The sequence below is a fragment of the Bos mutus genome, chromosome 8 (genome assembly GCF_027580195.1).
Source record: "Bos mutus isolate GX-2022 chromosome 8, NWIPB_WYAK_1.1, whole genome shotgun sequence".
Taxonomy (NCBI): domain Eukaryota; kingdom Metazoa; phylum Chordata; class Mammalia; order Artiodactyla; family Bovidae; genus Bos; species Bos mutus.
In genome coordinates this window covers 36,693,835-36,798,532 of record NC_091624.1, presented here as the reverse complement: position 1 = coordinate 36,798,532, position 104,698 = coordinate 36,693,835, and the positions used below count along the sequence as shown (strand labels likewise).

Genomic DNA, 104,698 nt, shown 5'->3' with positions numbered 1-104,698 from the left:
CTGAGCCCGCCTTGAGCTTGGGAGCCTGAAACAGTCTGGGACCCTTGGGGACCCCGAGGGTAATTAAAACCAGGGCTAAGACATTAGAAACCATAACGCCGACTCCCCGGCTCCCCCAGGCTGGCTCCTGGTTTTCTTCTTGCCAGATCCTCTCTGCTGCTGACAGCTCGGCTCTCTAGGCCCCCACCAGCTGGGCTGATGACCCTCCTCCACAAACCAGGGGCCTCTAACCAGAAGGCCCCCAAAGCCAGCCTGCAGGGACCTCCTTTCTGTGCTCAGACAACCTCAGTGTATACTAGGCTGATCCCCATATCAAAGCATCCCCCATTTCAAATCTGGGTCCCTTATTGCAGAAGCTATCCTAGGGTGCTGAAGGAAGACCATGGGAAGGGTTTCTTGATAGAGAAAGGAAAGAGAGAGGAGGAGACGCGGGGCAGAAGTGCCTCTCAACTCGAGGTGTTCCACAAGGGTGTGGGAAAGAAAGAATGAGTCTTCCAACCTGGGCCTCACCAAAGCCGGGTGTCGGCTGGGCCGAATCTGAAGCAGGGCCAGGACAGGCTGCACCCCAGGGTGGAAGGAAGGAGGGAGGTCCACTCGGTTCTATGGAGTTCCCCTTCCCCCCTCTCCCTGCCCTCATGTCTCTGACAACAAGGTCAGGAAGCCACATGTTTGCTGGTCTGATGGGAAGGGCCCTCCTCCTACACAGCTGTCTGGCGATTTCAGGATTCCCAAATTCCCTGGGAGTGCTGCCGTGGGAATCTGTCTCCCCCTCAGTCTCTAGGTCTGCCTCACTCCTTGGCTCTTCAGGGAGACCAAAGGGATCAAACACCTTGTTTTTGTTTTAGTCGCTGAGTTGTGTCCAACTCTTTTGCGACCCCATGGACTGATGCCCACCAGGCTCCTCTGTCCATGGGATTCTCCAGGCAAGAACACTGGAGTGGGTAGCCATTTCCTTCCCCACGGGTGTCTTTCAACCCAGGGATCGAACCTGAGTCTCTTGCATTGGCCGGTAGATTCTTTACTGCTGAGCCATCAGGAAAGCCCCATCAAATACCTACTCCATCACTTACTGGCCTTGTGGCCTCAGGCAAGTGACTTACTGTCTTGGTGTCTCAATTACCCGAGGAGTGAAATGGAATCAGAATCGCGCCTAACACCTAGGACTGTTGTGGAGATTCAGTGAAATGAGATAATCCAGTCTAGTGATCCGGCACCAACCTAGTGGGTACTAGAGCCCCGTCTGGCTTGGGCTTTCTCCCCATCCATGTCTCCTCCTCTGTCTGTTGGTCTTTCTCTCCATCTGGCCATCTATATCACTCTGTTTCTCTCAGTCTTTGTCCACCTTTCTCTCTCTTGTCCTCTCCCCACAACCAGCTCTGTCCAGACAGCCCTGGTTGACTCTGCTCCAACCCCTGTTGATACAACCAGCCCAGGCCAACGGAGGTGGGGTGTCCGGGAGGTTTTTAATTCAAACACGGAATTCCCAGCAGCAGGATCACGCCTGGGCCTGAACATGGGTGAATCACAGTTGGTGGGAAGAGCGATTATGTCTGTATCCTTTCTGGAGCGGCAGGATTGGGGGCTCAGTCTGGCAGCCTCTTGGAGGAGAGGGGACTTGCCCTGACTGCGCTAGCCGCCCCCACACCTGGGCTCAAGCCAGATCCCCCGTATTCAGGGCCTGTGTGGAGGTAAGGCAACCTCCCCAGAGCCCAGGACCAAAAGGGGAAGCCCTCCACTTCAACGTGGAGGTGGTTTGTGCATGTTTAGTCTCTAAGTCGTGTCTGACTCTTTGCAACCCCATGGACTGTAGCCCGCCAGGCTCCTCTGTCCATGAGATTTCCCAGACAAGAATACTGGAGTGGGTTGCCACTTCCTTCCCCATGGACTGGTCTACCTGCCCTCAAAACACTCTCGTCCACCCTCACCCCCAAGTCTTGTTCTTAGCTTCCCATAGCCCATCCCGAATCCTGTATAGAGGCATGTCTCTGTCTCAACCTTGATCTGTGACTTCTGCACCCCCAAACTTAGGCTACCAAGGATAGGAAACTGTGGGGGTTGAAGAGTCTAGGTTCTTCACTTGGACCAAAGAGTTCCTTCTTGGGAGGGTTGGGGGAGACAAAAAGTCTAGATGTCACTTTTGATCACTGTGGACCTGTGAAGGCAGAAGGCATGCATGAAATAGGTGTTCTAGAAACATAAACCAAATGGAGGAGGGGGATACAAAGGACCCCAAACAGGGAACTGGATGGCTGAGGCTGCAGCAGGCAGAACCATGAGTAGGCTGTGGAAAGGCTGCTGTTTGATTCTGTGGCTCAGCAAGGAATCTTCTCTGGGGGCCAGGATTGGTCTCAACTAGTCCCAGATGCCCCCATACCTGGGTCCCCGCCAGGCCCCTCATGTCAACCCTTGGGAAGAGGGCCAGGGTTGAGGTCAATTCCCTATTCCCAGTGCATCATTGTCTCAAGGTGCCCACCAGCTTCGTGGAGCGGGAGCTGGAGCTACAGATCCAGAGAGGGAGACACACCAGGCAGGGTCACACAGCAGGCAGAGGCTGGGAGCCCTGATGTCCTGGCAGCCAGCCTGGGTCTGTCACGGGGATCCTGTGCCAACACTGTGACAGGGGCCAGACCAAAAACAGGCATTTATGTGGGGAGAGAGCCGAGGAATCCTTGAACATGTTGGCAGCTGGGCCAGGGCTAGAGCATCCCATCAGGCAAGGACAGATGTGCAGTTTCCTGTCTTTCCCATCAGATGGAGACAAGCACTGGGATAAGGGGTTCCGAGAGGCAGAGCACAAGAGAAGAGAGAGAGAACCTTGGGAGAGAGACCAAGAAATAGACACAATCAGAGTCAGACACAAAAATAGAGATATGGAGAAATAAGATGTGAGTCAGAGACACAGAGATAGGGAGATGCAGAAGGAGGGAGAGCTAGGGAATTAAAGACACAGAGACCAAGATTAGGCAAGACACAGAGTCAGAAAAAACTGTCTTCAAGTCTCAGAGGAACCATGACACAGTGTCAACAATATACAGACATAGACAGACACTCAGAGACCAGGGAGATGGAAAAGAAAAACAGGAGGGAGAAGTAGAAATGAAGATGATGGGGAGACAGACAGAAAGATCCAGAAAGGCAGAGCAATGGAGAGAGGGCAAGGCAAAGGGGGACAAAGAGAGAATGAGGCAGAGAGTGAGGTCAGCAGCAGGCATGGGGAAAGCAGGTGACAGAGGAGAGTCTCCCGGTCTCCAGTCTCTCCAGCCTGGTCTCTCCAGGGTTTGGACCCCCCATCCCCTTGCTATTCTCTGGTTTCCATAGAAACAGGGAGGGCAGCGCTGAATTTGCATATATATCTACATCCTTTCTATCTGCATAATTCAACAGGTTTCCGTGCATATTCATGAGACCATGAATGAAGGTGACTCTTCCAGTCCCTGCTCAAAACCTGGCTGTGACGCCCCCTGGCTTGCAGTACACAGGAATGGCTCCGGGCCCAATCTCACAGGCACTGACTTGTCCCTGCCAGACCCTGCTAACAACATTCCCTCTCACCCTGCTCCCCAAACACTCCCCCTGTACTTCCCTACCTCCCGACCTTTCCTCAGGTGAGGCCCCTCTGCTTTCCAGGGACGCTGATGTCCTTTTCTCAGCATCAGTCCTGCCGACAGTACACACGCACACAGGCACTTCGCACACTCACTTGCGTGTGCACACATGAACTCTGGTGGAGGGGGCATGACAGCAAGGGAGCAGTGCTCACCCTGGTTCCCTGGTGGAGGAGACCCCTCAGTCACACTCCCATCTGGAGTCAGAGAAGAGAGTGCATGAAGGGATCACCTTCAAGAGGCTGAGGTCTAAGCAGAGCTGAAGGCCACAGATACACCAACAAAGAGGGACCGAGGACATTGTGGCCTCCACGTGGAAACTGACAGAGACCTGCAGTTCTGGCAAGAATAACCCGAGGAGCTAGAACAGAGCCTGAAGGAGTCTCCAGAACAGAAGGACTGAGGTGGCTCAAATGGTGGGGGAGAGGCTGCCTAGGGACAAGAACCCTTTCAAAGTGCCAAGCCTTGAAAGTTCTTGCAACCTGGGCAGGGCTTCTCCAGGGCCTTCTCCAGCCATAATTTTGGCGTCACCATCTCCCCTGGATCCCTGCAGCAGCCTCCTCACTGCTCACTCTGCCCTGTGCCCTGAGTCCACTTTCCACCCTGCGGCAGCCAGAAGTCTCTCTGAAACAGCAGTCAAGTATCCCCCACCACTCCCTCCTCTTCACCTTCAGAGACTCTCCATCACTCTCAAGAAAGCGTGCAAGCTCCTCAGCCAGGCACTTGGGCCTTTCCAGTCTGGCTCCCACCCATCTCTAGCCTCATTCCTCATACTCCCTGCTTTGAATTTCACAGTCCAGTGATCATTTCTATGCTCTTCTCACTTCTATGCCTTAGCTCATTCCTGCCCTTTACACAGAACGTCCTTTCCACTCTTCTTCCAGCTTTTTTGGGGGGCCATGCTACATGCCATATAGGATCTTAGTTCCCCAACCAAGGATCAAACCTGCATCCCATGCACTGGAACCATGGAGTCTTAACCACTGGACTCTCAGGATAGTCATAGCTCTTATTCGAGATCCTACATATGCACTACCTCCTTCTCTTTGAAGCTTTGCCTATTCCTAAAGACTGGATGAGGGACTCTGAACTCCTGAAGTCTAATGAACTTGCCTAATTTCTATACTCATCACACCAATAATGAAATCACTGATATATATGACTTATAGCCCTTATGGGGCTGGAGCTTCCAAGCCCAGTGACTATATTTGTCACATTATGGGTGATAATTAGCTATTTGTTGAATAACTGAGAAGTCACTAAGCCTGTGCTAGGTCGCTTCAGTTGTGTCTGACTCTTTGCGACCCTATGGACTGTAGCCCTCCAGACTCCTCTGGGGATGTCCATGGGGATTCTCCAGGCAAGAATACTGGAGTGAGTTGCCATGCCCTCCTCCAGGAGATCTTTCTGACTCAGGGATCAAACCCAAGTTTCTTATGTCTTCTGCATTGGAAAGCGGATTCTTTACCACTAGTGCCACCTGGGAAGCCCTGAGAGGTCACTAATCCTATGGAAGGCCAAATTTCAGGCCTTGACTACCCTCTCTGTGTCCTAACTGCACAGATCCTGCAAACGGAAGAAATGCACTATTCCTTCGCAAATGATGCCATCTTGTGGACACACTCAAAAGTGCAGCCAGACATTACCTGGGAGTGGTTCAGTTCAGTTCAGTGGCTCAGTCGTGTCCGACTCTTTGCGACCCCATGAATCACAGCATGCCAGGCCTCCCTGTCCATCACCAACTCCTGGAGTTCACTCAAACTCACGTCCATCGAGTTGGTGATGCCATCCAGCCATCTCATCCTCTGTCGTCCCCTTCTCCTCCTGCCCCCAATCCGTCCCAGCATCAGGGTCTTTTCCAATGAGTCAACTCTTCACATGAGGTGGCCAAAGTACTGGAGTTTCAGCTTTAGCATCATTCCTTCCAAAGAACACCCAGGACTGATCTCCTTTAGAATGGACTGGTTGGGAGTGGTTATGTTCTGTCAAACCGGGGCTGATCCTGGAGCTCCAGGCAAATGGTGGGGAGTGAGGAGCTAGGCTCTGAACAGGGAGTGACACTGGTGTCCTTTGAAAAATCTTGATGAGCTCTAAGCAGAAAGAATGGCAACACCAAAGGCTCAGAATCAAGACCAAAGGCTCACAAGCAGAAAAATCTCATGAAGAGTGGGAAGAGTAGGGAGTTAGTGTGGCCAGAGCCCAGGGTCCAAGGGGACTGAGTCAAAGTCCTTCTTACTTCCAAGACTCCTGGATGGAGGGCTAAATTAGGATCTTGGGATTAAAACACATCTGCAAGCTAAGTCATGTTGTATTCAGTTGTATTCAACTCTTTGCAACCCCATGGACTGTAGCCCGCCAGGCTCCTCTGTCCGTGGGATTCTCCAGGCAAGAATACTGGAGTGGGTTGCCATGCCCTCCTCCAGGGGACCTTCTTGACCCAGGGATCAAACCTGTGCTTCCTGTGTCTCTTGCATTGCAGGCAGATTCTTTTCCACTGAGCCACTGGAGAAGCCCTGAAGACTCTTGAGAGTCCCTTGGACTGCAAGGAGATCCAACCAGTCCATTCTGAAGGAGATCAACCCTGGGATTTCTTTGGAAGGAATGATGCTAAAGCTGAAACTCCAGTACTTTGGCCACCTCATGCGAAGAGTTGACTCATTGGAAAAGACTCTGATGCTGGGAGGGATTGGGGGCAGGAGGAGAAGGGGACAACAGAGGATGAGATGGCTGGATGGCATCACTGACTCGATGGACATGAGTCTGAGTGAACTCCGGGAGCTGGTGATGGACAGGGAGGTCTGGCGTGCTGTGATTCATGGGGTTGCAAAGAGTCGGACGCGACTGAGTGACTGAAATGAACTGAACTGAACTGAACTGATAGCTCCTCCAGTCATATTGTTCTGAAGTCCCCACTTCAAGGGTACTCACTGTGCATGCCATCTCTCAGGCAGGTAGTGAGAATGCTCAGCACATTCTATCCTGGATGGTCCCACCTCCTCAACATACCCATGATCGCCCTCCCCAGCCTCTTAAATTCCTCAACCTCATCTTCAGTGACTTTCCCTCTAGACCACCAGGTATCTACTCTCATGCCTACTATCAAATCCTGCCAGTTCCTAAAACTCTCAAACTCACTGATTTCATTTCATCTTTTGGCTACTATGAAGTGTTGAATTGCGTCCCTCCATAAATTGCATCCCTCCATTATGTTGGAGTCCTAACCCTTAGTACCTCACAATGTGACCTTATTTGAAAATAGGACCTTTACAGAGGTAAGTTAAAATGAGGCCATTGGGATGGGCCCTAGTCAAATATGACTGGTGTCCTTATAAAAAGGAGAAATTTGGAGACAGAAACAGACACAAAGGGAAGACGGATGTGTCTAGAGTAAATGTGAAGACGGATGTGAAGACAGATGACTGGAGTAAAGCAGCCAAAAGCCAGGACCAAAGACTGCTGGCACACTGGAAGCTAGGAAGCATTAAGGAAGGATTCCCAGGCAGGTTTCAGAGGGAAACAACTCTGACACCTTGATTTGGGGCTTCTAGTCTCCAAAACTGTGAGACAGAACAGTTCTGTTGTTCTAAGCCACCCAGTTGGTGGCCCTTTGTTATGGGTGCCCTAGAAACTGGTACCACTATGATGAAACTGAAAGTGAAGTCGCTCAGTTGTGTCCAACTGTTTTCAACCCTGTGGTCTGTAGCCCACCAGGCTCCTCCGTCCATGGGATTCTCCAGGCAAGAATACTGGCGTGGGTTGCCATTTCCTTCTCCAGGGGATCTTCCTGACCCAGGTATCGAACCTGGGTCTCCCGCATTGCAGGCAGATGCTTTACCCTCTGAGCCACCAGGGAAGCATACAATACTCTGTCCCACTTCTCTCACATAGTCTACCTCACTCCACCCCGTTTTTATAAGGACCTCTAGGCCACTGACCCCTGCCCCTTGCTAGCTTCACTTCTTTCCCAACCTAGGTTGGATTCCTTGGACCTTCTTCACATACACTGTCTTGCCAGTCTCACTATTCCTGCTTCCCCTGAGTCTTCACTTGGCCTGTGGGTGCTGCTGGAGTGCACTCTGACTGATGATATTACCAGTTCATGGGGCTTGTACAAGCTCATCTGGGCTTCTAGCTCTGCCTGGTCATCCTCCTATACCTCATTAGCTGTCTTCCCCAGTTGAAACAACTCTCTACCAGCCTCCTTGCTCCACTCTCAGCAGCAGAGCTGGACTTCTGCTTTGAGATTAGAAGCCTCTGAACTCTGAACTCCGTGTCTCACCTTTACCTCTATACCCACCTGCATGCATAGCCATCCTCAACTCTGTCCCTCCTGCTACAGGCAGACATCTCTCCTCTGCCCTTTGCGAGGCCCGTGCCTCCCCACTCTAAGACCCATTCCCTCTCATCGCCCCCAGGAGTCTCATTCTGAGTTAGCCACAATCCTGCATCTCCATGCCTTTCCCTACTGGCTTCCCCCATCAGCCTACAAACTAGTCTCTGCTAATTTATTAAAAATAAACAAGTAAAACTCTCTGTATCCCAGAATCATCTCTCTCCTCCCATCACAATAGTTTGTTGAAAAAGCTATCTCTACTTCCCTACTTTTTGTGCCAAGGTATTACCTTTTCTCAAAGGCAATGGCACCCCACTCCAGTACTCTTGCCTGGAAAATCCCATGGATGGAGGAGCCTGGTAGGCTGAAGTCCATGGGGTCGCTAAGAGTGGGACACGACTGAGCAACTTCACTTTCACTTTTCACTTTCATACATTGGAGAAGGAAATGGCACCCCACTCCAGTGTTCTTGCCTGGAGAATCCCAGGGACAGGGGAGCCTGGTGGGCTGCCGCCTATGGGGTTGCACAGAGTCGGACACGCCTGAAGTGACTTAGCATAGCATAGCATAGCATTACCTTTTCTAAGAGATTATGGAGGAAGACGCTCAGAGTTGGTGATGGACAGGGAGGCCTGGCGTGCTGCAATTCATGGGGTTGCAAAGAGTTGGACACGACTGAGCACTGAGCGACTGAACTGAAGGAGAAAGTGAGAAGACATTGAATTGGCAAATGTACGTAGTACTTATGCTCCCTCCCTCCTAAGCTTGGTCAGAGAATGGAGTTAGGGGACTGGAGGCCTCAATAAGGGCTTAGAGCAGGCATGAGGGGACCACAGGACCAGCAGGCTGTGGTCAAAACTTGGAACGCTGCATCTTTTTCTTTTCACAATCAAACTATTGTGATGGGAGGAAAGAGATGATTCTGGGATACAGAGAGTTTTATTTGTTTATTTTTAATAAATTAGCAGAGACTAGTTTGTAGGCTGATGGGGGAAGCCAGTAGGGAAAGGCATGGAGATGCAGGATTGTGGCTAACTCAGAATGAGACTCCTTGATCCTGAAGGCCTCACTCTGGCTCCCTCCCTGCCATTCCTCTGGTAGGACTCACTTGGGCCCCCGCAGTGGCCAAGGAGGGAAAAGGCCCCAGATTCACTAGCCGTTGCTCCCCAAGCCTGTGTCCTATCTTCTGATTCTCCAAGTAGTGGCAGATCCTGTTCTTCTCAAGGGATTTTGACTGCAGCTCAGTTTCTCTCCACATTCCCCCTGCCATCATCAAGACCCCAGGTAGTGCCTTAATGAGGAGCTGCCCGGTGGGGAGTTCATCCTGCGAGTCCCAGAGCCTATGATGCTGCCTAACTGGATCACTCCTTCAACATAGTCACCACGCTTAGTTCACATGCTCTTTCCACCCTGGCCGCCACACACTGGATCAAGATGGGATGCTGAGCCAAAGATCAATAGTCTGCAAGAAGCCTGGTCCCAAATCTCTGGGGACCAATGATACACAGGGGACTGTTGATGGTAAAGGACATGCAAGTAGAGATGTTCAGAGAAATGGTGATATGCAGAAGCTGAGCGGGAGCAAAAAACGTGAATTAGACACAGAGAGTAAATCAGGCAGTTGCTGGTAGCCAGACACTGAGTCAGGACCACAGCCATTAGGATGGTATTAGATGCTTCATGACCTTCTGCAGTAGAGGGCCCAGCTGGGAAGCTGCAGAGGGTTTTTCTGTCTTATCTAGTATGCCCTGAATCTCTCACCCCTCCACTCTGGGCAAGAAAAAGATGCAGTGTTCCAAGTTTTGACCACAGCCTGCTGGTCCTGTGGTCCCCTTATGCCTGCTCTAAGCCCTTATTGAGGCCTCCAGTCCCTTAACTCCATCTCTCCCAATATTTCAACCCCACCTGCCTGGACTCAGCCAGACATCACTTCAACACCCTCCAACTGCTGTGCCCATCCTGCTACATGGTCCCAGAAGAGTCCACCCTTTGTGCTTTCCTAGTGATTGGACACCCAAGCTGTGGACACAATGGAGAACATAAACTCCAGTGGAACACCCGATTTGCTCAGCTCCTCACTGAGTCCACCACTGCCACGATCCTGCTCTGGTCCCCTCAGCCTCCTGGCTACCACTGCAATCTTCACCTTTCCTTATGCTTTTGACCTGTCCCTGGTGAACCTGAGCCTACAGCCAAGGTGAGACAGAAGAGGAACCGCTAGGGGTACAAGGGTGAGAACTGAAGGGGGAATGTGGAATTGAGCTTATGTTTTTAAGGAAAAAACATGTTTGTAAGCTGACTCATTCATAATGCGGGCAATGAACATTTACAGTCATCCCTCGGTATCCTCAGGGAACTGGCTCTAGGATCCCCCATGGATTTTTTTTACCAAAATACTCAAGTTCCTTAAATAAAAAGGTGGAGTACAATCAGCCGTTTATATCCACGAGTTCTACATCCACAGATATGGAGAGCTGAGGGTATACAGGCCCAGGTGATATTTAAGAATCATATGTATATTTCTACATTTAATCCTCATAACAATCCTACGAGGCAAGTATTACATCTTGTTCTATGGATGAGAACACTAAAGCACAGAGCAGTAACTTCCTAGTAAGTGGTAGAACCAGGATTCAAATCCAGACAGTCTGGTGACCAAGGCCATGATCTCAACCACTATACTGTAATACAGGCATACCTCAGAGACATTTTGGGTTCAGCTCCAGACCACCTCAATAAAAGGAAGATCTCTATAGTGCGAGCCACAGAAGTTTACTGGTTTCCAAGTGCTTAAAAAAGTTATGTTTACCCTATGAAGTGAAGTGAAGTCGCTCAGTCGTGTCCGACTCTTTGTGACCCCGTGGACTGTAGCCTACCAGGTTTCTCCGTCCATGGGATTCTCCAGGCAAGAATTCTGGAGTGGGTTACCATTTCCTTCTCCAGGGGATCTTCCCGACCCAGGGATCGAACCCGGGTCTCCCGCATTGGAGGCAGAGGCTTTAACCTCTGAGCCACCAGGGAAGCCCTATACTGTAGTCTATTATGAGTGTGACAGAATTGTGGCTAAAAAACAATCTACATACATACCTTAATTTTAAAATATTTTATTGCTAAAAAATGCTAACCATCATTTGAGCTTTCACTAAGTTACAGCAGTAACATCATAGATCACTATAACAAATATAATAATAATTAAAGTTTGAGATATTTTGAGAATTACCAAAATGTGACAGAGACACGAAATGAACACTGTTGGAAAAATGGCATTGCCAGACTTGTTCAATGCAGGCTTGCCACAAAACTTCACTTCTTATGTAAGAAATGTAATATCTGCGTGCAACAAAATGAGGTATGTCTCTATGCTGCAGGTGGAGAAAAATGCAGAGTCCTTCAACCAGCCCCAAACAGGAAGCAGACAGCTACCCAGGGATCTAGACAGTCAGGTTACTGTTTGAGGCTGCATCTTCAGTCCCAGCACCCATCTGAACCTACTTTTCTTGTCTCTAGACTGGGAGCTCCTGGGGGTCAAGGGCAGGAACTCCCACTCCCTTAATCCCACTTCCAACAGCAGGCCAAGCAGAGGTTCATCAGACAAACAGACAGAGCCTTTATTTCCTAACTCACTCCTTGGATCTCTGTCAGAAGACAGATGAGAGGCACTGTATGTAGAAGGCAAAGTAACCCTTCTTCTTTCTCTACATAATATTGTATTTTATTTATGCTGTGGCAAGTTGACCTACACACTGACTTAGGATGTTGCTTCTTAAGCAATCTAGAACCCGGCAGAGACTCCACACCTGTCACTCTTCACAAAAGTCCCTTTCCAGGAGCCAGAGGGAAGGGGAAGCAGGATAAGGAGGCCCACTTTCGTAAACTCAAGTTTTGTTGGAGACCTTGAGCAGTTAGAGGCTTCTCAAAAGTACAGCCATCCTAGACACTCAGTCTAGACAACAGCTTGCCCACAGGTCCTCAGAACCGGGTATCTCGAGCCCTTCTTCTAGGCTGAGGGCCACAGCTGGAGGCAGGTGTGGGCCCGAGGTCAGGGGGTGCCCCAGGGGGCTGGTAGCCATACTCATTGGGGTCCAGGGGGTCTCGGCTCAGCAGTACCCACACTGCAGGCACATGGCTGCGGACCGTGAGGGGATCCAGACCCGTGTCAGGTGAGGTAGGCACCCAGCTGTCCTCGGTCTGCAGGAAGCGCAGCTTGGTAAGCTGGTACAAGCCTGGTACCCGCCGTTTAACAATCTCAGCACAGCTGACAGCCTTGCCTGCAGCGCGGCCAGAGCCTGAGAATACCACGTGGCGAGCGCTGCCGCCCTCCAGCCGCTCCAGCGCCAGGCCCAAGAGGTTGCGGATCTTGCTGCCGGCTCGAACCCGCATCTCCAGGGTATCAGGAGGCAGCTGGGGCATCGGGGAAGGTGCGGGGAGTTCCACAGAGCCAGCTTTCCGATAGTGCTCCATCCAGCCTGCTGTCGTGTCCGCCTCGCTGCCCGGCTGCAGGGAAGTCAGAGGATGGTGGGCACTGTGTCCCAGGCCACCCCACCCTGCCTCCCTAGGGCGCTGCTCCGCCCAGATTTCCCAGAAATGGGACCTTAAACCCCTGATCCCCAGGACAAGGGGTCATGCCTGCCTCCCCCTAGCGGGGGATGTACCCCAGTCCTCTGGACGGGGCCATAACCCTCCACCGACCCTGAACACCGGCCAAGCCCCTCCATCTCTAGCTCCCTGGCACTGGGAATGAACCTTCCTCATCTGGGGTTCCTGGGGACTGGATCCAGGCCCTCACCCAAGACTCCCTAAGCACAAGGCTGAGTGCTCCTCACCCTGGGCTCCCCACAGGGCGACAGGGCAAAGGCGCCTCACTTCGTGCTCCCAGAAATCAGGGCCAAGCACCCCCCCCACCCCGCCCCCCACACCCCATACTCCACCAAACGGAGCCAAGAGCCCTCATCCAAAAGCTCCTCAAAAACAGAAACGATCCCCTCCCCAACTCCTGGACCCCGAAGACAGGGTCGGGCACCGCTCTCTCATCCAGAGATTCTAGGGTCGATCCCCCCCAACCTAGGGTCCCTCAGACACTGGGAAGCAGAGGCTTGACGCCAACGGCTGCTCGGGCCACCCCTGGCGTCGGGGCCGCGAGAGGCCGGGCTCCGCGGTCCCCACCGCCACTGGCCACCGCAGAGGCCCAGCACCCGGCCTCCCCTCTCCTCCTCGCACCTCCAGGCGCCCCCGCCCCGCAGGGCTCCGGCTCTCACCGCCGCGGCCGCGCACTCCCTACGCTCGATCTGAAGCCAAGATGGCGCGGGCCGAGAGCGCGCCGAAGCCGCGGGGCCGCGCACGCCGGACGGGGCGGGGCCTGAGTCCGGGTTCGCAAACTGAGAGGTGCCGGACGCCGGGGAGTGAGCTAGCCCCGGATACGCGGATCCGCTGCACGCGGGGTGTCTTCGCTGTTATGCCCCGGGCAAGGAGCATTCCTTTGCAAGCGGAGAGAGCGCTGCGGGGGAGAGGAGCGGCCAGCAGAGGAGTCCCGCGTCCGAAGTCCGCGTCGGAAGGATGCGGAGGAGTTGGCCCTTAGACAATGCGCGGCGGGCGTTACCTGCTGAGCACACCGCAGTAGTAGAGGCAGAGTGGCGGGTTTCTCTTTGGACCGGAGCTAGAGGTGCCGGGTGGTGCGGCTACTGTGGGGGCGAGAGCCTTGATCATCGAGTTCTGAACTTTAACCTCACCCTGTGGGCACTAGCGAACCACAGGGGGCTTTCATCAAGGCGCAAGTCAAACCTGTTCGTGTGCGCAGCTCTCGGGCCTCCCTCTGGTGACTCCTGGCCGCATGTCCCAGGGGCCTGTCCGCGGTGCTTAGCAAATTGCCCCGCCTATAATAAGTGCTCGAATATTTGTTAAAGCATTTGTTGAAAGAATGAGCCAGAGAAACAGCAGTGGGAAGGGGGAAAAGTAAATTAAGTTGGAAGATACTACGAGGTGGGTTTGGCGACTGTTTGGATGGAGGAGGCAAGAGTCTAGGATGGCTCAGTTTCAGACGTGTTGGATTTGAAATGCCAATGAGACCGCCTCGGTACGGTGGCGGGCAGGCCGACGTAAAGGGGCCTGGAGCCGCAGCAGTCCCGGAGACCGCAAGGGGACAGCAAACACTTGGTGGAGTGAGGTGCCATCGGTTTCTTTGCTCTTTAATACGCCAACTCTCCCTCCTTTCCAGCCACAGCACCGCCCCGCCCCGTCCCCGCCCCAAAGCCCCCTGCATCCTCTTTTAGGCTCCTCTTCTCTTCTCATAGCACCAGGAGAGCAACATAGAGGCTCCCCTCTACTTTGCACATGCTGCTCCCTTGGTTCTCAAAGACCCCGCATATTACTCTCCAGGGCTACCAGCCACATCCCTTTTTCTTCTGTGCCCCCAAAGAACCCTTGTGCCACATGGTTCCCTCCCCTTTTCCATGACTGTTTCCCCAGCTATCCTGTACAGGGCAGGGATCAGGTGGACCCTACCTGTGACCTCCCCACCTGGTATGGCATCTGACATTTAGAGTGTACTTGGTAAATGTGGGATAAATGGATACAAAACCAAATGTTCCACTCAGATCAAGCAAATGAGAGCATTCATCCTGCTGCTGCTGCTAAGTCGCTTCAGTCGTGTCCGACTCTGTGCGACCCCATAGACGGCAGCTCACCAGGCTCCCCCGTCCCTGGGATTCTCCAGGGAAGAACACCAGAGTGGGTTGTCATTTCCTTCTCCAATGCATGAAAGTGAAAAGTGAAAGTGAAGTTGCTCAGTCGTGTCAGACTCTTAGCGACCCCATGGACTGTAGCCCACCAGGCTCCTCTGTCCATGGGATTTTCCAGGCAAGAGTACTGGAGTGGGGTGCCATTGCCTTCTCTGATTCATCCTGAGAGCTCTATATCTCCCAGGAAGCTAGACTAGAATGGGTATAGCTGGTGGTCCAGCTCCTAGGAAGATGGACAACTCCGGCCTCTACCACCCTCATCCCCACCACCATACCCATCCAAGACCAGGAAGCTAACACACTCCTGCAGTGATCTCTACAGTTTTATTGTCACTGGAACAGGACACTGATGAGGGGAGGAGGTGCAAAGAGCAAATCTCAAGTAACCAGACCTCTGACCTCAGAGCCCCACCTGAGTGCAGCCAGGTAGGTCTTGAATCCAATAAATACAGAGCCACCTCTTTTCTGCTCTGTTACAAGGGCAGGCTGGCACAGGTCCTGGAGCCTGGCTGCCCCAGCCCACCCCAGGATGGGACGTGCCATTCACTCTTCCACAGGCTTCACTTGCTTGGCAGCTTCTAGCTGGCAGAGAAGTTCATCCCATTGCACAAACTGCTTGGAGAGAAGCATTGTCTGGTCACAGGTCAAGGTGAGAATGAGAATCTGAGAGAGGGAGAAGAGAGATGTTTGCCTCTGCCTAAAGGTAGGGGGAGCTGGGGAACAGACAGACTGGTTGGGATGGGATGAGAGACAGAACTAGAAATGGAACAAAAGGCCAGGCTCCATACAGCACTCCTCAGGGGTCCAGCTGAGCAGAAAGGATACAGTCTTGTTGTATTCCTCCAGGAGCGCCTTGGACTCCTCAGTGATCTCCACACACTGGTCCTGTGGGGCCAAGGCGGGGCAAAGAAAGGCGTTAGACAGAGCCCACACTCCCCACTACCTGCCTCATCAGTGGCCCTTGCTCCTCAGAAAAGGTAATGTTTAACCTCAGAGCTAAAAGGAGCAAATTTCTAAAGAGGCACTTTCAGGCTCTGCTATGGGTAGCCTAACTGCAGTCCTGAGGCTGATGGAAGAGGGAGCGAACCACACATTTAAAGACCTATTCCTACTGGTATATGCCTCCTTCTCCCCTGTCCCCTATATCTGAACCCTCTTTGAACTTCACACTAGAGCCTGGAAATAGTGAAAAAACAGTTCCTCCACCTATGGTCAAGGACACATCATCCCCAGGAATTCTTGGGTACCTCCCAACATCAATCCTCTGGTGTCTCAGGATAGCCCTAATCTGGAGGCAGGAGGCCTAGATTTTACCCGAGGCAAGTCCCTTCCCCTCTGGAAGGTGCATGCAAGACAAAGGAGAAACCCTAAGTTTCCCCTGAAGCGGACATCAGCTCCTGAGGCTACTTTCCCAGGAGACAGGGGTGGGGACAAGGAGCCTCACCACCTCTACTTTCCCACCTGGCCTCTCCCCTCCAGTACCTGCTGCTGGATGTGGATCTGGGCCAAGCGCTGCAGGCGGGCAGCATGCTCAGGAACGGCTGTAAAACACAACGCACACTGCCCAATGATGCTTGTGTCTTCCCCCGGGACTGCTCAATAGTCTATTAGGTCTTCGGCAGGATTAGAGTATTGAGTGGAGAAGCTAAACAAACGCCAGCTTCATCGACCGCTGCAGCCGGAGGTGGTGGTGGTGGGGCTCCCTGTCCACCCCAGTCCTACTCTAGGACCCAAAGGGGAGGGGAAGATACAGGCCCCTAGAAGACAAAACCTTGGGGTTCCCAGAGTTGCCCCATATACCCACCCCAGTGCTGTGAGCAGGGCAGGTAAAGAAAGCTTTGATTATTATAGGATCTGTTCCTTTGCTCTCAGCCCAGCAGGACCAGAGCTGCCTGGCCCAGGGAACAGGGAGCCTGCAGGTGGGCTGAGGACAAATGCAAGGTCCCTAAGCTGGTCACTTGGAACCCAATACCCAGAGCCTCAGCCACCATGCAGGGCCCACAGCTTAAGGCTGTCAGATGCTCAGCAGAAAACTGATCAGGGGTAGGGAGGGGGAGCTGGAAAAAATACCTCCAGAGACAGACAAGATGGATATCTGGATTCAATTAAAGTCACTGTCTGCTTGTCAAAATCCGGGCCCAGGGACTGCCCTAGGCAGTGCGGCTGGAAGAATTCACACACATTCACATAAACCACCCCCGCCCCCGCAGGGACTCTTACAGAAAAACCTGGCCTCTGCAACACCCTGAAGGACAGATGCTGAGGGGTGGGGTAGAAAACGGAAGAAATCCTAGAGTGGGAGGCCACTGGGCTTACCTGAGTGTCCTTAGGGCCAAACTGCCTGAGTTCTGAAGCTGAGCTCTCTGCCTTGGCAATTTTAATCCAGTGCAGGTGGCCAGTACCCCAAGGTGAGGGTAAAGACAAGGAGCAGAGCCAGTCTGAGCCCAGGGAAGTCCTGCCCATCCTACCTCCCCACGTAGAGCAGAGGAGATGCAACCCCAGAAGGTACCTTTGATGTGAGTGCTGTCCAGCATGGGTACCAGAGCCTCCACCTGCTCCAGAAGTGCAACCTGCGAGAGAATGAACTGCTCCTCTGCGGCATGAACAGACAGAGAGTAGCAGTGAGGCGGGCCCAGGCACGGCCACTCCCAGGCGAGGAGCTGGGGACCAGGCCAGGGAGAGGACTGAGTCCTGGAGCCGGGGCAGCCACTCTGCCCACTGCCCCCTTCTTTCTGTGCACACTCCCCAAGTCTGCCTCCACCTCTCCTGGATGCCGCTGGTCTGACCTATCTTGAGCCCTATCTCTAAGTGCCTCCAAATCCAACCTTTCTCCAAGTTTTAACTCTGAGGCCTCTCCCTCTAGCCTCCTATCCATAAATTCAGAGAGCCTCTCCTAGGCCACAGGAGACAAAGTACTTCAGACCTGAAGTAACCAAGGGCTCCTGGGAAAGTCTGAAAGAGGGGACTTGTGCAAGATACCAGGCAGGTAGTGCTCAGTGGGTCAGAGAGGCACAATTACAAGTTCCTGGACAGCTGGGATAGTAACAGGAGAGTCCAGTGACAAGCACAGCAGGACTGGGATGGCCCTGTGCACAGGGGGTTTCAATGACTGCAGAGTGGAAGGGCATTCAAGAAGGGAGGACTGTTACGTCAGTCATCTGACGGCAAGAATCCATGTCAATCAGTAGAGGCAAAAGAATTCAATTGGCTGAACTGGAGCAAGGAGAGCACAGGAAACAGCTAGATGGGAGGGGAGATCCGGCAGTCTATAGGGAGCTTTGCATGGTAGGCTAAGGAATTAGGAATTTATCCTAGTAGGAAGAGAAAGATACAGACACGCTGAGGTTCCAAAGTAAACATGGTGGCATGCTGGAAATGTGTTTTGGGAAGATGATAGTGAGCCACATGCAAGAAGTGGGAAACTGGGGTCAAGAAGAGGACTTAGGAATAAGCAAAGGGAAAAAAAAAGAAAGAAAAAAATAAATAAAAAAGAAGAGGACTTAGGAAACTGTTCAAGTGCCAGGGGATGAACACAGAGATAGTGTCACAGGGAGGGGTGGAGAGGCTGGACTCAAGAATTGGTGCAGGAGAAGACCTCCTGAACTTGGTATCTGAGCCACAGCAGTGGTTCAGGGATGTTCCGGTTCACCGCTGTATACCTCACACCTTGGATGTCCGGATCACAGCAGATAAGCACTTGAATGCATGAACAAACACAGGGGGTGGCAAACCATACCTCGTGGAGTAGCTAACTAACTGATAAGCAAACACTGCTAAGACAATAGTTCCTGCCTAGAACTCCGAAATCCCAGCACTTTCCCACCTGCAAGATGCTGAAACCCATGCTTATATCCTCATCTCTCCCACGGCAATGCTCTCTGCCCCCACCCTTTCCTAGAAACTCTATGTCTACCGAGCAGAAGTAAGGAAGGTTCTAAAGGAAAATCCTAGAGGCATGCCATAGATAGAACACTGGAGTTGCTTCCACAGTGGACGGCACTCTGGTCTGCAGCTGGCTCCAGGGTCTACTGTACCCAATGCCGACCACAAGTCCACCTCCAGCCACAGTCCAGATTCCAGAGAGCAGCTTCCCAGGCTGCATCCAGGAGAGAACTTAGAGGGAGGCCATCTCTGTGCCCAACTTCCCCCAGATGCATGTGCACATCCTACCCAGCACTACCTGCCAAGATGAACTGCAGCTTGGAGGCATCAGGTAAGGCAATGCGGTCAATGTACTCAGGATCCAGGTATTTGATCAAGTCTTCAACTAGAAAAGTAACAAGATGGAAAATGGAATAAGGCTGGGGAGTGGGGATCAGTCTTGTTAAGGAAGGATATCAGGGGAAGGGTCGGCCTTGGGGAGAGCCTTGAGTGAGGAACTGATACCCACAGGGTCCACCAGGCCCCCATCCCCACTTCCTTCTCTTCCCTCTGATCACCTGCTGTTCAGTCACTAAATTGTGTCCGACTGTTTGGACCCCATGAACTGCAGCATGCCAGGCTTCCCTGCCCCTCACTATCTCTGGGAGTTTGCTCAGATTCATGTCCATTGAGTCAGTGATGCTATCTAACCATCCTGCTGGCCAGAGTCAAACTTTACAGCTGGGAACACAACTGCCTCCAATACCCTGGGCCCTTAGCATTTTCACTGATCTGTCTTCAAGGGTAGAAGGTACCTTGCCCCTCTGTGCCACTAAGACATGCCAGAACTTTATCTGATTTCTAGTTACTGAACAGGTTGCTAGCTCTGACATGATCAAAAAGGCCTGGCTGAGCCAAGGCTGGGGCTCTCAGTGCCTGATTTCTTTCCTGCCTCTGAACCTTGCCTATGGAAATTCCATACTCCGCCTCTCTCCTTCCTCAGGGGACTTTCAGGCAGAGCTCTTATCTCATAACTTAGGACATTGCCATGGGCTTGGGGTTTAACCACAAGGTAGAAAGCATACCCCAATTCACCATTTCATCAGGAAAATGTCTTCACCTGCTATCCCCAAAGTGAAACTCCAGTGACCTATTGGGCTTAAGGGCCTGGGCAGGGAACCAGGAAGCATAGGCTTGAGAAGGAGGGCAGGCAGGCACCTCATGGAAACACTTACTCTTTTTGTACAGAACCTTCACCCTCTCCCTCTTGCTGGCGATGTTCCCCAAAGCCACCTGCACCTTGACCAAGCCATCAGCCACCTGTAAGGGGAAGTGAAGTCAATCAGTCGTGTCTGACTCTTTGTGACCCCATGGGCTATAGCCTATCAGGCTCCTCTGTCCATGGGATTTTCCAGGCAAGAGTACTGGAGTGGGGTGCCATTTCCTTCTCCAGAAGATCTTCCTTACCCAGGGATCGAACCTGGGTCTCCCGCATTGTGGGCGGACGCTTTATCCTCTAAGCCACCAGGGGAGTGGAAGTTAATTCCAAGATTTACCACTTGGCTCGAGGCTTGGAAGAGATAAAGAATCTTCATTTCCTCAGACTCCAAACTTCCTTGTCCCTACAATTACCCACTTCTCTTGTATTAAGAGATCCAAGTCCACTTTCTGGGAATCCTCAGTATGAACGGGTAGATAATCATGTACTCCTCGGGGAGTTTCATGTGTGATTGGGGAAGTAATGAACTACTTTAGGGTTTATGGGGCACTAGCACATACTATCGGAGAAGGCAATGGTACCCCACTCCAGTACTCTTGCCTGGAAAATCCCATGGACGGAGGAGCCTGGTGGGCTGCAGTCCATGAGGTCGCTAAGAGTCGGGCACGACTGAGCGACTTCACTTTCACTTTTCACTTTCATGCATTGGAAAAGGAAGTGGCAACCCACTCCAGTATTCTCGCCTGGAGAATCCCAGGGACGGGGGAGCCTGGTGGGCTGCCATCTATGGGGTTGCACAGAATCGGACATGACTGAAGCGACTTAGCAGCAGCATCAGCAGCAGCAGCACATACTATTGGAGAAGGCAATGGCATCCCACTCCAGTACTCTTGCCTGGAAAATCCCATGGATGGAGGAGCCTGGTAGGCTGCAGTCCGTGGGGTCGCTAAGAGTCAGACACGACTGAGTGACTTCACTTCAAGCATTATTTAATACCATCCATTTTTATCACCCCCAAAGATGCACCATAGTCATTAACAATCACAGCCCATTCCCCCTCATCCTAGCCCATAGTAAACATTATTTTCTGTCTCTGTGGATTTGCCTTTTCTGTACATTCATATGAATGGAATGATACAATATGTGGTTTTTTGTGTCTGGCTTCTTTCACTTAACATAATGCTTTCAAGATTCACCCACCTTGTAGCAGGGTATCAGTACTTCATTTCTTTTTATGGATGAATAATATTTCTTTCTACAGATATGCCCCATTTATTAATTCATTCATCGTATAGCCTCTCTTCCTCTGGGCTATATGTCTCTACCATGTGCTTTTACAGCCTCCACCCAGTGTTTCCCAACCCCATCATAGGTCACTTAATATAGTAAATGCAGGCCTACGTACCAGTCTGTATGCCCTCTTAATAGTATGAAGTAGTGTTAGTCACTCTGGAGAAGGCGATGGCACCCCACTCCAGTACTCCTGCCTGGAAAATCCCATGGACAGAGGACCCTGGTGGGCTGCAGTCCATGGGGTCTCGAAGAGTTGGACACGACTGGGCGACTTCACTTTCACTTTTCACTTTCATGCATTGGAGAAGGAAATGGCAACCCACTCCAGTGTTCTTGCCTGGAGAATCCCAGGGACGGGGGAGCCTGGTGGGCTGCTGTCTATGGGGTCACACAGAGTCGGACACGACTGAAGTGACTTAGCAGCAGCAGCACATACTATATATTCGCTGATCCCTTCCTCTTGGCTGAATTGATCTAAGCTTTAAGGGTAGAGGGTGAGGAATTCCAGTATTAAAGGGTTGAATAGAGGGAGAGACTATGAAAGTAAATGATCTCACATAGGTTTTAGGTTAGAGGGTAAGGAATGCTGATATTCAAGGATCAAATACATGAGGAGGTAAATCAGTTCAGTCGTTTAGTCGTGGCCGACTCTTCGACCCCATGAACTGCAGCACGCCAGGCCTCCCTGTCCATCACCAACTCCTGGAGTCCACCCAAACCCATGTCCATTGAGTTGGTGATGCCATCCAACTATCTCATCCTCTGTCGTCTCCTTCTCCTCCTGCCCTCAATCTTTCCCAGCATCAGAGTCTTTTCCAATGAGTCAGCTCTTCGCATTAGGTGGCCAAAGTATTGGAGTTTCAGCTTCAACATCAGTCCTTCCAATGAACACGCAGGACTGATCTCCTTTAGGATGGACTGATTGGATCTCCTTACAGTCCAAGGGACTCTCAAGAGTCTTCTCCAACTCCACAGTTCAAAAGCATCAATTCTTTGATGCTCAGCTTTCTTTATAGTCCAACTCTCACATCCATACGTGACTACTGGAAAAACCATAGCCTTGACTAGATGGACCTTTGTTGGCAAAGTAATGTCTCTGCTTTTTAATATGCTGTCTAGGTTGGTCATAACTTTCCTTCCAAGGAGTAAGCGTCTTTTAATTTCATGGCTGCAATCACCATCTGCAGTGATTTTGGAGCCCAGAAAAATAAAGTCAGCCACTGTTTCCACTGTTTCCCCATCTATTTGCCATGAAGTGATAGGACTGGAGGCCATGATCTTAGTTTTCTGAATGTTGAGCTTTAAGCCAACTTTTTCACTCTCCTCTTTCACTTTCATCAATAGGCTCTTTAGTTCTTCTTCACTTTCTGCCATAAGGGTGGTGTCATCTGCATGTCTGAGGTTATTGATATTTCTCCTGGCAATCTTACTGAGTAAAAGCAGCCAGAGAGATAGGAGGAAAATCAGGAGGATTTGCATTATAGATGTCACAGGGAAAAAAATGTTTTGAGAAGTCAGTTCTCAAATGGGACACAATCTGGTGACAACTAATACCACAAGCAGTGTACGCATGGACGTCATTACCTCTGAGGCACTTAACTCCAGGGTATGCCCGATACAGCCACCTTCAGTGAAAGGTCTTTCCATAGGTAAAAACGGGGATGGACGGGAAGTGAGCTAAAAAAATTCAGCCACTAGAGGAAAGACTGTCAGTCCATATCTGAACACTCAGTATTCAATCCTCTTCCCTCCTAATCCTGGCCCTCTCAGACTCATCCCTAACTCCCTGGAGGCTTCCTTATCCATCTCTGGTCTGCCTCTTTTGGGGTCCCTTGGACCTCTCTTTGCACAATTCACTTAGCAATTAGGCAAGGCTCTACCACGTCCCTTTCACTGTGACTTAGGCTCTTACTGAAAGCTCTTACTCATTAGTCAGTTTCTCGAGTGTGTCAGGTCTCCCCAACTATCCCGCGAGGGTAAAGACGGAGTCTCCTCTTTGAGTCCACCTCAAGCCCACAATTCCCTCCATGGCAATGGATCCCGAGGGTCCGATATGCTCTGGGAGGTCTCGGACCTTTCCTATTTCAATGGCCTAGTTGCGAGCAACAGGGCTGGGGCTGCAGCATCCATCTCCAGGACCAGGCCAATAGGCCACTCCTCTTTGCCCCAGAGAGGGACCACTGGACCCAAGATCGCTCACCTTCCGCGAGCCCCGAGACCCCCCTGGTCCGTACACCCAGCGCTCCAGCTCCTCCACCCGGGCCTGTAGCCGCTGAACATCGGTCACAGCCGCCATGGCTCCCGCTGCCCCGCCTCAGCCAGGAATAGCCAGAGGGCAGGACATCCGTCCAAATAGAGAAGGCGGCCCAATCCGAGTGGACGGGAGCCCTTGCATACAGGAAGTGACGCAACGATTCAGCCCTTCGATGCGGAAGTGGCAGGCAGGGCCAACGAAAAGCTGCCTGGTATCCTAGGCAACGGCTACCTGTCAGGCGCTAATTTCCAGCCCTTGCTTGTCAAGAGGAACTTTGCCTCTCTTCTTCCAATTCCAGGGTACCAGAGAGATTTCCCCTGCCCTTTCCCCGAGGTTGCACATATGAATATACCCATTATTGTAAGATTGGTCCATTCCCATAGAATAGTAGGAAATTCCGTGAGATACTTTTGGAATCTTCTAAGAGACTTTATTTTTTTAGGCTCCAAAATCACTGTAGATGGTGATTACAGCCATGAAATTAAAAGACGCTTACTCCTTGGAAGGAAAGTTATGACCAACCTAGATAACATATCCAAAAGCAGAGACATTACTTTGCCAACAAAGGTCCGTCTAGTCAAGGCTATGGTTTTTCCAGTAGTCATGTATGGATGTGAGAGTTGGACTGTGAAGAAAGCTGAGTGCCGAAGAATTGATGCTTTTGAACTGTGGTGTTGGAGAAGACTCTTGAGAGTCCTTTGGACTGCAAGCAGATCCAACCAGTCCATTCTAAAGATCAGTCCTGGGTGCTCTTTGGAAAGACTGATGCTAAAGCTGAAACTCCAGTACTTTGGCCACCAAGAGTTAACTCATTGGAAAAGATTCTGATGCTGGGAGGGATTGGGGGCAGGAGGAGAAGGGGACGACAGAGGATGAGATGGCTGGATGGCATCGCTGACTCGATGGACATGAGTTTGAGTGAACTCCGGGAGTTGGTGATGGACAGGGAGGCCTGGCATGCTGCAATTCATGGGGTCGCAAAGAGTCATACACGACTGAGCCACTGAACTGAACTGAACTGAAGGTTCACATGATTAAGCACCTTGCCCAAGAACACTTAACACTGTACCGATGTGGCAGGATCGAGATTTGAACTCAGGTAGTCTGATTCATGAGACTGTGTTCTCCTATTCATGGCCTTTGCTATTCTGTCTTCCTCCTTGAAAACCCCTGGCCCAACACAGCCTGTGTATGCCACATAATTCCTCTTCCTCCCCAACCCACAGACCCAAACAAGAAGGAGAGGAGGCACTTGGGAGGGAGGGATCACAGCTTTATTATCCAGATATGAACTGAGGGACATCTCCTTTACAACAACCCAACCCATCCCTTCACCTGGCTCCTGAAGAGAAGCAGGTCTAACTTGAAGAGGTGGCGTTCTAAAGATGACATTGGCACAGGGGAGCACATGAGGAGATGATGGTAAGAACTCTTATTATTATTGGGGAAAGAACTCTTTGGTAGATGCTGCTGGAGTTGGCCAGGGAGGAAGTGCCCTCCTTTTGCAATGAGGTAGATGTAACATCAAAAGAAATCTCTTTGGCTTCAAGTCCATATGGCAGTGGGGGGTGGGAGTGGGTAGTGGTCACCTCCCAGGGCTGGGTCCTAGAATGGGCACGCTGGAAGAATGGGTCTCCTTCCCCCTCAGCAATGGAGTCGGGACTCTCAATTTCAAGTAAGAGTTCTCAGGGTGAGGTGCTGGAAGGGGGCCCTGTCGGGAGTGGGGGTGCAGGGTTGGTTGGGCCCTGGGAAGCTGGTACAGGCTGGCGACGGGCAAAGAGGACACCTAGCAAAGAGATGAGGAATTTGTAGAGGGCAAAGACAAGCAGGAAAAGGTAAGGCAAAGAAATAGAAGAGGGAAACAAAAGTCAGTGTCCTGATTGCTAGAATATCACACACAGAGCCCTGTCACAACCAACGAGCACAAGTCCCTTGAATCAGTTAGAGACTCTTGTGCCCGTATAGATACCCTTCAACATGTAAACAAGAAACATTTACACTGATACACAGCCCATGACGAGACATCCCATGGTATTCATGCCAGAGAGGTCATGCCTTGGACCCCATGCCATGTAGACATCCCCTTTAATCCAGGCCAGTGTAGCAATTCCCCAAACCCTATGTTACCCATGCAGGTTTGGATATCCCTGAACCTCATGCTAGTAGAGAAAGTCTAAAACCTCCATGCTGGCATAAATACCCCTGACCTCATGCGATCAGAAACAGCCTACAGGACCCATACCAGTGTAGACCACCCCGTTGATCTCTAGGGCCATGTTGATACTGCTGATACCAGTGCCTGCCAGACTGAGAGGCCCATCCAGCCGCTCTTCTGTCCCGGAGGGAGCAGGGAAGTCACATTTTGGGGAATTAGATTTTAGCTACAAGCTCCCCCCTCCATCCCTGTAGACAGCCCCCATCCCACTTCAGCCCCACACCTTTAATCACAGAAGTGTCTACTGAGGGATCTATCTGCCCCACCTCCAATGCCTATTGGGTGATGAGTCTGTCCTCCCTCATTGCACAGGCTAAGCCCTCTCAGCAACAAGTCCCTCCTCACCCCTAAGGGGAACCTTGCCACGGGGCAGGAAACTGGGGGGTGCGCTGTGTCGAGGTAGGTCCATGGGCCCCATCAGCACAGCCCTCTTCTCTGGGGGTTCCTCTGGTGCCACCTTCTCACGTGCAGGTCCAAAGGCCAGGCTCACAGGCAGTGCCAGTCGAGGGGTGGGAATTCTGCTCTCCTCTGAAAAAAAAAAGATCATTTAGCTCCCCTGGCCCAAACAACTTTGTCCGTGCATCTAGTTCTCCCCATAGCCTGGGACCAAGGGAGGTTACCCAAGTTCAAGCACCAAATTCAATCTCCCCTCCCATCCAGTCTCAGCATAGAGGCTCTGAAGCTGGAGAGCTCAAAAAGGCCAATATACCTGACTAGGTTGGTCCAATCTGGGGGAATTCCCTTGCTTTTTTTTAAATTTATTTTTTTAATATAAATTTATTTATTTTAATTGGAGGCTAATTACTTTACAATATTGTATTGGTTTTGCCATACATTGACATGAATCCACCACGGGTGTACATGTGTTCCCCATCCTGACCCCTCCCACCTCCCTGCCCTCCCTTGCTTTTGATTGTTAAATAATCCAGGGGAAATAGCAGGCATAAACCACATGCAGATAGAAGCCATCACTGAACAGGTGTGGAATGAAGCTGCTCTGGATAAAGGACCTTTCTCTGAGCTTCAGCCCCACACCGCGCAGTAACCCATACCCCAGAGTTCCCAAAGTTTCACTGATCCCAAACATCACGACACCTAAACCTTAGCATGCACCAAACCTCAGTGCCCATCAGTCCTTATTGTCCCCATACTTTGATGCCTCCCAGACCTCAGAGTTCCCATATTTTAATGTTCCCTCTATCTCAGCACCCTTCTAAGTCTCTGCTGCTGCTGCTGCGTCGCTTTAGTCGTGTGCGACTCTGTGCGACCCCATAGACGGCAGCCCACCAGGCTTCCCCGTCCCTGGGATTCTCCAGGCAAGAACACTGGAGTGGGTTGCCATTTCCTCCTCCAATGCATGAAAGTGAAAAGTGAAAAGTGAAAGTGAAGTCACTCAGCCGTGTCCGACTCTAGCGACCCCATGGACTGCAGCCTACCAGGCTGCTCCGTCCATGGGATTTTCTAGGCAAAAGTACTGGAGTCTCAGAGACCCTCAAAATTCAGCCGCTCTACCCTCACACCTTTCTTAATGGGGCTCGGGCTTAGCTGAGCGCAGGCGTGGGCCGGCAGGCCAGAGGCGGGGCCGTGAGCAGAACGTGGGCCGGGCGTGGGCGGGGCGGGCCCGGGCTCAGGGGCGGGACCAGGAGTGCCCCGAGGTGGCTGCCCAGCCAGGCCGAAGAGCGGGGCTGCGGTGTAAGCCTGACGACGGCCCTCGCGCCGGTTGCTGTCGATGGCAGCCTGGAGCTCCCCAGGGGAGCTGAGCGCCCGCGTCTCGCATTCGTACGGGTACAGATACTTCATGTACCTAGGAGCGGACGGGGTGGGGTGGGGTGGGGTGGGAGGCTGGGCCCAGCTGATCAAGCCTCACACCCGGACAAGAACCCTCGGGGGAGCCCCCCAAGCCCCCGGCCCCCAGCTCCCGCGCCTGGCTCCCACCGCTCGCGCGCGCCTGGCCTCACTGGGTGCGTAGAGTGAAGGCGGCCGACGTGATGGTGGTGGGCAGGCTGAGGCCGCGCGTGACCTCCCGCCACACCTTGCGATTGATGACTTCCACTAGACCGCCCTTGGCCGTCACCAGGCGGAACAGCGCGTACAGGTCCAGCACCTGCTTCGCCATGATGGGCACACGGTTCACGGGTGTCCCTGATGAGGGGTGAGCAGACAGTCAGGACACTAAGACCCTGTCTGCCGGCATCCTCAGAGAGTGGAGGAATCGGCAGCCTGGACCTGTCTTGGCGAGGCCCTGGCGATGAGGAGGTGGGACTGCAGGCGGAGCCCACAGCCTCCAGAGCCTCCACTGTAGCAGGAAGGACGGGAGGCTAGACTAGGGGGTGGCAAACTTCTTCTGTAAAGGGCCAAATGGTAAATGTTTTAGACGTTCCAGGCCAGTCTCTTAGAGCTACTCCACTCTGCCATTGCAGGCTGAAAGGATATTTAAAGGAATAGAATATAGAGGATATTTAAAGGAATGAACGCGGCTCTAATCCAATAAAACTATTTTCACACTCTTAAATTCAAATTTCACACGTCCAGAAAGGTTATTCGTCTTTTAAATTTTCCCCTTATTTAAAAATGTGAAACCCCCTTCTTTTCTCGTGGGCGATTAGCTTTGGCCTCCTGGCTTTAGTTTGCCGCCCCCTGGGGTAGACCATAGGAAGGACTTCCTGACAGTGCTGAAGAGCCAGACTCCTCTAAGTAGCGGCCCCTGGGTGGCTGCAGAGGCCGGGGATGGTGAATGGAAGAAGCAGCCCCCGCCGCGGCTCGCCGACTCCGCAGTCCCCGCCGCCCCCGCCGGCCGGTCCTGACAAAGGGGCCTGTCTGCGCTGAGCGATGGGCCCCAGTTAATTCCTTACCGATCTCGGCCCCTTCCGCTGCCGCCTTTGGACCCGAACAATTAGCTGCGGTCTGATTAATGGGGGGAAATTATCGGCCCCGCGGGACACCCTCCCCCGCACAGGGAGCAGAGTAAGGCAGGGACCTGAGGGAGGCAGAGCTGGGGGGAAGAGGGAGCTGGGATCTGCTCAGACCACACTACCCCACCCAGTGGAGGGGATACCAGGAGGAAGGGTCAGGGAGGGGACATTGAGATCAGAATGACCCAGCCTTCCTGGGGAGCAAAAGGCCCTGGAGCCCCACTGAGGGTCCCTGGTTGGGAAGGGACCTGCGCGGGGTGCTGGCCTGGCCCTGGGGTGGGGGCCTGAAGGACTTTGGCCGCCAGCTGCACTAAGGGGGTGGGGGTGGGGGCCAGTGCAGCCAGTTAATTAGCGGCTTATCAGGCCGCTCTAGGAGTGAGTTAATTAGCTTTGTAGAGAGAGATAATGAGTCAGTCTTCTGGACCCATGAATCTGGGGAGAAGCTGAAGTGATGAACTGCCGCCCACCCTGATCCCTTCATGGACCCTTGTTGCATTCACTTCTGGCTCTGAGATTTCTGGAAAGGAATTCCTTCTCCTCCACAGCACCTCCTACCCCTCAAGAAGTCCTTCCTTGGGTCTAATTCCAGTCCTTCCTGCTGCAAAACACATTGGATGTTTCCTGCCTGAAGCAAGGGGAAACTGAGGAGAGACAAGGCTGGAGGAAGGGCCAGGGAAGAGAACCAAGGCATTCCCAGTCCCCCAATTCTGGAAACCCCCACACCCCAGGCCAGCCCCCTACCACTTCACCCTCCCACCCTCCCAATTGATCCCACACTCATTAACCTGCCAGCGGGCTGCCCGCTAATTAATCCCTGGGTGGAGAAGGGGCGCAGGGTCAGAGGTTAAAGACGCTATTGAGGACCCAAAGGATAGGTGCTTCCAAGCCCAGATCTCTGCAAAGAGGACCCAAACTGAGGACTAAACCCTGGGGTTTCCCTTCCTTGAACCTGGTTCGTGAGGGTCCCTCCCTTATATCAACCCACTCACCCCTCTTCTGCATGAAGCTAAACAGGTCATCCAGAAATTCTTTCCTCTTGGGGTCTGCATCGAGCTCGTACAGCTGGGGAAAAACTGAGGTCACTTTCCAGCTCTGTATCCACCACCCCCCCCCTCTGCACTGGGACCCCCTTCAACTCGAACCCCTGGATAAAGGACCCCAGCTGAAGGGGCAAGGTGGTTCTGAAACATAGACTTCCTGAGAGAGCATTGAGCTCTTTGCCCTGGGGGCAGGTAGGGACACTTTTTCCGCCCCCACCCCCCCCATACATACAGACACCCTCTACTGGCTAGTAGTGCTGTGCCCTGGGCAGTTAACACCACCCACCTGGGGAGTAAGGGAAGAGAAAGCTGCAGAGGTTCTGCCTGCCTTCCAGAGCCCCAGGGAGGAAGTCAGGCTGGTGCTATGTTCTACATTGAGGAAATTGACAGATATGGCTGAGTCACTCATTCATTTGTGCTAGGGTTTCTTGCCGCTCACACGTCTGTGTGCCAGGACTGGGGATGAGGGGCGGAGAGGCCTCTAACCCATCCCTCTGGCAGGATGGATGCTCAGGAAAGCTGGATTGAAACCTAGGGCCTCTCAGCCCACATTCTGGTCTGATCTCCTTCCAGGACCAGTTTCCTCTACTTCAGAAGCTGCCACAGAGCCAATGGCTCTGGACCACCCAAGACCTGTAGGGTGAGGACTTGAAAGGCCAGGGATCCTCCCACCCCTTCTCAGTCACCTACTTCCAGTATCAGCTCTCAAATACCCCAAGGAGGGACAATCCCTAAGGTAACAGTGTCTTTTACCCAAGTAACAATCCCTGAGAAACACCGACAGGTAACACTCCATCCCCCAATAGGAACTCTCAGAGTAAAAAAACACCCATGAGTAACAAAGCCCAGAGATGCACCTTTAGCTCTACACTCCCACAAGAACTGAGCCCTAAGTCTTAAATGGATACCTGCAGATAACACGCATGCTTTCCAAGTAATAAGCCTCTGAATTACACCTAGGAGAAATAGTCACTAGAGCCACATCTCCAGAGTAACAGAACCCTGAGAAACAGTCCAAGTTTTACACAAAAGCCACAGAGTCTAACCACAGATTAACACTTCAGCAAAATACCCCAAACCAACACCCTATGAGTAACACGACCAGAATAGCACACCTAGAATCAGTGCCCTGCATAACACCTTCTAATGACAGCCTAGAGTAGTGCCTTAGAATAACATCCAGATGGGTTCCCAGGGGATGAAGAGCCTCAAATTAAGGCCCTGTGAGGAAGGCCCTGTCATTCCCAGCTGCCCAGGGGCCCTTCAGTCCCACTGTGACTGTAATGGTCATCATGGGCTGGCAACTGTCACCCCATAGGACTCAGGCCAGAAAGAGGATTTGGATGGGGAGAAGGGGACAAGAAAGAGATGAGGTGGATATCAGCTTGCCAAAGGAGTGGCAACCTCCACTCCACTTTTAAAGATGGAGGTAGGCATCCCAGGACACCCCAACTGGTCCCTGGACTTTGACCTTGTGACTTGATGTGGAGAAGGTGGCATAGTGCTGGCACTGGAATCCCCAGTTCCCAGATTCCCCTCCCTCGGAATTTTTGAAGATTCCTACACCCCTCCCACTTGCCCTTCCAGCCTCAACAACAAGTGCCTTCAGTCTGTCGGCCTCCATTTTTCTGGGTGTCTCCTGCACCTCGTGGTGTGCACCTTCTTTCTGTCTCTCGGCATGTCTGTCTCTCCCTCCCTGTCACTGTCTCTCCCTGTCTCCCCACTGTCTCTCTCCAGGTCTCTATCTCTGTCCTTCCATCCTGCAGAGCACAGTGGGGGTGGGTGTGCTATTAATCCCCTTGCTCTGTTTTGCCCAAAGAGTAGGGAGGGGGAGGGCCTGACATTGAGAGGGTCCTACCTGCTTGAACTGCTCCTCGTAGGTCCACTCGTGGGGATGAGGTCCAGGGGGCTGGCTGGAAGGTGAGCTGCTGCCCCGGGTCCCTGGCCGGCTCTCCTCGGCTGCCTCATCTTCTGCCCCAGCTTCTTCTTCCTCCTCATCTTGGCCATCCTCTTCTTCCTCAGCTCCAACCTCCCCCAACCCCTTCTCAGGGGCCTCCAGGGTGTGGGATCCAGGAAAGGAAGGCCCTGGTGGTGCTGCTGGTGGTGGTGGTGGTGGTGGGTGTGGAGGGCCAATGGCCCCACCCCCTGGGCCAGCCTGGCTGCCTGCTGTCTCTGCAGGGCTTCCATGACAGCTTCCAGGCGCAGTCCCCCCACGGGTGGAGGGGCTGGCACCAGGCGGGTCCCTGAGGAAAGGGCTGCCTGTGGGGAAGGGAATGATGGGCGTTGGATCCAACCAAGGGGAGGTGGTCATGGATTCAGGGAAGCACCAGGGGGGGCATGAGGAAAAAGTCAGAAAGATCGCTTTCTCAGAAATCCACCGAGAGGTAAAAAGAGCAGGAGAGGCAGGGACCGGGCCCAGAGAGACAGAAACGGACATTGACAGAGCACAGGTAGAGACTGAGCAGATCAAAGAGGGTGACAAGGACCAAGAAACGGAGAGAAATGGAGGGGAGAGAGAGAATGACAGGGAGATGTGAGGATAGAAATGGAGATGGGACCGAGAGATGGGGAGAGACAAGAGACTGAGAGGGACCAAGGTGGAGAGAGGCAGAGATAGCAGGCAGAGACAGAGATGGGGAGAGATGAGATTAATAGAGACATCAGAGAGAGAGACTGGGAAGGTAGGAGATAGAGGAGTAAGAGAAAAAAATCAAAGACCTGAGTGACAGGCTGTCCAGGGAGAGTCACAGAGAGACAGAGGCAGACAAATAGTAAGACCAGGGTCGAGAGGGACCAGAGAAGACCGACGCAGCAGGAGACAGAGACAGAAGAAAGACATTAGACAGAGATAGGGCAAAACAGTTAATAGGCAGGAGGGCAGAGACAGGGGAGAAGACGGAGACGGGGCAGAGAGGCTGAGGACTAGAACCGAGGAGGAGCGGGAACAGAGGATCCCCGGGACAGACCCCGGGAAGGGGCCGGGGACGCCGGGGTCTCCTCGCCCGCTCCCTGGCTCCCAGCTGCCACACTCACCAGCCTGGCGCGGCCCGCTGCTCCCGTAGTCTCCACGGCGCTCCCTCCGTTCAGCCCGCCTCTCGGGCGGCCCCTGTCGCGGCTCGGTTCCCTGCGCAGGGTCCCTTGCCGTGCGCTCCTGCCGCCGCGCGCCCCTCCGGCCTCCGTGCGCTCACTCGCTGCTCTGCTGGCGGCGGCCGCGAGGGCGGGACCCGAGCGGGGCAGGGCGGGCGGGGAGGCAGGGGGAGGCCCCGGGAGGTGGGGGGGCTCTGCGGCTTCCAGCCCCCCAACAGGTGTCTCCCACCCTCCATACAGCCAGATTCGGGGAGGAGAGGGCGCTGGAGAGCTGCTAGGGATCGTGCAAAGGAGAGTGAGGCGTTCCCCATCACTGAACTCCGGTCCGGGGTCCTTCCCTGGCCGCACACGTCCGGGGTAGGGGCCCCACACCAGTCCTCCGTGCCCGGCATCCAAACACCAACATTCGTGTTCACACACCAACGCACCCTGTCCTGAGTTCAAGGCACACAGCCGCCGTGTCTCACACACTTGACTACAAGGATGCTGTGGCGCCAATGCCTAGACTGGCTGTGATCAGGAGGGGAATCACTGCAGGGTTCTGGGGTGACGGTGCAGGGCCTGGACAGAGCAGAAACTTCCCCTTGCCCTGCTTAGGTGCTGGCCCCAACTGCAGGCACGCTGCAGCTTGCACCATACTCGCACATGGTGAACTCGCTTCTGCACTCACACACTCAGAGGTCTCTGAGCTGATTGCACACCAACATCAGGGCACACATACCACCTGCAGGTACAAAGCTACACCCCATTTAGGTCTTTTGACGTTCTATTATGGAAAATGTCAACATATTCCCAAGAAAAGTGACTAGAATAATGAGCCTCTGGCACTCCTCACAAATTTCAGTGGCGATCAGATTTTGCCCATTTTTCCAGACACCCTCTACCCATGTTTGCATAACTATCTCCAACTGCTCCAGGCTCACCTCAACCCCCGGTTATCCTCCAGATGAGGAGATGCCATTCCTTAGCAACCTGGACCCCACTCTTAAGCACCCTCATACATTCCACAGTTTCTTCCTATGCCCAAGGAAATCCGACCTACTAAAAGCACCGAGGGTCACCCAGAGGTGATGCCAAGTGCGTGAGTGAACATCATGCCTCTGTAGGAGTGATAGCTGGCATGGTTGTGAAACTCTGCTGCGTCAAACGCAGCACTCGGCACCTGACGTCATTCATACTCACTGAGGTACACTGGTGCCAGGGCCAAGATTCCTCTAGGAGGCAGAAATTCGGGGGTGAGTTTTACCTTCTTCTTCTTCCTCCACCCTCTCCCAATCAGTCTGTTCCTCTCAGGTTGCCCTGGCCTGGACCACCAACTCTTCTTACCAGGATCTTGTGATGGGTAACACCCCTGTACTCTCCCTGGCTCCAGCCTCCACCCTGTCCCCAGCTCATTTCCTGCTATGGCACGAAGTCCTTGTTCTCTTTTAGCCCACCCCTGGTCACAGTAAGACTCAGTCCTGCTCATACTCTTGGATCACTCCAGTGCCCACATGCTCAGATTTCAGATCGGACAGCCAGTCAGACACCACCTCCACCAAGAAGCCTTGGTGATCCCACCACTTTCAAATCCGAAGCCCCCTTCCCCCACGGCTTTGTGTGGTGTAAGTTCTCCTAGGGCAGAGTCAAGCCCCTCTGCTGCCCCACCTCCAAGGTAATTCCTGTGCTCAGCTTGCCTGCCTCCCTCCCCACCCTCTAACTTCCCAGGCTGTTCAGAGGAGAGGAGGTGCCCGGAGAGGGATAAAGGTAAGGTTCCTATTGGAAAGGTAGGAACTGGCTTGAGAGAATTCCAGTTCTGATGGTTTGGAGATTGCTTTGGAGGGGATGGAGAGGGATAAGGGACTGGGACGCTACTCCCCAAGGAAAAGAATCAAGTGGGGCTTCAAGAATAGTGGGGCTTCCCTTGTGGCTCAGTGGTAAAGAATATGTCTGCTGTTGCAGGAGACACGGTTCGATCACTGATCTGGGAAGATCCCACATGCCACACCACAACTATTGAGCCTGTGCTCTAGAGCCTGGGAGCCACAATTCATGAGTCCGTGTGCCACAAATACTGAAGCCCGAGTGCCCAAAGCTTGTGCTACGCAACAAGAGAAGCCACTGCAATGAGACGCCCTCGAACAACAACTAGAGAGTAATCCCAGCCCACAACAACTAGAGTAATCCCAGCCCGCCACTAGAGAAAAGCCTGTGCACCAACAAAGACCACACACAGCCAAAAATAAATAAAATTATTTTTTTAAAAAAGAAGCATAGTAAATTCACCTTTGGGTCTAGGTTAGGAAGGCACAACGGGGAAGGGCAGAGGAGAAGGAATAAGCTGACTGGAACCTGGTTTCTCTTTCTCTCTCTCTGTCTGTGAAGAAGAAAGGCATCTTATATCCATATACAGCCCCCTCTGAGCCTGTACCTCACACAGACAGACAGATCTAGATCTCCATTCATCCAACACATACTTATGGAGCACCTACTTTATGTGAGGCACTGTTGGACACAGGAGTAAATATAGCAAAGTCCCTATTATAATGGAATAATTCCAGTGGGAGAAATATATAGTGTGTATAATAAGCAAAATGGAGAAAAATAAATCTGGGTTGAGGGAATAGAAAGGGAATAGTGTATTTGTTACCTATTGCTGCTGCTGCTGCTGCTGCTAAGTCGCTTCAGTCGTGTCCGACTCTGTGCGACCCAATGGACAGTAGCCCACCAGGCTCCCCCCTCCCTCGGAGTCTCCAGGCAAGAACACTGGAGTGGGTTGCCATTTCCTACTCCAGTGCACGAAAGTGAAAAGTGAAAGTGAAGTTGCTCAGTTGTATCCGACTCTTCTCGACCCCATGGACTGCAGCCTACCAGGCTCCTCTGTCCATGGGATTTTCCAGGAGTTACCTATTACTGTGCAACAAATTACATTCAAACTTAGCAGCTTGAAACAGCATTTATTTTTTCACAATTTGTGGATCAGGAATTCGAGAGTGGCTTAGCTGAGGGGTGCTGACTGTCTTTCATGAGGTTGTAGTCAAGATGTTGGCTGCAGTGATTTGAAGGTTTGGCTGGGACTGGAGGATCCACTTTGCTCACATGGCTGTTGGCAAGAGGCTGTTCTCCCCAGCTGGGCTGCTCCATAGGAGAGGACCTCATGTCGAGTGTCCTCCCAACCTGGCAGCTGGTTTCCCCCAGAGAGAGTAACTAGAGGGAAGAGAGCTTTTTATAACCTAGTTTTAGAAGTCACACACTGTCACTTCTGCTATATATTATTTGTTAAAAGTACATAACTAAGTCCAGCCTACACTTAAGGGGAAGGGAATTAGGCTTCACTTCTTAAAAGGAAGAGTATCAAAAATTTGCTATTTGAAAACCAACACAGAAGGGCTGATATTACCCAATGTTAAGGGAAGGACTCACTGAGCAGGAATTGAAGGAGGGGAGGAAAGGCCATCCAGATACGTAGGGAAGAGCCTTGCAGTCAGAACAGCAGGTGTAAATATCCTGAAGTGGAAGTTTGATGTGTTGGAAGAAAAGCAAGGCCACTGGTCTAGAACACAGTGGCCAAGGTGACCAGTTGGATGTTTGGTCAGAGGTAACATGGGTCTTGGAGTAAGTTCTTGGAGGCAGTGAAAGGACTGGATGAGATGGGAAGCCATGGGAAATGGCTGAGCAAAGAGTGAAAGTCTGACTCTGGTTGTTGAGTCTGGCTCTGACCTTCCACAATGGATGTAAGTGTGAGGCTCAGTTAGGAGGCCATTGCAGTCATCCAGGCGAGAGATGATGATGGCTTGTACCAGGGTGGTAGCAGTGGAGGTGGCAAGGAGTGGTAAGATGCTGAATATGTTTTGAAGATAAATCTGACAGGATCTGTTGATGTCTTGAATGTAGAATGTGAGAGAATGAAAGGTATCCAAGATGACTCCAAGGTGTTTGGCCAAAGCACCTGGGTAAGTGGAGCTGCTCTTAACTGAGGCCATAAAGACTGCAGGAGGGGCAGGATTGGGAGAGAAATCAGTTTGTGTTGAACATTTTGAGATGCCAATTAGATGACCAAGTGAAGAGGTCAAGTGGAGATGAAAGTAATCAACTATCTGAATCTGGAGCTCAGAGGAGACCAAAAAGGACGCATCAAGACACATAGATGGTCCTCAAGTTCCAACCACTGTTGCAAATGGCAGGGTTTCCTTATTTTTCATGGCTGAATAATATTCCTTGTAGATATATACCACATTTTCTTTATCCATTCATTCTTGAGAGTATTATGTGAAATGAAATAATCAGATAAAGACAAATGGTATACATTCTCACTTAAATGTGGACTCTAAAAAACCCAAAAAACTGAACTCATAGAAACAGAGAACAGATTGGTGGTTGCCAGAGGTCAGGGGTAATGTGGGGGCAGGGGAGAAATGAGAGTTGTCAAAAGGTAAACTTCCAGTTATAAGATCAATAAGTCCTGGGGATGTAATGTACAGCATACTGACTATAGTCAACAATATTATATGGCATATTTGAAAGTTGCTAAGAGAGTAGATCTTGAAACCTCTCATCAAAAGAAAAAAATTATGACTGTGTGGTGATGAATGTTAACTTGTGGTAATCATTTCATAATATAGACATATATCAAATTATTACATTGTATACCTTAAAATAAAACCTTGCATATCAATTGTATCTCAGTATAACTGGTATATAGACATATAGGTAGTACTTATTTATAGTTGTCCCGTGTGGCTTGTGGGATCTGTTTCCTGACCTGGGATTGAACCCAGACCCCAGCAGTGGAAGCCTCAAGTCCTAACCACTGGATTGCTAGGGGATTCCTTAGATGGTATTTAAAGTCATGAAATGGTTGCAATCACCTCAGAGCAGTATAGACCTGGGAAGTCAGAGGTTGAGGAAATAAGCTAGATCTAGCAAAGGAGGCAAAGAAGGAAGAGTAGTGTCCTCTAAGCGACATGAGCGTTTTAAGATTGTGTTAAGTTAAGAGAAGAAATAACCACTGGACTTAGCAGCAGAGATGGGGAGGAGCCTCGGAGCTTAGTCCTATGTGAAAGAAATGACACAGGGAGCTGGGGCGTCCCTAATAGATGTGGGCTCTAAGCCTAGAGGCAAAGGTGGGTTTCAGGGTGAGAGAAATTCTGAGGCTTGACTTTGCAACCTGTGACCAAACGGAGAGGCTGCAGCCAGGGCCTGGTGTGGCTGACACGGTGGTGGTGGACTCTCAGGAGGCCACCTTGCCTGGGCCTCACATGCATTCTGTGTGACCAATTTAGACTTTTGATGTTCTCAATGGTTATATATGTAGTCTTTTGTATTTTTGTTCATTAGAATGTCAAATTTTTAGAATAAGACTTTTTTTATAACCATGTTTCTTCCATTTTAAATATATTAGAGTGCTAAGAAATGAGGCCTGAGCCTTGCTTAACCTCAGAGCAAGGTAGGAGGGTGAGGCAAGTGCAGGGCCTGTGGGAGTGTTCACTTCAGACACCTCTCTGGTCTCACCCTAGTCCCAGCCCTCACTACCTCAGACATCACCAGACAGTGTGCCTGCTGCCCACTCCTGGGAGCCTCCACTGAAGTAAGGGGTCCTGGAAAAAGCAGACTGGAGAGGAGAACTCTTGCTCTGGGTGGAGGTGAACATGCTACCCTGGAAACCTAGTACAAAGCAGATGGAGAATGACGCTGCCTTACAGCTCAAAAGTGGCTGCACACTGCCACCCAGTGATCATTCAGAGTAGGAATCCCAGGACTGTTCCCAGAACAGCACTAGCAGAGGGAAGACCAAGACACCAAGAGGAAGACACACACCTCAGTTAGCCTTGAATTTCTTGAACTGTGGCATTCAACCTTGGTGGAGAGAAACTTATTAAACATGCTGATCTCAAGGCCTCAACCCAGAACTGATCTCTGGGGATTGGGCATAATAATCTATAGAGTCAATGAGCCTGCGGGTGATTCCTGGGAACACTGAAGTATTGAGTAAAAAGCCGCTGTCATAAACTGAATCACACAGTGAGGGAGAGACCTTCTTGAGGCTCCAGGAGTTAGAGGTTTTCCTGCTGCTCAGACACAAAAAGAAATGAAATTGTTCAATAGGTCTTTATTAACAGAGATAGACAGATGGACAGAGAATGCAGCAAGGGCAGTGTCCAGAAGCTGTGATGGGTGTGTGCGCAGAAAAGGCTTTCTCTAGGCCATCGACGGCCCCTTGAACCTGGGCCCACCTGTCCAGGTACTAGTCCCAGCAGTGGGCCCTGGGCTGAGGCCAGCTTCCCCATCATACCCTGGAGGGAGGTGTGACCTCAGCATTTTCCATTCTCCTGGTTCTCCAGAGGGTAGGGGACAGACCATGAAGGTACTTGCATAGCAGGGGAACAAAAAGGGGTAAGGCATATGGTGAGGATGGGAAATGAAGGGGAAGGGAATCATAGCTGCAGGTGAAGGGAGCCTCCAAAGGCAGCCCCTCTTCTCCCCCATCCCCCCTAATCAATGGCTGCTCGGCTGAAGGGTCAGACCCAGGCAGTTTGAAATAGCCACCCCCATCCCTAACTCCAGAGCTCTGACTAGGGGCAGAGAGGTTCTGGAGAGGCCTGAGTTAATCTTGTGGGATGTGTGTTGGAACATGACTGGCTCCCTTGGTACATGTGGGGCTCCCTCTCTGGATGGGTGTGAATGCTGCCATACACACAGGATTCAGTATCTGAATGTGTGTCTCATGTGTTCCCATGACTCTCTATGTTTGGTTGTATAAGCATGTATGTCCCTGCTCATACATCAGGAACTCAGTATCTGCATGTGGTATGTTCTTGTCTGTTCACATGGGCTCCAGCAAGTGGATGTGTGCGGGCCTGCCCGCTCCTGTCCATCCACAGGTCCTCCTTCAGGCCTGGCTGGTCAGGCGTCCTGGCCGAAGAGGTAGGTGGTGAGTTCCAGCCGGAGGCCCCGGGCATAGGCTCGAAGAGTGTAGAAGAGGGTGAGGAAGTCCTGGGTGCTGAAGACAGTGTCAGCCAGTGCGAAGCCCAGGGTAGAGGGGATGACACCCCGGCCATACTCCACCATCCATGTGTTTGGCCCCCACTCCACAGCCGTTGCCTCACCAGGCCCGTGCACCACTGTCTCCCCTGGTGGGACAGGGAGCAACCACATGAGGAGCGGGGCCCTGCCCTTCCCTTCCACGGCCACCCCCACCCCTGGCCTATAGGCTCTCTAGGGGTAGGGAATGGACAGGCAGCTTCAGGAAAGGAAAAGCTTTACCTCAATGGTTTGGTTGGGTAAGGGGCTAAGGTGGCCACTCCTGAACTTTCCTTTGTGGCATCACCTGGCTCATGTCCTCTAGTGGGGAAGTCTCACTTGGCCCCGCACCACTGTCTGGGAGCCATGGAAGTCTGCATTCCCAAGCCTCACTCATGTCAAGAAGAAGTTTAGCTAAACTTGGGCTGGGCCTATTAGATAGGGTGAGATGAATATGAAACTTGCTAGGCTTTCTGAGAAATGTAGCTATTCAATTACAATGTCTGCCACACTTTTTTTTTTTTTGCTGTGCTGTGCAGTATGCAGGATCTTAGTTCCCCGACTAGGGATCTGACCCGTGCCCCCCTACACTGGTAGTGCAGTCATAACCACTGGACTGTCAGGGAAATCCCATGCCTGGCATGCTTGTAACATTCAACACCAAAGTTACTTAGCAGTCCAAACGCTTCATTATACAAAAAAACTGTCTGCCTTGTCTTTGGGGCATGACAGCATCTTTGATTACCCAACTGACTCCAGTAACTGCTGGGAATACTGGATGATTAAAAACCAGACGTGGTTAACAGGAAGTTATGTTTCCACTTGGACAGGGGAAAAGTCACAGAAACCCTCAACACTGCCTCACCAACCACCTGTGGCTTACCTGGAGGGCAAAGGAACGAGGTGGAGGGCCCCTCAATGCACCCCCTTTTCCATGGCACCCCCTTTTCCTTCCCCCAACTACAGGCACCCAAGAATGAAAAGACCCACCTCTCTGACAAAGTCACCCAACCCACCTGGGTAGAAGACCTCACTTTTAGTAGTACCCTCTCTCCACTGGTGGAAGGTGCCAGAGATGATGGTATCCGAGATCTCAGCCCAGTAGCGCCCTGAGGAACAATCAAATGGACACTGAATACCAGGGTATCCGTAGCATCCTACGGCTTGGCCAAACGGCAGAAAGGAGGGCATGGGCCTTTGTACAGCCCCAGTCTCCCAGTTCGGCCCGCCGCCAGCACTGACCCGAGTGGCCGCTAGAGCCCAGAGCGGTGCCGAAGAGCAGCACGTACTCGGACAGGGAGGCGTGCAGAAGGCACATGGCGCCCATCCAGCCTCCCGCGTTCACGAACACCCACTGCAGGTCCTCGTCGGGCAGCACGTGGCCCGGGTGCAGCCGCCGCAGCTCCACGATCAGCCGAGAGAAGGCCAGCTCGTGGTCCAGCCCTGGCGGGGGTAGAGGAACAACAGAGTCAGGGCCAGCACCAGTCCGAAACTGGGAAACGGTGCCCCTGGAACCTCCAGCTCGGCCCGGCCCGCCCCAACCCGTGGTCCTCCACCCGTTCACCCCCGGCTCACCCGCGTACTGCCGAGCCAGCTGCGCGATCTCTTCGTGCTGGAAGACGAAGCTCTGAGTTCCCAGCCAGAGCCAGACCACCTGGGCCAGCACTGCCGCGACCGCCAGGAGCAGCGCGGCCCACGCCCACCGCCGGCCCACGGCCCAACACATCCCAGTGGGTGGCCTGGCACAGTGCAGCGCTAGGGATTGCCGAGGCGGGAGGCTGTGACTCTCTCTGCCTCCGAGTCTGCGGCGCGCGGTCCACTACCCGTTCCCCCGCCACTGCCGTGGTACGGCTCGCCCTGGCCAATCGGAACTGCCAGGGCGCTGGGGCACCGCCTCTCGGGTTGAACCATTATCTCTCCGTGAGAGGGGAGCCGGGAGCTCCGAGGGGGCGGGGCGCCGCCGCGCGCGTCAGGCGAGGGGGCGGGGCTAAGCCCTCCGAGCTGCCGGCCTTCGGTCCTCTAGGAGGGGTCTCTCCTACTGCCGTCCTACTTGGGGTAGGAGAGGATGGCGGTGAAACGCAGAATGGACTGGCCCCTCCTGGGCTCACTGACTGGTGAAGCAGGTGAACCCGGAAGCAGAGCCTTCCGGGACTTGTGATGGTAAATGCCCGCCTTTGTTAGCACAGAAGGTGGGAAGGAGGCTCTTCAACTTGGGAACGTATGGAAGGCTTTTGGAGGCGGTGACACTTGAGCAGTGTCTTCAAGAGCGATGGGAAGGGCATTGCAGTGAGCCAGTGAGACCTTCTCCAAGAGCAAAAGCACGGAGGAGAGACACAGCGTGGGGTCTTCCGGGGGCCGACAATTCTTTCTTTATTCAGAAGCACAAAATGTGAGAGGAGGGGCTTGTAAACCAACTGAAGGTTATCAGCCGCGGGGGAGTGATAAAGGAAGAGAAGCAGAAGAAACAGAAAAAAGGCAGCATAGTGCGGTGATAAGAAAGACTGACTGGATTAAAAACCTGGCCCCTGCCACCTACTAATTGTGTGATCTTGGACAAGTTGTTTAAACTCTTTGTAACTCAATTTTCTCATCTGTAAAATGGGTTGAATAAAAGTACATAGTTTATTATGATGAAGACTAAACCAGTTAATATTTACAAAGCAATTAGAGTCTGGCATGTGGTGTCATGTGCTAGTTATATAAATAAAACATAAAGGAGAAGAGAATTGGAAGACTGTAGCCTCACACATGAGAATGATGGAATGAGAGGTCAACACAGTCAATATAACTGATATTGTTATAATAAATATAACTGAGTGGTCCTATTAAATGATGGGAAATGGTCATTGAGTTCTCAGGAGGGACATGTAGCAGAGAGGTGAATTTACATTCACAAATCCATTCCTTTTGCTCTTGGGCAGCCAGATTATATTCCAATCTACTCAGTAGTTAGGTGAGAAGTATAGGCAGAAATGATGTATGCCACTTCAAGGTCTGTCTCCTAAAATCTGTGAAATTATTGACACACTCTCTCTTGCCTTATCTATTATCATAGTTACATACAGTTAAGTAGTTAGTAGAGAATTCTGAATGTTGCATGGGACAGAGCGCTTCCTCTCTCCCACAGTGGACTCTGGTGCTAAGCCACTGAGTTTGCGGGTTGTTTGTTACAGCAACTAAGATTATTTATCCTGATTACTGAAGAGCAAAAGACTTGTTACAGTGTACTGTGCAGATAGAGTAGAGGCTGGGAAGATGGACTATTTTTTTTTTTTTTTTGAGATACTTTTAACTAAGACGGGAAAGATTTAGAAAGGGATTATTGCAAGACTGAGGGAACATGTTTTTGTATTGGCTCTGGCTTCTGTGACACTCCTGAATTGACCATTCTTTAGTATCCCAAGTAGCAGGGACTACCCCAAAACTCTGGTCTCTGCCCTGCTATTTTAGGAAGAGTCCTCTGGGACTGTCTAGGTCTTCAGCTCCCCTACCTGGTCTTTCAGAAATCTTCTCCAGCACACACTGTTTTAAAAAAAGAGAAAGGCTAATTATTAGAGAGATGCAAATCAAAACCACAGTGAGGTATGACCTCACACGGGTCAGAATGGCCATGATCAAATCGTCTATAAACAATAAATTCAGGACAGGATGTGGAGAAAGGGGAACCTTCCTATCCTATTGGTAGGAATGTAAACTGGTACAGCCACTATGGAGAACAGTATGTAGGTTCCCTAAAAAATAAAAGTAGAGCTACCATATGATCCAGCAATCCCACTCCTCGGCATATATCCAGAGAATCATAATTCGAAAAGATGCTTGCTGACTTCTCTGGTGGCGTACTGGATAAGAATCTGCCTGCTAATGCAGGGGACACGGGTTCGACCTCTGGTGCAGGACGATTCTACATGTGGCAGAGCAACTAAGCCTGGGTGCCATAACTACTGAGCCCACCTGCTGCAACTACCAAAGCCTGAGAGCCTAAAGCCTATGCCCTGCAACAAGAGAAGCCACCACAAGGAGAAGCCCATGCACCACAACAAAGAGTATCCCCTGCTAACTTCAACTAGAGAAAGCCCACACAACAAAAAGCAGTGAAGACCCAACACAGCCAAAAATAAATAAATAAAATTATATTAAAAAGAGAAAAGATGCAAGTACCCTAATGTTCATTGCAACACTCTTTATAATAGCCAAGACATGGAATCAACCTAAATGTCCATTGACATGGATAAAGGAGATGTGGTACATATACGCAATGTAATATTACTCAGCCATAAAAAAAGGATGAAATAACAGCAACACAGATGGACCTAGAGATTATCATACTAAGTGAAGTAAGTCAGACAGAAACCAGTAACCAAAGCATATATTGCTGGGACTTCCGTGGCAGTCCATTAGTTAAGACTTCATGCTTCCAATGCAGGGAACGCAGGTTGGATCTGTGGCCCTGGAACTAAGATCCCACACGCTATGGCAAAAAAAAAAAAAAAAAGGCTGAATATTTGGAAATTGCCTGGTAGTCCAGTGGTCTGTGCTTCCACTGCAGGGGGAATGGGTTTGATCCCTGGTCAGGGGATTAAGATCCCATATGCCATGTGGTATGACCAAAAATAAATAAGTAAAATAAACAAACAGTTTTTTTAAAAAAGCACAAAACCCTTCCTGTTTTTCTTCATCCTGAACTCCCCTCTGGGCACACTGTTGTGGGGTCAGCTACAGTGGCTGCTGTAGTGGCAATATTTATTGTTAGCCGACAACATCCCCTTTCCACAAAAAGCAGATTTTTTATCCCTTTCCCTCCCTATTTCATGGGCAGCCAATGGGATATATAAAGCTCTGGTTTCTCAGCTCCGTGCCCTCTAGTGGTGGGCTTTAGATTTCAGTCTGAGGCCCCTGGGGCAGAGATAAGGTAAATGACCTAAGACCCAGTTTTTACATCTGAGCTCAGCAAAACACCTGGCTTGACCTGGCGTGGCTTGGGGGAAGGGGCCTTCCTGCTACTGCCCAGCTCCTAGCTCACTAGGTTTCTATCTTAAGGCTCACGGAGGGAGTTTCCTGGTAGCCCAGTATTTAGGATTCTGGGCTCTCACTGCCATGACTCAGGTTCAATCCCTGGTTAGGGAACTGACCATCCTGTGCATGGTGTGCCAAAAAAAAAAAAAAAGAAAGGAAGAAAGGCAAGCTCACTGAAGTCTCAGAGACATTTCTAAGCATCAGGAAGAGCCTGTGAACTTGGGTCCACATCTCAGTTTGGCCACTTATCCTCTGGATGACCTTGAGGTCTCTGTTCTCCACTGCGAAATGGGGAGGATGTTCAGGCAATATTTAGATGACTCTATAAAGTGCCAGGGGAGGAATTAATTTGAAGTTTATTCTAGTTTTAGCCAACTGGTTTGATCCAAGGAAAAGTTGGAGAAGGGACAGGATTGTGCAAAGGAAACACCCCTGACCTCACCCAGATGGTTGTTGGAGCTACTGATAGTCCTATCCTCCCCACAGTTTCAGATTTCTTACAGCCTTCTTACCCTGGCCACTTCCTGTGCTTTGTGTGTGTCTGTATATATGACACACAGAGAGAATATGGTTAGTTAGCCCCCTTTCCCCAAACCTGTTTCTGCTGCCTGGTGGGGCTAGCATATGGTTACAGTGAGGTACCCATTCCTTCAAATAGTTCCTGAAGCCAGGGTTTAGGTGAAGCAGCTCAAACCCCACAGCCCCCTATCCCATCCCCTTGCTTTTCCTCCACCAGAGTCACTGAACAGGTAAGTGAGGTGATTGTGGATCCAGGGTTATACCCTTACCTATCCTAGAATGTAAGCTCTGGGAGGGCTGAGACTATGACTTGTGCACACATGGACATCCTTTTGTGCCACATGGAGCCTAGGTTCCTGGCGCGCGGTAGATGCTCAGTAGGTAAATATTTGCTGAATGAATGACCAAATGACTTAATGCAGCAAAGAAGTCTTTTAAGCATCCCAGAGCTGAGGGATCTGTAGTAAGCAGTTTCACAGAGGCTGTTTCAGGATAGTTAGTGGCTTTGGCCCTAGAGTGGGATCATCAAAGTCGCCCCCTGTAGGGGTAGTCAGTCCTGAGCCCCGCCCCCAGGTGGTAGGGCGGACCCTCGGGCTGTCACGTGCTGGCGGCTGTCCAATCATCGAGGCCGGGGCGGGGCGAGACAGAGAGGCGATGGGGGCGAAGTGAGCAGGCTCAAAGTTCCAGACGATACCTACCCCGCGGTGGCCTCCAGTCGCGTCGCGGAGCGTGTCCTGAGCAGCGCCAGCAGGCGTTAGAGGCGGACGCCATGGCCACAACCTTCCGGGCGAGCGGTAACTGCAGGGCGGCCGGGACTCGCTGGGACGCGAAACTGAACCCTCCCCTTCCTTAGGAAGTTGTCGTCCCTGCCCGCGGGTCGGCGCGCCCACCGGTCCAGGCACGCGCGGCGAAGGGACACGCCGGTGTTGGGGCTGCAGGCTAATTGGCGCTGGGAACCCCCAAGCTCCGGCCTGTAGCTCTTGAGCAGGGTGGGGCCAAGAGGTTGCATCCGAGCTTGGGCCTTCTGCAGGGGAGAAGGGGGCGAAGAGCTTTGTGAATGATCTGGACTCTCTGCCGCCAGAGCATCAGCATATCCGCTACAACCCGCTACAAGATGAGTGGGTGCTGGTGTCAGCGCACCGCATGAAGCGTCCCTGGCAGGGGCAGGTAGAGCACCAGCCTCTGACAACAGTACCCCGCCATGACCCCCACAACCCTCTCTGTCCAGGGGCCACACGGGCCAATGGAGAGGTCAGTCTTTAAATCCTACATCTGCAGGCTTGGCGGGGGGGTGTGGGGGGTGGGGGGGAGTAGGGGGAGTAGCTCCATCTCCTTTCCCTTACGGCTCCCCTTCACCCCACAGAGGAATGGACCCTAACCTTTCACCTCACAGGGGGAGTGGACCTCCTTCTGGGTCATATCCCACCAAGTCTTTCTGACCTCAGAGTGGCCTTCCCCACCTACTTATAACCTTGGGACCCACCAGATGACTGGTGATATAGGCCAGCAAAGGCTTCTAGCCCATCCTTGTCTGTAGGTGAATCCTGACTATGAAGGCACCTTCCTGTTTGACAACGACTTCCCAGCTCTGCAGCCTGATGCCCCTAGTCCAGGTAACCTGGCTCTGGGTGCTGTTGGGGAGCAAAGAGGTTGTACCTTGTTGGGGGACTTCTACTGCATAGAGTGATACCCCTTTATCTTAGGACCCAGTGATCACCCCCTTTTCCAAGCAGAGGCTGCTCAAGGAGTTTGGTAACAATAAATTTCTACTCTTACACCCTTCAACCTGGGGCCTGGACTGAATACTAGGATTGGGCCCTACCCCAATACAGCAAGCCCTATACCTATGTCATCTCTCCTTCCTTCACCACCTAGTAAGGTCATGTGCTTCCACCCCTGGTCGGATGTGACACTGCCTCTCATGTCGGTCCCTGAAATCCGAGCTGTCGTTGATGCTTGGGCCTCAGTCACAGAGGAACTGGGTGCCCAGTACCCTTGGGTGCAGGTCTGTGAGGTTGCCCCCTCTACTAGATGGACAGGGAAGGGGTGGTAAAATTTGGTTCTGGGAATTGGCACTTTTATTTCCATGGGCTGTGGTCGGGAGGGGTTGACTTGGTGTCTTTTTGGCTTAAAGCTCCCTGCTTCTACTTCGTAGATCTTTGAAAACAAAGGAGCCATGATGGGCTGTTCTAACCCCCATCCCCACTGCCAGGTAAGAGTGTGAGGGGCTTCCATAGATTATCTGGGCTGAGTCCAACCCAGCACTGTGAGTTGGGGAACTGGAGTAAGGGAAGGGCCAGAGGAAGTATGCTACTGATGAGGAGGCTCAGGGGGTGAAGGTTCTGCCTGCTCTTCTACTGCCCCTTGACAGGTGTGGGCCAGCAACTTCCTGCCAGATGTTGCCCAGCGTGAGGAGCGATGTCAGCGGGCCTATCAGAGTCAGCATGGAGAGCCCCTGCTTGTGGAGTACGGCCGCCAGGAGCTGCTCAGGAAGGTGGGAGAAAGCCAAATCTTGTGTCCCTAAGAAGCCTTTAGCTTCACCCCAAAAGGAGAGGTGTGTGAAGAAGGGTAGAACAGAAGTAGCAGAGAGACTTGCTAGGGGACACAGCAATAAGCTAAAAGAAAGATAATGAAGACTTAGACTAGGGTGATAGTGACAGAGGTGGTGAGAAGCCATCAGTTTCTACATAGGTTTTTTGGTCGTCCCTTACCTATTTGCTGGCCTCCTCACACCCACCTTGATGACATCATTTCCATTGGGTTGGCCTAGGAACGTCTGGTCCTAACTAGTGAGCACTGGTTGGTGCTGGTCCCCTTCTGGGCAGTGTGGCCCTTTCAGACATTACTGCTGCCCCGTCGGCATGTGCGGCGGCTGCCTGAGCTGACCCCTGCTGAGCGTGACGGTGAGTCTCCCAGCTGGGCCCCTGGGGCCAGGCTTTGGCTGGGGATGGCTCTGGTGGGGACAGCATCTGTGCCCCAGACTGAGAGTTAGGCTCTGATTCCAGATCTATCCTCCATCATGAAGAAGCTCTTGACCAAGTATGACAACCTCTTTGAAACATCCTTCCCCTACTCCATGGGCTGGCACGGTGAGGCTTCCAGAATACCTATGTCTATCCCCAACGCCATTTCTGGGCTCCTGGGTCCCAGCTTAGTGGGCTGCAACTCCCAGTAGGCCTTGGAACACTTGCTGGGGAAGCATTCAGAGCAGATATGCCAGAACTGAGAGTGGAGACGCAAACTTAGTGAAACTATGTCTCCCAGTGCACTTTCTGGTGCCTTGTCTCTCTGGCAGAGAATGCGGGAAGATGTAGTTTTCAGGTACCTGCTATGGTTTGGGGAGAAGGCAATGGCACCCGACTCCAGTACTCTTGCCTGGAAAGTCCCAGGGACGGAGGAGCCTGGAGCTAGGCTGAAGAACTAAGAAAGGACCCTTCCCAACCATCTCTGCCTTCTTTTTGTCAGGGGCTCCCACAGGATCAGAGGCTGGAGCCAACTGGGACCACTGGCAGCTACATGCTCATTATTACCCTCCACTCCTGCGCTCTGCTACAGTCCGGAAGTTCATGGTTGGCTATGAAATGCTTGCCCAGGCCCAGAGGGACCTCACCCCGGAGCAGGTCAGGATTTGGAACACCCTGGATCCTTGGATCCCCTTTTCTCTCCTGTTTCCTCAAGGGATCCCAACAATCATGACCCTAAAAACCCCCATAACTTGGGTATTCCTGGGGACTCCAGAGCTGCTCAACTCCTTCATCTCTGGCTATTCCAGCAGTCCTTCTCACCAACCTCCCTGCCCCACACACCCTCCCCAGTGTCTAGTGTCTTCTCACATTCAGAACTCCATACCCCATTCTGGGCAAACATTACCCTCCCTAATTATCCCCTTTCTCCCTTCCAGGCTGCAGAAAGACTAAGGGCACTTCCTGAGGTTCATTACCGTCTGGGGCAGAAGGACAGGGAGACAGCAGCCATCGCCTGACCACGCTGACCACAGGGCCTTCTGTCTGAGGAACCAGGGCTTAGAATTTGGGCAGATGTGGGATCAATAAAACTATGCTTCTCAAACTTTAATCACATATTCTAATGCCAGATGAGTGTGAACTCTGATCCCCTGGGGGTCTGGGGTTAAAGGCTGAAGGCATAGCTCCAGCCACAACCTTCTTTGTCAACTTTTTTGCTTACTCAGTCACTCAGTTGTGTCTGACTCTTTGCGACCCTTTGGACTGTAACCCACCAGGTTCCTCTGTCCATGGAATTTTCCAGGCAGGAATACTGGAGTGAGTTGCCATTTCCTCCTCCAAGTGGAACTTCCCGACCCAGGGATTGAACCTGTGACTCCAAGAGATGTGCAAAAATTTAAGAGTGCGACCTCCCCACCTCTCCTTCGCCCCAAATCTCTGAACAAAATTAATACTCAATGTCATGTGTGGCTTATAGAGTCTTTTACTCCTAGGGTAACAAAGGCAGCCCAGTTTAAAATTGTTTTAGAATCCTTTGTTCTTATCTTTGGCTGAGGGAAAACCAGAGCCTCCCTTGCACCATCCCTAGGGTGTCAACTCACCAAGCCTGGGACTGAGGGTTTAGTGGGCATCAGGCGAGGAGGATCCTAGTCCCAGTGGTCAGTGGCCAGGCCCTGGGCCGCTGGCCAGAACCCTGGCTTTGTGAGTGGCTGCATCTTGGCTCTGCTCCAGCCCACAGGGGCTGAATGGGCGGGCAGGGAACGTGTACGTGGCTTTTTGTCCTTGGCCTTTCCAGACTCCCACATGCAGCATGTATGCATAGTGTCTGAACACCTCTGTTGCCCCTGTGCCCCAGTCATTGCAGAGGACAGAAGATAGCCCTGGCAGGGAGGGGCTGCCAGAGTTAGGAGCCCTGAGGCCTGGAAGGAGGGCATGGTTTGCAGACTGACCCTGGGTCCAGCCACACTTCTCTGGACCTGTTTCCCTGGCAAGACTGTAACTGCGGGAATAACAAGTCATACAACCCAGGAGATGTGATGCACCTAGGGTCCTCCAAACATTTAGGTGAAGTCAGGAGCTTGTGAGTGATGCAGGAATGGCCAGAACACTTTTTGTCTCCTTTCTTTCCAAGGGAATTGAGACTGTGGTAGGGGGAATCACATCAGGCAGGACCGTAATACCCTGACCCAGGATAACCTTCGCTGCCTTCCAGCCCGGGGTCCTGTCTTCCTAAGAGACCCTGGAGGGGAAGGGTCAACTTGGAGTGTTGCCCTGTTTTGAAGACGCTCAGACAAACGTGGCACACATTTTCCTTGAGCCCCCATTGACTGGGGAATGGAACCCTAGATGGGCGGCTAGTTTCTTAAGACATACATTCCTACTACCTTTGAATGGCCTGCTTTTGGAGTCATCTGGGGAGTTTTAAACAGTACTGATTTAATTGGAGTGTGGCTTGGCGGTTATAAAACCACGATGTCCAGTGACATTTGAGACCCACCGCCTTAACAGCAGTCCACCTCCTTGTCTTATCTGGAGTCAGGGGCACCTTCAGCTTCCCCGGTCACCTGCCCAGTAGCTCCTAAGCCACAAAACCTGAGGCTTTGTTTGCGGACAGCTGGGAGGGGGAGGGGCCTGGGAGCTTCGGATCCCGCGGTCCCAGGAGGAGGGGCTTTCGGGGCCCGGACCCAGGAACCCAGCTCCACGCTCTGTCCCCCGGCGGCAGCCTCGTCAGTCCCGGACGGGACAGGAAGTGTCCGGCCGAGGTGGGGGTGGAGGTGATTGGCAGTTGGAGGCTCCAATGGGCCGAGACCCCCCCTATTTCACCCTGCTCCTTCCATTGGCGCCTGGGCGGAGCCGCCCCCACGGCGGGGCCCCAGGGCGGGAGGGAGTCGAGGCCGGGGCAGAGGGCGAGGGTGAGGGCGAGGGCGAGGGCGGAGGGCGCTGGCGGCGGCGGCCGCGGAAGGTGAGGCCTGATGGGGCCGCGGGTGAACTGGCGGGAGCTTCGCCAGGAGAGGGCGGGGCAGGGGGGTGTGGGATTGAGCGACTGACGGACTGTCAGTGTGCGTGTGTGTGTGTGTGTATGTGTTTGTGTGTGCGCGCGCGCGCCTGTGAGACTGCCAAAGCTGTGTGTGACGATGTCAGTGTGCGAGACTTCACAACAGAGTCGCTTGGTGCAACTGTCAGCTAGTATGCCTGCGGGTGTCGCTGTGCTTGTGGCTGAGTCTGCATGTGGCTGTGCGGGTGTGCGATTCCGTGTGCGTGTGTCAGTGTGCAGTGTGGGGGCAGAGATTGGGTCAAGCGTTTGTGCGGGTGAGACGGCCCGTGAGCACAGCGGGGCAACTGTGTTTTGGGAAGGTCTCTGCAGGATCTGAGATCGTGTCTGCCAGCGTGAGAGTGCGTGGCTGGGTTTATGTGTGCTCAGGTGTGACTTCAGCCGTGGCAGAGTAAGAATGGGACTTGCACTCCACGTGTATCCTGTGTCCTGACTGTTAGACCGGGGAGGGGTGGAGCTGGGTTTGCATCTTGGGGACCCACTTCGGTAGGTAGCTGATGACACTGACCTTTCTACTCAGTGGCCTGCGTGGAAGGACCCATCCCAACACACTTGACTTCCCCTTCTTTCAGTGCTCCTGTCACTGGCCCTTTGATTCGTATTTTCTGTTTCCCTGCCTGACTCAGTTTTCTATGTCTTTTTCTCTCCCTATTACTTTCTTCCTAGAGCTCACACTCTATGTCTCTTCACAGTTTCGTCTCTCCAGGGATCTCTGCTAAGAGCCCCTTGGAAGAAGAAGCTTAAACCATGATGAGGAGTTGCTCACAGGGAGTGCTGTGACCCCCATCCCAGGGGCGGAGTGCTAAGTGTATGTGTGACTGTGCAAGGAAGACTTCGATGTCTGTGCCATTGTGCGTGTCTGGGTATGTGTAAATGTACATGTCTCAGTGTATCGGTGTAACTGAGTGGCTGTACCTAAGAGTGTGTGTCTGAGGGTAAGTGTGGGTCTTGTGAGTCTGGCACCAGGGACCAAAGGCATTTCCTGGTGCTGGGGCCTGAAGAGGAGAGCGGGGAGGTGGAGGGAGGTGAGAAATGGCTGGAACATCCAGGGGAGGAGGAAGCTGGACTCTGGCTTTTCTTTATATCCCTCAACATGGGGCCTCTCTTCCCCTTAAAACACAGCCAGCTGTACCCTAAGGAAATATTTGCTGGGAAGTTAGTATGAAAAGAGTGGAAGCACAAGTGTGTGTCTGCTTTTACATTTGAGTGTGTCCACGTGTGTTCAGGGGAGTGTCTTTGTTGATGGTGCCTAGGGAAGCCCCCTTGAGTGTGCCTGTGTTTGGCTGTGTGAGAACACAGGGAACCTCTCACTGACAGAGACAGAGCAGCCCTCCTTTCTCTCTGGCTGTGCCTGCCTGTGCCTGTGGCTTCCTTTCCAGACTTGGGGGAGGCCTCTTCCCTTCCCAGGGCCTTGGGTGAGAGGGGGTGGGAGGGGAGGAGGGAGGAGGGGGAGGGGGCCTGGCTAGGGGCCGGCAGAGCTGCGGGGGCGCAGAGGGGCGGGGGCAGGGAAGGGGAAGGAGGGGACGATTCTGGGGTCGCAGAACTGAGTGGAGCTGAGACGGTACTGTAGCTGGTGGGAGGAAGTCCTGGAGGCCATGGACGGTCAGCCACTGGGATCACCGAGGTAGGGCAGGGCTGAGCAGGGTAAATGTGGCTGGGGGGCTGGGGTAAGCCACTGGACACACTCGGACAGACACACAGACCCATAGAGGTCCCTGCTCAGTTCTGTGGGTGGGGGGATTTGGGCTCTCCCTCTTCTAGAGCCCTTGCCTGGGGCTCTTTCCCCATCTGCCCCTTCTCCTGCCCCAGTTCCCACCTCCCCACTGCCTTTCTCCTCCTGTTTTCTCCCAGTCTGAGTCCCTCTCTTGTAGCACCCCAATCCCCCACACATACACAGTTGGTTATGTTTTCAGCCTTTGTGAGATCCTGCTGCCCTAGCCCAGCCCCCACCGCCTCCCGGTCCTCATCTCTGGGCATCTCTGGTCCCGTGGCCCCCACCCAGCCTCCTGTTCCCCCGGGCTCCTAGCTCCCCTCAGCCTCCTCTCCCCTCCCGCCACCCTGTCTCCATCTGCTGGCTCCTCGCCCGCCCCAGCCTCTGGCAGCAGCTCGGGCATCTGGATCTGCTTAACTCTGCAGCCTCAGCCTGCACCCTAGCCCTGTCCAGCCTCCCAGGCTTGAGACCAACAAGATTCCAGAGTCAGGCTCACAGGAGCGGCCCAAATAGCCGGAGCAAGGGGCCAGGCTTGGCAGCCAGCGCAGGGCTAGGCCTCATGGCAGGGGAGCAGGGTGGGCTCAGACCTACTCTTGACAGTCCCCGCCCCAGGGTGACAAGGATGGCCACAGGTCAGTCAGAGGCAGCGGCTGTCCCTGGGCCAGTTGGGGATGGACACGAAATTCCCAACAGCTGGATTGGAGGAGTTAATGGGAGTGATGGAGCCTGAGCCAGCGCTTGGTGCCAGGGGTGGGCGCCAAGGGTGGTGTGGGGGGCGGTGGGGGGGTGGCGGTGCTGGCAGAGGCTGTTGCCTCCGGCTTTTGTTCTGGGCCCTAAGCCCATGGCTGAGAAGGAGGGTGTGATGGTGTGTGATGGGGTGTGTGTGTGTGTGTACTCACACACAGCACTAGGTGTATGGTGGAAAGGGGACCTTACATCAGATCCTCCAATGATGTCTGATAGCCTTACCCCACATGGATCCTCTTCCTCCTAGAAAGCCCCAGTTTGGAAGAGGAGGAGGCAGGCTTTAGCCTCCCATCTTGGGCATGTGGTATCGCTGACCTTGCTTTTCTCCCGCAGATGAGCAGCAGCTGCTCAGGGCTGAGCAGGGTCCTGGTGGCCGTGGCTGCAGCCCTGGTGTCTGCCTCCTCTCCCTGCCCCCAGGCCTGGGGCCCCCCAGGTAAGAAGAATCCTGCTCTATGACCCCCAACTCTGATTTGTGATGCCACCAGCACTGTAGCCCCTTCTCAGGCCTGCCCTGTGACCCTCCCAACCACTGACATCCAACCTGGCAACATTCTCTCTCCACCCTGCCCTTTGAGCTCTCTCCAGACTATAACATGATGCTTTGACCCTATGACCCCACGCGGGTCTTAAAAGTCCATCCCTTATCCTGTCATTCTCACAAAGTGTGGGGTAGGATGGGAGAGAGGGAAAGGAAGAGCCTCTGCTCAAAAGTGCCTTCCACAGGGGTCCAGTATGGGCAGCTTGGCAGGGCCCTGATGCTGTGTTGCCCTGGAGTGACTGCTGGGTAAGTGCTCCACTGGCCTGTTGGGTTGATGGAACCCTCTCATGACGCTTTCTTGACCTTGCCCAGTCCTCAGACCCCTCCCATCCTTGCCCCTTGTATCTGTAACCTTCATCTCTCTGTCCTAACCCTCAAACCATCCTTATTCAACTGAACCTTCAACCTACATATACTGAGCACCTGCTAATTGCCTGGTCTCTTCTAGCTAGACCTGGGATACAGCAGTGCACAAGCCAGGCAAGATGCCAGGTAGTAATACCTGCAGGGCAGAAAATCAAAAGGGAGTGATGTGGAAGAGGAGAACTGAATGATCACTTTTTATTGGTCATCAGGGAAGGCCTCTCTGAGGAGGTGATATATATATATTTTATTTGGTTGCACTGGGTCTTAGTTGTGGCATGTGGGGTCTAATTCCCTGATGAGGGATCAAACCTGGGGGCCCCTGGGCCCCCTGCATTGGGAATGTGGAGTCTTAGACACTGGACCATTAGGGAAATCCATGAGGAGGTGATATTGAAGCTGATTTCTGAAAGTGAAGTGAAAGTGAAGTCACTCAGTCGTGTCCGACTCTTTGCGACCCCATAGACTGTAGCCTACCAGGCTCCTCTGTCCATGAGATTTTCCAGGCAATAGTACTGGAGTGGATTGCCATTACCTTCTCCAGGGGATCTTCCCAACCCAGGGCTCGAACCCGGGTCTCCTGCATTGTAGACAGACGCTTTACCGTCTGAGCCACCAGGGAAGTCAAGGTTATGGTATAAGCAAGCATTCCTGACAGAGAGAACAGCTAGTGCAAAGCCCTGAAGTGGGAGTGAGTTCCATACTTTAAAAAAAAAATCACAGTTTTAAACTTTATTTATTTTTGGCCATGACCTGGCTTGCAGAATCCTAGTTTCCCGACCAGGGATCGAACCTGGGCCCTCAGCAATGGAAGCACAGAGTCCTAACCACTGGACCACTAGGGAATTCCTGAGCGCCACAGTCTTGAACTGAAAGAAGCACAACCTAACTGAAGTGCAGTGGTGGAAGGGGAGAGAGGGAGGTGATGAAGAAAAAAAGTAAGGTGAGGGCTAGATCACCAGGGGCTTTGTATGCCAGCAAACGGAGTTTGAATTTTACCACAAGCATACCAAGAAGCCAGGGGAGAGCTATGGCATGGTCTGACGCATACTTTGACTCTTCCTTCCATCTATCATCATCTCTTCTCACCCTCAGGGCCCCGGTGTCCTGGTTTCGGGACGGGGAGACAAGGCTGCTCCAGGGACCTGCCTCTGGGCTAGGGCCCAAACTGGTCCTGGCCCGAGCAGAAAGCACTGACGAGGGCACCTATACCTGCCGGACCCTGGACGGTGCACTTAGGGGCATGGTGACCCTGCGGCTAGGCTGTGAGTTGGGGAGGAGTGTTGTGGGGGGGTGATGAGAAGTGGGGCTCCTGAGGGACTGCAGGCCCAGAGGAAGCCCTCTGGGATGGGGAGGGCCTGGGGGCGTCTCACTCTCCAGCTGCGCGCTCTGCCTCTAGACCCCCCGGCCCGCCCCGTTGTTTCCTGCCGGGCTGCTGACTATGAGAACTTCTCCTGCACTTGGAGTCCCAGCCAGGTTAGCGGTTTACCTACCCGCTACCTCACCTCCTACAGGTGTGTCCAGCATCGGCTGTGTATGCCTATATATTTGGGTGTATAGCAAAATGTGGGTGTGGGAGTAGGTGGGGAGGTATTGAAGGAGGCCTGAGAGAGAGGGAGGACCCTCCTTTCCTTCCTGACCTCAGATGACCTCTTCCCTGCCAGGAAGAAGACTGTGCCGGGAGCTGATGGCCAAAGGTAGGACGTGAGGGGGAAGCTGGGGGCTCCAGCTGGATCCCACAGTGAGCATTTCCAGAGTCCAAGACCACATCCTTTCTCCTAGGATGAGCCCATCCACAGGGCCCTGGCCATGCTTACAGGACCCCCCTGGGGCGGCCCGCTGTATAGTCCATGGGGCAGAGTTCTGGAGCCAGTATCGGATCAATGTGACTGAAGTGAACCCCCTGGGGGCCAGCACCCGCCTGCTGGATGTGAGCTTGCAGAGCATCTGTGAGTACCCAGTCCTAGAGGTCTCCCCAGATCCCTACCACAGAGACCCCAGATTGGACCCCAGAGTATAGATAGCCCCGTAATTCATAACCCTCCTTCTGCTGAGCTCCCACACAGTTCCCTCCCAACACAGGTCTATTTCAGCACACAGATGGCCCCCAGGGAGACTTCAGCAGAATCCAAAGAGATCAGAACCCTAGGAGGCAGGGTTCCTTCAGCTTCTAGAGGTTACTGCCACCACCCCTTTCCCTTTCAAGTCCTTCCTGGCTGCCCAACCCCAGTGCTGCCTCTCTGCTTCCAGGCCCAGTGCTGAATGCAGCTCCATCTCACATCTTCCCTGCCCAGTGGAAACCCCTCACTGGCTTCCTCTTGACTTGTGTGTGGGAGGGGATCATGAAGGCTCTGGCTGGAATTTGGGCCAACTCATCTTCCTTGGAGGGAAAACAGATCACTCTTTAACTCACTCAATAAACATTTCAAAAATCCATCCTCAGATAACAGGGATGACAGATCCTGAGCCTAAGGGATGATCAAGCCTAAGATTTCCCCAAGTTCCTTGGCAGTGCTGCCCCTTTGGGACTTTTAGGCACACACCTGCCTTCCCTCTGGAGGCGATGGGGGAAGGATGAGCACCTCTCTTGTGCTCTGACTTTGTGTCCCCCCCTCCCCCTTCACCTGCCCTCAGTGCGCCCTGACCCGCCCCAGGGCCTCCGGGTAGAGTCAGTGCCTGGCTATCCTCGCCGCCTGCGTGCTAGCTGGACATACCCTGCCTCCTGGCCCCGCCAGCCCCACTTCCTGCTCAAGTTCCGTCTGCAGTACCGTCCAGCACAGCATCCAGCCTGGTCTACGGTGAGGCCTTGGAGTGCACCCTGGTCTGGGGCTGTGTGTCCTGTCTCTAGATCCTCCAGATCTCCTCAGATCTGGGAGGTCACTGATGCCCCGTGGGCTCTCCGCCTACAGAGCACTCTCCCTAGGCCAGGCCTTGTCACAGGGACTGCGCCTCCTCCCTCCGCCCTCCAGGGCTATAACTGATGTCAGCCCATCTGTGGGTAGATAGCAGTGACTTTTTAAAAATAACTTTTCTAGGAAAGGGAGGGCTTTTCACCCAGAGGCACAGACACTGATATACTCATGTGTGAATAAAGGTGAATTCCCACCTCTGGAGGTGGCAGAGATTGCTAGCATCAGGCCCAGGGAGCTGCTGCCTCAGATAATAACCAATATTTACTGAACACTGTCTACCAAGCACTGTGCTTCACATTTACTATCTCCTTTAGGTGTACTTTCAGAGAAGGCAATGGCACCCCACTCCAGTACTCTTGACTGGAAAATCCCATGGACGGAGGAGCCTGGAAGGCTGCAGTCCATGGGATCGCTGAGGGTTGGACATGACTGAGCGAATTCACTTTCACTTTTCACTTTCATGCATTGGAGAAGGAAATGGCAACCCACCCCAGTGTTCTTGCCTGGAGAATCCCAGGGACGGGGGAGCCTGGTGGGCTGTCGTCTCTGGGGTCGCACAGAGTCAGACACGACTGAAGTGACTTAGCCTTAGGTGTACTTTAGGTGTACACATGTACTATCTCCTTTAGGTCTATTCACCTCTGTTTTACAAATGGAGAAACTGAGGCACAGAGAGAGGCCCAAGGTCACTCAGTAAGTGGCACAGCAAAGATCTGAACCCAGGCAGTCAGTCTGAAATCACAGCCTATCTACAGAACCACTATGCACTTTTGTCTTGTGAACGCTAGGTGTAGACCTAACACCACCAGCCACCCTATATGAAGCTCAGAAGGCTGCATCAGACTGACAGGGACTGGACTGGGAGGAAAGGGTGCTTTTTGCAGACTGGGGCTGGAGGCGGGTGGGAGGGCAGGAAGGCTGAGTGCTTATAACTGGATAACCTGCCAGGGAACTATCTGCACTCCCAGGTGGAGCCAGCTGGATTGGAGGAGGTGATCACCGATGCTGTGGCTGGGCTGCCCCATGTAGTGCGGGTCAGCGCCCGGGACTTTCTGGATGCTGGCACCTGGAGCTCCTGGAGCCCCGAGGCCTGGGGGACTCCAAGCACTGGTGAGAGACAGAGCCTAAGGAAAGGGCAGAGGCCAAGCCAACTAATATCTATCTGCAGGGACTAGCTGGCCACATTGCAATTGTGGCCCCAGGCTTCAGCTACTGCCTGCAGCCCTGCCCTAGCGTAAGCCCCGCTCTAGCTTTAACCCTGTCTCTCAGCCTTTACCCCTGCTTACTTACCAAAAGCTGGCTCTGCCCCTTCGAGCTCTGCCTCCTAGGCGCCGCAGGGTCCAACCCCGGCCCTGGCCTCTCCTGGCACCTGGCAGGCTCTGGCCTCTGTCCCCACCCCTCGTGGACACTTCTCAGGTCTCATCTCCCTCCAGAGCCCCTACCGAAGGAGATACCAGTTGGGGACCAGCAACACACACAGACAGAGGAAGAACCTCAGGCAGACAGCCCCGCTCCCCCAAAGCCGTCCCTTCTACCCGACCCACAGCCACTTGGTGAGCTTAAGCAGATGGGCAAAGGTGGGAGAGAATGACAAAGCCCCAGGGAAAAGGGGACACCGAGTCTGGTCAGGCAGGCTTGCTCTTGCAGCTGACATCTGACTCTCTGCCTCAGACCACAGAGACCCCCTGGAGCAGGTGGCCGTGCTGGCATCTTTGGGAATCTTCTCTTTCCTGGGACTGGTGGCTGGGGCCCTGGCATTGGGGCTCTGGTAAGTGACTGGCCCCTTAGCCTCTGATCCTACACAGATGCTCTGATACCCACAGACCACACCCATTCCTACCCCTCATGACCCCAATCCCAGCATATCTGATTCTGGAACCATTCTTCCTCCCTCTTCCACTCCCAACTTCATGATTCTACTCTTTGCTCTCTTGACCCTTTACTAATAAAACCTTTTTGGAAGAGTCTGAGATGCCCCACATTGTTAGGGAGACAACTTCTTTTTTGTGCTCTAGGCTAAGGTTGAGACCAGATGAGAAGGATGGACCCCAAAAATCTGGGCTCTTGGCCCCAATGATTTCAGTGGACAAGCTTCCAGGTGAGTGTGACATCTGGGAGGTTTGGACTTGGGAGATGTGTGACCTCATTTTGACTGTATGGATTAAGAGCCACATGCCTTAATCCTCATAAGGGTTTTGGGAATCAAAGGTGGGTCTCCTCATTCTTATGACTTCTGGACTCAGAGAGGGGCCTTTCATTCTTGAGTCCCTGGGCTTAGAGCTGGGTCTCTTCTGTCTCTTGCAGGATGCTGGGGCTCCTAGATGGGACTCCTTCATTTTCAGGGTATTATGCTCTGAGCTGGATGTCCATCTTTATTCTTGGGGTATCTGGATCCCCTCCCCTATTTCTTGATGTGCCTGGGCCCAGAGCTAGATCTACTCCCTCATCCCCAGGGTGTTGGGGCTTACACAAAAGTGGCTGCCCTATTCATTCTTGGAGTGTTGGGCTCATAACTGGGTCCCCTCCCTCATTCTCAGGGGATCTGGGACAAGATCTAGTCCTACCATCTCCCTTGATTTTCCTCTTTCTTGCAGGAGTCCCAAACCTGTAGAGGACCTTGGAGGCCTTCAGCTGATTCCACCCAATGCTGGTGTGGATGGATGGACAGATAGAACCCAGGCAGGACAGCAGATCCCCATGGAGGCGGGTTCTCAGCTGGAAGTTCTGTTTGGAGCCCATTTCTATGAGACTCTGTGTTCCCAACTTGCCAGTTGAAAGGTGCCTGGACCTCTGACTTCATCCCAGAGCTGGAGGTCTACCCGAAGAATGTGTGTAGATGTGTATGGCTGTGTGTGTCCAAGTGTATGTGAGACAGGGGACATGTGTTCTCTGCATGTATGTATATAGGTACCTGGGGAGTGTGTGTGGGTCTTATGCTCTTGGCTTTGCCCCTGGAGGGAGTTGTGAGGGTGTGAATAAAGAGAATGAGGAGGTTCTGTCTATTGACATGTCTCACAGCTCCAGATTCAGGACTCACAGGAGAGTGCATCAAACTTGGAGACCACAGTCAGAGACTATTATGCATCACTGCTTTATTACTTTGGCTTCTGGGGGCCCCAGCCCATTTTCCCTTTGAGCTCCAAACTCTGGTTGGGCTGAGTTCCCTGGAGCATCTTCCCTTGGCGTTCAAACCACCGAATCAGGCTGCGGTTCTGGGGGTGGATGCAGACCCTGCGTTGAGACAGGTGAAGCCTGGGAAAGGAAAGGTTCAAAGCTACGGTCATAACTGGGGGAATGAGGGTGAGACCCAGGAGTTAGAGGCAGAGGCCAGATGAAAACCTGAGTTGGCATCAGAATTAGCAATCGGGATGGGGTTGAGATCAGCATCCGGGGTTGGGACTGAGGTCAGAGTCAGGGACAAATCAGGGGCAGAGTCAAAGCTCACACGAAGGCTTGGAGGTGACAGTCCCCGTCAGCTTCCTGAAGTTCCACTCGGATGACCCTCCTCAGTAGCTTGTTTGGGAGTGGCTGTCGGTAGAGCTGAGTACAGCACGCAGTGCTGAGTGCCAGTGGGAATGCTAGGGGAACAGGACCATGTGTTCAGAGGGCTTCTGACCCCAAACTCCATCAGAAGGCTGGAGGCTGGGCTTCCTGGGCCCCTTTCCCTCCATCCCATTCATCCAAACCCAGGCCTTCTAGACGCCCACTCACTCACCTCCTCCAGGGTCTGGGCTCAGGAACAACAGGAGCAGCAGGAGGCTGCTGGTGGGTGAGGGCCCCTTCATGATGCTCAGCCTGGATACTTCCTTCTCTCTCCTCCTCCTTCCCTACCTTTAATCTGGGTGCCTTTTATACCTGGGGCACCAGGTGAGTCAGCCGCAGGTGAAGATGTATTGCTCATCTTGTGACATTCCTGGGCTCTAATTACCACAGACCCCTCCTTTTTTAGGACTGCCGTTTTCCATGGACTCCTAAGTCCTGGGCAGAGAAGCTGGGGAGATGGGTTATGCACATGGGGGCTGATGGTACAGTAAAGGGGGCAGAGGATCCACAGTGGCATCCAGTGAGGACATTCACACATACCTGTAGTTACACATTCACAGTCACACCTGTCACTGGATCAACCTCACATGGTCAGACAACCCCAGACAGAATCATATAGCCCCAGTTATACTCAAAGTCCCACTCCCACACAGTTGTTTTTTCACAGTCATCCCACCACACAATCACACTAGCACACCCAAATTCTGATGGGGGCACTGTTGGTAGGGTGCGAGCACAGGGCAGGCTGGCACCAGCTTGCTTTCGTTTTCCCCTCCCTGTTTCCTGTCTTAGCCTGCTTGTCTTATCAGCAGACATTGATGGGAATGGGTCCCAAAAGCAGACTGAGTCGTCGTCTCTCCTGGGCCAGTCACATTCAGAGTGAGAAGCTGGGAGAAGTCCCTTTTGGGTGGTAATGCGGTGCCTTGGGGATAACTGAGGTGGGGGTTGCTTTTCCAGGAAGATGAGACAGAGGAAGGATGAGGTAGATAAGAGTGCACATGAGGGAAGATCAAAGTTCTTTGGTGCCAGGTTGCTGCTGTCAAACAGATAAAAGACCCAAGAAATCTTACCTTCCTGTTTTTGCCAAGTCCTGTTCCAGAAATGCCAGCCTTCTACCAGCAGGGGCCTGGGGCTTCCAGTCCTTGACTTTTTGAGACATCAAATTCCAGAGCTCAATTATCTCTCCTTTATTCTATTCAAATTCCTGTTTCTCTCTATTGTTGGCCTGGAAGACGCCCCCCAATCCCAACACAACCAACCCTTACACCCTCTGCACCCCATACTCTTGCTCAAACCCCAAGCTTCCATCTCCTTCCTGTCCCTTCTCTTTTAATCCTGTATCCGGTCCTTAACTCCTCTTCCCCTTAATCCCTCCACCCCAATGCAAAACTATGCCTCCTCTTCCTCCTCTTGTCCTTTCCAGGAAGCTGGGACCAGCAAAGGGTGGGGGCAAGCTGCTAAGTTTAGTGCCCTTGGCACCTTGAAGAATTTCCCACTCTCGGTCTGGAGATTTCAACCCTCCTGTCCTGCTCTCTATGTGAAATGTAAACTGAGTCATAACCCAATAATCCAGCCCTTATCTGGTTGTTTCAGGGATGCCGTCTGCAACCTTGTGCTCTGTGACCAGCTACCTACCCTCTGTGGGGCCGGCCTACTCTTGGGACAGGGACTCACACTTCCCTGGGCATCTTCCTGCTGCACCAATCAGAAGGCACCATCAGCTCCCAGAATAGGGACTAATTCCCTCCCAGGCTGAACAACTCGAGCTTCTCCTCGTGTTCCTGTCCAGGTTAAGGCTCAGAGGTCCTTCCCTGGAGTCTGTTTTGTGGATATTCAGGAAGTCTGAGTATCCTGAGGATTCTGAGGTTTAGGTCCAGGGTTGGACAGGGTGCTCCACTTTGGTCAGGGTTCTTGATGCAGACATTGTGAGGAAATGCCTCAAGAGCCTGCATCCATTCTTGAGGGTGGCCACAACCCAGAGGTCACTCATCTTGGAATTTCTAATACCAGAGGCCTTACAGTCTTTTACCCACCCTCCAGTATGGACTTGTGCCCCAGAGCTTGGTGCAGCCACTAAGGTACCATCATCTTGTCACAAATCTTCATCAGCTGGTGTCACACACCATGTAGTCTTTTCCAGACCAGTCAGTCCAGAGGGCTTGGAAGGAAGAAACCAAGTCTTCCAGATATGTACCCATCTCTCCCTTCTGGCTTCTCCAAAGACAGGGCCAGCTATAGCCTGCTATGGCAGGGTCGGCCCAGGCTGAAAGCCAGCTCTGCCCCCACTCACAAACTGAGCTCTCTCTTTAGCTTAATTCTTGGTGCCCTCCCTGGTGCTGGGGCAAGTCCCTAATTGAAAGAAGGTCCCCTAGGAGTCCCTGACCCTTCATCACTTTAGGGAACTAGTGGATATCAGGCCAACTAGATGACAAGACAGACAAGGAAGGTAGGGAGCAGGCGCCACTAGGTTCTCCTAGGGAGGTAACATGGGGGACTGATGCCAAGAATCTTTGTACTTCATTTATTTATTTATTGGCTGTGCCACACTGGCATGCAGGATCTTAGTTTCCCAACCTTGGATGGAACCTGTGCTCCCTATGGTGGGAGCACACTAATCTTAACCACTGGACCATCAGGGAATTCCCTGATGTCAATTATCTTTAAACTTGGGATCAGACTGGAGGAGCCAGTAGCTGGGGTGTTAACTGTAGGAAAGACCTTCAACAGTTCTAAGTCATTCCCCTATGGCAGGCTGACAGCACAGCTTCTATGAATCCTTCCCTCCTCTCACAGCCTACTTCCTACAACTATGGACTTGAAAAATATTTTAGATCCTCTCCCAGGAGAAGATTCTTCAGACACCTGGCAAAGTCCTGTCTAGGAGGAAGGTGGCAGCAGAGAGCTGGGGTTGTGAGAATTTAGGGATGCGGGGATCAGGTTGGGAGGAGGACCAGGTCAGGATTATTCAGTTCCCTCCATACAGGGCACTCAGAGTGACGAGTGTGTGTGTGGCGGGGTGAGGGATTAGGTGGTGGAAGGCAGTCATTGATAGTAAGGGGAGGTTGATTCTGATGAGGGACCGTTAGGAATAATGGGAGCCTGTACACGGAGGGGCACTCTATCAGGGAGAGAGGCCCTGTCAGTAAGGAAAACAGCCGGCGTGGAGAGGGGCTCCCAGCCCGAATGGCGGCAGCGGCGTCAGAGTCAGGAGGGCAGCACGGTGGCTCTGGTTTAAATCTTTAATGCACCGGCTGGCTGAGTAGTGGCGGCGGGGGTGCGGCGGGGGAGGCTGCGGCCGGAGCGCTGGGGAGCAGTGCCCAGGCCACTTGACAGACAGCTCATCAGGCCCCGCAGAGGCTCCAGCTTCTGCTCCCGAGGGTGCGCCGAGCTGTGGGGCGACCCGACACTGGCATGAGATGGGGCGGGGGCTCCCAGCTTCCCCCCGATCGGTTCTCCCGGACTGAGCTTCGCCCATTCCCCGGGCGGGTCCGCGGTATCGCAGGCCCCTCACCTCCGCTCCCTTCGCCACATGCGCAGCCAGGGGAAAAAGTAGAAGCAGCCCCAGTAGATCCTGCAAAGAGAAGGCAGAGCCGGGCGGGGCGGAGCGGGGCTGACCCCACAGACTCCGCCCCTTGGACGCCTGGCCCTTCTCTTGGAAGGCTCCGCCCCGCCCCCTAGAGGCGGTTCTCGATAGCCCACGCCCCTAAGAGGCCCCACCCCTCCCGCTTCTCCCGCCCCCAAAGAACACGCGCCCTCCCCACCCCCCAACCCCGGAGCGGCTTAGGTTCCTCCTCCGCAGAACCCCGCCTCCACTCACTCCTCCTCCGCCTCCAGCGCCACCTCGTATCTCCTCAATCCCGACATGTCCTGGGTTCCGAACGTCTCCTGGGGAGCGGCATGATTGGATCAAGAATTCCCAACCCCAGGTCCCCTTCTCTGTCATTCTGTGGACAAGACTGACTTGTTCTCGGGTAATATGAGACAGGTGCCCTGGGAAGACTCGGGACAGGGCTGAAGATCTGGGAAGCACTAGACATTAAGGGATTGGGAGGTCGGTCACCTCGGGGGCATGGGGCATTTAGGTGGATAGGGCTTGGAGGTCATAGGGCCGGGATATTTGGGGCCCCGGGTGAGGATTTTCGGGGGATAGGGTCACCTGCAGGGGGGCTGAGGGGTCGGCGCAGCCTAAACGCCCACCCTCCCTGGCTCCACCCCGGAAGCAGACCTTTACGTTATGTCACAGTGACGGCGTCACGCTCTAGGGGTGGGGCTTACCTATTACCCGGAAGGGGCGGAGCCTTAGCATCTCTTCGGAGGAGGCGGAGACCAGATGTCACACTAGGAGGTGGAGCCAGAGTCTATGTCTAAAGCGGGGAGGGGGTGGTGTGGGGAGAGTCGGTATTTATTACTAAGGTGCAGGGCACAGAGCCCTCTTTTATAAGGATGGAGCCAGATATTGGAGCTCCACCCTGGGAAGACGGAGACCTCAGCATCAGGCAGCAAGAAAAGAGCTCTGCGACGCTGTCCTGTACTGTTTTACCAATCCCCTCTCCTCTCCATCTTGGCTTCTGCTCTGACAGTTGCCTTTCTTGTCTGACCCATTCTATGTATATTATACTGGGCAGAGGAGGAATAGGTCTCCAGAGAGGGCCCAGTCTAGACAGGCCATGCTATAGGAATACTTGTTGGCTGAGTGGCATGGGTCAACAGACCTTCCTCTCTGAACTGAGACCTCGTTTCCGGAGATTTTTGTTCCTGCAGTCATAACCAATATTTATTTAGTGACTACTCTGTGCTGGGTAATGTGTGTGGGCATGAGGAAACAGCAGTAAAGAAGACAGGCACAGATTCTGCCCTCAGAGAGCTTATCATCTGGGTTGGACCTGCACGGGGTGGGGTGGGGGTGGGGGTCAAAAGAGACAATAAGATCACATAGAGGAAGCTAACTGGCTGGGGGCTGTAGAGGCTATTCGACTAAAGGCAGGAAAGAGCAATTAACTTAGTGTGGGAGGTTGGAAATAGCTGCCCTAGTTGGTCTGGGGAGTCTGGGAGAGAGCCTTGTGGCTGGACAGTATGGGAGAAAATGACCAGAAATGAATGAAGTAAAAGTTCCCTTAAGCTGAAGTGTGGAGAATAAATTCACCTCTCCTCTTCCCACCACCCCATACTCTTTTCCCTCTTGTATCTATCTTCCCCTGCTTGAACTACATACAGACAGGTGACAGACAAATCCACTGATGCCAGTTGGAAGCATTGCAGTCTGGGCATGGAGAAGCTGTGCCTCTACCACACTCATCCTTACTAACACTTGCTCTCACACCCACAGTGGCAGTCCTGCCCTGCTGCAGCCAAGTCATGTCTGCAGGAGGCCTGGTCCCCACAGCTTTGGTGATTCACATCCCTTCACTCAGATGCAGGGCTCTGTCTATTGTATAATAATTTGGCCTTTGTCCCTATTCCTGAAAGGGAGACACTACATCTTTGGAATATCCCAACTAATACAAGTTCTTTGCTATTTGTGAGCCCCTTGGGTCACACCTGAATTTATGCTAAGAGACGAGGTGACTTGGGATAGAGGCTGGTCAGCAGAAAGACCAACCGTATCATTGCAGAATTGAGGCTTTGAGCCAACCTGGCTGGGGAGATAGAGTTATGTCACCAGCAATTCATTCTTGCCTATGTTTGAAGTCTCAATAAAAATTCTGGACACCAAAGTTTGTGACCTTCCTGTTTGGTGAACATGTACTGTTGGCGAACACGTACTAGGAGGGTGATGTGCCCTTTGTGTCTCCATGGGGAAAAAGCATGGGAGCTCTGCATTGAAATCCTCCTTGTGTGTCTTTCCATTTGGATATTCCTGATTTATATTCAGTTCAGTTCAGTTCAGTCACTCAGTCGTGTCCCACTGTTTGCAACCCCATGAACCGCAGCACGCCAGGCCTCCCTGCCCACCACCAACTCCCAGAGTCCACCCAAACTCATGTCCATCGAGTCGGTGATGCTATCCAACCATCTCATCCTCTGTCGTCCCCTTCTCCTCCTGTCCTCAATCTTTCCCAGCATCAGGGTCTTTTCCAATGAGTCAGCTCTTCATATCAGGTGGCCAAAGTATTGGAGTTTCAGCTTCAACATCAGTCCTTCCAATGAACACCCAGGACTGATCTCCTTTAGGATGGACTGGTTGAATCTCCTTGCAGTCCAAGGGACTCTCAAGAGTCTTCTCCAACACCACAGTTCAAAACCATCAATTCTTCGGCTCAACATTCAGAAAACTAAGATCATGGCATCCGGTCCCATCACTTCATGGCAAATAGATGGGGAAACAGCAGAAACAGTGGCTGACTATTTTTCTCGGCTCCAAAATCACTGCAGATGGTGATTGCAGCTGTGAAATTAAAAGATGCTTACTCCTTGGAAGGAAAGTTATGACCAACCTAGACAGCAAATTAAAAAGCAGAGACATTACTTTGTCAACAAAGGTCCGTCTAGTCAAGGCTATGGTTTTTCCAGTGGTCATGTATGGATGTGAGAGTTGGACTATAAAGAAAGCTGAGCGCTGAAGAATTGATGCTTTTGAACTGTGGTGTTGGAGAAGACTCTTGAGAGTCCTACTTTATTAAAAACTAATTGTGAGTATAGAACTTCTGAGTTCTATGAGTCATTCTAGTGAACTCTTAGATCTGAGTTTAAGAACTTCCTGGACTTGTAGCTAGTTAGTCAGAAATGCAGGCAGCCTGAGGACCCTACTTGTTGCTGGCATCTCAAGCAAGCTTGTTGGGATTGTGCCCTTAAACCTGTGGAATCTAACACTAGATCTGGGTGGTTTGTGTCTAAATTGAATAGCAGTTGAATTGAAAGAGCTCCTGGGCTTCCCTACTGGCTCAGCGGTAAATAATCCATCTGACAATGCAGGAGACACAGGTTTGATTCTTGGGTTGGGAAGATCCCCTGGAGAAGGAAAAGGCAGCCCACTCCAGTATTCTTGCCTGGGAAATCCCATGGACAGAGGAGCCTGGCAGGCTACAGTCCATGGGGTCACAAAAACTCAGACAGGACTTAGCAACGAAACAACAAGAATTGCTATCAGAATACCTTTCCACTGAATACACTCCCCACTCTCTCCATCTGTCTGGGTGAACCTTTTTTCCCGTTCATAACTCGCTGTTCCCATAGCTTCCCTGTTCCCATTTCCCACTGTTTGTCTTTAGCTCTGAGAACCTCAACATGCAACTTTTTGGACGAGGGAAGGGGACTGAATTGCCCTATTAGGGGAAGGTTTGCAGTGTCATCCTCTTGAAGGCATTTGAACATCAGTTTTTTCTTTTAATTTATTTATTTTGGCTGCGTTGTGCAGCATGTGGGACCTTAGTTCCTGACTGGAATCAAACCTGTGTTCCTGCCTTGGAAGCTCAGAGTCTTAACCACTGGACCACCAGAAAAGTCTCTTGAACATCAGTTTTAAGGCTAAGGGTCAGAGCTTAGTTCAGAATTAGAGATCAGAGCAAGGGGGGTGCCTCCCTCTTTCTCAGGTTTCTCCTCACTCCTGCCTCTTCTCTGTGGTCCTAAGATTACTGGAGTGGGAAAGATGGCATCCTGCTGGTCCCCTGGATTCCCTGAGGACAATCACAAGTAGCAGGTTAAGCTACTTGGAGAAGGTCTCCCAGGTGTCCCTAAGCCCATCACAGTGCCTACACATCCATCGCCTGAGACATGTTCCTCTCTTGGCTGAGCAGGGCTAAAGCAAAGGTTCTTTGGAAGCAGGTCCAGCTCTCGGGGCCCTAGGACTCTACCTCCTGGCCCAGCCAGTACTGTCCCTCTCCCCAGCTATTTTCCTAAGCTCCAAGCTGAGCCTAGGCAGCGGAAGGAGCATAAGGGCGACTTGACTTAGAACACCCTCTTCCGCCGTGACTTCCCTATCCTGAGAATTGGGAGGGGATTTCTGAGGAGAAGGGCTGGTCAATTCACAGAGATGCAAGAAAACTAGAGATGAGGATGGGGAGCAAGTGTTTCCCTAACCTGATCAGAGGGACCCAAGAGACAGACCAGAAGAGGAGACCTCTCAGGAGACACCAATTGTGGAGTGCCGTTTGTTTCCCATTCCCAGCCCTAGAACATGTGATGTGACAAACCTAACTGTGGGCCCATTTTTGTCTTTCCATCATCCATCCATCCATCCATGTGTCTGTATGTCTCCCCATCTTTGTCTCTTTATTCTCCCATCTTGCCTTTCATCTATCTTTTCACATCTTCATCTTCATTTATTCATCTGTATGTTTAAACACTGGAAGGACTGATGCTGAAACTGAAGCTCCAATACTTTGGCCACCTGATGTGAAGAGCCAACTCATTGGAAAAGACCCTGATGCTGGTAAAGATTGAGGGCAGGAGGAGAAGAGGGTGACACAGGATGAGATGGTTGGATGGCATCACTGATTCAATGGACATGAGCTTGAGCAAACTCTAGGAGGTCGTGAAGGACAGAGAAGCCTGGTGTGCTGCAGTCCATGGGATCGCAAAGAGTTGGACATAGCTTAGTGGCTGAACAACAACAACAATGTTTAACCACTAGCCATCTATTAGTACATTCATTCATCTATCAAGTTATGGTAATAATTAATGTTTGTTGATACTTAAGTGCCATGCACCATGCTAAATGCTTTAAAATAATTTTCTCATGGCAGATCTCTGAAGTAGAATGCTGTGAGTGATATTTTTGTTCATGCAGACATTTTTCTATACTCCTTTTTCTGGCTTCTTTAGAGAATTTCTCTCTCACTTCATGTGGTCCTGGTGGCTTTGTCAGTCATAGTGTCCTGCCCAGAGTACCTCATTGCCTGGCCACTGTAATATGTTGAAGAACTGAGTTTATGTCACAAGCACAGTTCAAAGCTTTGCATGAGATTTGATGTTAGGAGAAAGAGAGCCTGTATTTTGGATCACTTACTATTGCAGATTTAGACTTGAGGCTTTCAGTGGCCATATTTTCTGCTGCTAGAAGACCACCTGTTTATAATAGGAATAAGGCCCCCACATAAAAAGGATTAGAGAGAAGTCAGGTTAAAAGATGGAGATAACATCATTTGAATCCCTGGGTCCAACCAGGGCTGAAGTAGACTGAATCGTAATCTGTGATATGACATATTTAACTTTTTGCTTAAGCTATTTAAGTTGGGTTTTGTCATTTTCAACAGAAAAAGCCCTGGATAATGATCATTGTATTATTATCCCCATTTTACAGATGAGGAACTAAGACCCAGAAAGATTAACTTGCCCAATGTTTCACTGCTTATAAATGGCAGAAAACTGGTACCTATTTGGAGCCAAACTCTGATATACTACCTATATATGTCTGTCCATCTGTTTGTTCATCCATCCATCTATTGATCTATCCCATTTATTTATTTATCTGGTCATCCTTCAATGCTAAGACACCAAAGGCAATAAGACTTGTTAACTCCCATTTGAGGCTGGGTTTGGATCAGAGGTTAGCAAACCTTTTTGATAAAGGTCTAGATAATAAATAAGGTTTTGCAGGACATACTATCTCTGTAGCCCCAAAGTAGCCATAGACAATACGTAAGTGATTAGACATGACTATATTCCAATAAAGCTTTATTTACAAAAACAGGTAGCAGGCTGGCTGGGCCATAGCTTGCCAATCCCTGATCTGGATCAGTGGGGAAGATGCAAACATTCTGTCATTGTTGGGAACATGAGTAAGGAATGGAAACCTATATCCCTTGCATTTGCCATTACTCATGTAGTGGAAACAACAGAATTTTTTACTCAAACTCTTGTATTTGAATCCAATTTTAGAACCCTGGACAGTCAAGGAAATGGGATCTGTAAAATGGGAATAATTTGTATCTTGTGAGGTAGTCCATGTGCCTGACTCACAGTGAGTGGGTGCTCAGTGGTGCTTAGGTCCATCCCCCTTTCTCATTTATCACCTCCCATGAATGACCAATATCAGAAGGCTTCTCTGTTTTGAGAGTGTCTGGAATGCGGTAGGGTTAGTTTAGTCTGGCTTGCTGGGCTCAGGAGCTTCTAAGAATGAGCTTCAACTTCTAAGAATGAGCTTTCATGCAAGTTATATAGATTAAGCTCTTGCATACTCCAAATTTCTTTTTACTAGCTCTACCTCAACTATTAAAAAAATTCATTTTATTTATTTATTTATGTATGGCTGTGATGGGTCTTCCCTGCCGCACTTGCTTTTTTCTAGTTGTGGCAAGTAGAGGCTACTCTTCCTTGTGGTGCACTGGCTTCTCATTGCGATGGCTCCTCTCCTTGTGGAGCGTAGGCTCTAGGTGCATGGGCTTCAGTAATTGCGGCATGTGGGCTTAGTAGTTGTGCCTCACGGGCTTAGTTGCCCCGTGGCTTGTGGGATCTTTCCAGATCAGGGATCAAACCAGTGTTTCCTGTATTGGCAGGCAGACTCTTTACCACTGAGCCACCAGGGAAGCCCCTACCCCATCTCTTATCTGCACTATTCCAAAACTATAACCAGCCTGCCAGTGCCTAGCAAAATAGAAGGCTGTCTAGTCAACAGTCCCCATTAGGACTTCCCTGGTAGTCTAGTGGTTAAGAATCCACCTGCCAATGCACGGGACACAGGTTCAATCCCCGGTCTGGGAAGATTCCACATGCCGTGGGGCAGCTAAGCCCATGTGCTACAGCTACTGAGCCTGCACATCTAGAACCTGTGCTCTGCAACAAGAGAAGCTGCAGCAGTAGGAAGCCTGAGCTCCACGACTAGAGAGTAGCCCCCACTCACCACAACTAGAGAAAGCCCACAGACAGCAAGGAAGACCCAGTGATAGCCAAAAATAAAATAAATTAATTAATTAAATAGAAATACCTTCTTTTATTAAGTCCACAATTCAGGTTATTACCCTGTTCCCCCGGTAGCTTTTTAACTTTTTCCTTCCAAACAAATACCCTTCTCTAGGAGGAAAGATTATGTTCATGTGTGTTTCTGTGCCTGCTCCCATGACAGTGTGTGTGTGTAATAATGTATGTGTGTCTATATGTGCCCTTGTGTCCACATTGTGATTATGTACTTAAGTGTCTGTGGTGTGTCCTTGATAGATGTGAGTGGTTGGCTGTGTGACTGATTATGTGCCTGTATATGTGTGTGGGTATGGACATATGCATGTGGGTAAAGGTGTCCCCACCTGTGTGTTCATGTGTATGTGTGTGTTCTGTTTAATCCATCTATTGACCTCACATGGCCTGCAGAGGGCATCAGTGCATAGGGAAAGGGGGTGTGAGGCTCTTGGCCTGAGTGCCAACCTCCTGGAGCCTGCAGAGGGCGTCTCGTGTACAGAGAAAACGGAATGTGTGGCTGGTGGAAGTGGGGCTCTAGCCTGAGGAGCCTGGGCCCTCTTTATGCCAGAAAGAAGCTGGAAATGAGCAAGAAATCAGATGACTCAGCTTCTGGAAGTCCCCAGTCCCAGGAAGGGGTCTGCTTCACCACCCCACCCTTATTCTCCAATCCCTCTATCCCTGTCCAGAGGGTCCCGGCCCAGCCTACAGGGCAGAGGTGGCCCTTCAGTTCAAGTGTGGGTAGATGTTGCACAGGACTTCTGGAGGTGACGGTACATCAGAAGGGGAAGGGAGTCTTAAGCAATAGTGCACCCTCCTCCCTTGACTCCTGCCCTCGGGAGCTTCATGTAAAGCCCCTGCCAGGATTTCCTGAACACCCGTTCTCTTTCATTTTCTGCAGTTTGGGCCACTCTGGGCCCTAGGGTTTCTCAGCTTGAACTTAGCTTTCTCAGGAGAAGTGCAGGAGACAAGGGTCTCTGAAATCAAGCAGAAGGTGGCCTGTGTGGCTGGTGATGAGCCTCAGGATTGGGAGGACAGAGGAAAGGCAGGAGAGGTTATGCAGAGGAGGGACCTCCACAGAGCCTTGAGGAAGGGTGAGGCAGGAGGGAGGACATTCCAGGCAGGATGAACAGCAAGCACAAAGGCTAAGAGGAGGGATGGAGTTTGTGATCCATCCTGATGTGGGTATGGCAGGGGAGGGCGAGTGCTGTGAGAGGCTATGTATGTGGGGAATAATCCCTGGGGTACTTAGGGCACTTACTGGTGGTGCCATGCCCAGTGGTCAAAGTTCATGGAGGATCCTGTGGCCTTAATGAGGGAGGACCATCAGGGGTTAGTATCCTTTGGGTGTGAAAGTTTGGGTCTCTTAGCAGGTATAGGGACTTCCTAGCTGGCTCAGTTAAAGAATCTGCCTGCCAATGCAGGAGACATGGGTTCTATCCCTTGGTCAGGAAGATCCCCTGGAGTAGGAAATGGCAACCCACTCCAGTATTCTTGCCTGGAAAATTAAATGGACAGAGGAGTCTGGCAGGCTGTAGTCCATAGGGTCGAAAGGATTCAGACTTGACAGGGCAACTGAACACACACACACACACACACACACACACAGAGCAGGCGTAGAATGTCAACCAGCTGAAGTGGCAGTTGGAGATAAAGGGAATAAATCATGGAGGGAGTGTGGTAAACAGAATTTAAGATTCCTCCTTAATGGTGTGCATGCCCTGTCTGATCTCCTTGCTTTGAGGGGATTAATCCTCTTGGCTTCTTGACCTGTGAATACGGTGGGATATCAATGATGTGGTTAGGTTATACTATATGGCAACAGTGAACGGATTTTGCAGATATAACTAAGGACCCCAAATTAGTTACCTTTGAGTTAGTCAAAAGGAAGATTACCCTGCATGGGCCTGACCTAGTTAGGTGAGCCCTTAGGGAAAGTGTCCAGAGCCAAGAAATAAGCAGCAGCAGCAGAAGCTCTCACATTGCCCTTGAAGAAGCAAACTGCCATGTTGTGAAGACGGCGTGGAGCAGGGAATTGCAGGCAGTTCTAGGAACTCAGGGCTTCAGTCCTAAACCACAACTGTCAACACCCGGTGAATTTGGAAGAGGACTCAGAGTCCAAGATGAGATGGCAGCCTGGCTGATACCTGAGATCAGCCTGATGAAACCTGAGCAGAGGACCCAGTTGATCTGTACCTGACCGTTGGCCCACAGAAACTGTGAGACAATACATTTGGACTGTTTGAAGCTGCTAAATATGTGGTGATTTGTTACACAGCAGTAGAAAGCTAATATAAAAAAGAAATAATAAATTCTAGTTAAGCCCTAGGACTAGTTCCAGAACTACTGACTACAGCTTTTATTCATACTTCCTTCCTGGCTGTGAAATTCCCTATTTCTTTCAGTTCAGTTCAGTCGCTCAGTCGTGTCCGACTCTTTGCGACCCCATGAATTGCAGTATGCCAGGCCTCCCTGTCCATCACCAACTCCTGGAGTTCACTCAGACTCACGTCCATCGAGTCAGTGATGCCATCCAGCCATCTCATCCTCTGTCGTCCCCTTCTCCTCCTGCCCCCAATCCCTCCCAGCATCAGAGTCTTTTCCAATGAGTCAACTCTTCGCATGAGGTGGCCAAAGTACTGGAGTTTCAGCTTTAGCATCATTCCTTCCAAAGAACACCCAGGGCTGACCTCGTTTAGGATGGACTGGTTGGATCTCCTTGCAGTCCAAGGGACTCTCAAGAGTCTTCTCCAACACCACAGTTCAAAATCAGCAATCCTTTAGTGCTCAGCCTTTATGGTCCAACTCTCACATCCATACATGACTACTGAAAAAAAACATAGATTTGACTATACACACCTTTGTCAGCAAACTGATGTCTCTGCTTTTTAATACACTGTCTAGGTTTGTCATAGCTTTTCTTCCAAGGAGAAGTGTCTTTCAATTTCATGACTGAAGTCACCATCCACAGTGATTTTGGAGCCCAAGAAAAAATGATCTGTCACTGTTTCCACATTTTCTCCATCTGTTTACCATGAAGTGATGGGACCAGATGCCATGATCTTCGTTTTTTGAATGCTGAGTTTTAAGACAGCTTTTCACTTTCCTCTTTCACCTTCATCAAGAGACTCTTTAGTTCCTCTTTGCTTTCTGCCATTAAAGTGGTATGGCCCGCATATCTGAGGTTGATATTTCTCCCAACAATCTTGATGCCAGCTTGTGAGTCTTCCAATCCAGCATTTCACACGATATACTCTACATATAAGTTAAATAAGCAAGGTGACAATATACAGCCTTGATGTACTCCTTTCTCAATTTTGAACCAGTCCATTGGTCCATGTCCAGTTCTAACTGTTGCTTCTTGTCCTGCATGTAGGTTTCTCAGGAGACAGGTAAGGTGGTCTGGTATTCCCATTTCTTTAAGAATTTTCCAGTTTGTTGTGATCACACAGTCAAAGGCTTTAGCATAGTCAGTGAAGCAGATTTTAGAATTGTAGAATTCCCTTTTTCTATGATCCAGAAAATGCTGGCAATTTGATTGCTGGTTCCTCTGGCTTTTCTAAATCCAGCTTGTACTGGAACTCCTCAGTTCACATACTGGTAAAGCCATTCTTGAAGGATTTTGAGCATAATCTTGCTAGCATGCACAATTGTATGTTAGTTTGGCATTGCGTTTCTTTGGGATTGGAATGAAAACTGACCTTTTCCAGTCCTCTGGCCACTGCTGAGTTTTCCAAATTTGCTGGCATATCACATGCGACACTTTAACAGCATCATCGTTTAGGATATTAAATAGCTCAGCTGGAATTCCATCACCTCCACTAGCTTTGTTCATAGAAATGCTTCCTAATGCCCACCTGACTTCACACTCCAGGATGTCTGGCTCTAGGTGAGTGACCACACCATTGTGGTTATCCAGGTCATTAAGACCTTTTTTGTACAGTTCTGTGTATTCTTGACACCTCTTCTTAATATCTCCTGCTTCTGTTAGGTCCTTGCCATTTCTGTCCTTTATTGAACCCATCTTTGCTTGAAATGTTCCCTTGGTATCTCCAGTTTTCTTGAAGAGATCCCTAGTCTTTCCCATCTGTTGTTTTCCTGTTTCGTTGCACTGTTCACTTAAGAAGGCTTCCTTATCTCTTTTTGCTATTCTCTGAAACTGCATTCACTTGGGTATATCTTTCCCTTTCTCCTTTGTGCCTTTTGCTTCTCTTCTTTTCTTAGCTATTTGTAAGGCCTCCTCAGACAACCACTTTGCCTTCTTGCATTTCTTTTTCTTGGGAATGATTTTGGTCACCGCTTCCTGAAAGGTTGCTGTTGTGAGCTGTGAACTACGCCGGTTTCATGACCTCTGGAGGAGAGGATTTCAATCCAGGGCCAGAGACGAGACTTGATCACTTGGAGCTTTTGTGTAGCAGAGTTCTATTAAAGTATAAAAGAGATAGAGAAAGCTTCTGAAATAGACATCAGAAGGGGGCAGAAAAAATGCCCCCTTGCTAGTTTTTGAGAGTTGAGTTCACTTGCTCAGTCCTGACCCTTTCCGACCCTTTCTGACCCGATGGACTGCAGCACGCCAGGCCTCCCTGTCCCATCACCAACTCCCAGAGTTTACTCAAACTCATGTCTATTGAGTTGGTGATGCCATCCAACTATCTCATCCTCTGTTGTCCCTTTCTCCTCCCGCCTTCAATCTTTCCCAGCATCAGGCTCTTTTCCAATGTTTTATGTCTGTTCAGTTCAGTTCAGTCGCTCAGTCGTGTCCGACTCTTTGCGACCCCATGAATTGCAGTATGCCAGGCCTCCCTGTCCATCACCAACTCCCAGAGTTCACTCAGACTCACATCCATCGAGTCGGTGATGCCATCCAGCCATCTCATCCTCTGTCGTCCCCTTCTCCTCTTGCCCCCAATCCCTTCCAGCATCAGAGTTTTTTCCAATGAGTCAACTCTTCGCATGAGGTGGCCAAAGTACTGGAGTTTCAGCTTCAGCATCATTCCTTCCAAAGAAATCCCAGGGCTGATCTCCTTCAGAATGGACTGGTTGGATCTCCTTGCAGTCCAAGGGACTCTCAAGAGTCTTCTCCAACACCACAGTTCAAAAGCATCAATTCTTCGGCACTCAGCTTTCTTCACAGTCCAACTCTCACATCCATACATGACCATTGGAAAAACCATAGCCTTGACTAGACGGACCTTTGTTGGCAAAGTAACGTCTCTGCTTTTCTTCCAAGGAGTAAGCATCTTTTAATTTCATGGCTGCAGTCACCATCTGCAGTGATTTTGGAGCCCCAAAAAATAAAGTCTGACACTGTTTTCCACTGTTTCCCCATCTATTTTCCATGAAGTGATGGGGCCAGATGCCATGATCTTCATCTTCTGAGTGTTGCACTTTAAGCCAACTTTTTACTCCCACTTTCACTTTCATCAAGAGGCTCTTTAGTTCCTCCTCACTTTCTGCCATAAGGGTGGTGTCATCTGCGTATCTGAGGTTGCTGATATTTCTCCCGGCAATCTTGAATCCAGCTTGTGCTTCTACCAGCCCAGCGTTTCTCGTGATGTACTCTGCATATAAGTTAAATAAGCAGGGTGACAATATACAGCCTTGACGTACTCCTTTTCCTATTTGGAACCAGTCTGTTGTTCCATGTTCAGTTCTAATCATTGCTTCCTGACCTGCATATAGGTTTCTCAAGAGGCAGGTCAGGTGGTCTGGTATTCCCATCTCTTCCAAAATTTTCCATAGTTGATTGTGATCCACACAGTCAAAGGCTTTGGCATAGTCAATAAAGCAGAAATAGATGCTTTTCTGGAACTCTCTTGCTTTTTCCATGATCCAGCGGATGTTGGCAATTTGATCTCTGGTTCCTCTGCCTTTTCTAAAACCAGCTTGAACATCAGGAAGTTCACGGTTCACGTACTGCTGAAGCCTGGCTTGGAGAATTTTGAGCATTACTTTACTAGCGTGTGAGATGAGTGCAATTGTGCGGTAGTTTGAGCATTCTTTGGCATTGCCTTTCTTTGGGATTGGAATGAAAACTGACCTTTACCAGTCCTGTGGCCACTGCTGAGTTTTCCAAATTTGCTGGCATATTGAGTGCAGCACTTTCACAGCATCATCTTTCAGGATTTGAAATAGCTCAACTGGAATTCCATCACCTCCACTAGCCTTGTTCGTAGTGATGCTTTCTAAGGCCCACTTGACTTCACATTCCAGGATGTCTGGCTCTAGGTGAGTGATCACACTATCGTGATTATCTGGGTCATGAAGATCTTTTTTGTACAGTTTTTCTGTGTATTCCTGCCACCTCTTCTTAATATCTTCTGCTTCCGTTAGGTCCATACTATTTCTGTCCTTCATCGAGACCATCTTTGCATGAAATGTTCCCTTGGTATCTGTAATTTTCTTGAAGAGAACTCTGCTTTGCTGCTGCTAAGTCGCTTCAGTTGTGTCCGACTCTGTGTGACCCCATGGACTGCAGCCCACCAGGCTCCCCCATCCCTGGGATTCTCCAGGCAAGAACACTGGAGTGGGTTGCCATTTCCTTCTCCAATGCATGAAAGTGAAAAGTGAAAGTGAAGTTGCTCAGTCGTGTCCGACTTAGCAACCCCATGGACTGCAGCCTACCAGGCTCCTCCGTCCACGGGGTTTTCCAGGCAAGAGTACTGGAGTGGGGTGCCATTGCCTTCTCCAGAAGAGATCTCTAGTCTTTCCCATTCTGTTATTTTCCTCTATTTCTTTGCATTGATTGCTGAGGAAGGCTTTCTTATCTCTTCTTGCTATTCTTTGGAATTCTGCATTCAGATGCTTATATCTTTCCTTTTCTCCTTTGCTTTTCGCTTCTCTTCTTTTCACAGCTATTTGTAAGGCCTCCGCAGACAGCCATTTTGCTTTTTTTGCATTTCTTTTCCATGGGGATGGTCTTGATCCCTGTCTCCTGTACAATGTCACGAACCTCATTCCATAGTTCATCAGGCACTCTATCTATCAGATCTAGGCCCTTAAATCTATTTCTCACTTCCACTGTATAATCATAAAGGATTTGATTTAGGTCATACCTGAATGGTCTAGTGGTTTTCCCTACTTTGTTCAATTTAAGTCTGGATTTGATAATAAGGAGTTCATGGTCTGAGCCACAGTCAGCTCCTGGTCTTGTTTTTGTTGACTGTATAGAGCTTCTCCATTGACTCCTATTTTCTTTCATCCCCCTTTATTCCATTCTTTTTTTAAAATGAGAGGTTTATTTAATGTATTTATCTGTTTCCTTATTTATTTGCTCTATTTTTTGCCGTGCTGGGTCTTTGTTGCTGTATGTAGACTTTCTCTAGTTGTGGCAAGTGGGGGCTTCTCTGTGGTTGACGTGCGTGGGTTTCTCATGGGGGTGGCTTTTCTTGTTGTGGCGCACCGGCCCTAGGGACCATGGGCTCAGTAGTTGTGGTGTATGGGCTTAGTTGCCCCATGGCATGGGGAATCTTCCTGGAGCAGGGACTGAACTGGTGTACCCTTCATTGGCAGGTAGATTCTTTTATTTTTATTTTTGCCACTTTATTTTTTTAATTGAAGGATATTTGCTTTGCAGAATCTTGTGGTTTCCTGGCATACATCAACAAGAATCAGCCATAGGTACACTCATGTCCCCTCCCTCCTGAACCTCCTTTCCATCTCCCTCCCCATCCCACCCTTCTAGATGGTAGGTTGACTCTTTTTTTTTTTAATATAAATTTAGTTATTTTAATTGGAGGCTAATTATTTTACAATATTGTATTGGTTTTGCCATATATCAACATGAATCCTCCATGGGTGTACACATGTTCCCCATCTTGAACCTCCCTCCCAGTAGGTTGACTCTTAACCACTGAACCACCAGGGAAGTTCTATTCCATTCATGAATACAGGTTTTTGTGGTGATATTACTACCACTCACCAAGATTCTGGTTTGCTTCCCCTCCTGGCAATTGCTCCCTTGAAGTTGGGCATGGGTGTATGACCCACTTTAGCTGGTGAAATGTGTGCAGAAATGGTGTGTGTCATTTGTGGATAGGAGCATTTGAAGAAGGGTTCCCCTTGCTGTCTTGCCTGGCTGGAGTCATCATGGAAACATGTGTTGATCTGAAAGAACCTGCCAAAGGATTGAAGCAGCCTGGAATGTTAAGCCGAGCCACCATATGGAGCACAGCTGTGCTAGAGATCGCCTAGACCCACCACAGGCCTTGTATGTAGGTGGAATAGAATTTTGTTGTGTTCAGTCACTCAGATTTAGATGTCTTTTGTTATTGCAGCATCACCCAGCCTATCCCGGCCAATCAGGTGTGCTGCTGGTGATCACCACGTGTTGTAGAATAGGGAGATGAGATTACAACAAGACTAGAGGAGGGGTGGATGTCATTCTGAGTTCTTGGATTTAGATTTGGCTTTTGCTGTAGGATGAATTATGTCCTGTGACCCCAAGAATTCATATGTTGAAACCCTAAGCCTCAATGTGATGGTGTCTAGAGAGAGGGTCTTTTAAGGAGTAATTTAGGTTAAATGGAATCATAAGGGTAGGGCTCTAGTCTTATAGGACTGTGGTCTTCAAAGAAGAGGAGGAAAGAGAGAGATCTCTGCCCTGTGATGACATAGTAAGAAGGTGGGCATTGCACGCCAGGAAGAGAGCTCCCAAGAGAAACCTACCATGCTGGCACCTTGATATTGAATGTCTAACCTCCAAAATGGTGAGAGAATAAATGTTATTTAAGCCATTCAATCCATGGTATTTTATTATGGCAGCCCAAGCTAAGACAGATGTGGCAATTGCCAAGGCTCTGAAGAGTCTATCTTTGGGAATCAGTGAATCTTTTTGGTTGTATAGACAAAAGTGATCTTACATTAGATGATAGCCTTAAAATGTTAAGTCTAGGGTTTGGGAAGAAGGATGCATGTTGTTGTTGGAAAGCCATAGGATGACCTATCGAGATATTTATCTTTTTTTTCCCACTGCCCACAATATTAACCCCTTTGTATGTTTAAGGGATTTCCTATTATATTAGTCTCAGTTATCAATAGAGCTTATCTTTCATTGTAGAATCCCCAAAAGATTACATTAGGCTCCCTGAAGCCCAAGATAGTATGTCTTGCTGGCTGTTGTACCACTAGCACCTAGAGCAGTGCCTGGTATGAATAAATATTCTGAGTTCCAGACAGTGATGTGGCATCACTTTAGACACAAGGGTTCACCAGGGCTGGGGCTCTATGTCATGGCAGCCTTTAAATCACTGAGGACCCTGCATTAACAGATACTCTGACCCTAAGGGGACTCATTGATCCCCTTAGGGCTGCCATGCCAGGAGGTGCCATTTACATGGGCTACATGGAAAAATGGTGTCCTTGTAGCAGTACATTGCTGCCGTCCTGCCTGACAGGCTGGGGTATTTCTGACAGGCATAGTATTTCCCAAGAGGAATGGTGTCCTGATAGTAATGAGGGGACCTTGACATGAATGGAGATCTTGTCAGCAATGGGGACACCAATATGTATGGGATGTCCTGCCAGGATTCCTTAATTGATGAAGGGCTTTACAGTATTGGGCCCCTACAGGTAGGAAGGGGTGCCTTCCTCTTGGGGGAGGATCCTTGAAATCATGGTCTGACAGGTATGAGGTTGGCAAGGTGATAGAGGTTTTGATGGTGATGGGTCCAGATTTCCAGTGAGTGTGATTCTGAGATCCAGAACTGTGGGGACGTGGGGTGGGGTGGGTCCTGTTATCTGGCAGGGCAGTGTTGAAGCTTCTAGGGTTATAGCCATCCTACTTTGACTGGACTACTTTGCAGGGCAGCCCATATCTCCTGCTTCCCCTTTGAACCATGGAAGATTCAACAGTCCTAGGGATGGAAGTAGGGTGGGAGGTCTGACTTCCCCATCCACTCTGATCCTCAGACTCTACCCTCACCCTTGTCCTCCTCCCCATCCTGCCCATGCCTGGCCCTTCAGGAGATGGAAGTAGCTGTCAGAGTGGCTCCTTCAGGAGTCTGATCCCACCCTTGCAGCCCCTAGATGCTCTGCCCTGCAGGGGTTCCAGCCAGACTGGATCAGAGGCCCCCAAGAGGCCTACTCCTTCCAGAAGTCCTGCCCACCAAACCCCTAGACAGGCTCCTATCCCTGCCCTCTGGGTCCCAGCCCTGCCCTCCATTCCCCCTTTCATTTCAATGTTACCAGGTCCTGGCCTCTGCTACTCCCCTGGGAATGGAGGTAAGAAGATAGGCACAGTTGTAGCCTAAGCCCCTTCTCCACTCTCCACTCTTGGGAAAACTGAGGCCTGAGCAGACCTGGAGAACCTGTGCCCACTTTCTCCTGGATGCTCAGGGGAGGGAGGCTCCCCTTCTGCTGGAGAGGTCAGCCCAGGAGGCCTCCAAGGGGCATGTCTGTGTCTGAGCTCTAGCACTGGGATCTTGCCCAAGGTCTCCAGCTTCTTCTGTCCTTTTTAAAATAAAATATTTATTTATTTGGCTGTGCCAAGTCTTAGTTGCAGCACCCAGGATCTTTAGTTGTGACCTGCAAACTCAGTTGCGGCATGTGGAATCTAGTTCCCTGACCAGGGATCAAACTTGGGCCCCCTGCATTGGAGTCATGGAGTCTTAGCCACAGGACCAGCTACTTCTTTTATGTTTTCCCAGCTTTTCTTAGGAAACCAAGCCTTTCCACCCAATCTGGCCATCCCAGCTGCCAGCCCTCAGCTCAAGTGCTACCCGCCAGGCAGACTTGGACTGCAGTCTCAGCTTTACTATTCACTAGTCGAGTGGACTCAAGAGCTCATTCTATCTCTCTGTGCCTCAGTCTCCTCATATATAGAACGGGATGAGCGATCTCACCTCATAGGGTTGTTTGAAGATGCAGTGTTAATGTACATAAAGGACTCAGCATGGAGTCTGGCCCAAAGCCAGCCCTCAAAGCCGTGGCTCTCGTGTTCTCTGAGGGCCCCTTCCTCAGACCTGCCCCTGCTGTATTATTGCCCATTTTTTACTTAGGAGGTGGGTCACCTCAGCGAGGTGTTATGTGTGGTAGCTAAGAGTACAGATTCTGGAGCTGAACTGCCCAGCTGGGATCCCCCAGCTCTGCTACTTTACTGGCTGTGCAGCGTGGATAAGTTACTTAACCTCTGCAACTCAGTTCCCTCAGCTACAACTTAAGAATGATACCAGCACTTGAAGAGCAGTGTCCAGTACTTAGTAAGCACTGGGGGTGGTTTAGCTAGTACTACCAAGCCAAGTCCTCCCACATGGACAAAGAAAGTCTCAGGGACCATCAAGAAAGTTCTCTGACCAGAAAAGTGCCTGTTTATTACAGCAGAGAGGCTCTTGGAGGAAACTCCCCACTTGGGAGTCTTGCTCTCCAATGAAGTTCTTATTTCCAAGGTTTTCTGTCTGTTTCTGAGTTTCCCGGATGCCGGAGAAGGGGTTATGTGGTAGGGGCTTGCCGAGAAATTGAACACGAGATGTTGAAAATCTGATCAAAACCGTATGGAGCTGGCTCTGAGCAAACACTTAGCCATGTAACAGAGACAGCCCTGCTGTCTGGAGAACTGGATGTGCTCCAGGTGTGAGTGGTGGTGGGGTAATCGTGGGAAAGGGTCAAGTTTAATTCCATTGTTTGATAATCATTTGTGCGCTAGGCCTTGTTCTGTGCCAGGCTCTGGGCAGGACAATGTTGGCAATGGAGATGGACAGGCCCAGTCCTCTTCACTGGCAACTGTTTCATGGAGGTTTTTCTTTTTTGGCCGTTCTCAGCTTGTGTGGTCTGAGTTCTCCGATCAGGGATTGAACTGGGGTTCCAGCAGTGAAAGAGCCAAGTCCTAAGCCCTGGACTGCCAGGGAATTCCCCTGTGGACAGGAAGCTTTTTGTCCACCATATTCACCATTTGTTTGTGTTGTTCGGTCGCTCAGTTGTGTCTGACTCTTGGCGAGCCCATGGACTGCAGCACACCAGGCTCCCTTGTCCTTCACTGTCTCCTAGAGTTTGCCCAAACTCATGGCCTTTGAGTTGATGCCATCCAACCATCTCATCCTCTGTTGCCCTCTTCTCCTCCTGCCCTCAGTCTTTCCCAGCATCAGATTCTTTCCCATACCGTTCACCTCCATATTCACCACGGAGGTGGATAAAAAGGCTGGGAGCTCCTTGAGCAAGGATGTCATGTCCCTTTAGGGAGATGTAAGCTGCTGGGACCACAGGCCTTCAGGTAGGGAGCTGCCACTCAGTTGCCGGCCTTAAACCCATAGCAAGTATCGTGTGCCTAAGAGAGGAAGGTATCCACTTAGAAGCAGGCAGCAGGCTCCCATATCCTGGTAAGGGAGCTAGAAGTCCACCCCATCCCTCAGACAGAGACCTGGCAGCTTCTTCGCTGTCATGCAGGTAGGTCGGCAGCTGGCCCTTCAGAACTTTGGGAGAAATAAAGTCTCAGCATTTGTCAGTGAATCATAGCGAAACAAGACAGGTATTGAAATCAGATGCTGAGAATTTTGAAGTGGATCTGGACAAGTCACAGACTGCTGGGCTAAGCCCTCCTGTGTCTGGCAGGGAGATAAGGGAAGAAGCCCCAGTGCCCAGGAGGCTTGGTAGCTAGGAGTGGGGAAAAGAGGGAGGGAGAAAGCCAGGAGGGAGGGCACTGGCTGGAGGAGAGCTGGGAGGGCTTGGGCTTCCTGGAAATTCTTCTCCCTCCAGGTCTCCAGGGTCCAGCAGGGGGCTGTTTAAGCCACTTCACCAGCTCCTGGATCGGTTTCTCTCTTCCTGAACCTCAGCTTCATTCCTAGAGGGTGGTCCCTGGGTCCCCAGGGAAATGGGGACCTTTCTGAATGTGCATGACTTTGGGGGAGCCTGTGTGAGTGTTGGGAGGGTGGGTTAGCCTAAGACTCAAATAGTCAGGAATTAAGTCTTTTCTGGAGTGACTCTTAAAAATTCAGCACCCTCTCCTGCTGCCCACACATGACAGATGTGGGGAGGAAGGCCTTGGAGGGGGCAGTGCAGGAAAGGACTTGCCTGGATTTGCACAGTGAGGGATAGAAACAGGACTGGGGAGTTGTGACCTGTTTCTGTGTCCCCTCCCCTGACAGTGGCAGTATGAGGGAGGTGGTGTGTTTGGGGGCGCTCTGTCCTGGTAATACCTCCTCAGGACTCCTACCCTCACCTTCTCTACTCCATCTGTTTATTTTCTCAAGCCTCCAGAAGGAGAGTTTGTATCTGCCCCAGTGGCAGACTGAACTCCGCTTTGCTTCACTGGGAACTGAGGACGTGTGGGGATGTGCCTGGCTCCCACCTGTGTTTGTCCTCTGTCTGCTGTGGTGCAGGACCCAGGTCCAAAGGGATCTCTGGGGCTTCATGGTTGGCTGACTTAATGGATGGGTTAATGGATGGATGAGTTGGCGGGGAATGAGTGGGTGGATGGGTGGAGTTCTAATGGGTGCAGAGACAGCTAGATGGATGGCTGCATGGATGCATGAATGGATGGGTAGTTTCCCACAGGTAGCAGAGCCAAGTTTCCTGGCTATACCAGTTGTTCTTGCAGACTATTCCTTTCCCACCCACTCCTGTGTCTCCGAGGTTTTTTCAGGTTTTGAACGCCCACTCTTAGGAGCAGAGGTGAGAAAGAAGCTTCTGTGCTGTCAGTCCAGTGAGGAGGGCTGGCACAACCCCTTCACCTCTGCTTCCCTCCCCTATCTGCCCAGGTCTGCCCAGGTGTGACCAGATGAGGAATATGGTATGGTGGTGGCCTCTGTTCCTAGACGAGGATGCTCAGTGTGGTGTACTAGCTGTCATTCCCAACCCCAAGAGCACAGACTTGCAGCTTCCTGCCAGACAAGCCCTTAGGGGCCAAAGTCGGGAGACCAGCCAGCCTCCCCAGGGGACTTCCTGAGCACGAGGAGGTCATTCCTCCCAGAGAAGCCTTGTGGGATGTTCCACGAGTCAAGGGCTTTCATCTCCCAGAGCTGAGACTCCTTCCCTGCGACTCCACTGGTCTCAGTCCCTGGAGCCCATGTGGCTATGAAGTGGTGGTGGGTGCCCTCAAGCTGAATCTTCCCAGCTCTGTGGCTGCTCCATTTTCTTCCCTCTCCCACTCTGACCTCTGACTCCTAGGTCTGCCTGTTAGTATCCCTGAGAAGCAGGGCCCCAGTATTGCCATATGGACCCAGTTGGGGCTGGAACTGGGTTAGACTGAGTGGGTGACGGAGGAGGCTGGTTGGGAGGTGAGATTCTATCTGGACAGATGGGCCCTCACCCCTGGCTGCTGAGCCTTTTCTTACATATTTATCTGTTCTCCAGACAAATATTTATTGACTGATTACCTTGTGCCAAGCAGTGTGCTGGACACCAGGGAGACAATGGAAACCAAAATAGATGTGATCCCTGTTCAGGAAGGCTGACAACTAGCAATTATTATTATTATTTTTTTTTGTTTGGTGAATAATCAAGTTTATTTAGGTACAGTCTATGTACGAGAGAAGTTGAGATGTTTCTAATTTATTCTTCATTATAGTCCAGTCTTTTAGGGACTTCCCTGGTAGTCCCAGTGGTTAGGACTCTACACCTCCACTGAAAAATATGGAACGCTTCACAAATTTGCGTGTCATCCTTGCGCAGGGGCCATGCTAATCTTCTCTGTATCGTTCCAATTTTAGTATATGTGCTGCCGAAGCGAGCACGACAACTAGCAATTATAACTCAGCATCTTGAGTGCTGCAAGAGGAGAGGAGCAGAGGGCCCTGGGAGCTTGGGAGGAAGGAAGGCTTCCTAACCCTGTGTGGAGGAGTCAAGGAAGGCTTCCTGGAGGAGGAGTCATCCAGACCTAGATGGGAAGCCAGGCAGGCAGAAGAGAGAGGAGTGTTCCAGAGAGTGGGAATGGTGTGGGTGGATGGGTCCTCACCCCCAACCCCCCCACCTCCAACAATAGAGTTGGGCCCCTGCCCTTACCCTAGCCATGAGAGCTGGTTCCCAACCACTCCCTTCCCTGCCCCCAGCAACACCAGATCCCTGAGAGACCTGGATGCTTGAGCACTTGTCCTGGAGAGCAAAGACTCGGAGGCCTGAGAGAGTTTTGGGTCGTTCAGGGAACCGACACAGGTTTAGTGTTGCTGAGCCTTGGAGTGTGACAGGGCTGTGAGGAGAGAAGAGGTGGGGCCTGATCCTGGGAGCTTATCCTGAGAACACAGGGTGTTAGGTAGAACTTGCTCAGGCTGCAGAGTGGAAACTAATCCTGCCGTTCTGTCTCCCCTTTCCTATCACTGTCCTCCCTGACAGGCAGCAAACACATGGCAGACAGACAGACTCGTGGGTACCAGCTGGGCTTTATTGGAAACATTGCAATCTTTACCACACATCCTCACTCACACTCACACTCACAATGACACTCCTGCCCTGCTGCAGCCAGGCCAGGTCTGATGCAGGAGGGCAGGGGGCCTGGTCTCTCCCTTCTAGTCCTTGGTTCCCCAGGGCTTCAGTGATTCACATTCTGTCTTCAGAACACAGAGCTCTCTCTGGGCTGTCATAGGGTAACTGCTGGAACACTTCTCTGGGGGAGGAAAGAGAGGCAAGGTCACGGACTGAGGTCTTGGGCAGGGGCGTGGAGGGAGGAGGCAGGGCTAGGAAGGGTCAGGCTTGCCCTGGCAGAGTTCTTCTTCAGTCTCCGGATGATGCGACCCACCCATGGCTGGTCTGGGGGTGCACAGAGCTCGTGGCCTCTCTGCGTGGTGAACCTGGAGACAAAGGTCAGAGATCAGAGAAAACAGCCCTGGAACCCAGTTTCCCAGCAGGCCCAGGTGGGAAGGTCAACGACTGGGGACCACATGTGGGAACCTATTTCAGGGACTTCCTTGCAGGGGTTTAGCTTGGCAAGGAGAAGAGAGATAAGGAGGTGAGAGTGGATTTCACCAGGGGCAGATGGGGGAGGTGAGGCCAGACAGGCTCCTTCTAAAACTCACACGACGGCAGGCAGCCTGCAGCCATCCTTGAGGAGCAGGTAGCGGTAGGCTCGCACCAGGAATACAGGGATGGGGCGCTGGGTCACAGACAGGCAGCAGTCTTCAGCGTCGTTGGCACCTCCCAGAGCTAGGGTGGGATTAGTGTCAAGATACAGGGATCCTGAGGAGGGGAGGTCATAGCCCTCACTGGTGTTAAGGACATCTGTCTGGGTGTGGCGGCAGCTAGACCAGATTAATCCTCATCCAGTATGAACCAATATGGCCCTGCATGTTAAGCTGCTTTAGTCATGTTCGACTCTTTGAAAACCCATGGACTGTAGCCCACCAGGCTCCTCTGTCAGTAGAATTTTCCCGGCAAGAGTACTGGAGTGGGTTGCCATGCCCTTCTTCAGGGGATCTTCCTGACCCAGGGATCAAACCATGTCTCTTATGTCTCCTACATTGGCAGGCGGGTTCTTTACCACTAGCGCCACCTGTGGTTGCTAAATAAATTGAAGCGCTATTTGCCAACAACTGCTGTTCTGAGCCCCGCAGATGACTTTCTGCTACCTGGATCACCCCAACTTCTTCTCTCCCAAGTCCTTTTAACTTCCCCACAGGAAGTTAAGATGGAGAATTCATGCTGGTCACCGTGTCCGTGGAGGGATGAATGTGGATTGGGGAGCAGGCTGGGGGTAGGGTCGCAGCAGGAAGCTGACATTAGTAGAATTTAGGAATTGTTAAAATTTTTGATCATTTAGCCCTGGCTCAGTGTCTCCCATTCTCCCCACCTTAAGCAAATATAGACTGTTCTCTCCTGCCTGGGAAACTGAGGCAGCAGGCAATAGAGCCTGCAGAGAAAGAGGGAATCGTAGGCTCTGGATACACCAAGAGACAGACACACACTGGAATTTGGGGGCTCAGGTACACTCGCACTCACAGGCACAGGGAGCCGCCAGGTTCACTGAAACATGCAACCCTGACTCACACAGTCCCTCACATCCAGTGGCAAGCAGTCTGAGCTCTAGACATCCCGCTCCTTTCCGCCACCAACCCCGCCCCCGCCCCTGCCATGCTTTCCCTCACTCTTACCAGGGGAGACCCAGAGGATCAGCAGGCTGACGGCCAGCAGTGAGGCTGTCTGGAATGCCATGGAGAGTGAGCGGAAGGCTGACTGCTGGCGAGCTGTGAGCTAGTGAACTGAGCAGAGTCCCCGTGAAGTCAAGGCTCAGCTGGCAAGTGCAGGGTGTGAAGGGATCTGGGAACGTGAGTGTGGCAGCCAGAGGAAGCTGGGGCCTCCTTCTATTTATGGCCCGGAACTTTCACTTTCCCCACTCAGAAATCCCCTCCAAGTCCCGTCTGTGGATTCCCCTCTGGCCCCTTCTGTCTAATGGAACCTGACCCTGCCCCCCTTCCTCTCTCTGTTTTCCTTGGCTTCAGCTCTAAGAACCCAGTAAGCAGGCTGTAGTCTGGCTGAGAGCAGAGGACCTTGTGCTGTCAGCTCAAGAGAGAGAGAGAGAGAGAGTTCACATTGTCACCTCTTTGGTGGCATTTGCATCATCAGCCACTGGATTGGCCTCCAGAAGTGATGCTTAGTTTCAAGGGACCAGAGTGAGGAGGCGTGCCCCCTTCCTTGGGTTCATGCCTTTTCCACTCTTTTCTCTGTGGTTCTTGTCTCTGGTGCTGATGGTGGTACAGAAACCCCCCTGGTGCCTTCAAAACAACCATGGATCCGGGAGAGCCTCCCCAGGTCATCACAGTGCCTGCCCATCCATCATCTAGGAACCCGTCTCTCCCTTGGGACAAGAGAGTTGTGAAGGAATGTTCCTTGGAAGGAGGCCCAGCACCCATTCCCACATCTCAGGCCCCTGGGATTCGACCTCCTGACTCAGAAAGCACTGCCCCTTGCTCTAGTTACCATTTTCATGTGCTCAACACCTGGGTCAACACAACAGCTGGACGGAGCCTGGCCTGGCAGAGCCCCCTTCGGCTTTCCCTTCCTCTGGCTCCTGGGAACCAAGAGGGGATTTTTAAGGAGAGGGGGGTGGCCAGCTCATATTCACACAAATCCCCAAATTTCAAGGAATAGACTGATAGGGAACGGGACAAGTGATTTCCCATCCTTAGGAAAGAGACCAGAGATAGACCAGAAAAGAAGGCCTCAAAAGAGAAGTTAATATGTGGGACACCCGTTCAACCATCCTTACCCAAGTCCTGGACTCTCTTTTGGATGGGGGAGTGTTTCCCTCACAAGTTTCTGACTTATTTTTCTTCCTACACTTGATCTTAGCCAAAAGGCTGCAAAGCGATCTTATTTTTCTTTTTATCCATTAATAATAAAGTAGTAATAGTATTTCTGATTGTTTACTCTATGCTAGATTTCGTACCGAGGAGCTTACCACTATTACCTTGCTTAACTTTACCAACAAAACTAGGAAGTAGCTATATTATCATATTATTATCGCCTTTAAAAACACATAAAGAATGAGGCTCAGAACACAAGGTCACAAGGCAAGTCAGTGTCTTGAACCAGGTATCTTTAAGATTTACACTCTTAAAAAATTATTTATGTTTATTTTTCATTGCACTGGGTCTTCATTGCACACATCCTCTCTCTAATGAGGCGCGTGGGGGTTTACTCTTCGCTGTAGTGTGTGAGCTTCTCCTTGCAGCGGCTTCTTGCATTGCGGAGCACAGGTTCTTCAGTAGTTGTGGCACACAGGCTTAGTTGCTCCACGGCATGTGCAGTCTTCCTGGATCAGGGATTGAGCCTGTGTCTCCTGCATTGGCAGGTGGATTCTTATCTGCTGTGCCACCAGGGAAATCCCAGATCTACGTGCTCTCTCTTTTTTTAAAAAATTAATTTATTATTTATTTGGCTGTGCTGGGGTTTTAGTGGTGGCACCCAGGAATCTTCAGTCTTCACTATGGCTCGAGGGATCGTGGCATATGGGATCTAGTTCCCTGGCCAGGGATCGAACTTGGGCCCTCTGCTTGGGGAGCATGGAGCCTTTGCCTCTGGACCATCAGGGAAGTCCCAAGATTTACGCTTTTTCCTTCCACCCCACACTGCCTACCATTGATCACAGAGCAGCACAGGGGAGTGAGGCTCTATAGCTTGCATGCCTAGGTTGGGATTTAGATTCCATTACTTGCCAGCTGTGTGACCATGTGAAAAGTATCTAGTTTCTGTGTCTTAGCATCCTCATCTGTAAAACAGGAATCCTTCTTAGGATTAAATGAGGTAGTCTGAGCAAAACCCTTAGTTTAGAGGCTGATACACAAGAAACACTCAATATTAACCATTATTATTATTCTATCCTTTTACTCATATATCTGTTGATTCATCTATCTATCCATTTTTCCGTGGATCCTTATGGTAGTTCTGATAATTCTCTGTTGTCTCACCCCACTCCAGTCTCCACTCTGCTCTGCTCTGTTCTCTAGAAGGGTGACCTCTACAGACAGTATCACTCAGGATCCCTTATCCTTTAGCTTCTATTTGGGTTTGGTCCATGGCAGGCAGCAGTGGGAGATCAGTGGTAGGAGAGAGAGGTTGGGGTGTGAATTCTCCAAATCCTTCATCTTGCTATAGTTCTCAGAGTGAATGATTTACTCTCTGGCAGTTGTTCTCAAAGAGCTGTCTTCCGGCAGCATCAGTGCCACCTGGGAGCTTGTTAGAAATGCAGAGTCTTAGGTCCTACTCCAGATCTACTGGAGTAATTGGTATTTTAATGCACCCTCGGTGACTCTGGTACTTGAGGGAGTGTGAGAACCACTGATTTACAGTTACAGATTATTTTGACTGGCTCCTCTCCATGGGTTTATCTCTAAGACTCCCAAAATAATGTTTCTTCCTTTGGTCCCTCAGGCCTTGGTGTGATGGTTTCTCGCTATTGCTAAACCCTAAATGCCTCACCATTCCGTGTTGGTTCCTTAATCCTAACTCCCATCTCTTAAAATCCCCTTAATTGAAATCTTTCTGGCTAGATCTTTTTTTTTTTTTTTTGACTGTGCTTTCTGTTTCCTGCCAGCATCCTGACCGATACAGTAAATGGTACCAGAAGAGATCCCAGGAATAGATTCCCCAAATGGGATCCTGGGATTGGGTTGCTTATATATTTGCTGAGTGCACAAACCTCCTTGCACGACGAGAGAGGACATGAGTAATCTGGAGCATGATGGAGCACCACCATCACTTAAGACTATCCCTAAGTGAGGTGTGGGGTGGGATGTTGATGTAGGGAAAGACATTAGGAGATAAATGCCTCAGTACTTAATTACTACGGCCGCAAATGGTGATTTCAAATGGTCATTACATATATTGTTGGATGGTCTGCTTGTTTCTAATTGTGCTGGCACAATTACATAAGGAAAAGAAACGTTTAAGAACATGAAATTCCAATTCAAGTTATAGGTAGAGATTCAGACAACTACTGTGAAATTCTTTTGTTTTTAATTGAAGTATAGTTGATTTACAATGTTGTGTTAGTTCCTGGTGTACAGCAAAGTGATTCAGCTATGCACATGTATACGAAACTGAATCATTTTCATATTCTTTTCCACTATAGGTTATTACAAGGTATTGAATATAGTTTCCTGGGATGCCCAATGTCCCAAATGATGTAGTTTGTAGCAAGCCATTTTAGGAGACTTGCCATGGTTTGGACATCCTTTGGCCCAATTTCCTGTCTGTCTACAGATTAGGCATTTGCCTCGTGCCTTGTCCTTCAAGGACTCGGGGTTTGCTATAGGGCTTCCCTGGAGGGCAGCCAGCATCTGGGCATGGCTTGTCTTTTTCCTTCTCTCCCTTTCCTGGGCCTTGGCCTCCCTCTCCTGTTCTGTTATAAAAGGTATTGGTGGCTTTCTGGACCATTTCATCTAAAGAGGCATCAGAGTCCTGCTGCTGTTGCTGTTGTAACTTTATCCTTGTCACGCAAGTGTATGTTCCCCGGTTCTTTGTCTCATCACAACAAAGATTTGGAGCAAAGGATATTAAAGCCCTCAGTGCGTCACAGCTCTCGGGTCTTGGACAAACCATGCTACAGCTCTTAGGAAAATCAGTGTTACAGCTCTATTTTATTTAGAAGATAGCAGGAGAGAGAGAGAGAGAGAGAGAGAGAAAGAAAGAAAAGAGCACGCGCACTTGGGAGAGAGAGAGTCCGTGAGAAAGCGCTTTGGCTCCTCCTTTTATATGTTTTTTTTTCCTCCACCTGGGCCTGCCCTATGCAAATTGGGCTTAGCCAGGACTGTTGTTTGTTCTGTTTGTTCTGCCTGAAGTCTTCACTCTGGTCCTCGGACCTTCCTTGTCTTTTAGCCACTGCCATTTTGGACTCCTTTTCCCTATTCTACCTACCTAATATCCTGATATCTGATGCACATTGGGACAGGAATTTGTCCTTTAAAATCACCTGTCCCTCATAAGAGTCTAAGTCCGGATTGTTATACTTTTGGAGGGCTTCTTTGAGATTTTCCAGAAAGGCAATGGGGTTCTCACTGGACTCCTGAGTTATTGCTGGCCACTGCTGTGGACTGGCCACAGTTCCACAACTAATGGCTTCCTTCTATTTGCCTGGGTGGTCTTCCTTAGGGGTGAGTCTTTCTGAAGCCTATCCTACCCAGTATTGTTGCAACCTGAGAGCTGGGTGTCCCTGGGTCTGGGTGCAGATCCCCAGGCAGGTTGAGGTGTGACAACCTCCTGGAGATTGAATCCCTGGGCATGTCAACCTCCTGGGACCCTGGGCTGGTGGATCCCCAAGCAGGGTGAGGCATGACGACCTCCTGGGGACCCTAGGTGAGAGAGTCATTTCCTAGGCAGGTTGATAAGGAGTCTAGGGGTCCCCAAGGAGAGAGGGGTCTGAAATCTCAAGGAGGAAGAAAGGAAAAACTTTTTTTCTTTCTCCACATTCCTTAGGATTATATAACAATAATGTTTCCTGCCTAAGGACAGTCTTTGGATTCAACCTTCTGTTATCTTAAAATGTTAATTATGGGAGTAGACCTGGTCTTTACAAGGATGTATCTTGCCTGAGGACAGTGTTATCTTAAAATGTAAATTATGGGAATAGGACTGATGAGGTCTTTACAACCTCCAGATATTCTTTGGATTATATAACTTCATTGTTAACACTAGCAAGCGGGTACTCTTTCTACCCCCTTCTGATGCCTATGTCAGAAGCTTTCTCTATCTCCTTTATACTTTAATAAAACGTTATTACACAAAAGCTCTGAGCGATCAAGCCTCGTCTCTGGTTCCGGATTGAATTCTTCTCCTCCGGGGGCCAAGAATCCCAGTGTATTCGCGTGATTCAACAGCAACCTTTCTTCTTGGGGGCTCGTCCGGGATCCTTCAGGACAAGGTAAGGATGCTTGGAGCTTTAGTTCTTTGTTCTCTTAGCGAACACGTTTTCTGCTGTGCTTTACTAACTCTACCATGTGCTTGTGTTAATGAATGGCATGCTCTGCGTGAAGCAAGTAAGGAGCCCTGCCCTGCGGTTCCACGGTGATCTCATACGGCTTATGGCAGAAACCTGTCGGGGCGTTACACCGACCTGCCAATGCCAGGAGGCACCCAATGTCTCCTTCGGGAACCGACCAGAAATGGGCAAAGCGTGTGGACCTAACTCTCCTTTCTTGGTCAAGCTTTTCGGTCTCTTTGACCATTTCATAACTCCTTGGGAATTAGAAGTACTAACCTAATCTATCGGATCATAGACTTTCAAGAGACTTGTGATCTATACTGTTATTGTGTACTGTGGCTTAGGTCCCAAACTTGGATTGGTAGTCAAGAAAGCGCCTAGCCTCGCTAGGAATCGAAAGTTCGGAAGCTAGATGGAGCTCTAGCTCCCAGAACATCTCTGAGGTTAAAGGTTACTCAGATTGGGACTGCGATGGGTTTTTTTCTTTGGTAACGCCAGCTCTTAGTAGATCAAAGGAGGCTGTTATACTGGTGTGGTGATGCTTGGAAAGAACATCTCAGTTTTATGTTCGCGTCGGTCTTATTGTAGTTTTTAAAGATTTTAATCCATGAAATTATCCCCAGGTTTGGGCTGCCACGGAGCCTTCAGAGTGACAATGGCTCCGCCTTTAAAGCTGCTGTAACTCAGGGGGTATCTAAAGCTCTAGAAATAGAATATCACTTACACTGTTCCTGGAGACCCCAATCCTCTGGAAAAATTGAAAAAGCTAATGACATTATCAAAAGACATCTGCGCAAATTAACTCAAGAGACGCAGGACAAATGGATTAAAGTCCTACCCATAGCTTTAATGAGGGCTCGAACTACCCCACAAAAGGAGGGACTGCCCCCCTTTGAAGGTATTTATGGAAGGCCTTTCTTACGCACAGACATTGTTATAGACCCTGAAGCCTTGGAATTAACTAATTATGTAACTCAGCTCTCAGCTTTTCAACAGGCATTAACAGAACTCCGGGAGACGACTCCTGACCCAGCCTCTGAAACAAGCAAGCCTCTATTTGAGCCAAGAACCGAGGTCCTCATAAAAACATTGGGATCTGGGGGCCCATCCCTCGAGCCTCTTTGGGAAGGTCCTTACCAGGTTATTTTTTCTTCTCCCACAGCTGTCAAAGTGCCAGGAATTGATTCGTGGGTACATCATACTCGAGTTAAGAGGTGGCACCCTGACCAAAATTAAGTGACTTTATTTTATGTCTTTACTTTCTATGCTCTGACTTTGTACCTTTTAGATGGACCTGATAACCTATGTGAGCTTACTTCTGCTGACTCCAAATATCCTGAGTCTGCTGTTGGATCCTCAAGACAATGTCTTCCCGTCCTGGGCTCACTCCTATGCTGCATTCCACAATCGATCTAACTGCTGGGTCTGTGGAGCGCTCCCCTCTTCATCAGTGGAAGGCTTCCCATGGTGGACATCCCCATTTCAAGGAAAAGACTTTCTCCAGGTCTGTGAATATCTTCGACAACAATCACATGCGATGCCTCTTCTTCATCTGATGACATCTACCAACCCTAAAATGGACTGGTGCAACACTTTGTACTCTAACTATGGACATAATGTGACTTTTAATTTTGATTATACATTGTCTCGGTTCAATGACTATTTTGCTACATATAAGGTAAACAGGTCTAGATCTAATGGTTTTTTACCTGACGTTTATCAAATATGGGATGAGGTTACATGGCTAACTCCTGAAAAAGGACGTTTAATATCTACTGCCTCTATATGCTGTGAACAAACAGAGCTGTCCCCAAAAGTTAGCCAACAACTTACTTACAATGATTGGAAACAATTGGGATATTTGTCTCAGGAAACATGCAATGTAATCATTCCCGTGTTTTCCAATTCCAGTTCAGGTTCTCCCTTTGTCTGGCCAGGCATGAATTGGGACTGGATATCTCAGTCACACTGGCTTGCTCCAAACGGGACTTATTGGATATGTGGCTCTTACCTATGGTCATGGCTTCCCCCTGGTTGGATAGGGAGATGTACTCTGGGTCTAGCCTTTACTCACGGCTTTATATTTTCAGAGCTTCCAGAAAAGCCTGCTAATTTACCCCACCTTAAAACTCGGTGGGCAAGGTCTGTATTTCATTGGTATGATTATTTGGCTGCAGCGTTTGTTCCCTCTTTGGGAACTACAGATGTTATGTTACGAGTGGATGCTTTGACTAATTTTACTCAACAGGCATTACAAGATTCTCAAAAGGCTATTTCAGCTCTTAATGCTGAACAAGCACAAATTAGAAAGGTGGTTTTACAAAACAGATTTGCTCTAGATATTCTGACAGCTACACAAGGAGGAACTTGTGCCATTGTTCATACCCAATGCTGTACATATATACCTGATATGAGCACGAATGTTACTCATTTTACCAGCCACATGAACAAGATGATTAGGGCCATGGATACTCCTGAAGCCTCAATTGCCTCACTTTGGGAGACGTTAACTAGTTCCCCATGGTGGACAACTATCTTAATTACAATAATTCTGGTTGTTTTGTTCTTGCTGTTTGCTCCCTGCATCTGTAATTGTATAACTGGATTTGTTTCTAGCCACATGAAAGCTTTTAAGTTACACATGGTTGCTCAAACTCCTGCTACTGCTGTAGCTTCCTACAGCTACTATTTGGGGCCCCTGGATCATATATCCTCAATATGAGGATTAGGAGAATATGTTGCCTCACCAATTTAGGGACAACGCCCCTGGTCAGCTAGGAAGAAGTTATGGAACGAGAACGATGCCCCTTTTCCCTAGGCAACATAATTCTCCTAAAAGAAAAGGGGGGAATGAGAGAGTCATTTCCTAGGCAGGTTGATAAGGAGTCTAGGGGTCCCCAAGGAGAGAGGGGTCTGGAATTCTCAAGGAGGAAGAAAGGAAAAACTTTTTTTCTTTCTCCACATTCCTTAGGATTATACAACAATAATGTATCCTGCCTAAGGACAGTCTTTAGATTCAACCTTCTGTTATCTTAAAATGTTAATTATGGGAGTAGACCTGGTCTTTACAAGGATGTATCTTGCCTGAGGACAGTGTTATCTTAAAATGTAAATTATGGGAGTAGGACTGATGAGGTCTTTACAACCTCCAGATATTCTTTGGATTATATAACTTCATTGTTAACACTAGCAAGCAGGTACCCTTTCTGCCCCCTTCTGATGCCTATGTCAGAAGCTTTCTCTATCTCCTTTATACTTTAATAAAACTTTATTACACAAAAGCTCTGAGTGATCAAGCCTCGTCTCTGGCCCCGGATTGAATTCTTCTCCTCCGGGGGCCAAGAATCCCGGTGTATTCGCGTGATTCAACGACAAACCTTTCATAGGCAGGTTGACCTTCTGGGACCCCAGGCTGGAGTTGGGCATCTCCGAGGTCTTCAGCGTGACTAGTGCTGGGTAGGATTAAGGCGTTGTAATCTTAACTCACTGCCAGTTTGTCTACATGGATGGGAATAGATACCATGATGTAAGGCAATCCAAGCATGTGCCCTGAGACTGGGAACCTGGAAAAATAGCCATGTCTTATCCTCTTCTTGCTCTGAGGGACTGTAAGTCACTGATTTCCTCCCCTAGTCCTCCATAAGAGCAGTTTAGGGTGTCTCCAGTGGTAAACATTTCATTGTCATAGGCACTCTAGGTAATAATAGAAGTAATGACAAAGGAGTGGGTTATCTGGTCCTCTTAGGGGCATTAAGAGTGCTTTAATAATAAGCTGGGTGGAGCAATGTTGCCTACAGAGGGGGCAGAGTTAGTAAGTTTCAGGAGTTAGTAAGTGGCTTAAGAACAAATTGATAAGAGGCAACAGACCAGATGTTCCATAAAAGTGGAGTGGAGATTTGATCCGGGGGTATGTTTGTAACTTTAGGAGAAGGGTGGTAAGGGTTTGGGCCCAAACGGCCTACAGGCCTAACTCCCAAAGTGGCAAACGTTATCCTTGGAAGCCCAATTGCCCTGGAAGGGATGCCACCAGCAGATGGACTCCTAGCAAGCATTGTGTGCCTGTCACCTGCCCTGGCAGGTCCACTGAGAGGTGCTGTTGTTGCACATGTTGTAGGAAACATGGAAGATGAAGGCCTGAATATCTAGAGGGATTGGATATTATACAGTATTTTCCTCCCAAGGTCAGCTATTTTCTGGTTGTCCCGCCAGAAGATTGTAGACGCAATATTATGGGCCTGGACGGGGCTCAAGAAAAGAGCATAAAACAGGACAGAAGGGGGGCGGGGCACAACTTTTGAAAGAACAACATAGCCCAAGAGCATAACATAAACTCATTAACGTCACATGGGTCCAAGATGGCAGTCAAGTTAAATTCAACTAAACCTGGATCCTCAATCTGCAAGCTAAATGCCACACCCAGAGGCACTGTCAAAAGACCAAGGAGTGGGTGGTTCCCCAATTGCTGGAATGATCCTCCCACTCATTAGCATATGAAATCACCCAGCTTACAAAAACTAACCACACGTTTCATGGTCACCACATACACCTTCTGTGATAGCACACTTTGTGGACTGTGCTTCTCTCTGAATTCAAACAAATCTACCTCTTACCTATCACTGTATCTCTCACTGAATTCTTTCTACAATGAGACATCAAGAACCTGAGCTTCATCAGGTCCTGAAACCAGGCACCATGTGTTTTGATTGGGTGTGAGTCCGTGCCAGACACCACTGAGTGACCAAGCACAGCACAGAGTCCGTGCCACGTGAATTTGAACCCCAATTTTAAACAGTTTCAAGACAGTTTTCAGAAGTGGAAAGATAATGGCCTGCCCAATACTTTGTTAACAGTGGCATAGATGGAGAGAGGAGCTGAAGGATGGGAGGAAAAAGCAGTGGGAAAAATGTACTAAGGAACCCATTTCATTACTTGCTGGAGAAACTGCTAAATGCCTGACCTGTGCCCACAATTTTCATTGGCTTTATCCTTGGCACAAAGGCGATTAAGGACAGAAGAACCCTCACCCACTTGGGCAACAGCTACTGGGGAGCAGAGAATAGTGGAGCCTTTGGGACAGACTGGGGAGTAGCTCCTGCCAGAGTGCCTCAATTGCACCCACTGCCACTAGCCTGTTAGCTGGGGATTCGAGGAAACAAGAAATGAGAGATCACAAAAGAATTAAGATTTTGTTAGCCACATGTCCTTCCAGCCATAGGGGCGAGGACCTCCTACCTTAACTGGAGGTCTTCCGGAATCTGAGACTGAGCTGTGTAAGCTTTCTGCCAAGTTTGTTTTTCTGTTGTTTTGGTTTCCAGCACACTAGGCTTCTTGTTACTTCCACTGCTCTGGGTTTCCTTTGTGTTCAGTTTCCACCATGTGAGTTTTGCCAAGTTGGGGTTCTGCTGTGCTTGGTCTCTGCCTAACTGGGGCTGAGCTGAGGTTGTTTTGGCCAGGTTAAATCTGAGTCACGGCACCAGATATGTCGAGGGAGTGTGTAATTTCCTCGGTTCTGTCTTGCTGCAGCAAAGATTTGAAATGGTAGACCAGTGTTACAGCTCAGTTACAGCTCAGAGTTTTATTCAGCAAGCAAAGGAAAGTATACCCTCGAGGCATGAGGACAGGCCAACCGGAAAGGAGAGGCCTCAATCCAGCTTGGCTTCCTCTTTTTATATGTTTTGTCTCCTCCCGCCTATAGCCTGCCCTGTGCAAATTGGGCTAGCCAAGAAGGGAGTGTGTTTGTTTCACCTGAACTTTTTACTCAGAAAAAAGTGGATTTTCTTTTGTTCCATTTTCATGGGCTTTTCCCTTTCTTTGTCTTTTAGCCATTGCCATTTTGTACTCCTTTTTCCTATTCTAACTACCTAATAGCTCCAAGAACAAAAGCATATTCACTGAAGGAGCTGTAAGAACTTGTCAACTGTATTGGGAGAATCCTGGGGACCGTGAGGACAAATTTATTGATATGGATGCCCTTATCCAGGATTTGGGTATCACTGTATCAGCCAAGCACTTGGGAATGGTGTTAATCTATTGCGTTGGTTACTGGAAGCTTGGACTCAACAGTGGCCTGTGATCATGAGGTTGAGATGCTAGAACCTCACTGACATATTGTAGAATAGTCTTCCTCAAACTGTGATGTGCATATGACCCACTGGGGGATCTTATTAAACTGAAGATTTTGCTTCAGTAGTTCTGGATGAAGTCCATGAGGCTCTGTTTCTAACAAGCTTCTAAGTGATGCTGATACTGCTGGTACTCAGAATATACTTTGAATAGCAAAAGAGAGGAAGTGGTGCAAAGATTACAGAGATGGGAATGTTGGAGGGCCCTTCTTTTTAAAAATTAACTTATTTTAATTGGAGGATAATTCCTTTACAATATTGTGATGGTTTTTGCCATGTGTCAACATGAATCAGCCATGGGTGCACATGTGTCCCCTCATCCTGAACCCACCTCCCACCTCCCTCCCTACCCCATCCCTCTTGGTTGTCCCAGAGCACCGGCTTTGAGTGCACTGCTTCATGCATTGACCTTGATGGTCAACTATTTTACACATGGTAATATGCATGCTTCAATGCTATTCTCTCAAGTCACCCCACCCTTGCCTTCTCCCATATAGTCCAGAAGTCTGTTGTTTACATCTGTGTCTCTTTTGCTGCCTTGTATATATATATGATCATTGTTAGCATCTTTCTAAATTCCATATATATGTGTTAATATACTGTATTGGTGTTTTTCTTTCTGGCTTACTTCACTCTGTATAATAATAGGCTCCAGTTTCATCCACCTCATTAGAACTGACTCAAATGCATTCCTTTTTATAGCTGAGTAATATTCCATTGTGTATATGTACTGTAACTCCCCTATCCATTTGTCTGCCAATGGACATCTAAGTTGCGTCCATGTCCTAGCTGTTATAAACAGTGCTGCAATGAACATTGGGGTGCCCTGTGTCTCTTTCAATTCTGGCTTCTGGAGGGCTGCTCTTGTGTGCAACCACTAACTCTGAAGGGCCCAGGAAGACAATTAGTTCTTCAAGGCCATAAGAAAAGTATTGGTGATGGGAACACTAACTTTGAAAAGCACTGTAGTGGTTTCCTTGGTAGGCAGGAGATGAGGGTGAGAGATATTTTCTTAGGACTGGGCAGTCTTATTTTGAGGAGAATAATGGAATCCTTGAGTGGTAGAGTCCAGATGCTCACGTTCTGAGCAATAAGATGAATGAAATTAGTAAATAAGCTGCAGGTGTAAGTGTGTGTATGCATGCATGTATGTGTGTGTGCACACGCGTGCATGCAAATGCTCAGTCATGTCCAACTCTTTGCCACCCCATAGACTGTAGCCCATCAGGCTCCTCTGTCCATGGGATTTTCCAGGCACGAATACTGGAGTGGTTTGCCATTTCCTACTCCAGGGGATCTTCCTGACCCAGGGATCTAACCAGTGTCTTTGCATCATCCTGCATTTGTAGGCAGATTCTTTACCACTAGTGCCACTTGGGAATCCCAAGCTGCAGGGACACCTGTTAATCATTGTGCTTTGATTTGAGCATCAGGATCTGTGGTAGCAGTTAATTAATCATAGTGTTCCTCCGAATGAAATAGATGGACAACTTACTGATGTGCTACTTGACTCATATAAGTGTAAAATGTCTAGTCCTGGTAGGGAGAAATTTGATTCAAATTGCATTGTGGATTTACAGTCTTTTGCCCAGTTCCATGACTTAAATCAATTCCCCAGACCTGAAGCCCTTTGATCGGGTGTTGAGGGGGTGAGTGGTGGGAAGGCCTGAGTCTTTTCACAGGTGGACTCTATAGATCTTTCTCAAAATGTGATCCTTGGGCCAGCAGTATTGGCATCATCTGGGAACTTGTCAGAAATACAAATTCTTGGGCTCTGCCCCAACTCTACTGAGTCAGAAACTCTGGGAGTGGCCCAGCAATCTGTATTTTAACAAGCCTTTCTGATGGTTGTTTTTGATGTATGCTAAAATTTGAGACTCACTGCTCTAAGCCTTCCTTTCCCAGAGAGATCTGTAACCATTTGCCAGAGTGACTATGAATAGGGGAACAGAAAATATTCGATCTTTGGGTACTGTCTCATGTTAATATGAGTCTTAGGGACCCAAAACCCCACTGTGATACACTAGTCAGAATGAGGGTTTATGGAGTTGAGGTGACAGAAGGATCTTGATCCAGGTCCATTTCACATGAGTCTGTAAGACTTATCCAGTGGTTATTTATGTAGTTTGTGTTAGTTTCTCAGTTGGAGAGGGCAATGGCACCCCACTCCAGTACTCTTGCCTGGAAAATCCCACGGACGGAGGAACCTGGTGGGCTGCAGTCCATGAGGTTGCTAAGAGTCAGACACGCCTGAGCAACTTCACTTTCACTTTTCACTTTCATGCATTGGAGAAGGAAATGGCAACCCACTCCAGTGTTCTTGCCTGGAGAATCCCAGGGACAGGGGAGCCTGGTGGGCTGCCGTCTATGGGGTTGCACAGAGTTGGACATGACTGAAGCCACTTAGCAGCAGCAGCAGCAGCAGCAGGAGCTGTTTCTCAGTCGTGACTCTGCTCCTCTGTCCACTGGAATTCTCCAGGTAAGAATACCAGAGTGGGTAGCCATTTCCTTCCCCCAGGGGAATCTTCCCGACCCAGGGATCGAACCCAGGTCTCTCACATTGCAGGCAGATTCTTTATCATCTGAGCCATCCGGGAAGCCCTCAGAATGTATAGTGGAGATAAGTATACTTAGTGATTAGCAAAGTCTCCACACTGGTTCCTTGACCATGGAGGGAGGAAAATTATGGCAGGAAGGCCATGTGGGAGTTCTTTGAATAGGGCCTGTCCCATGCATTGTTTACCTCAGGGATATGTCAACTTTCCTGCTCTGACTATCATAAGATAATCTGGGTATCCCAAGGATATCAAAATGGTCCTTTAAACTGATGGCATTAGGTTTACTGGTGCATAAGAAATAGCATTTGCCTTAAATGCTTCAGTAAGACCTACTATGTATGACAGAGGGAGAGAAAAAAATCTTCCAAAACTTCAGGATTCTGCCACATAGGTAAAATTTCTAGGCTACTGGGTGGCTCAGTGGGTGCGGAATCTGCCTATAGTTCCTTACAGGGAGACACAAAAGATGCAGGTTTGATCCCTGGGTTGGGAAGATCCCCTGGAGGAGGGCATGGCAATCCACTCCAGTATTCTCACCTGGAAAATTCGATGGACAGAGGAGCCGGGCGGGCTGCAGTCCATGGGGTCGACAGAGTTGGTCACGACTGAAGCGACTGAGCACACAGCCTAGGAAGTAGGGAGGAGCTGAGAAACAGTGGTCTGGGGAATGTTGCACCTTTATATGAAGAGGCACAATGCTTAAAGAGAAGCTTGGATTTGGGAGGCAACATCTATCCTATTTAGGAGTAGTACAGCAAAATATTTACTGGATACGGCATAAAGCTGGCAGTTTTGACTGAGGCCTAGAGCAAGGAAGGGGTCTGCAGCAGGTCTAGGCTCTGGAGAAATTTGCCTGGCTACTTGAGGCTTTGACTCATAAATCCAATGAATTTCAGATTGTCTGTGGCAGAGAAGGGTGCTGTAGGAGCCCCAGTAGGAGGCTTACAGCAAAGACTTAGGGTGTTGGAGGTAGCTCCAACACCCTAATGATTATTTTCTACTTGAAAATCAGTTTCTGATTTACCACTGGACCCTGGTCTAAAACTTAGACTATAGTCTAAAACTATAGATCACCCAGTGGCAATACAACCTAGGGTGTTATCTATAGCAAATTGTATAGTTAGATGTGCCTGATAGTATTCTACTGTCAAATGAGCATTGTATATTTGAGATCAGGCCTTAGAAGTTTCAGAAGGCATGGATAAAACATGGCTGGGTGACTCAGATTCCTACTTGTTTTCTACCTCTTCTTCTGATCATACTTGTGCCTTCACGGAGAAATTTTCTACAAACAGTTACTACAGAGAGAAAATTCTTGGTCTTGATTTTCAGATGGGTCTCCAAGGTATGCTGGCATCAGTCAGAGATAGATGGTTGTTTACCTTCAGGGGTGGCCCTGAAAGACAGCAGTGAAGGGAAGTCTTCTCAGTGGGCAGAATTTCAGGCAGTGTAGTTAATATCACTTTGTTGAGAAGGAGAGATGGCCTGAAGTTTGGAGCTATACTCATTCATGTACAGTGGCTGCCCACCGTAACCCTGCCCTCACCTCTGTAAATGGACACTTCACTAAATTTTTAAAAATTAAGCCTTTTAGGTCATGCCGTTTATTTCCCACCAAGATCTTGTATGATACAAGAGTATCATGCTGACCTGGCATTAAGCTTTCAATTAAATTTTAATACTCTCTTCCTGGAATTTCTGTTGGGAAAGATCTTGAGAATCAGCAGCAAAATGTGAAATAGTGAAATAATTATATACAAGGGATTTATACCACATTCATTCAACAAATATTTACTGAGGGCGTCTTATGTTCCAGACTTTGTTCTTGGCCCTGGGACACAGCAATAAACCAGAAAGACTCCTGCTCTTGTGGAGTTTTTATTCTAATGAAGGAAACAGCAATAAGCAAACAAGAAAAAAAAAAAGTATGTCAGATGGCAGT

The 104,698-nt window shown here is 50.5% G+C and overlaps 9 protein-coding genes and 1 non-coding gene across 20 annotated transcripts; 2 read left to right on the top strand and 8 right to left on the bottom strand.

Moving 5' to 3' along the window:
* Positions 1-11,026: 11,026 nt before the first annotated feature.
* Positions 11,027-13,332, bottom strand: RPP25L (ribonuclease P/MRP subunit p25 like). Of its 2 annotated transcripts, none has more exons than XM_070375434.1 (2): positions 13,194-13,332; positions 11,027-12,432 (listed from the first exon to the last, which is right to left on the bottom strand). In XM_070375434.1, the coding sequence occupies exon 2, from the start codon at positions 12,397-12,399 to the stop codon at positions 11,908-11,910; it is 492 nt and encodes a 163-aa protein (XP_070231535.1). In that variant the 5' UTR covers positions 12,400-12,432; positions 13,194-13,332; the 3' UTR covers positions 11,027-11,907. The 2 variants fall into 2 exon arrangements, with proteins under 2 accessions (XP_070231535.1, XP_070231534.1); XM_070375433.1 differs by having other exon boundaries at positions 13,156-13,305.
* Positions 13,333-14,977: 1,645 nt separating this feature from the next.
* Positions 14,978-23,399, bottom strand: DCTN3 (dynactin subunit 3). 4 transcript variants are annotated; one of them, XM_070375431.1, is made up of 8 exons: positions 23,246-23,399; positions 19,769-19,853; positions 18,853-18,939; positions 17,182-17,265; positions 16,989-17,035; positions 16,155-16,213; positions 15,461-15,557; positions 14,978-15,335 (listed from the first exon to the last, which is right to left on the bottom strand). In XM_070375431.1, the coding sequence occupies exons 1-8, from the start codon at positions 23,339-23,341 to the stop codon at positions 15,216-15,218; spliced, it is 675 nt and encodes a 224-aa protein (XP_070231532.1). In that variant the 5' UTR covers positions 23,342-23,399; the 3' UTR covers positions 14,978-15,215. The 4 variants fall into 4 exon arrangements, with proteins under 4 accessions (XP_070231532.1, XP_070231533.1, XP_014336025.1 ...); XM_070375432.1 differs by having other exon boundaries at positions 14,978-15,305; positions 15,498-15,557; positions 23,246-23,398; XM_014480539.2 differs by lacking the exon at positions 16,989-17,035 and having other exon boundaries at positions 23,246-23,398.
* A 1,173-nt stretch (positions 23,400-24,572) lies between these two features.
* Positions 24,573-31,813, bottom strand: ARID3C (AT-rich interaction domain 3C). Its single transcript, XM_070376089.1, is given in 8 exon segments — positions 24,573-25,085; positions 25,542-25,631; positions 25,860-26,042; positions 27,035-27,318; positions 27,473-27,656; positions 29,416-29,488; positions 31,325-31,591; positions 31,594-31,813. Coding segments are annotated over 8 exon segments (1,242 nt in total). The 5' UTR covers positions 31,654-31,813; the 3' UTR covers positions 24,573-24,984.
* A 6,813-nt stretch (positions 31,814-38,626) lies between these two features.
* SIGMAR1 (sigma non-opioid intracellular receptor 1) lies at positions 38,627-41,401 on the bottom strand. Its single transcript, XM_005903045.3, has 4 exons — positions 41,128-41,401; positions 40,795-40,995; positions 40,569-40,661; positions 38,627-39,662 (listed from the first exon to the last, which is right to left on the bottom strand). Exons 1-4 carry the CDS (start codon positions 41,276-41,278, stop codon positions 39,436-39,438), a joined length of 672 nt encoding a protein of 223 aa, XP_005903107.1. The 5' UTR covers positions 41,279-41,401; the 3' UTR covers positions 38,627-39,435.
* Positions 41,402-45,709: 4,308 nt separating this feature from the next.
* GALT (galactose-1-phosphate uridylyltransferase) lies at positions 45,710-49,415 on the top strand. Of its 2 annotated transcripts, none has more exons than XM_005903046.3 (11): positions 45,710-45,878; positions 46,166-46,335; positions 46,622-46,697; positions 46,788-46,836; positions 46,960-47,089; positions 47,240-47,296; positions 47,456-47,578; positions 47,855-47,987; positions 48,090-48,173; positions 48,550-48,704; positions 48,986-49,414. In XM_005903046.3, the coding sequence occupies exons 1-11, from the start codon at positions 45,854-45,856 to the stop codon at positions 49,064-49,066; spliced, it is 1,083 nt and encodes a 360-aa protein (XP_005903108.1). In that variant the 5' UTR covers positions 45,710-45,853; the 3' UTR covers positions 49,067-49,414. The 2 variants fall into 2 exon arrangements, with proteins under 2 accessions (XP_005903108.1, XP_070232188.1); XM_070376087.1 differs by having other exon boundaries at positions 45,719-45,982; positions 48,986-49,415.
* A 1,373-nt stretch (positions 49,416-50,788) lies between these two features.
* IL11RA (interleukin 11 receptor subunit alpha) lies at positions 50,789-60,376 on the top strand. Of its 5 annotated transcripts, none has more exons than XM_070375426.1 (14): positions 50,977-51,009; positions 51,792-51,962; positions 53,891-53,990; positions 54,281-54,341; positions 55,554-55,723; positions 55,858-55,972; positions 56,123-56,155; positions 56,241-56,407; positions 57,093-57,256; positions 58,339-58,480; positions 58,804-58,923; positions 59,042-59,138; positions 59,386-59,468; positions 59,965-60,376. In XM_070375426.1, the coding sequence occupies exons 3-14, from the start codon at positions 53,891-53,893 to the stop codon at positions 59,979-59,981; spliced, it is 1,269 nt and encodes a 422-aa protein (XP_070231527.1). In that variant the 5' UTR covers positions 50,977-51,009; positions 51,792-51,962; the 3' UTR covers positions 59,982-60,376. The 5 variants fall into 5 exon arrangements, with proteins under 5 accessions (XP_070231529.1, XP_005903111.1, XP_070231527.1 ...); XM_070375427.1 differs by having other exon boundaries at positions 50,992-51,009; positions 51,792-51,907; XM_070375428.1 differs by lacking the exons at positions 50,977-51,009; positions 51,792-51,962 and adding an exon at positions 50,789-50,809.
* An 89-nt stretch (positions 60,377-60,465) lies between these two features.
* Positions 60,466-61,223, bottom strand: CCL27 (C-C motif chemokine ligand 27). The gene is made up of 3 exons (XM_005903050.3): positions 61,086-61,223; positions 60,816-60,948; positions 60,466-60,622 (listed from the first exon to the last, which is right to left on the bottom strand). Exons 1-3 carry the CDS (start codon positions 61,153-61,155, stop codon positions 60,466-60,468), a joined length of 360 nt encoding a protein of 119 aa, XP_005903112.1. The 5' UTR covers positions 61,156-61,223.
* A 2,915-nt stretch (positions 61,224-64,138) lies between these two features.
* On the bottom strand, positions 64,139-65,173 carry LOC102278637 (uncharacterized). Of its 2 annotated transcripts, XM_070375430.1 has the most exons (4): positions 65,070-65,152; positions 64,731-64,798; positions 64,425-64,484; positions 64,139-64,301 (listed from the first exon to the last, which is right to left on the bottom strand). In XM_070375430.1, the coding sequence occupies exons 2-4, from the start codon at positions 64,775-64,777 to the stop codon at positions 64,145-64,147; spliced, it is 264 nt and encodes an 87-aa protein (XP_070231531.1). In that variant the 5' UTR covers positions 64,778-64,798; positions 65,070-65,152; the 3' UTR covers positions 64,139-64,144. The 2 variants fall into 2 exon arrangements, with proteins under 2 accessions (XP_070231531.1, XP_070231530.1); XM_070375429.1 differs by having other exon boundaries at positions 64,731-65,173.
* A 21,123-nt stretch (positions 65,174-86,296) lies between these two features.
* LOC138989056 (U6 spliceosomal RNA) lies at positions 86,297-86,403 on the bottom strand. The gene has a single exon (XR_011465290.1). It is a non-coding gene; the product is annotated as a U6 spliceosomal RNA (small nuclear RNA).
* A 623-nt stretch (positions 86,404-87,026) lies between these two features.
* CCL19 (C-C motif chemokine ligand 19) lies at positions 87,027-89,020 on the bottom strand. The gene is made up of 4 exons (XM_005903051.3): positions 88,750-89,020; positions 87,679-87,805; positions 87,360-87,453; positions 87,027-87,269 (listed from the first exon to the last, which is right to left on the bottom strand). Exons 1-4 carry the CDS (start codon positions 88,808-88,810, stop codon positions 87,243-87,245), a joined length of 309 nt encoding a protein of 102 aa, XP_005903113.1. The 5' UTR covers positions 88,811-89,020; the 3' UTR covers positions 87,027-87,242.
* Between the last annotated feature and the right edge of the window lie 15,678 nt (positions 89,021-104,698).

Coding starts and splice junctions, on each gene's coding strand:
- LOC102278637 (XM_070375429.1), bottom strand. CDS start 64,777: ATGTCGGGATTGAGGAGATACGAGGTGGCGCTGGAGGCGGAGGAGGA. Junction 64,485..64,730: donor GCGCTGGAGGCGGAGGAGGA/GTGAGTGGAGGC, acceptor TTCTCTTTGCAG/GATCTACTGGGGCTGCTTCT. Junction 64,302..64,424: donor ATGTGGCGAAGGGAGCGGAG/GTGAGGGGCCTG, acceptor GTCGCCCCACAG/CTCGGCGCACCCTCGGGAGC.
- CCL27 (XM_005903050.3), bottom strand. CDS start 61,155: ATGAAGGGGCCCTCACCCACCAGCAGCCTCCTGCTGCTCCTGTTGTTC. Junction 60,949..61,085: donor GAGCCCAGACCCTGGAGGAG/GTGAGTGAGTGG, acceptor CTGTTCCCCTAG/CATTCCCACTGGCACTCAGC. Junction 60,623..60,815: donor TGTCACCTCCAAGCCTTCGT/GTGAGCTTTGAC, acceptor TTCCTTTCCCAG/GCTTCACCTGTCTCAACGCA.
- RPP25L (XM_070375434.1), bottom strand. CDS start 12,399: ATGGAGCACTATCGGAAAGCTGGCTCTGTGGAACTCCCCGCACCTTCC.
- CCL19 (XM_005903051.3), bottom strand. CDS start 88,810: ATGGCATTCCAGACAGCCTCACTGCTGGCCGTCAGCCTGCTGATCCTC. Junction 87,806..88,749: donor GATCCTCTGGGTCTCCCCTG/GTAAGAGTGAGG, acceptor ATCCCACCCTAG/CTCTGGGAGGTGCCAACGAC. Junction 87,454..87,678: donor TGCAGGCTGCCTGCCGTCGT/GTGAGTTTTAGA, acceptor CTTTGTCTCCAG/GTTCACCACGCAGAGAGGCC.
- GALT (XM_005903046.3), top strand. CDS start 45,854: ATGGCCACAACCTTCCGGGCGAGCG. Junction 46,336..46,621: donor CCACACGGGCCAATGGAGAG/GTCAGTCTTTAA, acceptor CCTTGTCTGTAG/GTGAATCCTGACTATGAAGG. Junction 48,174..48,549: donor CTACTCCATGGGCTGGCACG/GTGAGGCTTCCA, acceptor TCTTTTTGTCAG/GGGCTCCCACAGGATCAGAG.
- DCTN3 (XM_070375431.1), bottom strand. CDS start 23,341: ATGGCGGCTGTGACCGATGTTCAGCGGCTACAGGCCCGGGTGGAGGAG. Junction 17,266..18,852: donor GCTGCAGTTCATCTTGGCAG/GTAGTGCTGGGT, acceptor TTCATGCCGCAG/AGGAGCAGTTCATTCTCTCG. Junction 15,336..15,460: donor CTGGACCCCTGAGGAGTGCT/GTATGGAGCCTG, acceptor TCCCTCTCTCAG/ATTCTCATTCTCACCTTGAC.
- SIGMAR1 (XM_005903045.3), bottom strand. CDS start 41,278: ATGTGTTGGGCCGTGGGCCGGCGGTGGGCGTGGGCCGCGCTGCTCCTG. Junction 40,996..41,127: donor GCTGGCTCGGCAGTACGCGG/GTGAGCCGGGGG, acceptor TACCCCCGCCAG/GGCTGGACCACGAGCTGGCC. Junction 40,662..40,794: donor GGGCTCTAGCGGCCACTCGG/GTCAGTGCTGGC, acceptor ATTGTTCCTCAG/GGCGCTACTGGGCTGAGATC.
- IL11RA (XM_070375428.1), top strand. CDS start 53,891: ATGAGCAGCAGCTGCTCAGGGCTGAGCAGGGTCCTGGTGGCCGTGGCT. Junction 57,257..58,338: donor AGCATCCAGCCTGGTCTACG/GTGAGGCCTTGG, acceptor CTGCACTCCCAG/GTGGAGCCAGCTGGATTGGA. Junction 59,139..59,385: donor GCCCTGGCATTGGGGCTCTG/GTAAGTGACTGG, acceptor TTTGTGCTCTAG/GCTAAGGTTGAGACCAGATG.